General features: G+C 46.2%; 1 protein-coding gene, 1 long non-coding RNA gene and 1 pseudogene across 4 annotated transcripts; 1 reads left to right on the top strand and 2 right to left on the bottom strand.

The window, feature by feature from the left end:
* The first annotated feature begins 849 nt into the window (after positions 1-849).
* Positions 850-25,092, top strand: LOC139243874 (uncharacterized). Its single transcript, XR_011589738.1, has 2 exons — positions 850-986; positions 24,639-25,092. It is a non-coding gene; the product is annotated as an uncharacterized lncRNA (long non-coding RNA).
* On the bottom strand, positions 14,781-26,756 carry LOC139243872 (zinc finger protein 664-like). 3 transcript variants are annotated; one of them, XM_070870886.1, is made up of 3 exons: positions 26,501-26,756; positions 17,888-18,076; positions 14,781-15,514 (listed from the first exon to the last, which is right to left on the bottom strand). In XM_070870886.1, the coding sequence occupies exon 3, from the start codon at positions 15,198-15,200 to the stop codon at positions 14,919-14,921; it is 282 nt and encodes a 93-aa protein (XP_070726987.1). In that variant the 5' UTR covers positions 15,201-15,514; positions 17,888-18,076; positions 26,501-26,756; the 3' UTR covers positions 14,781-14,918. The 3 variants fall into 3 exon arrangements, with proteins under 3 accessions (XP_070726987.1, XP_070726985.1, XP_070726986.1); XM_070870884.1 differs by lacking the exon at positions 26,501-26,756 and adding an exon at positions 22,733-22,867; XM_070870885.1 differs by lacking the exon at positions 26,501-26,756 and adding an exon at positions 22,779-22,866.
* A 5,753-nt stretch (positions 26,757-32,509) lies between these two features.
* On the bottom strand, positions 32,510-115,934 carry LOC139243878 (zinc finger protein 229-like; annotated as a pseudogene).
* Between the last annotated feature and the right edge of the window lie 5,551 nt (positions 115,935-121,485).

The raw sequence follows: 121,485 nt of genomic DNA, 5'->3' as shown, positions 1-121,485 counted from the left end.
AAAAATCCCCGCACAGGCATCTTCCACTCTTCAGGATGTAATTCGGGATCTGGAACATTAGGTCATTCATTGAAACACCTGTGAACTCATTCCTTTTTGATGTGGTAGCAATTCATCCTCGCTTCGAGGGACTGCCTATGATAATGACTCTGATTGCATTGAGCAATGAACCATGTTCATTCTGGCAGTTAGACTTTGTTTCTGCTGCTCTTAATAACCCCAACACCTGAGCTGGAGTTTAATGTTCTGTATAAATATTGAATAAATCAGCTTGTTTCAAACACCGTGTTGTAGGACGCTTTCAAAGGCAAAGGCAACCGCTGAATATATGTATGTATGTATGTGTAAAATGGTAGCCAGATATAAAATGGCTGCTAGGGATTCCGTAAAGCACTAGGGGAATTCAGCTAACCAGCTTGACTAACTTTCTGGGTCGCTGATGACACTGCAGTTCCTTGTACAGGAACACTGGAAAGGGTGAGCTCAGCAGAATGTCTCTAATCAGCAACCCCCAGACAAGATGTCCGAGCAGAATATTGAACAAAGGAATTCCTGTAACTGGGTTAAGATAAGAAGGTTAGGCGCAGGCAGAATCCAAGGACAGCAGAGATAAGGGGGTCTGGAGAATATCACGAGGCCATGAGTAACCCTCAGCTAAACATGAGATGGTCACGCAGTCCCTGGTGCCTGGGGGCCAATTCCATTGGCCCAGAGGAATCGATTTGTAATCTATAATCATTATGATTGGATTGTGTCCAGCCGACATGGGCTGAGTGATTGTAATGAACTTTTGCAAAACATATAAATATCGATGAATTTCTTTGTTCGGCGGAGAGTTGTGCCTGGATTAACCCAAGTGCTTTATCCCCGCCAGCAAAATAAAGACCGTTTTGATGTTCGAACTGACCCAGATTGACTACCGATTCTTCCAGGATTTCATTTGCGCTAACAGTGGCGAAGTCACTCGACGCCCTTGGAAAAATTGGGTGAGTATAGAATTAAAAAAATATAATAAAGGGTGCTGAAGGTGGACGCCAGTTGATCGACACAAGGAGATGGTCCAGTATCCTAAATGCCTAGCCTGAGCCTGGATTAAGAGGACCTGGTCCCACATGACGGCCAGGGTTGAATGGGCAGAGAGAGTACACTTAGACCATAGGATCGTGATACCGAGCAACATCTCCTGGATCTGGTAGTGTAATTTGAAACGTACCTGGGGACCAGGCGGTGCATAGCGACCAATGGATATCAAACCTGTGAACAGGGTCGGACCAATAGGCAAAACAGTGGTAGGTAGTTTGTTAAGGAGACGTAGAGTGCTATCGGGAATTGCTTAAAGTGTTTAAGAATTGTATTATAAGCCTGTTGTAAGAAAGACATTGTCACAGACTTGTGACCCGCCAGATGGCCAGGAGACGGTCTACCACAAGTAGCGCTAGGTAGAAAGCGGACCTCAGAGTAGATTCCTAAAGGTTCTAATCCAACCCAGGAATGGCCAGTGAACAAACAAAACTTGAGTGGGGGCCAGAAGGGTCCCTTACCCGCCACCTGGCGGAGAAACAGAGGAAAGTAATAGAAAAGATGATTAAGTCAGGTTTGAAACCCCACGACCCGCCGGCCGACCAGCGGGAGTGGTGGAAGAGGAAAGGAAGAAAAGGCCTGAGTCTTGATCCTTCAAGGCCACGTAAAATTAACAGAAAAAGTAAATGAATACATAAGAAATAAAAGGGAGCAAGCGGCTGTTATGTCCGGACAAACAGTCTTGTCAGCTCTCACAAAGGGTCCAAACGTGCCACCTAGTGCGGACGATATTGTCCGGGGGATATTGTCCGGGGATCCTTGGAGGAAGAGGCATATAATTATGCCCAAGAAGAAGGGGATGCACTACCACCCCCATACACCCCAATAAACCCAGTCAAAGCGGTTCCCATAAAGGTGGAGTACATTCCCGGAACCCCAGCAGTACGCGCTTCAAAAAATGGGAATGGAGGGGCTCCCTCCAGACCCGCGCAAATCAGAATGACACACACATCCCTGTCTCCCGGGGATACTAAGCAGTTACTAGACAAGCTACCACTCTTAACCCCCCGGCACAGCAATGCAGTCTGCTGGCAGAAGCTCAAGGAGATGCAAATTTGCCACCAGCTCCACAACCGAGATATTGCAGGACTAGTCAGAATCAAAATGCCCGAGAAACATTGGGGGCGATTAGATGTGGAGCCTCGGTACGGTACCTGGTGTAGGAACATGGCCGGCAGCTAACAGGAACAAGATGGTAAATTACGAATCTTAAAGCGGATGTGACAGACGTTTTAGGAGAGGGCTCTGAAAATTGGAACTCGATATCAGGAGTGACACAAAGGAAGGATGAAGGGGCGCAAGAATATGGGACTAGAAAATGAGTCTTTCCTAGTGCATGGCGGTGTGCCAAAGCCAGACCGACAGAACCAGCCCTTCATACAATTATACATGGACGGATTAAGTCCCGCTCACCAGACAATACTAAAAACAGGATTAGTAGCGTTCAATAACTCTGACGATTTTGAGAATTGGGCCACCGCGATAGATAATTAACAAAGGTCCAAAGTGGCAGCCAGCACAAGTGAATCTTGTGCGGCCGCCACCATGAAAGTGACCGATACATGCTTTAACTGTAATAAACCAGGCCACCACCACGCCGAGTGCAGAGCCCCAAAGTGCGACAGTCGCAAAAAGTGCAAGAACTGTGACCAGATAGGCCATGAGATGAAGGACTGTTGGGCAAAGGGGGGTGGACAAGAAAGAAAGGAGCCACAAAAGGGACAGAGAAAGGAACAAAATACAAACGAGGAAACCATGGATGATGGCACACGGGGAAAGCAGCAGCTGTTAGATATTATACAGCAGCTGACCCAACAACAGACGAAGCCTCAATGAATCGCATCAGCCCCCGGCCAAGGACCCAATCCCCGCATGTGGATCAATGTATCGGTAGGGGTCCGATGATGCGACATGTTAATAGATGCAGGGATTGGTGTCCCTGACCAACCTCGACCTGCCCACCACCCGACGATCCATTACCATCCAGGGAGTGGGGGGAAACAGAACTATTGCGTACCAGAGCGAAACACAATTATTAGAAGTGGACGGTATAATGCTACCGGTCCAGTTCTGGGTATGTCCAAATCCAGAGGGTACTATACCAGGGATGGACTTACTCAACGAACTAGGTACGATAATTGATGCACTAAAGAAGCAAATAATTTGGACATTGAGAAAGGGGTACAAAGATAAAATCACTGGAAAATGGGCCCTAGTGAGAAATGTAGCCACAATAGGTAATGTGGGTGGACTAGCTAGAGATTGGTCTGAAGACGGGATGTTAGGGTTACTGTGTCAGGCCACCCCAGGGGTCTAGGCAAAAAGCAAACAGGACTGCGGTCTCATTAATATCACACCAGAGAAAATAATGGGGCCAATGCACCCTCCCCTCAAACAAAACCCCATCAAACCGGAGGCCATGCGGGCCACTGAGAAAATAATAGAACCCCTGGTGGAACAGGGCATATTACGACAGACAGTATCAGTCACAAACTCCCCGATATGGCCGGTTAAAAAGCCCGATGAGAGCTATCGACTAACTATAGATTATACGGCCCTGAATAAGGTAACACCCAAGGAAGACCCTATTGTAGCCAGCCCAGCTATGATTTTTAATGGTCTAAGTCTGGAGCACAAGATTTTCAGTTTTAGATATTGCCAATGGATTTTGGGCTATTCCCCCTGGACCCCGAGTCCCAGGAAAAGTTTGCCTTTACCTCAAAGGGCAGACAGTACACGTGGACTCGACTCCCTCAGGGGTTCCATAATAGCCCGAACATTTTCCACTGGGTTATGAGCACAGCCCTGGAGGAATGCCATTTAACCCCGTACAACAGCACGATTCTACAGTAAGTAAATGACATCCTAATAGCCTCATCAAATGACCGAGAGCATCTGGAAGCCGTAGCAACTGTATTAAAAACGTTAGAAAAAGCAGGATTTAAGATAAACCCCAAGAACTCACAAATTGGGCAGGCTAGGGTGCGATATTTGGGACATGATATGTCAGGGAAGTAAGACACTCCCAAAGGACCGAAAAACAGCCATCGCTGACATGCCCCGACCCACAACGGTGCGAGAAGTGCGGCGGGTAACGGGCTTGTTCAATTACTTGAGAAATTTCATTCCCCAATTCGCGACCACAGCCGAACCCGTTCAACGCTTGGTAAAGGGAAGAAAGCCCGGAACAGAGCAGCTAGAATGGGGAACGGAGTAGGAAGACGCATATGAAAAATTAAAGGTCAGTCTGCTGACAGTCCCTCCCTTAAAATTACCAGACATGGCCAAACCATTCAACGTATACTAAGATCGCGACTGGGGCTTCTATAGCGCTGTAGTAACTCAAGAGAAAGGGGGAGTGATGAGATCAGCAGCCTATTACTTGACACAGGAGTCCCCGGTAGTAAAGGGACTCCATCAGTGTGTAGCTGCCCTTGACCGTGCTGCCTGGGCTGTGAGAATATGCGAACCAGTGACAATGTCAGGACAGCTAGTTTTACACACCAACCACACCATGGTGGAATTGTTGAACACTGGGAGATTAAAACCGGTGTCCGAGATATGTGGAACGCTTTGGTCATGTCTGGTCATTTTAAGGCAGGGGCTGTCAGCAGACTGACCTTTAATTTTTCATATGCTTCTCTCTGCTCCATTCCTCATTTCCCGTCGGGCCACACAGGAGGCGGTGTTACTACCCAAAGACCAGTCCATACGGATAATTAGGGACATAGGATTTAACCCAGCCGAGGGAAGAATGAGCGAGGGTGAGCCCCACCAGTGCCAGACAGAAATAGACCAGGGGATAGAAGGAGAAATAGCCAATGAACCCCTGACCGACCCCGATCTGACTCTTTACGTGGACGGATCCCGACGGTATCCTGATGGACAGTTCCGTACTGGATGGGCCGTGGTAGACCAAGACGGTACCACCCTCCGATGGGGAGGATTGGAAGGAATGGTATCCGCTCAAGTGGCGGAACTCGTGGCCCTGAAAGAAGCTCTGAAATTAGCAGAAGGAAAGCGTGTAAATGTCTATACCGGCAGCCGATACGCGTTTGGGGTAATACACGACTATGTGACTGCGTGGAGTAGGTGAGGATATGTAACTTCAGGAGGGGGACATATTAAACACGAGAACATAGTACGGGAACTAATGGAAGCAGTTAAACAACCCGCAACGGCAGCCGTGATAAAAATCAAGGCACACCAAAGGGTCGAAAGTCGGGAACAACAGGGGAATATGCCAGCGGATCAAGCAGCCCAGAGCACTTGAGGCTGAACCCCAGACAATACAAGTAGCCTCGGTAGGATCAGGGGAATTAAACATCCGAAAGGTGCAGGAAGAGAACAGCCCGGAGGAGCGATCCCGATGGGAATGCCAAGGGGCAGTTATTGGGGAAGACAGAGTATGGAGAAAGGGATAGCAGGTAGTCGCCCCACCGTCTATCCAGACTGAACTACTCAGACTGCACCATGAGTCGGACCACACCGGGACGGGACGGGATGTTGAACCGCCTACTCAAAGACTGGTGGTGGACCGGGATAGGCCGAGACGTGGCAAAACATTGCCAGCATTGCATAATCTGCACGGAGCATAACCCAGGGAAGCCCATAAAGGTTAAGATGGCGCATCAGCCGCGCCCCAAATGTCTGTGGGAAAACCTACAGATCGATTTCAGCGGATCTCTACCCAACAGTCGGGGAAAGAGACACTGCCTGGTAATCATTGATCAATTCCCCCGATGGGTCGAGGCTTTCCCCGCCCAGGATTGCGAGGCATCTACCGTGGCACATATTCTCGCTTTTGACACAATCCCACGATGGGGAGTACCCCTCCAAATCGACTCTGATCAAGGCACCCACTTCACGGGCCAGGTCATGAAGCGGGCGTCCAGTACCACGCTCAGAGCTCAGGGATGGTGGCGCGAATGAACCGCACCCTCAAGACTGCAATTGCAAAGGCCATAACTGAGACAGGGAAGGGATGGGTGGATGTCCTACCATTCATATTAATGAGACTCAGAGCCACCTCTAATCGCACCAGTGGTTTAACCCCCTTCGAGCTAATGTCAGGAAGGGCCATAAAACTCCCCGATGATATCATAGTGGGTGAGGAGGACATGGGCCCCATATGAGACTGGATTAAACAATATATAAAACAATTAGATTCACCGCTGAAAGAATTACAAGAGGTGAGAGATCAGCAAGCCAAACGGGCCCTCGAGACCCAAGACCAGGGGAAGGCCGACCCACGCCTCCCACAGATAGGGGACAAGGTTCTAGTACACGAGTCACCCCTGAACAAGCACGGTTTTGTCCCGAAATGGATCGGACCCTACGACATCATTTTGACTAGCGATACATGCGCATGCACCGACATGAAAGGAAAGGGCCAGTGGAAAGATTGGTCCCAACTTAAAAAATATAATTAAAGAGGCAATGGCTGAACCAAAGGTAGTACCCTATCAATGAGACTGCCTGGTATGCCAGGAGTGCTTAAACACACTTAAAGATGGGATGTTTGGAGGAGTAATGGTGGCATTGATGTTGATTGGAGTTTTGATAATATTTAAATGGGTCATGGACCGGGCTCGAGCACAACAGGCTCAAATGCGGAACCCACAACAGCCCAGATAGGGATATAAAGTGATAGAGATGGTACGAATATAAAGAATATGGATAACATAACCCTTGCCTCTGATCCTACAGAGTGACCGTGACACAAGTAGACCAGAACTTCATACCTGGTGACTACCAGGCTGTCTGTTTTAAATTTGCAGATAAAAGTCATCGAGGTAGGACCACGGCGACTGCCTCAACCCATAATATTGGGAATCTTGAGGCCCACGCAAGCACTGGATGATACCGACGGATTACAGCACACGCAGGAAGCAAGCAGCTACATGAACTATGGGATTTTGTTTAATTTAACTGATGGAATATGCATCCCAGCAGCCAAGGACTGGAGCAAGGACAGGACTTATTTTAACGCATGACTGCAAGTACACCCGAATAAGGACGAAGTATGTGTGCAATGCTCCACGGGTACAAGGGGCAGCTGCATTGAGCGAAGGGAGGCCAGTGGGCCCGATAAATGCACCTTTGGAATAATTTGTGCAACCCCTGCCAAGCCCCAACCTACGGTTATCTACAGGAAGGGGATAGGGGTGTGAGGATTTTATGAGGAGATCGAGGCAGCCGCTGTATCTTTGCATGTACGCTTTTCACCTTCCCCAACACCGCGCCCCATAAGAACCTCCACACAGCCTGAGAAATTGTCATGTCCCATAACTACTAAGGGACCCGAAAATGGGATTGTACTGTTCAACGAAGGTGAACTATTGTATGATAATGTCAAACATGAAATTGTGTCTGTTCTGATCAATATTTCAGGCACATGAATGCTGGAATATTGTACAGAGCAGGGAAGAAATATGTATGGTGTGTTGAGTAAAGTTGTTATGCAGCAGATGCCATGGGTGCCAGTAGATTCCGAGGTCAGGAGCCAATTCATAGGATCAAGAGGGGAATAATTAATGATGCTGCTACTGGTTTTAATGCCAAAACCTCCATAGTAAGCTCGCTGGATATATAAGGGCTAAACAAAAAGGTGGAGCAACTTAAGGGAGTGATGAAGGGACTATTAGAACGGGCAGAGCAGAATCAGAAAGATCAAGCCAAACTCGGAAGAGAGGGCGCAGGAATTCAACTGGATAGAATTTCTGTTCTGGAAGCTCATGCCAAAACAATGAATAGCTTTATCGACAGAGAAAAGGAAGATGCTGGAAAGCTGAGACAGAGACAACTTTGCGACACCTATGGCTTATGGATGGTGGGATAGATACGACACAACCTCGATCAGATCCAAAGGGGGGAGGTGCCCGACTGGATAGACAGCCCACATCTGGCTCAATTGGCCAAACGGAAAGCGACACTGGATAATTATAATCTGAAGGGACTGACCAGAGTATACCCAGTGATCCCAAACTGCCCAGTGGGCAAAGCTGCTGGAGTGGGAATAGTCCTGATGATCCTCAGAGTAACACAAGATTCGGGGCCGTTTTCCCTGTACCAGCTGGAAAATATTGGGGTCATACGGGAAAACGCCTCCCTCCGTTACTAACTGACCACAACCGCTGCAGTCCGCAGAAACAACATACTCCATGGCATCTTCATAACGGGATTCAAGCAAAAGGGGGCCATCACGGTGTGTCCTCACCCGGTGGGACAAGGAGAACTAGATGAGTGCGGGTTCAATCGAACCAATGGCTACGCATTAGAAATAGTACCTCCACACACACACTTTGCCAGAGCAGGTTACGGAGGCAAAGGGAAGCACTGTGTCTCGACCACGGAACGCTCTTACCAGTACAATGGCCTACAATGCCAGATCCCACAGCCAAACTTTTGCTTTACACCTCTATGACCCATTACTATAGGACAACCTCATATTATCCAGGTTAGACGTATTCATTTAAACATTTGGGGATTAAGTTTCAGTTACATGGGGCGGGGGGAGGGGGGGAGTGGGAATGGGAATTGATGGGCTTGCTAATGTTTTTTGGTTGTGGAGAGTGGGTCCGTTGTTTATTTGTCAGGGCTGGATAGAGCGGTGGCTGAGGGAAAGAGTGTTCGAAGACCAGGCCCTCAAATCTGCCACTAAGCTCATGGTCTACAGGGTTGTAGTAATACCCGCCCTCCTGTATGGCTCAGAGTCATGGACCATGTACAGTAGACACCTCAAATCGCTGGAGAAATACCACCAACGACGTCTCTGCAAGATCCTACAAATCCCCTGGGAGGACAGATGCTCCAACGTTAGCGTCTTCAACCAGGCCAACATCCCCAGCATTGAAGTACTGACCACACTTGATCAGCTCTGCTGGGCAGGCCGCATAGTTTGCATGTCGCATAGTTCGCACGTCAGACACGAGACTCCCAAAGCAAGCGCTCCACTCTGAACTCCTACACGACAAACGAGTCAAAGGTGGGCAGAGGAAACGTTTCAAGGACACCCTCAAAGCCTCCCTGATAAAGTGCAACATCCCCACCGACACCTGGGAGTCCCTGGCCAAAGACCATCCAAAGTGGAGGAAGTGCATCCGGGAGGGAGCTGAGCACCTCGAGTCTCATCGCCGAGAGCATGCAGAGACCAAGCGCAGGCAGCGGAAGGAGCGTGTGGTAAACCTGTCCCACCCTCCCCTTCCCTCAACCACTGTCTGTCCCACCTGTGACAGAGACTGTAATTCTTGTATTGGACTGTTCAGCCACCTAAGAACTCATTATTAGAGTGGAAGTGAGTGTTCCTCGATTGCGAGGGACGGCCTGTGATGCTGACCTCTGTTTGAGTGTTCCTCGATTGCGAGGGACGGCCTGTGATGCTGACCTCTGTTTGAGTGTTCCTCGATTGCGAGGGACGGCCTGTGATGCTGACCTCTGTTTGAGTGTTCCTCGATTGCGAGGGACGGCCTGTGATGCTGACCTCTGTTTGAGTGTTCCTCGAGTGCGAGGGACGGCCTGTGATGCTGACCTCTGTTTGAGTGTTCCTCGAGTGCGAGGGACGGCCTGTGATGCTGACCTCTGTTTGTTGGGGCCGTTTGTTTTGTCAATTTTGTTTTTTTGAAAAAAAAATATATTTTTGTTTTTGTGCAACTGTATCTCGCTGCAGGGTCTCGGTTAGGTTGTGTGTGGGGGGGGTCTCGGTTAGGTTGTGTGCGTGTGGGGGGGTCTCGGTTAGGTTGTGTGCGTGTGGGGGGGTCTCGGTTAGGTTGTGTGTGTGTGGGGGGGTCTCGGTTAGGTTGTGTGTGTGGGGGGGGTCTCGATTAGGTTGTGTGTGTGGGGGGGGTCTCGGTTAGGTTGTGTGTGGGGGGGGTCTCGGTTAGGTTGTGTGTGAGGGGGGTCTCGGTTAGGTTGTGTGTGGGGGGGGTCTCGGTTAGGTTGTGTGTGGGGGGGGTCTCGGTTAGGTTGTGTGTGTGGGGGGGGTCTCGGTTAGGTTGTGTGTGTGTGTGGGGGGGGTCTCGGTTAGGTTGTGTGGGGGGGGGTCTCGGTTAGGTTGTGTGTGGGGGGGGTCTCGGTTAGGTTGTGTGTGTGTGGGGGGGTCTCGGTTAGGTTCTGTGTGGGGGGGGTCTCGGTTAGGTTGTGTGTGGGGGGGGTCTCGGTTAGGTTGTGTGTGTGTGTGGGGGGGGTCTCGGTTAGGTTGTGTGTGTGGGGGGGGGTCTCGGTTAGGTTGTGTGTGTGTGGGGGGGTCTCGGTTAGGTTCTGTGTGGGGGGGGTCTCGGTTAGGTTGTGTGTGGGGGGGGGTCTCGGTTAGGTTGTGTGTGTGTGTGGGGGGGTCTCGGTTAGGTTGTGTGTGTGGGGGGGGGTCTCGGTTAGGTTGTGTGTGTGTGTGGGGGGGGGTCTCGGTTAGGTTGTGTGTGGGGAAGGTCTCAGTTAGGTTGTGTGTGGGGGGGGGTCTCGGTTAGGTTGTGTGTGGGGGGGGGTCTCAGTTAGGTTGTGTGTGGGGGGGGGTCTCGGTTAGGTTGTGTGTGGGGGGGGGTCTCAGTTAGGTTGTATGTGTGGGGGGGGTCTCGGTTAGGTTGTGTGTGTGGGGAAGGTCTCGGTTAGGTTGTATGTGTGGGGAAGGTCTCGGTTAGGTTGTGTGTGTGGGGAGGGTCTCGGTTAGGTTGTGTGTGTGGGGGGGGTCTCGGTTAGGTTGTATGTGTGGGGGGGGGTCTCGGTTAGGTTGTATGTGTGGGGGGGGGTCTCGGTTAGGTTGTGTGTGTGGGGGGGGTCTCGATAATTTTTGCGACTTTTAGGGATCGAGTAGTCGGTTCAATTCGTTGTTAGTTACTTCTGGGCCTAGTGCCGATTAAAAGCCTCGGGCTGGATTTAACGTGGGGCCGAGGGGGCGGGTTGGAGCGGAGGTCTTGTTGATTCCGGGAAAGAGATTGGTCTTCAGATTTTGAAGGTGGTTGATTTTAAGTCGCTGTTACCTTCTTTCGGGAAGATTGATTTATGTACTTTGATGTGCTGATTTTTAGTTTTAAGCTTTTAAATATTATTTGTTTTTTGTTATTTTTAAAATTTATTTTAACAGTGTCTGTTTTTGGGTGAGGGTTGGTTTAATGAGTAATTCAGTTGTAGGATGGGGAAGGGGGATTATGTCCTTTTAATTGTTAATGATCTTGGTGTGTTGATCAGGATCTGTGCCACGTTGGAGGACCGCGAGGGGGGAGGGAGAATTTAGGAAGCAATTTTCCCTTTGATTGTTTTTGAATTTATTTTCTGAAATCTTGTGTGCATCATCATCACAGGCAGTCCCTGGGAATCGAGGAAGACTTGCTTCTACTCTAAAAGTGAGTTCTCGGGTGACTGAACAATCGAGGATCCGCATGATCCTGCACATCCCCTGGGAGGACAGATGCACCAACGTTAGCGACCTCGACCAGGCCAACATCCCCAGCATTGAAGCACTGACCACACTTAATCAGCTGTGTTAGGCAGGCCACATTGTCCGCATGCCAGACATGAGACTCCCAAAGCAAGCGCTCTAGTCAGAACTCCTTCACGGCAAATGAGCCAAAGGTGGGCAGAGGAAACGTTACAAGGCCCAAAGCCTCCCTGATAAAGTGCGACATCCCCACTGATACCTGGGAGTCCCTGGCCAAAGACCGCCCTAAGTGGAGGAAGTGCATCGGGGAGGGCGCTGAGCACCTCGAGTCTCATCGCCAAGAGCAGGCAGAAATCAAGCGCAGGCAGCGGAAGGAGCGTGCAGCAAACCAGTCCCACCCTCCCCTTCCCTCAACGACTACTTGTCCCATCTGTGAAGGAGACTGTAATTCCCGTATTGGACTGTTCAGCCACCTAAGAACTCATTTTACGAGTGGAAGCAAGTCTCCCTCGATTTCGGGGGAGGTAGGTAGCAGAGAAATCACAGTCCCGCAGCAAACAGTTATCCTACTAGCTCTAAATAGCAGTACAATTTGAGCTGGTACGAAGAACATTTTTTGTTAAGAATGAAGGGAAATGAGAGAGAGGCTTTTTTTTTTTAAAAAAGAAAAAGACCAGCACAGTGGGTTGGAAGTATGGAGAGAGTGAGGGAGAAGTCTCCCAAGGGTGGCGGGAGAAAAGTAAGGCGAGGTTTTTGGCGGTGGGGGGGGGAATTTATACTGACTTCATGATCCGTCGTCTAGGTGGCTGATTGTAGTCTATAGGCCTAACGTTTTGCCCTTACTGGGGCTTCATCATAGGCCAGGAAAAGCAAATGGGTCGAGAGGTTCAAGGGTCAGAGGGGATCAGATCGTAGGACGTAGTGAGAGGTTATGGAGGGTTTACAGCTCCACCTTCCACCAGGTCAGTCGGAATGAGATGGGCTGGGAGGTGGGAAAGAAACTATTTAAACCTCCTTCTGTGATGGGGTATTAATTGTATGCTTTGTCTGGTGTTATGGTTCTTATTTATACTCCTGATATGTTGTCTCTGTGTGCTCAGTGGTCCTTCCTGTTTGTTAGGTACAAATGTGGAGCTCCGCCCCCTTTTTGTTAGTGTTTGTGTGTGATGTGTGATGCCTCCCCTGGCTCAATGTCCGTGGTTCGGGGTTGGGATTTTTTTGTGGAGGGTCTAATGTTTTGATTTACTGACAGCTTGTTTGTTTCTTTTAAGTCCTTTATTCCATTTTCTCCTTACTTCCTGTAAATTTTTGTTTTTTGATTTTTAATAAATTATTTTTTTTTAATTTTTGTTTTGTACTTTTTTTGATTTTGTTATAGTTTTGGGGTTAGTTCTGTTATGTTTTTGTTATTACCGTCTTCGTTCAATGCAGTGTTTTGTTTTATTCCGGTTTGGTTCCCTGCGTCGTTTGTTGTCCCCGATTGTTGTGGGCCCTTCTGGTTCCTGGTCTGCTCGGGGGAGGGCGGCTTAGGCCTCTTTTTTTACACACATTTCTGTTTAGTTCCCGTTTCCTCGAGGAGGAGGGAAGGGATGAGGGTTGATTTAGGGGCATTTAAAGTTAGGGTTCGGGTTGGGTTTGCGAGCTGTGGTGTGGGCTGTTCAGTTTTCGGTTAGGGTTCGGTTTCCGGTGTTTAGGAGCCAGAGTTAGGGTTGGGGTCTGGACTGTTATGTTTTATGTTAGGTTTAGATTTTAGGGGGGTTAGGGCTCTGGGTTAGGGTTTGGTTTTGGGGCTGGGGTCTGTGCTTACAAGTTTTAGGTTTCGGTTTATGAGGGTTAGGGTTTGGTGTTAGGGTTAGGATTTGGGACTGGGAGCTAGATTTAAAGCTTCTGCTTAGGGTTCGGTCTTCGGGAGTTGGGGTCTGAGGTTCAGACTAGGTTTTGGAACCTTGGTCTGGAAAAATGGATTCTTGGCTCGAGTTTCTTTTGGGGTCCTGGGTTAGGGTTTGGTTTTGGGGCTGGGGTCTGTGTTTACAAGTTTTCGGTTTAGGTTTATGAGGGTTAGGGTCTGGAGTTCAGATTAGTTATTTTTGTTGTTTTAATTACTTTAATTAAGAGTATGATTCTTTCTGTTCTGGTTTCTTCTTTTTGGTAAACTGGATTCTCTGTTAAGGTTTGGAATTAGTTTTCGGGTTTATTGTTAAAGTCTGGGAACTAGGATTGGGTTTCGGGTTTATGGCTAAGGCCCGGGAGTTAGGCTATTCTGTCACAGTGCCACCTGTCAGAGAGAACTGACCTGGGCTTGGGTATATGGGGCATTTGATCAAAATCTCCAGGGAACACCAAAAAGGGCCCATGGCCAACTGGGAAGAGACTTTAAGTGCCTTCATTGTCAATATACAGGTTAGTAATTGGGGCAGGTAGATGTGAAATTAAATTTAATGCAGAGAAATGTGCTGTGATAGATTTTGGGAGGAAGAAAAAGGGAGGAAATGTACATTAAATGATAAAACTTTCAATGGAGTAGAGGAGCAGAGAGATTTAGGGTTGTATGATTCTAGCAAATTCATTGTCTCATTAAGGATCGAGTGTCTAGTGTTAGAACACAAGAACATAAGAAATAGGAGCGGGAGTAGGCCATCTGGCCCCTCGAGCCTGCTCCGCCATTTAAACAGATCATGGCTGATCTGATCCTGGCCTCAACTCCACTTCCCTGCCCGCTCCCCATAACCCTTCACTCCCTTATCTTTCAAAACTCTGTCTATCTCCACCTTAAGATATTAAAGTTGCTAATAATAATAAAATATCTTTAAGAAATATAATTTGACCAGATTCTCTGTCCTCTATCACATCAGAGTCAACATGCAAGTCCCGTGTGTCCACAGTAACTGACACCAGGCCAGCCCGCTGGATGGAACCTCGGGCTCCCTGAACACCAAGTGTCTGCCTGAAGCACTCTGCAGTCAGGTACAGCATGGGTTTGATACAGAGTAAAGTTCCCTCTACACTGTCCCATCAAACACTCTCGAGGCAGATTCAGCACAGGATTGCTGCACTGTCAGAGTTGCCATCTTTCAGATGAGTCGTTCAATCGAGGACCCATCAGCCCTCAACCACCATCACTAAAACAGATTATCTGGCCAGTATCACATTGCTGTTTGTGGCAGCTAGATTCATTGGCTGTAAAACACTTTCGGGGATCCTGAGGTCCATGTCTAAAGACAAATTGACATGTCTTTGTTCCATTTTTGGGCCTTCTTCATTTAACAGTCGGTAACAGGATATTAATTAATCTCCTCTTATCTTGGAGAAATCAAGGAATCGACTCACTGTGTTGAAACAAAATCCGATTTATTTGTCAGATATCCAGAAAATTAAACTCCAGCCCAGTTACAGCAGAAATAAAGCCCAACTGTCAGAATGAACACGGTTCAGTCCCGATGTGATTAACAGCAGAATCCAACCCCTGCAGTCAATTGTGAACTCGCTGGTGTCTCAGCAGGCTGGGTGAATGAGTGAATCCCTTCCCACACACGGAGCAGGTGAACGGTCTCTCCCCAGTGTGAACTCGCTGGTGTCTCAGCAGGCTGGGTGAATGAGTGAATCCCTTCTCACACACGGGGAAAGTGAACGGCCTCTCCCCAGTGTGACTGCGTCGATGAGCTTCCAGCTCAGATGGATAATTGAATCCCTTCCCACAGTCCCCACATTCCCACGGTTTCTCCATGGTCCGGGTAACCTTGTGACTCTCCATGTTGGATGATCAGTTGAAGCCTCGCCCACACACACAACACGTTTACAGTTTCTCCCCGCTGTGAATGGTGCAATGTTTTTTCAGGCCGTGTAACTGGTTAAAGCTCTTTCCACAGTCAGTGCACCAGAACACTCACTCGGGTGTGTGTGTCTCGGTGCCTTTCCAGTCACACTCATGTTTGAAATCTTTTCCCACAGACAAACATTTCTCCTTCCACTTTCAAAGGTCGATGATATTCAGGTCCTAATGAATCGAGGGACTTTGTCAGATCTTGACGTGATGTTTGGTTCGAACTTCCCGTCTGCAAATCTCACCTAATATTTTGTAAAAGGAGTTTACAAAAGTCAATATTGTAACGACGGGATAGAAATTCGGAAGAGTCAATTCTAGTTTCTATGGTACACAAAATCTGGTGTCCCCACAGCTGTAACTCCCCTCACACACACTATCCCTATCCTCGTGCTGAAATCCAAACCCATTACATCATCGCCAACATGTTTTCCTTCTCATTGAAGGTGCCGACTCTGGCTGGGTTCAGTTCTACACTCACTGGTTCCCCTCCCTCTCCCTCCCCTGAAGGTGCTGACTCTGGCTGGGTTCAGTTCTACACTCACTGGTTCCCCTCCCTCTCCTCCCCTGAAGGTGCTGACTCTGGCTGGGTTCAGTTCTACATTCACTGGTTCCCCTCCCTCTCCTCCCCTGAGGGTGCTGACTCTGGCTGGGTTCAGTTCTACACTCTCTGGTTCCCCTCCCTCTCCTCCCCTGAAGGTGCTGACTCTGGCTGGGTTCAGTTCTTCACTCAACCGTTTCTCTCCACTATGTGACCCATGTGCCCAATCTCCGTGTGTGAACCTCGACAGTGAGTGTCGACTGGCTATTCCGCTGTCCTCACCTGAGGCCTCACACCTGCATTTTCCAGCAGGATCACTGGACCCTCCTCCCAATGGCTCAGTGGATAAAGGGAATGCCCAGTGTGACTGAGTCAAAGGAACAGGAGGGACCTAGGTCTGATCTTGTCTGCATATCCTCCCCCTTCTAATCCCCTGTAAAAAGGAACACAGGAACAGGAATAGGCCATTCAGCCCCTTGAGCCTGACCCGCCATTCAATTAGATTGTGGCTGATCAGTATTTTAACTCTGTCTACCTGGCTTGGTTCCATCACTCTTAATACCCTTGCCTAATAAAAATCTATCTATCTCAGTTTTGGAATTTTCAATTGGCCCCTGCCTCAGTTTTACGGGGAACAAAGTTCCGGATTTCTTCCATCATTTAAGAACATAAGAAGTAGGGGAACGAGTTGGCCATACAGCCCCTCGAGCCTGCTCTGCCATTCAGTAAGATCAAGGCTGATCTTGTACTACAGCTCCACTTTCCCTGCACTTTCCACATATGCCTCGATTCCTTTGGTGTCTCAAAGTCTATCAATCTGAGCATCCACAGCCCTCTGGGGTAGAGAATGCCAAAGATTCACAATGAAGAAATTCTTCCTCATCCCAGTCTCGAAGCGCAAACAGCGGAAGGAGCGCACAACAACCCAAGCACCCCACCCACCCATCCCTCCAGCCACCATCTGTCCACCTGTGGCAGAGACTGTAGGTCGCGCATTGGACACATCAGTCACCTGAGAACTCATTGGTGTGGAAGCAAGTCATCCTCGACTCCGAGGGACTGCCCAAGGAGGAGAAGGAATGGCCGACCCCGTATCCTGTGACCCCTGGTTCAAGACTCTCCAGCCAGGGGAAACAGCCAATCAGCATTTGTGTGAGGAAGTGCTTCCTGACATCACCCTGAACTGCCTAGCTTTAATTTTAAGGTTCTGTCCTCTTCACCAGATGAAATAGTTTCTCTCTATCTACCACATGCACTCCTTTAATCATCTTAAACACCTCAATTTAATCACCCCTTAATCTATATTCAAGTGAATACAAGCCTAGTCTGTGCAATCTGTCCTCATTATTTACAAAAGTCATCACTGGAAGTACAGGATAGAAATTCTGAACACAGATTTAGTTTCTCTGGGACATTCTTTCCTCTCTTGCCCCTCCTCAGCTGTAGAATTAATCCCAGTCCCCTGCTCTTGCCCCATAACCCTGCAAATCTTTCCAACGCAAATATCTCTTTTGATAGTTACAAGTGAATCTGCTTCCACCACCCTTTCAGGCAGTGTGTTCTAGGGCATAACATCTCACTGCTTCATTTGTCCCCTCGTGTAGCATCTGGTTCATTTTCCAATCACCTTAAATCTGTGTCCTCTGATTACCGACCCTTCGGACATTGAAAATTGTTTGTCCTGATTAAGAGGGTTGGCGGGCTGGAGGTTACAGAGATAGGGAGGGGTGAGGCCTTGAAGGGATTTGACCAAGAGGATGAGTATTTTAAAGGCTGAAGCCACCAGCCGTCTCCCCCAGTGCAGAATGTGACTCACTACTAACAGGAAGGATATTTGTTTAACTACTAAAAATGCAGAATGAGGAGAAATCAATCTCTGTCCCTTTAACTAACAGCGACATGAAGGAAATGAATGACCTTTAAACACCTGGTCCACTTGGCACTGAACTGTCTGAAACTTATAATAGGAACTCCAGGGAAATAAAATACTGACAAATGTTAAACTGTTTGGTTGGCAAAAGAAATACCAATTTAACTTTTAAAAGATAAATTGTTTAATGGGTTCACACTGACTCACCTGATTGGCCGACTCAGGATCCACCCCTCAAGCACCGCGATTGGTTGCAGAACACGCTGCTCCCTGGGCCCTCCGGCCTCTGAGCTCTCTTCCTATTGGTTCCCAGAGCAATCAATCACCACTCACCAACATTACGCTGTTAGATGAAGTTGAGAGGCTCAGAGGAAGAAATAAAATGAGGCCGTGAATCTGAGTTAAGTAATAAAATTAGAGAAGCATAATTAAATTTATAAACTCAACTATTTAAAGTCAAATCAAGTAAATTGTTGCATTTAATATATTCCTTCTGGGCCAAGTGGGAAACAAGAGATGTGTGGGCTGTGCAGAGTGTCTGTGCCCGGTTACACAGCATGTCCCTGGCTCTCCGCTCCAAGTGCACATGTTTCAGCTCACATCCAACTGACTGGATAAACCTCGGCCGTCTAAACCCATCACACAAATATCAGCATTTGATGTAAGTTATGCTAAACCTTTATAAACACTGGTTAGGCCTCAGCTGGCACATTGTGTTCAATTCTGGGCACCACACTTTCAGAAGGATGTCTACACCTTAGAGAGGGTGCAGAAGAGATTTACTAGAATGGTACGAAGGATGAGGGACTTCAGTTATGGGGAGATACTGGAGAAGCTGCAGTTATTCTCCTTGGAGCAGAAAAGGGATAGAGGAGATTTGATAGAGTGTTCAAATTCATGTTTTAATAGACTAAATAAGGAGAAACACTTTCCAGTGGCAGAAGGGTCGGTAACCAGAGGACACAGAGTTCAGGTGATTGGCAAAAGAAGCAGAGGTGACATGAGGGAACATTCTATAAGCAGCGAGTTGTTGCAATCTGGAACGCACTGCCTGATAGGGCGGTGGAAGCAGATTCAATAGTAACTTTCAAACATGAATTGGATAAATACTGAAGGGACAATATTTGAGCGTTATGGGGAAAGAGCAGCAGTGTGGAACTAACTGGATAGCTGTACCATAGAGTCAGCACAGACACGATGGGCCGAATGGCCTCCTTCTGCGCTGTTTCATTCTATGAAAATAGCAGATGATCTTACCCAGAATGCCCTGACCACATATCCCAGCATAACCAAGACCAACTATTTCCACCTCCGTAACATCGGCCGTCTCCATCCCTGCCTCAGCTCACCCTCTGCTGAAACCCTCATCCATTCCTCGGTTACCTCTAGACTTGACTATTCCAACACACTCCAGGCTGGCCTCTCGCATTCTACCCGACGTAATCTTGAGCTCATCCAAAACTCGGCTGCCCGTGTCCTAACTCGCACCAAGTCTCGCTCACCCGTCACCCGTGCTCGCTGACCTACATTGGCTCCCAGTTAAAACATAAGAAATAGGAGGAGTAGGCCATATGGCCCCTTGAGCCTGCTCCACCATTTAATACGATCATGGCTGATCCGATCATGGACTCAGGTCCATTTCCCTGCCGCTTCGATTTCAAAAATCTCATCCTTGTTTACAAATCCCTCCATGGCCTCGCTCTTCCCTATCTCTGTTATTTCCTCCAGCCCAACCCCCAAAGATGTCTGTGCTCCTCCAATTCTGTCCTCTTGAGCTTCCCTGATTATAATCACTCAACCATTGGTCCTCCGAGGCCCCAAGCTCTGGAACTTGCTGCCTAAAGCTCTCCACCTCTCTTTCCTCCTTTTAAACACTACTTAAAACCTACCTCTTTTACAAAGCTTTTGATCACCTGCCCTAATTTCTCCATATGTGGCTCAGTGTCACATTTCTTGTCTCATAATATAACAACTCCTATGAAGCACCTTGGGACGTTTTACTTCATTAAAGGCGCTATATCAATTCAAGACAAAAATAAAATACTGCAGATGCTGGAATCTGAAATAAAAACAGAATGCTAGAAATCTCAGCAGGTCAGGTAGCATCTGTGGAGAGAAAAGCAATATGTTATATTATATAAATACAAGATGTCAATGGCATGACCACACCGCGCATGCTCAGCACACGACCACCCAACGTATGCTCAGTTCACTCATGCTCAGAGCACTACCATACCGCAGCCATGTGATCCACACACCGTTTGATTGACGGGAGCTTCGAACCGAAGGGAGTGAGTGGGCGGCGCCCGGAGGACCGAGAGCGCGGATGGTCCTCAAACCAATCCGGGGGCTCTGAGGGGTGGGGCTTCAAGGGAGCTTCACTCAGCATCAGTGCTGCACCTGCCCTGGGAGTGTTTGATGGGACAGTGTAGAGGGAGCTTTACTCTGTATCTAACCCCCTGTACCTGCCCTGGGAGTGTTTGATGGGACAGTGTAGATGGAGCTTTACTCTGTATCTAACCCCGTGCTGTACCTGCCCTGGGAGTGTTTGATGGGACAGTGTAGAGAGAGTTTTACTCTGTATCTAACCTGTGTTGTACCTGCCCTGGGAGTGTTTGATGGGACAGTGTAGAGGGAGTTTTATTCTGTATCTAACCCGTGTTGTACCTGCCCTGGGAGTGTTTGATGGGACAGTGTCGAGAGAGTTTTACTCTGTATCTCACCCGTGCTGTACCTGCTCTGGGAGTGTTTGATGGGACAATGTAGAGGGAGTTTTTAAATTATATCCGACCAGTGCTGTACCTGCCCTGGGAGTGTTTGAGAGACTCTGAGAAATTTACAGCAGGGCAGGAGCCCATTTCAGCGCATCGTATCCATGCTGGCCGACAAAGAGCTATCCAGCCTAATCCCACTTTCCAGCTCTTGGTCCGTAGCCCTGCCGGTTATGGCACTTCAAGTGCACATCCAAGTATTTTTTAAATGTGATGAGGCTTGCTGCCTCTACCACCCTTTCAGGCAGTGAATTACAGACCCCTACCACTCTCTGGATGAAGAAGTTTGCCCTCATATCTCCTTTAAACCTTCAACCAATTACTTTAAATCTATGTCCCCTGATTGTTGACCCCTCCACCAAGGGAAACAGGTCCTTCCTATCCACGCACCTCATAATTTTATACAACTCAATCAGGTCTCCCCTCAGCCTCCTTTGTCGCAAAGGAAACAGACCCAGCATCTCCAATCTTTCCTTATAGCCAAAACTCTTGTAATAATCTTGCAAATCTCCTCTGCACCCTTTCTAGTGCAATCACATCTTTCTTGTAATGTGGTGACCAGAACTGCACACAGTACTCCAGCTGCAGCATGACCAGTGTTTTATACAGTTCAAGCATACCCTCCTTGCTCTTGTATTCCATGCATTGACTAATAAAGGCAAGTATTCCATATGCCTTCTTAACCACCTTATCTACCTGCCCTGTAATCTGTGAACCTGCACTCCAATGTCCCTTTGTTCCTCTACATTTTTCAGTGTCATACCATTTAATGTGTATTCCCTTGCCTTGTTGGACCTCCCCAAATGCATTACCTCACACTTATCCAGATTGAATTCCATTTGCCACTGTTCTGCCCACCTGACCAGTTCATTGATATCTTCCTGCAGTCCGCAGCTCTCTTATTCATTATCAACCTCACAGCCTATTTTAGTGTCATATGCAACTTCTTAATCATACCCCCAACATTCAAGTCCAAGTCATTTATATGTACCAGAAAAAGCAAGGGATCCAGCACTGTGCCCTGTGGAACGTTATTGGATACAGCCTTCCAGTCACAAAAACACCCATCAAACATTTCACTTTGATTCTTGCCTCTGAGCCAATTTTGGATCCAGCTTGCCACTTTGCCCTGCATCTCATGGGCTTTTAATTTCGTGACCAGTCTGCCATGTGGAAAATTGGCCATGACACCGGGGATAACCCCCCTGCTCTTCTTCTAAATAGTGGCAAGGGAAATTTTACGTTCACCTGAGAGCAGACGGGACCTCGGTTTCAACTCTCATCGAAAGTGTTTGATGAGACAGTGTATATTCAGGTCCTGATGAATTGAGTAACTCTGTCAGATCTTGACATAGTGTTTGGTCTGAGTCTCTTGTTCTCCAAAGCTAAGTCCCCATCCCACACACTCTCCCTCCTCCCTGTGCAGAAATCCAAACCCATTGCACCACCTCCAACTATTTTTCCTCTGCTTCCAATTTTTTCCCTTCCCTGAAAGCACTGACTCTGGCTGGTTCCCCTCCCTCTCCTCCCCTGAAGGTGCTGACTCTGTCTGGGTTCAGTTCTACACTCACTGATTCCCCTCCCTCTCCTCCCCTGAAGGTGCTGACTCTGTCTGGGTTCAGTTCTACACTCACTGGTTCCCCTCCCTCTCCTCCCTTGAAGGTGCTGACTCTGTCTGGGTGCCTGTGCTCTCGTCACCTCTTTATACACTCTGACCCTCCCTCTCTATCTGTAATATCTTCCTGTTTTGGTGATGGGCTCTCCCTGACCACTCACCATTTCACCTTCTGAGACAGATGCTCCCAGACTGTCACCATTTCAGGGAACCATACAGCACAGGAGACCAATCGGCCCATCGAGCCTGTCCGACTCACTGAAAGAGCCGCTCCCTGCACCTACCCCAAAACATTCATCGTTTTGAAAGTTATTATTGATGAACTTTTCAAAGTGTGGAGCCCAGAATGGGGCCCAAGCCTCAATATGTGAGGTGTAACTAGTGACTGATAAAGGTTGACCATAATCAGCTTGTTGTTGTACTCTATACTGCTATTAATCCTGGAACAGATTGATCAGCTGACCCCGCCCCTCACAGGTTTGTGGTCACCTTTAAATTGGACCATTTGCTTCAGAAAGTCTCCCATTTTTCTTGCTTCCAGAATACATTGAGTGTGGGTGTCCCTGGGAGCCTGAGGCCCTGTCCCCGCGGGCGGGCCAAAGCCGGGCCCAGCCTCTGGCCTGTTACTGGGCCCTGGGCCCTACACCAGGGGTTTATGAAGCTCACCAGCCCCACTCGCGGCTCCAATTCCTGCCCCGCGCCGACAACCCACCGTCTCGTGTCCCACATCATCCGGGCCCCACCGACTGTCGCCGCCGCCGCTCCGGGCTCAGCCCCGCCCCTCGCACACTCCGATTGGTTGGAGGACCGCCCGCCCGCTCGGTCCTCCAGCCCCGCCCCCGCTCTTCCTATTGGCCCGGAGCCGCCGTCAATCACCCGGGCAGTGTGAGCTGAGCATGCGCGGTGGTCCGGCTGTGTCTGAGGCAGCGGCTGAGAGATGGGCGGAGGGAGCGGGTTAATAAACCCCGGGGGGACGCGGGCTTCACACACACCGAGTGCGGGCCCAGGCCCCGCCCGCCCGAGACACCACACTCCGCATTACCCGCTTCACACACACCCGCTGTGGGCCTCAGGCCCCGAACAACAACCTGCGGCTCCGGCCTTTCCCCGAGCGGGGCCCCCGGGGGGCAGCTGCGGGGCTTTCTCCCGGTGACAGGCCCCCGGCAACGGCCGCTCTGTCCCGGGGTGGGCGCTGGGTGCGGGGGGGAGGCGCTCCCGGGCCTCCTGTGGGGCTCTGTGTGTTGCAGCAGTTTGAGCGGCAGTGGGGATGGAGGAGAAGCTGCTGGGTCCCCCCCAGTACTTCTGGGCCCAGTGGGACCAACAATTGCCCATGTGGGGCTGTCCGGGGGGGTGGGCTCTGGGCCCAGTGGGACCAACAATTGCCCATGTGGGGCTGTCCGGGGAGGTGGGCCCTGGGCCCAGTGGGACCAACAATTGCCCATGTGGGGCTGTCCGGGGAGGTGGGCCCTGGGCCCAGTGGGACCAACAATTGCCCATGTGGGGTTGTCCGGGGAGGTGGGCCCTGGGCCCAGTGGGACCAACAATTGCCCATGTGGGGCTGTCCGGGGAGGTGGGCTCTGGGCCCAGTGGGACCAACAATTGCCCATGTGGGGCTGTCCGGGGAGGTGGGCCCTGGGCCCAGTGGGACCAACAATTGCCCATGTGGGGCTGTCCGGGGAGGTGGGCTCTGGGCCCAGTGGGACCAACAATTGCCCATGTGGGGCTGTCCGGGGAGGTGGGCTCTGGGTCCAGTGGGACCAACAATTGCCCATGTGGGGCTGTCCGGGGAGGTGGGCCCTGGGCCCAGTGGGACCAACAATTGCCCATGTGGGGCTGTCCGGGGAGGTGGGCTCTGGGCCCAGTGGGACCAACAATTGCCCATGTGGGGTTGTCCGGGGAGGTGGGCTCTGGGTCCAGTGGGACCAACAATTGCCCATGTAGGGCTGTCCGGGGAGGTGGGCTCTGGGCCCAGTGGGACCAACAATTGCCCATGTGGGGCTGTCCGGGGAGGTGGGCCCAGTGGGACCAACAATTGCCCATGTGGGGCTGTCCGGGGAGGTGGGCTCTGGGTCCAGTGGGACCAACAATTGCCCATGTAGGGCTGTCCGGGGAGGTGGGCCCTGGGCCCAGTGGGACCAACAATTGCCCATGTGGGGCTGTCCGGGGAAGCGGGCTCTGGGGGAGATTAGATTGTTAAACAGACTCTGTGCACAATGGAAAAGTGTTTCAGGAACAAGTATTTCTGTAGAGACTTTACATCCATTTTAAATATACAGATTTGTTTTAATTTGTTCTTGGGCTATGGGTGTTGCTGGCAAGGCCAGCATTTATTGCCAATCCCTGAACAACAAACTGCTGCTCCGGTGTTTCCCCGAGCTTGGGACGATCTCAGACGATGACACAATTGTTGATTTTAGACAGTGAGGATGGAGGGAGAGTGTCTAGAATAAGGAATTTACAGCTTACGGGGGACAGGAGGGGACAGAATGTTCTATCGAATCAAGAATTGTCTGTTTTAAATTTCTATCCTGTCCTTAAAGTAACAACGTTTGTAACCACCATTTATTTGCAGGGTATTAGAAGGGGAGGATCTGCAGGGAAACTCAATCCAAACATCACGACAAGATTTGACAGATTCCGCGTATTGATCAGGATCACCTTATCATCAGCCTTTGTAAAAACACCAATCACAGCGGGGAGAAACAGGACACGTGTTGTGTGTGTGGATGCACCTTCAACCAATCGTTCAGCCTGAGAGACTCGTGATCCCACCTGACTCAACACTATAAATGCGGTGTCAGTGGGAATGGATGCTGTTGCGTGTGGAAAGAGATTCAGTCGCTTATCTCACCAACTGACACTCGAGGAGTTAGATAAAAGACTTTCTCCTGTGAATATAGAGCTGGTTTATTGGGCCGTGATGCATTTACTTATTCATAGTGATGACTCTAAACCTTTGCGAATTATTTGATGTGATTAGTTTACTTGTACATATTAAAAAAATACATTTGCTGAGTGGAATCAAATTTAAATTGAGACCAGGTTTACAGGTGTGATGCTCCATTCACACATCGAAGGTGAGAGGGATGCTGTGGGACACACGCTAAGTCCAGTATCTGAATGATTAACAGACCGGGTTTTGTGTTTAGTGATCCCAGGCATGTTACAGACACCTTCCCTCGATACCAAGGCTAGGAGAGGCACTCTGGAAGGTAAGGGAAACTGGGACTTGTCCCTGCGAGTAACCCAAGGTATGAGAACTGAAATAATCCAGAGAGTTAGAAAGGAGAAAAGACCCAAAATGGAGCAGTCAGTAACAGGACATCAATTAGTCTCTTCTTATCTTGGAGACATCAAATATCGACACACTCTTATTTGAAATATCAAAATATGAAACTCCAGCCCAGTTATTATCAGCAGAATAAACCCCAACTGACAGAACTAACATGATTCAGTCAGGATGTGATTAAGAGCAGCAATAACATTAGAATACAACCCCTGCAGTTACTTGTGAACTCGCTGGTGTGTCAGCAGGTTGGATGACTGAGTGAATCCCTTCCCACACTCAGAGCAGGTGAACAGCCTCTCCCAGTGTGACTGCAATAATGCATTTCCAACTTATAAGGTTTGGTTCAGTTCTGCACCCGCTGTGCGCAGAGTGAGAATAAAATCAATGAGCTGCTGGATACTGGGCCTTTTGTGCTGGCCCAATGGGGTGAGCCCGGGCTGGCACAACATGTGGTCCAATCAAACTGACAGACACCCTGAAGCCCCGCCCACCCTTTGTCCCTGCCGTGTCGAAGCTCCGAATGGAGCACTTGTTTTGCGAGTCTCATTTCGGGCATATGGAGAGTTTTCACCACCAATTCTGGCAGGGTTCAGTTCCACACTCACTGGTTCCCCTCCCTCCCTCTCTTACCCTGAAGGTGCTGTCTCTGGCAGGGTTCAGTTCTACACTCACTGGTTCTCCTTCCTCCCTCTCCTACCCTGAAGGTGCTGTCTCTGGCTGGGTTCAGTTCCACACTCACGGGTTCCCCTCCCTCCCTCCCTCTCCTAATCTACCTTGAAGGTGCTGTCTCTGGCAGGGTTCAGTTCCACACTCACTGGTTCCCCTCCCTCCCTCTCTTACCCTGAAGGTGCTGTCTCTGGCTGGGTTCAGTTCTACATTCACTGGTTCCCCTCCCTCCCTCCCTCTCCTACCCTGAAGGTGCTGTCTCTGGCTGGGTTCAGTTCCACACTCACTGGTTCCCCTCCCTCCCTCCCTCTCCTAATCTACCTTGAAGGTGCTGTCTCTGGCTGGGTTCAGTTCTACATTCACTGGTTCCCCTCCCTCCCTCCCTCTCCTACCCTGAAGGTGCTGTCTCTGGCTGGGTTCAGTTCCACACTCACTTTGTTCCTGCACCAAGATGGCCGTGCATGCGTTTTCTTACTCACCGAATGAAGATGGCGGCGCGCTGAGTCTGCCTTCCTGCACAAAGATGGCCGCCGTTACTCTGGGCCTGTGGCAGGAAGAAAGCCCCGAATCTGCGACCGCCGATATTCCGGGCTTGCGGCGGGCACCGGTGGTTTAGAAAGCCGCCCGGGCTCCCTGCTGGTCCGTTACTCCCCTTCATCCCGCTCAAAATAGCTGCTTCTGTGGACTCTATGTGAACCGTGTCGCCTCTGCCATTACACTAACCGCGCAGACGCCAAACCCAGCCAGGATCTGCGCCTGCGCACTGAGCTCCTGTAGTCTGGGTGCGGCACATTCTTTCCTGCTGGGAATGCTGGGGGAAAACCCTTCCATTGAACGCTCACCTTAATGAATAGAAGAGGATTTACTGTGATTGCATTGGGCACTGAACCATGTTTATTAAGGCAGTTAAACTTTGTTTCTGATGCTCCTAATAACCCCTATACCAGAGCTGGAAATTAATGTTCTGTATAAATATTGAATAAATCTGCTTGTTTCAAACACAGTGTGTCGAATATTTGATTTCTCCAAAATAAGAGGAGACTAATTAATGCTCCCTTATCAACTGTTACATTTTGGGCCTTTTCTTACTCTCGATTATTTCACTCCTCACCCAGTTCATTTTTTACCACATCAAATCCCAAGGTTGTTCCGTTTGAGTATATGTGGGTGTCATAGACTGAATCGGAGTGTCTCACATTGCACTCATCTGACGTTCCTTTCAACCAAACCTTGGAATTACAATCTTGTTTAAGACTGTAAATCGGTTATTTTGTATATTATTTAACGCTTTTTGAGTGCGGTTACTGCATGCAATAGCCTTCGAAAAGTTCTGATCTTTGTAATTGCCTTTGCTGTTTTTGAAAGTTTTGTTGATATAATTACTTGTTACTTACATACCTTGCAATATTTCTTGCATCGAGATAATTGTTTAAATACTTCCATTATCAGGTCTTTAGCTCCTCCACTGATAGCTGTCAACAATCCTTGGTTAGGGGCTGGGGTTTGGGTGCATGTTTAGGAGTTAGTGGTTATTTGTTAGGATTGGGGTTGGTAGCTGTGATAGTCAATAGGATATTAGGCTGAGGAGATCGTGATTAACTTAGAAAGCACTATTAACAATATAAGTGTCACTGGACGTGCCCTTTTCCATTTCATTATTTTAACCTCATGCAGACGAGTCACAAAACCACCTCACAAACTGTTCATTCAAGGAACCTTGTTTCTTGCAAGCCTCGTTTCCTTCCTTAGAATCATAGATGTGTACAGCACGGAAGGAGGCCATTTCAGCCCATCATGTCCATGCCGGTCAACAAAGTCTATCCAGTCTAATCCCACTTTCCAGCTCTAGGTCCGTAACCCTGCAGGTTATGGCAGTTCAGGTGCACATCCAGGTAGTTTTTAAATGTGGCAAGTGTTTCTGCCTCTACCACCCTTTCAGGCAGTGAGTTCCAACCCCCCACGACCCTCTGCATGAAGAAATTTCCCCTCAAATCCCTTCTAAACCTTCTACTAATTACTTTAAAGTTATGCTCCCTGGTTGTTGACCCCTCTGCTAATGGAAATAAGCCCTTTCTATCCATTATATCTAAGCCCCTCATAATTTTATACACCTCAATGAAGTATCTCTTCAGCCTCCTCTGTTCCAATGAAAAAAAATCCAGCCCATCTAATCTGTCCTCATAGCTTAGATTCTGCACTCTGGGCAGCATCCACATAAATTTCCTCTTTACCCTCTCCAGTGCAATCATTTCCTTCCTGTCATGTGGTGAACTGACCTGCATACAATACTCCAGCGGTGGCCTAACCAGTGTTTATACAGTTCAAGATTCCTTGCTCTTGTATTCTATGCCTCTGCCAATATAGGCAAGCTTTCCATATGCCCTCTTAACCATCTTATATACCTGGCCTGCTACTTTCAGGGATCTGTGGACATGCACTCCAAGGTCCTTTTGTTCCTCTACACTTCAGTGTCCTATAATTTAATGTGTATTCCCTTTCCTTGTTAGCCCTCCCCAAAAGCATTACCTCACATGTCTCTGGATTAAATTGCATTTGCCATTGTTCTGCCCACCTGACAAGTTGATTAATATCTTCCTGCAGTCCGCAGCTTTCTCGTAGATTTTAGTATCATCTCTAAACTTCTGAATCATATCTCCTATACTCAAGTCTAGATCATTGGTGTGTATCACAAAAAGCAAGGGATCTAGTACTGAGCCCTGCAGAACCCCATTGGACACATCCTTCCAGTCGCAAAAGCTTACCCTTTGCTTCCTGCCTCTGAGCTAATTTTGGATCCAATTTGCCACTTTGCCCTGGATCCCATGGGCATTTATTTTTGTGACCAGTCTGCCATGCAGGATCTTATCAAAAACTTTGCTAAAATCCATGTACACTGCATCATATGCTTTGCCTTTATCGGCCCTCCTGGTTACCTCCTCGAAAAATTCAATCAAGTTAGTCAGATATGACCTTCCCTTAACAAATCTGTGCTGACTATCCTTGATTAATCAGTGTCTTTCTAAGTGAAGATTTATCCTGCCCTTCAGGATTTTTTCCAATAATTTCTCACTGATGTTAGGCTGACAGGCCTGTAATTACTCAGCCTAGCCCTTTCTCCCTTCTTAAACAAAGGTACCACATTAGCAGTCCTCCAGTCCTCTGGCACCACACCAGAAGCCAGAGAGGATTGGAAAATGATTGTCAAAGCCTCAGCTATTTCCTCTTTTGCTTCGCTTAACATCCTGGGATACATTTCATCCGTGTCTGGGGACTTATCCACTTTCAAAGCTGCCAAACCCCTTTATATTTCCTCTCTCACTATGTTTATTTCATCTAATATGTCACACTTCTCCTCCTTGATAGTAGTGTCTGCATTGCCCCTCTCTTTTGTGAAAACAGATGCAAAGTATTCATTAACAACCATACCCACATCTTCTGCCTTTTTTCCACACATCTACATTTCTCACATAACATTAAATTCGGGACATTAGATTTTGGGATTTTGGAACAAGAACAGACTGATACATTTGTTGCACTGGTTACAGCCAATTATCAGCCTTTCTGAAAAGGTCTTCTGACAATAACCTGTCACCATGTGAATCCACCATCATATCTTCATCCATTACCCACCTTTCATCATCGCCACCATGACCATTCCCCATACTGAGGCTCTCCAATTCCCAAGTGGAGCATAAACACTGGCATGGCCCGGTTAGTCCAAATGGCCCGATTCTCTGCCATATATCCTATGTCATTTTGTAGTCTCAGTGTAAGTGGTCCCTGGATTTGGTGTCACAATGTAAGTGGTCCCTGGATTTGGTGTCACAATGTAAGTGGTCCCTGGATTTGGTGTCACAATGTAAGTGGTCCCTGGATTTGGTGCCTCAGTGTAAGTGGTTCCTGGATTTGTTGTCAAAAGCACCTCGTCACTGGGACTGAGGGCAAACCCACAGCCCAGCAACGTGTTTAGCACAGAATGATCCCACTCAAATCTATTCACAATTAACACTATACACATTAATTCACCAGAAACAGCTCAGTGCCCGCAAGTAACTGCAGCCCCATATCTAAATTCAGTGAAACACAATTCAAAACATTTTAAAGAAAAATAAACCCTATCATAGCTCAACAGAGGTGATTAATGGGCAGTAAATCCCCCTCACTCATACACCTCCTTCACTCCTACTCTCCAACTCCCTCTACATACACCTCCTTCACCCCTACTCTACAACTCCTCACCCCAACTACTCTTTCACCCCTACAATTTCATTTTTACCATCACTTACACTAATTATCTACACTGGAGGTAAATGTCAGGGGATTCTGTGTGATGGCGAGTTGATCACTGGACAGTAAAGCTCAGAGACTGGTGGGGGGCTGCTCATTACCCTCGGTGAGATTTAATCCCCTTTCCCACTGAATACTGCGGATAGACATGGTCACCTTGGTAACGGAATGGTTAGTGTGACATCACTTTCTGAACAAGAGCTCACAAGACACTGGATCATCAATAAATGGTAAAGGTATTAAACACTCTGCAATTACATTGTAAACAAAATGGAAATAAAATGCTGAAAAAAAATTGGTGAAGATAATAATTTGCCTCTGTGGAATTGTCTTAAATATTAAGAATGATGTGTTTTGTTTACACACGCATATGTATATATAGCAAAGACCTTGTGTGCTCTTTTCAGTTGTTTTGCTGAACCTGATGCGATCCATATTCTATGTTCTTTAGCCCATCCGGCGGTGCTTGCTGGGTCACTGCCCGGGGGAATGGGGCAGATATTTAAAGGGACAGTCCAGTTTATCTTGGGGTGTTGGAGGACTTCACAAACCGAACTCCCATTAATAGTCGTGGCCTCCTGTATTGTGCAGTGATTGAAAAGCTGTCTAATTCAGTGATTTGAGCCTTTCTAAAATGTCTCACTGATTTTGATGATCCAATTGTATAATTTAGAAAGAGTTCAGAATTGTGCAGTGTGACCAAGATTTCATTTAAAGGTGGAGTCAAATTTGTTTCAAAATATTCTGTTCTCATCCTCCCCCAACCCCCCAAATTTTAGAATACTACAATACTGACTGGGAAGGTCCCAAGTTCGATCCTCGATCTGGGCTGTGAGTTGATCTCAGCCAAGGCAGCAGTTCAGGAATTATAATTGCCCTCAGTACCACTAGGCTAAATATGAGTAAAAATCAGCCACTGCCCCTGCTCTTCATACCGATCCAGGGACCTCAAGTGGGAAGTGTGTGGATGTCATTTGAGGACAGGATTTGAGGCTGTGATGCCTACCACAGTGGAAATCCTGCTGGCACTCACTGTTGACTGATGGTGAGGCACTAGAGGTTAACTAATGTCCGTAGAATTGCACCCAGCCAGATGCAGCACTTTCTCGAGATAGTAAATCTCAGACACTGAAAGGAATGTTGACTTTAGACAGTGAGGATGGAGGGAGAGTGTCTAGAATAAGGAATTTACAGCTTAGGAGGGACAGAATGTTTGATAGAATCTAGAATTGTCTGTTCTGTGTTTCTATCCGGCACTTACAGTAACAACGTTTGTAACCACCATTTATTTGCAGGGTATTAGAAGGGGAGGATCTGCAGCTGGGAAACTCAAACCAAACATCACGTCAAGATTTGACAGATTCCCCAGATTATTCAGGATCACCTTATCATCAGCCTTTGGAAAAACACCAATCACAGTGGGGAGAAACAGGACACATGTGTGTGTGGATGCACCTTCAACCAATCATTCAGCCTGAGAGACTGGTGATCCCACCTGACTCAACACTGGAAATGTGGGGACAGTGCGAATGGATGCTGTTGACGCGGAAAGTGATTCAGTCTCTCATTTCACCAACTGACCTTCAAGATGTTAGATAACAGACTTTCTTCTGTGAATATAGAGCTGAGTTATTGGCCCGTGATGTGTTTACTTATTCATCTTGGTAACTCTAAACCTTTGCCAATTATTTGATGTGATCGGTTTACATGTACATATTTTAAAAAATATGTTTGCTGTTTGCAGGGTGATGCTCCATTCACACATCGAAGGTAAGAGAGATGTTGTGGGACACACACTAAGTCCAGTATCTGAAAGTGATTAACAGACTGGATTTTGTGTTTGGTGATCCCAGGCATGTTACCGACACCTTCCCTCGATTCCAAAGCAAGGACTCTGGAAGGTAGGGGGAACTGGGACTTGTCACTGAGAGTAATCGAAGGTATCAGAACTGAAATAATCCAGAGTTCGAAAGGAGAAAATGCGGAAAATGGAGCAGTCAGTAACAGGACCTAAATTAGTCTCCTCTTATCTTGGAGTCATAAAATATTGACACACTCTGTTATTTAAAGATCAAAATATTAAACTCCAGCCCAGTTATAGGTTATTCACATCAGCAGAACAAACCCCAACTGATACAACGAACACAATTCAGTCAGGATGCGATTAACAGCAGCAATAACAGTAGAATCCAACCCTGCAGTCACTTGTGAACTCGCTGGTGTCTCAGCAGGTTGGATGACTGAGTGAATCCCTTCCCACACTCAAAGCAGTAAACGGCCTCCCCGCAGTGTGACTGTGATGATGCATTTCCAGTTTACAAGGATGGGTTCAGTTCTGCACAGAGTGAGAATAAATTCAATGAGCTGCTGATTTTCTCTCCTGGGCCTTGTGTGCTGGCCCAATAGGGTGAGCCTGGGCTGGCCAATAGGGTGAGCCCGGGCTGGCCCAATAGGGTGAGGCCAGGCTGGCCCAATAGGGTGAGCTCGGGCTGGCCCAGGGTCACCAGACAACAATCAGCACAAGGCTCCCTTTCAGGGGCCACTGACCTGGGCATAAACATGTGTCCAATCAAACTGACAGACACTCTGAAGCCCCGCCCAGCCTTTGTCCCTGCCGTGTCGAAGCTCCGAGCAGAGCGCTTGCTTTGGGAGTCTCGTGTCGGGAATATGGACAGCCGAATTTGAAGAGTACACTCCATAATCCCTAACGGTTAACAGTGTCAAAGGCCTTGGTCAGGTCAAAGAAGGTTGAACCAACCCCACAGTCACTGACACCAATCTCCTCCCATGGGATATAAACCAACCCTTGTCACTGACACCAAGTACACTGGGAAAATATGTAAAAGGGTAAGACTGTAGAAACGCAGTGGATAACACTTAAGGAAATATTTCATAACTCTCAGCAAAGATTTATTCAAGTGAGAAATAAAGATGCTAAGAGAAGGATGAACCATCTGTGGCTAATTAAGGAAGTAAAGGATGGTATCAAATTGAAAAAATGGCATACAATGTTGTGAAGGACAGTGGAAGGCCAGAAGATTGGGAAATTTTTAGAAACCAGCAAAGGACAACTCAAAAAAATGATAAAGACAGAAAAGATAGATCAGAGCAAACTTACAAGAAATATAAAAACAGGAAGTAAGAACTTCTACAGGTATATAAAAAGGAAATGAGTAGCTAAAGTAAACATTGGTCCCTTAGAAGATGAGACTGGAGAATTAATAATGGGAAATGGTAGAGACTTTGAACAAATATTTTGTATCTGTTTTCACAGTAGAGGACACTAAAATTTCTGAATGTTTGATAATCAAGGAGCTATTACGGGTGGGGGGGGGGGCGGGATGGGAGCGACTTGAACAATCACTATGACTGGAGAAAAGTACAAATCAAACTAATGGGACTAAAGGTGGACAAGTACCCTGGCCCTGATGACATGCATCCTAGGGTCTTAAAAGAAGTGGCTGCAGAGATAGTGGATGCATTGGTTGTAATCTACCAAAATTCCCTGAATTCTGGAGAGGTCCCAGCGGACTGGAAAACCACAAATGTAACACTCCTATTTAAGAAAGGAGGGAGACAGAGAGCAGGAAACCAGAGACCCGTTAGCCTACCATCTGTCATTGTGAAAATACTGGAGTCCATTATTAAGGAAGTAGTAGCAGGACATTTAGAAAATCATATTGCAGTCAAGCAGAGTCAGCATGGTTTTATGAAAGGGAAATCATGTTTGACAAATTTGCTGGAGTTGTTTGAGGATGTAACGAGTGGAGTGGATAAAGGGAACCAGTTGATGTTGTATATTTGGATTTCCAGGAAGCATTCCATAAGGTGCCACACAAAAGGTTACTGCACAAACTAAGAGTTCACTGGGTTGGGGGTAATATATCAGCATGGATAGAGGATTGGCTAACTAACAGAAAACAGAGAGTCGGGATAAATGGGTCATTTTCAGGTTGGCAATCTGTTAACTAGTGGAGTGCCGCAGGGATCAGTGCTGGGGTCTCAACTATTTACAATTTATATTAATGACTTGGACGAAGGGACCGAGTGTAATGCAACCAAATTTGCTGATGATACAAAGACAGGTTGGAAAGCAAGTTGTGAGGAGGACGCAAAGAATCTACAAAGGGATATAGATCGACTCAGTGAGTTGGCAAAAATCTGGCAGATGGTATAATGTGGTAAATTGTCAGGTTATCTCCTTTGGTAGGACAAATAAAAAAGCAAACTATTATATAAATGGGGACAATTACATAATGCTGTCGTACAGAGGAATCTGGGGGTTCTTGTACATGAAACTCAAAAAGTTAGCATGCAGGTACAGCAAGTAATCAGGAAGGTAAATGGAATGCTGGCCTTTATTGCAAGGGGGATGGAGTATAAAAGTAGGGAAGTTCTACTACAACTGTACGGGGCGTTGGTAAGACCACATCTGGAGTGTTGCGCATAGTTTTGGTCTGGACTTGTCTCCATTCCTGTTCTGAGGGGATTGCTACACCAGACGGGAGGGGCAACATTTGGGGACACTGATTCCCCACCAATTCCCATTCCCCTTTCTGGTGGATAATGAAGGGGCCACTGTGTGTAATGTGCAAGTCAGTAAGAATTGTCTGCAAGCTCTTTCTAATTGGAGATTTTATTCAGTGGGAACGTTCACACACTATTGTAGATTTTGTGCCAAAGATCAATTTAGGATTAAAGTAAAAGTTCATCATTTTATAGCAACTTAAATTTCTGTTGAGAATCGCTGAATTAAGGGGACCGTTAACACACAGTGTTTCTTAAATCGAATCTGTACCCGAAAACACAATCAGCAATTTATCCAGAATATTAAAGTCCAGCCCAATTATAGGGTATTAACATCAGCAGAAACAAACTCCAACTGTCAGAATGAACATGGTTCAGTCGGGATGTGATTAACAGCAGCAATAACAGCAGATTCCAATCCCTGCAGTCACTTGTGAACTCGCTGGTGTCTCAGCAGGTTGGATGACTGAGTGAATCCCTTCCCACACTCTGAGCAGGTGAACGGCCTCTCCCCAGTGTGACCCGCTGGTGTGTCAGTAGTTGGGATGACCGAGTTAATCCCTTCCCACACTCAGAGCAGGTGAACGGCCTCTCCCCTGTGTGAGCTCGCTGGTGTGTAAGCAGGTTGGATGAACAAGTGAATCCCTTCCCACACTGGGAGCAGATGAACGGCCTCTTCCCAGTGTGAAGTCGTTGGTGTGTGAGCAGGTTGGATGAACAAGTGAATCCCTTCCCACACTCAGAGCAAGTGAATGGCCTCTCCCCAGTGTGAACTCGCTGGTGTGTCAGCAGGTTGGATGACTGAGTGAATCGCTTCCCACACACGGGGCAGGTGAATGGCCTCTCCCCAGTGTGACTGCGTCGATGTATTTCCAGCCAAGATGGTGATCTGAATACCTTCCCACAGTCACCACATTTCCACGGTTTCTCCATGGTGCGGGTATTCTTGTGACTGCATGGTTGAACGATCAGTTGAAGCCCCGCCCACGCACACAACACGTTTACTGTTTCTCCGTGCTTTGAATGGTGCAATGTTTTTTAAGGCTGTGTAACTGGTTAAAACTCTTTCCACAGTCAGTGCACTGGAACACTCACTCGGGTGTGTGTGTCTCGGTGCTTTTCCAGTCACACTGATATTTGACATTTTTTCCCAGAGACAGAACAGAGAAACATATCTCCTTCTACTTTCAAAGGCCGATGATATTCAGGTCCTGATGAATCGATTGACTACGTGAGATCTTGACGTGATGTTTGGTTTATGTTTCCTGTTTGAAAATGTCTCATTCTAATACGCTGTAAAAGGAGATAATAAAACTCATCACTGTCAGTACAAGACAGAAATTCAGAATAGGCACATCTAGTTTCCATGGAACATTCTTTCCTCTCTTGTTCTTCCAAAGCTGTCAATCCCTGTCCCACACATTATCCCACCTGCTGGGCTGAAATCCAAATCAACACACATTTCTAGACTGTTTCTCCTGCACTCCCAGTTTTCACCACCAATTCTGGCTGGGTTCAGATATAGACTCTCTGGTTCCCCTCCCTCTCCTCACCTGAAGGTGCTGACTCTGGCTGGGTTCAGTTCCACACTCACTGATTCCCTCCCTTTCCTCCCCTGAAGGTGCTGACTCTGGCTGGGTTCCGTTCCACACTCACTGGTTCCCACTCTTTCCTTTCCTAAAAGTGCTGTCTCTGGCTTTGAGGATGTAACAAACAGAGTGGATAAAGAGGAACCAGTGGATGTGGTGTATTTGGACTTCCAGAAGGCATTTGACAAGGTGTCACATAAAAGGTTGCTGCACAAGATAAAAGTTCATGGGGTTGGGGTAATATATTAGCATGGATAGAAGATTGGCTAAATAACAGAAAACAGAGAATAAGGATAAATGGTTAATTCTCTGGTTGGCAATCAGTAACTAGTGGGTGTTGCAGGGATCAGTGCTGGGACCCCAACTATTAACAATCTATATTAATGACTTGGATGAAGGGAATGAGTGTAATGTAGCCAAGTTTGCCGATGATACGAAGATGGGAGGAAAAGCAATCTGTGAGGAGGACACAAAAAACTGCAAAACGACAGACAAGCTAAGTGAGTGAGCAAAAATTGAGCAAATGGAGTATAATGTTGGAAAGTGGGAGGTTATGCACTTTGGCAGAAAAAAATCGAAGAGCAAGTTTTTATTTAAATGGAGAAAAATTGCACGGTGCTGCAGTACAGCGGGACCTGGGGTTCCTATTGCATGAAACATAAAAGGTTAGTATGCAGGTACAGCAAGTGATCAGGAAGGCCATAGACACACGGAAAATAGGTGCAGGAGTAGACCATTCAGCCCTTCGAGCCTGCACCACCATTCAATAAGATCAGGGATGATCATTCACCTCAGTACCCCTTTCCTACTTTTTCTCCATACTCCTTGCTCTCTTTAGCCGGAAGGGCCATATTTAACTTCCTCTTGAATATATCCAATGAACTGGCATCAACAACTCTCCGCGGAAGGGAATTCCACAGTTTAACAACTCTGTGAGTGAAAAAGTTTCTCCTCATCTCAGTCCTAAATGGCTTACCCCTTATCCTTAGACTATATCCCCTGGTTCTGGACTTCCCCAACAGCGGCAACATTATTCCTGCATCTAACCTGTCCAGTCCCGTCAGAATTTTATATGTTTCTATGAGATCCCCTCTCATCCTTCTAAACTCCAGTGAATACAGGCCCAGTCGGCCCAGTCTCCTCTCAAATGTCAGTCCTGCCATCCTGGGAATCAGTCTGGTGAACCTTCGCTGCACTCCCCCAATAGCAAGAATGTCCTTCCTCAGATTAGGAGACCAAAATGGAACACAATATTCCAGGTGAGGCCTCACCAAGGCCCTGTACAACTGCAGTAAGACCTCCCTGCTCCTATACTCAAATCTCCTAGCTATGAAGGCCAACATATCATTTGCCTTCTTCACTGCCTTCTGTAGCTGCATGCCAACTTTCAATGACTGATGTACCATGACACCAAGGTCTCGTTGCACCTCCCCTTTTCCTAATCTGCAACCATTCAGATAATATTCTGCCTTTGTGTTTTTGCCACAAAAGTGGATAACTTCACATTTATCCACATTATACTGTATCTGCCACGCATTTGCCCACTCACCTAACCTGTCCAAGTCACCTTGCAGCCTTTTAGCGTCCTCCTCACAGCTCACACCGCCACCCAGCTTAATGTCAGCTGCAAACTTGGAGATATTACATTCAATTCCCTCATCCAAATCATTAATGTATATTGTAAATAGCCGAGGTCCCAGCACTGAGCCCTGCAGCACCCCACGAATTACTGCTTGCCATTCTGAAAAGGACCCGTTTATCCTGAGTCTCTGCTTCCTGTCTGCCAACCAGTTCTCTATCCACGTCAGTACATTACCCCCAATACCATGCCTTTAACTTTGCACATCAATCTCTAGTGTGGGACCTTGTCAAAAGCTTTTTGAAAGTCGAAATACACCACATCCACTGGTTCTCCTTGTCCACTCTACTAGTTACATCCTCAAAGAATTCGAGCAGACTTGTCAAACAGGATTTCCCTTTCATAAATCCATGCTGACTTGGTCCGATCCTGTCACTGCTTTCCAAATGCGCTGCTATTTCATCTTTAATAATTGATTCCAACATTTTCCCCATTACTGATGTCAGCTAATCGGTCTATAATTACCTGTTTTCTCTCTCCCTCCTTTCTTAAAAAGTCATGTTACATTAGCTACACTACAGTCCATAGGAACCGATCCAGAGTTGATAGACTGTTGGAAAATGATCACCAATGCATCCACTATTTCTAGGGCTACTTCCTTAAATACTCTGGGATGCAGACAATCAGGCTCCGAGCATGTATTGTCATTCAATCCCATCAATTTCCCTAACACAGTTTCCCGCCTTATAAGGATTTCCTTCAGTTCCTCCTTCTCACTAGACCCTCTTGAAATCTTGGCCTTGATTACAAAGGGCATGGAGTATAAAAGCAGGAAAGTCTTGCTACAGTTATACAGGGTATTGGTGAGGCCACACCTGGAATACTGCGTGCAGTTTTGGTTTCCATATCGAAGAAAGGATATACACTTTGGAGGCTGTTTAGAGAAGGTTCACTCGGTTGATTCTGGAGATAAGTGGGTAGACTGATGAGGAAAGGTTGAGTAGGTTGGGCCTCTACTCATTGGAATTCAGAAGAATGGGAGGTGATCTTATCGAAACATATAAGATTTTGAGGGGATTTGACAAGGTGGATGCAGAGACGATGTTTTCACGGATAGGGGAGATTAGAATAAGAATCTTAGAATAAGGGGCCACCCATTTAAAGTGAGATGAGAGGAATTTCTTCTCTCAATGGATCTGTGGAATTCGTTGGCTGAGAGAGCTATGGAAGTTGGGTCATTGAACAAATTTAAAACAGAAACAGACAGTTTCTTAACCGATAAGGGGTTAAGGGGTTATGGGGTGCAGGCAGAGAAGTGGACCTGAGTCCATCATCGGATCAGCCATGATCTTATTGAATGGTGGAGCAGACTCGAGGGGCCTTATGGGCTACTGCTGCTCCTATTTCTTATGTTCTTATGCTGACTCTGGCTGTGTTCAGTTCTACAAACACTGGTTCTCCTCCCTCCCCTCACCTGATGGTGCTGACTCTGGCTGCGTTTAATTCTACAATCACTGGATTCCTCTCCCTATCCTCCTCTGAAGTGATGGCTATCTTAGATCTGGTCCCAAGTAATGAGACAGGATTAATAAACAATATCCTAGTAAAGGGTCCCCTTGGAATGAGTGACCATAGCATGGTTCAATTTCATATTCAGATGGAGGGAGAGAAATTTGGATTTCAAACCAGCATGCTAAGCTTAAATAAGGAGTACAGCAAAGGTATGAGGGCAGAGTTGGCTAAAGTGGATTGGGAAAATAGATTAAAGTGTAGGTCAGTTGATGACCAGTGGCGTACATTTAAGGAAATATTGCACAACTCTCAAGAAAAATATATTCCAGTGATTGAGGAAAGGGTGTAAAAGAAAAGATAGCCATCTGTGGCTGACTAAAGAAATAAAGGGCGGTATCCAATTAAAAACAAGGGCATACAAAGTGGCTGAGTGAGTGGGCAAAAATTTGGCAGATGGAGTATCATTTGGGAAAATGTGAGGTTATTCACTTTGGCAGAAAAAATGGAAAAGCAAATTATAATTTAATTGGAGAAAAATTGCAAAGTGCTGCAGTAGAGAGGGACCTGGGGGTCCTGGGGCATGAAACACAAAAGATTAGTCTGCATGTACAGCACGTGATCAGGAAGCCAATTGGAATGTTGGCCTTTATTGCAAAGGAGATAGAGTATAAAAGCAGAGAAGTCCTGCAACAACTGTACAGGATATTGGTGAGGCCACACCTGGAGTCCTGCAGCAGTTTTGGTCTCCGTATTTAAGGAAGGATATACTTTCATTGGAGGCTATTCAGAGAAGGTTCACTCGGTTGATTCCGGAGATAAGGGGGTTGACATATAAGGATAGGTTGAGCCTATACACATTGGAGTTCAGAAGAATGAGAGGTGATCTTACTGAAATTCCTAATGAAGGGGCTCGACAAGGTGGATGTAGAGAGGATATTTTCACTCAAAGGGGAAACTAAAACTAGGGGACATAGTCTCAGAATAAGGGGCCGCCTACTTAAAACTGAGATGAGGAAGAATTTCTTCTCTCAGGGGGTTGTAAATCTATGGAATTTTCTACCACAAAGAGCTGTGGAAACTGGGTCATTGAATATATTTAAGGTGGAGATGGACACTTTTTTGAGCGATGAGAGAGTAAAAGGTTATGGGGGAGCGGGCAGAGAAGTGGAGTTGAGTCCATGATCAGATCAGACATGATCTTATTGAATGATGGAGCAGGCTCGAGGGGCCAAATGGCCTACTCCTGCTCCTATTTCTTATGTTATTAACTGTTTCTCCTCCACTCCCAGTTTTCACCACCAATTCTGGCTGCTTTCAGTTCGACACTCACTGGTTCCATTCTCTCTTCTCCCCTGAATGTGCTGACTCTGGCTGGGTTCTACAATCACTGATTCCCCTCACTCTCCTCCCCTGAAGGTGTAGACTCTGGCTGGGTTCAGTTGCATACTCACTGGTTCCCCTCTCTGGAAAGCACTGACTCTGGCTGGGTTCCGTTCCACACTCACTGGTTCCCTCTCTCTCCTTTCCTAAAAGTGCTGACTCTGGCTTTGAGGATGTAACAAACAGAGTGGATAAAGAGGAACCAGTGGATGTGGTGTATTTGGACTTCCAGAAGGCATTTGACAAGGTGTCACATAAAAGGTTGCTGCACAAGATAAAAGTTCATGGGGTTGGGGTAATATATTAGCATGGATAAAAGATTGGCTAAATAACAGAAAACAGAGAGTAAGGATAAATGGTTAATTCTCTGGTTGGCAATCAGTAACTAGTGGGTGTTGCAGGGATCAGTGCTGGGACCCCAACTATTAACAATCTATATTAATGACTTGGAAGAAGGGACTGAGTGTAATGTAGCCAAGTTTGCTGATGATACAAAGATGGGAGGAAAAGCAATCTGTGAGGAGGACACAAAAAACTGCAAAACGACAGACAAGCTAAGTGAGTGAGCAAAAATTGAGCAAATGGAGTATAATGTTGGAAAGTGGGAGGTTATGCACTTTGGCAGAAAAAAATCGAAGAGCAAGTTATTATTTGCATTGCTGGTTAAGGAGCAAATTAAGGCAATAGTTCGGAAGGACATTAGCTTGGATGATGTGGAATCTATATGGGTAGAGCTGCAGAATACCAAAGGACAAAAAACGTTAGTGGGAGTTGTGTACAGACCTCCAAACATTAGTAGTGATGTTGGGGAGGGCATCAAACATGAAATTAGGGGTGCGTGCAATAAAGGTGCAGCAGTTATAATGGGTGACTTTAAAATGCACATAGATTGGGTTAACCAAACTGGAAGCAATACGGTAGAGGAGGATTTCCTGGAGTGCATAAGGGATGGTTTTTTTAGACCAATATGTCGAGGAACCAACTAGGGGGGAGGCCATCTTAGACTGGGTGTTGTGTAATGAGAGAGGATTAATTAGCAATCTAGTTGTGCGAGGCCCCTTGGGGAAGAGTGACCATAATATGGTGGAATTCTGCATTAGGATGGAGAATGAAACAGTTAATTCAGAGACCATGGTCCAGAACTTAAAGAAGGGTAACTTTGAAGGTATGAGGCGTGAATTGGCTAGGATAGATTGGCGAATGATACTGAAGGGGTTGACTGTGGATGGGCAATGGCAGACATTTAGAGACCGCATGGATGAACTACAACAATTGTACATTCCTGTCTGTCGTAAAAATAAAAAAGGGAAGGTGGCTCAACCGTGGCTATCAAGGGAAATCAGGGATAGCTTTAAAGCCAAGGAAGTGGCATACAAATTGGCCAGAAATAGCAGAGAACCCGGGGACTGGGAGAAATTTAGAACTCAGCAGAGGAGGACAAAGGGTTTGATTAGGGCAGGGAAAATGGAGTACGAGAAGAAGCTTGCAGGGAACATTAAGACGGATTGCAAAAGTTTCGATAGATATGTAAAGAGAAAAAGGTTAGTAAAGACAAACGTAGGTCCCCTGCAGTCAGAATCAGGGGAAGTCATAACGGGGAACAAAGAAATGGCGGACCAATTGAACAAGTACTTTGGTTCGGTATTCACTGAGGAGGACACAAACCACCTTCCGGATATAAAAGGGGTCGGAGGGTCTAGTAAGGAGGAGGAACTGAGGGAAGTCCTTATTAGTCGGGAAATTGTGTTGGGGAAATTGATGGGATTGAAGACCGATAAATCCCCAGGGCCTGATGGACTGCATCCCAGAGTACTTAAGGAGGTGGCCTTGGAAATAGTGGATGCATTGACAGTCATTTTCCAACATTCCATTGACTCTGGATCAGTTCCTATGGAGTGGAGGGTAGCCAATGTAACCCCACTTTTTAAAAAAGGAGGGAGAGAGAAAACAGGGAATTACAGACCGGTCAGCCTGACATCGGTAGTGGGTAAAATGATGGCATCAATTATTAAGGATGTCATCGCAGTGCATTTGGAAAGAGGTAATATGATAGGTCCAAGTCAGCATGGATTTGTGAAAGGGAAGTCATGCTTGACAAATCTTCTGGAATTTTTTGAGGATGTTTCCAGTAGAGTGGACAAGGGAGAACCAGTTGATGTGGTATATTTGGACTTTCAGAAGGCTTTCGACAAGGTCCCACACAAGAGATTAATGTGCAAAGTTAAAGCACATGGGATTGGGGGTAGTGTGCTAACATGGATTGAGAACTGGTTGTCAGACAGGAAGCAAAGAGTAGGAGTAAATGGGGACTTTTCAGAATGGCAGGCAGTGACTAGTGGGGTACTGCAAGGTTCTGTGCTGGGGCCCCAGCTGTTTACACTGTACATTAATGATTTAGACGAGGGGATTAAATGTAGTATCTCCAAATTTGCGGATGACACTAAGTTGGGTGGCAGTGTGAGCTGCAAGGAGGATTCTATGAGGCTGCAGAGCGACTTTGATAGGTTAGGTGAGTGGGCAAATGCATGGCAGATGAAGTATAATGTGGATAAATGTGAGGTTATCCACTTTGGTGGTAAAAACAGAGAGACAGACTATTATCTGAATGGTGACAGATTAGGAAAAGGGCAGGTGCAAAGAGACCTGGGTGTCATGGTACATCAGTCATTGAAGGTTGGCATGCAGGTTCAGCAGGCGGTAAAGAAAGCAAATGGCATGTTGGCCTTCATAGCGAGGGGATTTGAGTACAAGGGCAGGGAGGTGTTGCTACAATTGTACAGGGCCTTGGTGAGGACACACCTGGAGTATTGTGTACAGTTTTGGTCTCCTAACCTGAGGAAGGACATTCTTGCTATTGAGGGAGTGCAGCGAAGGTTCACCAGACTGATTCCCAGGATGGCGGGACTGACCTGTCAAGAAAGACTGGATCAACTGGGCTTGTATTCACTGGAGTTCAGAAGAATGAGAGGCGACCTCATAGAAACGTTTAAAATTCTGACGGGGTTAGACAGGTTAGATGCAGAAAGAATGTTCCCAATGTTGGGGAAGTCCAGAACCAGGGGTCACAGTCTAAGGATAAGGGGGAAGCCATTTAGGACCGAGATGAGGAGGAATTTCTTCACCCAGAGAGTGGTGAACCTGTGGAATTCTCTACCAGAGAAAGTTGTTGAGGCCAATTCACTAAATATATTCAAAAAGGAGTTAGATGAAGTCCTTACTACTAGGGGAATCAAGGGGTATGGTGAGAAAGCAGGAATGGGGTACTGAAGTTGCATGTTCAGCCATGAACTCATTGAATGGCGGTGCAGGCTAGAAGGGCCGAATGGCCTACTCCTGCACCTATTTTCTATGTTTCTATGTTTCTATGTTTAAATGGAGAAAAATTGCACGGTGCTGCAGTACAGTGGGACCTGGGGTTCCTATTGCATGAAACATAAAAGGTTAGTATGCAGGTACAACAAGTGATCAGGAAGGCCATAGACACACGGAAAATAGGTGCAGGAGTAGACCATTCGGCCCTTCGAGCCTGCACCACCATTCAATAAGATCAGGGATGATCATTCACCTCAGTACCCCTTTCCTACTTTTTCTCCATACCCCTTGCTCTCTTTAGCCGGAAGGGCCATATTTAACTTCCTCTTGAATATATCCAATGAACTGGCATCAACAACTCTCTGCAGAAGGGAATTCCACAGTTTAACAACTCTGTGAGTGAAAAAGTTTCTCCTCATCTCAGTCCTAAATGGCTTACCACTTATCCTTAGACTATGTCCCCTGGTTCTGGACTTCCCCAACAGCGGCAACATTATTCCTGCATCTAACCTGTCCAGTCCCGTCAGAATTTTATATGTTTCTATGAGATCCCCTCTCATCCTTCTAAACTCCAGTGAATACAGGCCCAGTCGACCCAGTCTCCTCTCATATGTCAGTCCTGCCATCCCGGGAATCAGTCTGGTGAACCTTCGCTGCACTCCCCCAATAGCAAGAATGTCCTTCCTCAGATTAGGAGACCAAAATGGAACACAATATTCCAGGTGAGGCCTCACCAAGGCCCTGTACAACTGCAGTAGACCTCCCTGCTCCTATACTCAAATCTCCTAGCCATGAAGGCCAACATATCATTTGCCTTCTTCACTGCCTTCTGTAGCTGCATGCCAACTTTCAATGACTGATGTACCATGACACCAAGGTCTCGTTGCACCTCCCCTTTTCCTAATCTGCAACCATTCAGATAATATTCTGCCTTTGTGTTTTTGCCACAAAAGTGGATAACTTCACATTTATCCACATTATACTGTATCTGCCACGCATTTGCCCACTCACCTAACCTGTCCAAGTCACCTTGCAGCCTTTGAGCGTCCTCCTCACAGCTCACACCGCCACCCAGCTTAGTGTCAGCTGCAAACTTGGAGATATTACATTCAATTCCCTCATCCAAATCATTAATGTATATTGTAAATAGCTGAGGTCCCAGCACTGAGCCCTGCAGCACCCCACGAATTACTGCTTGCCATTCTGAAAAGGACCCGTTTATCCTGAGTCACTGCTTCCTGTCTGCCAACCAGTTCTCTATCCACGTCAGTACATTACCCCCAAGACCATGCCTTTAACTTTGCACATCAATCTCTAGTGTGGGACCTTGTCAAAAGCTTTTTGAAAGTCGAAATACACCACATCCACTGGTTCTCCCTTGTCCACTCTACTAGTTACATCCTCAAAGAATTCGAGAAGACTTTTCAAACAGGATTTCCCTTTCATAAATCCATGCTGACTTGGTCCGATCCTGTCACTGCTTTCCAAATGCGCTGCTATTTCATCTTTAATAATTGATTCCAACATTTTCCCCATTACTAATGTCAGCTAACCGGTCTATAATTACCTGTTTTCTCTCTCCCTCCTTTCTTAAAAAGTCATGTTACATTAGCTACCCTCCAGTCCATAGGAACCGATCCAGAGTTGATAGACTGTTGGAAAACGATCACCAATGCATCCACTATTTCTAGGGCTACTTCCTTAAATACTCTGGGATGCAGACAATCAAGCTCCGAGGATTTATTGGCCTTCAATCCCATCAATTTCCCTAACACAATTTCCCGCCTTATAAGGATTTCCTTCAGTTCCCTCTTCTCACTAGACCCTCTTGAAATCTTGGCCTTGATTACAAAGGGCATGGAGTATAAAAGCAGGGAAGTCTTGCTACAGTTATACAGGGTATTGGTGAGGCCACACCTGGAATACTGCGTGCAGTTTTGGTTTCCATATCGAAGAAAGGATATACACTTTGGAGGCTGTTTAGAGAAGGTTCACTAGGTTGATTCTGGAGATAAGTGGGTAGACTGATGAGGAAAGGTTGAGTAGGTTGGGCCTCTACTCATTGGAATTCAGAAGAATGGGAGGTGATCTTATCGAAACATATAAGATTATGAGGGGATTTGACAAGGTGGATGCAGAGACGATGTTTTCACGGATAGGGGAGATTAGAATAAGAATCTTAGAATAAGGGGCCGCCCATTTAAAGTGAGATGAGAGGAATTTCTTCTCTCAATGGATCTGTGGAATTCGTTGGCTGAGAGAGCTATGGAAGTTGGGTCATTGAACAAATTTAAAACAGAGACAGACAGTTTCTTAACCGATAAGGGGTTAAGGGGTTATGGGGTGCAGGCAGAGAAGTGGACCTGAGTCCATCATCGGATCAGCCATGATCTTATTGAATGGTGGAGCAGACTCGAGGGGCCGTATGGCCCACTGCTGCTCCTATTTCTTATGTTCTTATGCTGACTCTGGCTGGGTTCAGTTCTACAAACACTGGTTCTCCTCCCTCCGCTCACCTGATGGTGCTGACTCTGGCTGCGTTTAATTCTACAATCACTGGATTCCTCTCCCTCTCCTCCTCTGAAGTGATGGCTATCTTAGATCTGGTCCTGAGTAATGAGACAGGATTAATAAACAATATCCTAGTAAAGGGTCCCCTTGGAATGAGTGACCATAGCATGGTTCAATTTCATATTCAGATGGAGGGAGAGAAATTTGGATTTCAAACCAGCGTACTAAGCTTAAATAAGGAGTACAGCAAAGGTATGAGGGCAGAGTTGGCTAAAGTGGATTGGGAAAATAGATTAAAGTGTAGGTCAGTTGATGACCAGTGGCGTACATTTAAGGAAATATTGCACAACTCTCAAGAAAAATATATTTCAGTGATTGAGGAAAGGGTGTAAAAGAAAAGATAGCCATCTGTGGCTGACTAAAGAAATAAAGGACGGTGTCCAATTAAAAACAAGGGCATACAAAGTGGCTGAGTGAGTGGGCAAAAATTTGGCAGATGGAGTATCATTTGGGAAAATGTGAGGTTATTCACTTTGGCAGAAAAAATGGAAAAGCAAATTATAATTTAATTGGAGAAAAATTGCAAAGTGCTGCAGTACAGAGGGACCTGGGGGTCCTGGGGCAGGAAACACAAAAGATTAGTTTGCAGGTACAGCAAGTGATCAGGAAGCCAATTGGAATGTTGGCCTTTATTGCAAAGGAGATAGAGTATAAAAGCAGAGAAGTCCTGCAACAACTGTACAGGATATTGGTGAGGCCACACCTGGAGTCCTGCAGCAGTTTTGGTCTCCGTATTTAAGGAAGGATATACTTTCATTGGAGGCTATTCAGAGAAGGTTCACTCGGTTGATTCCGGAGATAAGGGGGTTGACATATAAGGATAGGTTGAGCCTATACACATTGGAGTTCAGAAGAATGAGAGGTGATCTTACTGAAATTCCTAATGAAGGGGCTCGACAAGGTGGATGTAGAGAGGATATTTTCACTCAAAGGGGAAACTAAAACTAGGGGACATAGTCTCAGAATAAGGGGCCGCCTACTTAAAACTGAGATGAGGAAGAATTTCTTCTCTCAGGGGGTTATAAATCTATGGAATTTTCTACCACAAAGAGCTGTGGAAACTGGGTCATTGAATATATTTAAGGTGGAGATGGACACTTTTTTGAGCGATGAGAGAGTAAAAGGTTATGGGGGAGCGGGCAGAGAAGTGGAGTTGAGTCCATGATCAGATCAGACATGATCTTATTGAATGATGGAGCAGGCTCGAGGGGCCAAATGGCCTACTCCTGCTCCTATTTCTTATGTTATTAACTGTTTCTCCTCCACTCCCAGTTTTCACCACCAATTCTGGCTGCTTTCAGTTCGACACTCACTGGTTCCATTCTCTCTTCTCCCCTGAATGTGCTGACTCTGGCTGGGTTCTACAATCACTGATTCCCCTCACTCTCCTCCCCTGAAGGTGTAGACTCTGGCTGGGTTCAGTTGCATACTCACTGGTTCCCCTCTCTGGAAAGCACTGACTCTGGCTGGGTTCCGTTCCACACTCACTGGTTCCCTCTCTCTCCTTTCCTAAAAGTGCTGACTCTGGCTTTGAGGATGTAACAAACAGAGTGGATAAAGAGGAACCAGTGGATGTGGTGTATTTGGACTTCCAGAAGGCATTTGACAAGGTGTCACATAAAAGGTTGCTGCACAAGATAAAAGTTCATGGGGTTGGGGTAATATATTAGCATGGATAAAAGATTGGCTAAATAACAGAAAACAGAGAGTAAGGATAAATGGTTAATTCTCTGGTTGGCAATCAGTAACTAGTGGGTGTTGCAGGGATCAGTGCTGGGACCCCAACTATTAACAATCTATATTAATGACTTGGAAGAAGGGACTGAGTGTAATGTAGCCAAGTTTGCTGATGATACAAAGATGGGAGGAAAAGCAATCTGTGAGGAGGACACAAAAAACTGCAAAACGACAGACAAGCTAAGTGAGTGAGCAAAAATTGAGCAAATGGAGTATAATGTTGGAAAGTGGGAGGTTATGCACTTTGGCAGAAAAAAATCGAAGAGCAAGTTATTATTTGCATTGCTGGTTAAGGAGCAAATTAAGGCAATAGTTCGGAAGGACATTAGCTTGGATGATGTGGAATCTATATGGGTAGAGCTGCAGAATACCAAAGGACAAAAAACGTTAGTGGGAGTTGTGTACAGACCTCCAAACATTAGTAGTGATGTTGGGGAGGGCATCAAACATGAAATTAGGGGTGCGTGCAATAAAGGTGCAGCAGTTATAATGGGTGACTTTAAAATGCACATAGATTGGGTTAACCAAACTGGAAGCAATACGGTAGAGGAGGATTTCCTGGAGTGCATAAGGGATGGTTTTTTTAGACCAATATGTCGAGGAACCAACTAGGGGGGAGGCCATCTTAGACTGGGTGTTGTGTAATGAGAGAGGATTAATTAGCAATCTAGTTGTGCGAGGCCCCTTGGGGAAGAGTGACCATAATATGGTGGAATTCTGCATTAGGATGGAGAATGAAACAGTTAATTCAGAGACCATGGTCCAGAACTTAAAGAAGGGTAACTTTGAAGGTATGAGGCGTGAATTGGCTAGGATAGATTGGCGAATGATACTGAAGGGGTTGACTGTGGATGGGCAATGGCAGACATTTAGAGACCGCATGGATGAACTACAACAATTGTACATTCCTGTCTGTCGTAAAAATAAAAAAGGGAAGGTGGCTCAACCGTGGCTATCAAGGGAAATCAGGGATAGCTTTAAAGCCAAGGAAGTGGCATACAAATTGGCCAGAAATAGCAGAGAACCCGGGGACTGGGAGAAATTTAGAACTCAGCAGAGGAGGACAAAGGGTTTGATTAGGGCAGGGAAAATGGAGTACGAGAAGAAGCTTGCAGGGAACATTAAGACGGATTGCAAAAGTTTCGATAGATATGTAAAGAGAAAAAGGTTAGTAAAGACAAACGTAGGTCCCCTGCAGTCAGAATCAGGGGAAGTCATAACGGGGAACAAAGAAATGGCGGACCAATTGAACAAGTACTTTGGTTCGGTATTCACTGAGGAGGACACAAACCACCTTCCGGATATAAAAGGGGTCGGAGGGTCTAGTAAGGAGGAGGAACTGAGGGAAGTCCTTATTAGTCGGGAAATTGTGTTGGGGAAATTGATGGGATTGAAGACCGATAAATCCCCAGGGCCTGATGGACTGCATCCCAGAGTACTTAAGGAGGTGGCCTTGGAAATAGTGGATGCATTGACAGTCATTTTCCAACATTCCATTGACTCTGGATCAGTTCCTATGGAGTGGAGGGTAGCCAATGTAACCCCACTTTTTAAAAAAGGAGGGAGAGAGAAAACAGGGAATTACAGACCGGTCAGCCTGACATCGGTAGTGGGTAAAATGATGGCATCAATTATTAAGGATGTCATCGCAGTGCATTTGGAAAGAGGTAATATGATAGGTCCAAGTCAGCATGGATTTGTGAAAGGGAAGTCATGCTTGACAAATCTTCTGGAATTTTTTGAGGATGTTTCCAGTAGAGTGGACAAGGGAGAACCAGTTGATGTGGTATATTTGGACTTTCAGAAGGCTTTCGACAAGGTCCCACACAAGAGATTAATGTGCAAAGTTAAAGCACATGGGATTGGGGGTAGTGTGCTAACATGGATTGAGAACTGGTTGTCAGACAGGAAGCAAAGAGTAGGAGTAAATGGGGACTTTTCAGAATGGCAGGCAGTGACTAGTGGGGTACTGCAAGGTTCTGTGCTGGGGCCCCAGCTGTTTACACTGTACATTAATGATTTAGACGAGGGGATTAAATGTAGTATCTCCAAATTTGCGGATGACACTAAGTTGGGTGGCAGTGTGAGCTGCAAGGAGGATTCTATGAGGCTGCAGAGCGACTTTGATAGGTTAGGTGAGTGGGCAAATGCATGGCAGATGAAGTATAATGTGGATAAATGTGAGGTTATCCACTTTGGTGGTAAAAACAGAGAGACAGACTATTATCTGAATGGTGACAGATTAGGAAAAGGGCAGGTGCAAAGAGACCTGGGTGTCATGGTACATCAGTCATTGAAGGTTGGCATGCAGGTTCAGCAGGCGGTAAAGAAAGCAAATGGCATGTTGGCCTTCATAGCGAGGGGATTTGAGTACAAGGGCAGGGAGGTGTTGCTACAATTGTACAGGGCCTTGGTGAGGACACACCTGGAGTATTGTGTACAGTTTTGGTCTCCTAACCTGAGGAAGGACATTCTTGCTATTGAGGGAGTGCAGCGAAGGTTCACCAGACTGATTCCCAGGATGGCGGGACTGACCTGTCAAGAAAGACTGGATCAACTGGGCTTGTATTCACTGGAGTTCAGAAGAATGAGAGGCGACCTCATAGAAACGTTTAAAATTCTGACGGGGTTAGACAGGTTAGATGCAGAAAGAATGTTCCCAATGTTGGGGAAGTCCAGAACCAGGGGTCACAGTCTAAGGATAAGGGGGAAGCCATTTAGGACCGAGATGAGGAGGAATTTCTTCACCCAGAGAGTGGTGAACCTGTGGAATTCTCTACCAGAGAAAGTTGTTGAGGCCAATTCACTAAATATATTCAAAAAGGAGTTAGATGAAGTCCTTACTACTAGGGGAATCAAGGGGTATGGTGAGAAAGCAGGAATGGGGTACTGAAGTTGCATGTTCAGCCATGAACTCATTGAATGGCGGTGCAGGCTAGAAGGGCCGAATGGCCTACTCCTGCACCTATTTTCTATGTTTCTATGTTTCTATGTTTAAATGGAGAAAAATTGCACGGTGCTGCAGTACAGTGGGACCTGGGGTTCCTATTGCATGAAACATAAAAGGTTAGTATGCAGGTACAACAAGTGATCAGGAAGGCCATAGACACACGGAAAATAGGTGCAGGAGTAGACCATTCGGCCCTTCGAGCCTGCACCACCATTCAATAAGATCAGGGATGATCATTCACCTCAGTACCCCTTTCCTACTTTTTCTCCATACCCCTTGCTCTCTTTAGCCGGAAGGGCCATATTTAACTTCCTCTTGAATATATCCAATGAACTGGCATCAACAACTCTCTGCAGAAGGGAATTCCACAGTTTAACAACTCTGTGAGTGAAAAAGTTTCTCCTCATCTCAGTCCTAAATGGCTTACCACTTATCCTTAGACTATGTCCCCTGGTTCTGGACTTCCCCAACAGCGGCAACATTATTCCTGCATCTAACCTGTCCAGTCCCGTCAGAATTTTATATGTTTCTATGAGATCCCCTCTCATCCTTCTAAACTCCAGTGAATACAGGCCCAGTCGACCCAGTCTCCTCTCATATGTCAGTCCTGCCATCCCGGGAATCAGTCTGGTGAACCTTCGCTGCACTCCCCCAATAGCAAGAATGTCCTTCCTCAGATTAGGAGACCAAAATGGAACACAATATTCCAGGTGAGGCCTCACCAAGGCCCTGTACAACTGCAGTAGACCTCCCTGCTCCTATACTCAAATCTCCTAGCCATGAAGGCCAACATATCATTTGCCTTCTTCACTGCCTTCTGTAGCTGCATGCCAACTTTCAATGACTGATGTACCATGACACCAAGGTCTCGTTGCACCTCCCCTTTTCCTAATCTGCAACCATTCAGATAATATTCTGCCTTTGTGTTTTTGCCACAAAAGTGGATAACTTCACATTTATCCACATTATACTGTATCTGCCACGCATTTGCCCACTCACCTAACCTGTCCAAGTCACCTTGCAGCCTTTGAGCGTCCTCCTCACAGCTCACACCGCCACCCAGCTTAGTGTCAGCTGCAAACTTGGAGATATTACATTCAATTCCCTCATCCAAATCATTAATGTATATTGTAAATAGCTGAGGTCCCAGCACTGAGCCCTGCAGCACCCCACGAATTACTGCTTGCCATTCTGAAAAGGACCCGTTTATCCTGAGTCACTGCTTCCTGTCTGCCAACCAGTTCTCTATCCACGTCAGTACATTACCCCCAAGACCATGCCTTTAACTTTGCACATCAATCTCTAGTGTGGGACCTTGTCAAAAGCTTTTTGAAAGTCGAAATACACCACATCCACTGGTTCTCCCTTGTCCACTCTACTAGTTACATCCTCAAAGAATTCGAGAAGACTTTTCAAACAGGATTTCCCTTTCATAAATCCATGCTGACTTGGTCCGATCCTGTCACTGCTTTCCAAATGCGCTGCTATTTCATCTTTAATAATTGATTCCAACATTTTCCCCATTACTAATGTCAGCTAACCGGTCTATAATTACCTGTTTTCTCTCTCCCTCCTTTCTTAAAAAGTCATGTTACATTAGCTACCCTCCAGTCCATAGGAACCGATCCAGAGTTGATAGCCTGTTGGAAAACGATCACCAATGCATCCACTATTTCTAGGGCTACTTCCTTAAATACTCTGGGATGCAGACAATCAAGCTCCGAGGATTTATTGGCCTTCAATCCCATCAATTTCCCTAACACAATTTCCCGCCTTATAAGGATTTCCTTCAGTTCCCTCTTCTCACTAGACCCTCTTGAAATCTTGGCCTTGATTACAAAGGGCATGGAGTATAAAAGCAGGGAAGTCTTGCTACAGTTATACAGGGTATTGGTGAGGCCACACCTGGAATACTGCGTGCAGTTTTGGTTTCCATATCGAAGAAAGGATATACACTTTGGAGGCTGTTTAGAGAAGGTTCACTAGGTTGATTCTGGAGATAAGTGGGTAGACTGATGAGGAAAGGTTGAGTAGGTTGGGCCTCTACTCATTGGAATTCAGAAGAATGGGAGGTGATCTTATCGAAACATATAAGATTATGAGGGGATTTGACAAGGTGGATGCAGAGACGATGTTTTCACGGATAGGGGAGATTAGAATAAGAATCTTAGAATAAGGGGCCGCCCATTTAAAGTGAGATGAGAGGAATTTCTTCTCTCAATGGATCTGTGGAATTCGTTGGCTGAGAGAGCTATGGAAGTTGGGTCATTGAACAAATTTAAAACAGAGACAGACAGTTTCTTAACCGATAAGGGGTTAAGGGGTTATGGGGTGCAGGCAGAGAAGTGGACCTGAGTCCATCATCGGATCAGCCATGATCTTATTGAATGGTGGAGCAGACTCGAGGGGCCGTATGGCCCACTGCTGCTCCTATTTCTTATGTTCTTATGCTGACTCTGGCTGGGTTCAGTTCTACAAACACTGGTTCTCCTCCCTCCGCTCACCTGATGGTGCTGACTCTGGCTGCGTTTAATTCTACAATCACTGGATTCCTCTCCCTCTCCTCCTCTGAAGTGATGGCTATCTTAGATCTGGTCCTGAGTAATGAGACAGGATTAATAAACAATATCCTAGTAAAGGGTCCCCTTGGAATGAGTGACCATAGCATGGTTCAATTTCATATTCAGATGGAGGGAGAGAAATTTGGATTTCAAACCAGCGTACTAAGCTTAAATAAGGAGTACAGCAAAGGTATGAGGGCAGAGTTGGCTAAAGTGGATTGGGAAAATAGATTAAAGTGTAGGTCAGTTGATGACCAGTGGCGTACATTTAAGGAAATATTGCACAACTCTCAAGAAAAATATATTCCAGTGATTGAGGAAAGGGTGTAAAAGAAAAGATCGCCATCTGTGGCTGACTAAAGAAATAAAGGACGGTATCCAATTAAAAACAAGGGCATACAAAGTGGCTGAGTGAGTGGGCAAAAATTTGGCAGATGGAGTATCATTTGGGAAAATGTGAGGTTATTCACTTTGGCAGAAAAAATGGAAAAGCAAATTATAATTTAATTGGAGAAAAATTGCAAAGTGCTGCAGTACAGAGGGACCTGGGGGTCCTGGGGCAGGAAACACAAAAGATTAGTTTGCAGGTACAGCAAGTGATCAGGAAGCCAATTGGAATGTTGGCCTTTATTGCAAAGGAGATAGAGTATAAAAGCAGAGAAGTCCTGCAACAACTGTACAGGATATTGGTGAGGCCACACCTGGAGTCCTGCAGCAGTTTTGGTCTCCGTATTTAAGGAAGGATATACTTTCATTGGAGGCTATTCAGAGAAGGTTCACTCGGTTGATTCCGGAGATAAGGGGGTTGACATATAAGGATAGGTTGAGCCTATACACATTGGAGTTCAGAAGAATGAGAGGTGATCTTACTGAAATTCCTAATGAAGGGGCTCGACAAGGTGGATGTAGAGAGGATATTTTCACTCAAAGGGGAAACTAAAACTAGGGGACATAGTCTCAGAATAAGGGGCCGCCTACTTAAAACTGAGATGAGGAAGAATTTCTTCTCTCAGGGGGTTGTAAATCTATGGAATTTTCTACCACAAAGAGCTGTGGAAACTGGGTCATTGAATATATTTAAGGTGGAGATGGACACTTTTTTGAGCGATGAGAGAGTAAAAGGTTATGGGGGAGCGGGCAGAGAAGTGGAGTTGAGTCCATGATCAGATCAGACATGATCTTATTGAATGATGGAGCAGGCTCGAGGGGCCAAATGGCCTACTCCTGCTCCTATTTCTTATGTTATTAACTGTTTCTCCTCCACTCCCAGTTTTCACCACCAATTCTGGCTGCTTTCAGTTCGACACTCACTGGTTCCATTCTCTCTTCTCCCCTGAATGTGCTGACTCTGGCTGGGTTCTACAATCACTGATTCCCCTCACTCTCCTCCCCTGAAGGTGTAGACTCTGGCTGGGTTCAGTTGCATACTCACTGGTTCCCCTCTCTGGAAAGCACTGACTCTGGCTGGGTTCAGTTCTGCACTCACTGATTCCCCGTCCTCTGCTCCCCTGTCGGTGCTGACTCTGGTTGGGCTCTGTTCTACACTAACTGGTTTCCCTCTCCACCCCTGAAGACCTGACTGTGTCTGGGTTCAATTGTACACTCACTGGCTCCCCTCTCCCTGGAAGACACTGACTCTGGCTGGGTTCAGTTCCACACCCATTAGTTCCCCTCCCTCCCCCGAACGTGCTGACTCTGGCTGGGTTCAGTTGTACACTCATTGGTTCCCTTCTCTTCCCCTGAAGACACTGACTCTCTCTGTGTTCAGTTCTATACTAACTGGTTGCCCTCTCTCTCCTCACCTGAAGGTGTAGCCTCTGGCTGGGTTCAGTTCTACACTCCCTCTCCTCCCCTGAAGGTGCTGACTCTGTCTGGGTTCAGATATAGACTCACTGATTCCCCTCCCTCTCCTGAAGGTGCTGACTCTGGCTGGGTTCTCTTCTACAGACACTGATTCGCCTCTCCTCCCGTGAAGGTGCTGTTTCTGTCTGGCTACAGTTGTACAGTCAATGGTCCCCCTCCCTCTTCTCCCCTGAATGTGCTGACGATGGCTGGGTTCAGTTCTATACTCACTGGTTCCCCTCCCTCTCCTCCCCTGAAGGTACTGACTCTGGCTGGGTTCAGTTCCAGGCACTGACATCATTCACTTTGTTCCTGCACCAAGATGGCCGCGCATGCACGGTGCTACTCACTGAATCAAAATGGCGCAGCACTGAACCTGCCTTCCTGCACCAAGATGGCCACCGTTAGCCTGGGCGTGCGACCGGGAGAAAGCCCCAAAGTTGCAACTGCCGATATTCCGGTTATTATTCCCGACTTGTGGCGGGCACGGGTTGTTTATGAAGCTTCCCTGACTCTCCGCTAGTTCATTACTCCGCCCCGTCGCGCTGAAAACTACACTTCTGAGGAGACTCCCTGAAACGTGTTAACACCGTCATTACACTAACCGCGCATGCTCTAAACACAGCCAGGGCCCACGCCTGCGCACTGAGCTTCTGCAGTCTGGGTGCGGCACATTCTCCCCCGCGGGTCATGCTGGATACATAAGACCATGAGAAATAGGAGCAGGAGTGGGCCACACGGCCCCCCCGAACCTGCTCCCCATTTAATAAAACCATAGATTCAGCTCCACTTCCCTCCTGCTCCCCATAACCCTTTATTCCCTTATCGCTCAAAAATCTGTCTATCTCCGCCTTAAATATATTCAATGGCCCAGCCTCCACGGCTCTCTGGGGCAGATAATTCCACAGATTTGCAACCCTCTGATGGAAGAAATTCCTCCTCATCTCAGTTTTAAATGGGCTGAGGAGAAAGGCTGCATTTGTGAATAGAACAGGATTTACTGTGATTGCATTGGGCACTGAACCATATTCATTCTAGCAGCTCTTGTTTGTTTCTGATGATCTTAATAACCCCTATAACTGAGCTGGAGATTGATATTGTGTATAAATGTTGAATAAATTATCTTTGTTTCAAACACAGTGTGTCGAATATTTGATTCCTCCATGATCAGAGGAGACCAATTGATGCTCTGTTACTGACTGTTCCATTTTAGTGCTTTTTCTTAATCTAACTTATATCACTTCTCACCGACTTCGCCTTCTATCATATCAAACACCAAACTTGTTCTGTTTGAGTACATGAGTTGTGGTTGTAGTGACTTAACTGCAGTGTGTCCCTTTAAATGCAGTTGAAATCCTTTGAACCACCCCTTTATTGAACTATCTTGCATAAGATTTGAAACCGTTACTTTCTGTATCAGTTAACCCGTTTTTAGAACCAATTTAATTTTAAAAACTCATCCACACATTTACACGTGATAGCCTGTGAAATATTCTGATATTTGTAATTGTCATTGCCACAAACTCCGTTCCCTCACCACTGACTCCATCCCTCTCCCCAACTTCTGTCTGAGGCTGAACCAGACTGTTCACAACCTTGGTATCATACTTGATCCTGAAATAAGTTTTTGACCACATATCCACAGCATAATTAAGACTGCCTATTTCCACCTCCAACATCGCCCATCTACGCTCTTGCCTCAGCTCATCCACTGCTGAAGCCCTCATCCATGCCTTTGTTACTTCTGAACTTGACTATTTCAATGCACTCCTCCCACATTCTACCGACATAAACTAGAGTTGATCCAAAACTTGGCTTCCCGTGTCCTAACTCTCACTAAGTCCAGCTCACCCATCACCCCTGTGCTCGCTGACCTACATTGGCTTCTGGTTGAGCAACGCCTTGATTTCAAAATTCTAATACTTATTTTTAAATCCCTCGTCCCTCCCCAGCTCTGTAAACTCCTCCAGCCCAACAACCACAGTCGCCCCACATCACCACCACCCCCCCCACCCCCCACCCATGAGATATCTGTCTTCCTGAGCATCCCTGATTATAATTGCTCAACCATTGGTGGCTTTAAGTGGCTGTGCCTTCTATTGCCCAGGCCCCAAGTTCTGGAGCACCCAGCCTAAACCGTTCTGTCTAACACGTGCTGTACCTGTCCTTGCAGTTTTTGATGGGATAGTGTAGAGCAAGCTTTTCTCTGTATCTATTCCATGCTGTGTCTTCCCACGGAGTGTTTGATGGGACAATGTAGAGTGGGCTTTACTCTGTATCTAACCCGTGCTATTCCTGCCTTTGGGTGTGTTTGATGGGACAGTATAGAGAAAGATTTACTCTGTATCTAACCCGTGCTGTACCTGCCCTGGGAGTGTTTGGTGGACAGCGTAGAGGGAGTTTTACTCTGTATCTAACCAGTGCTGTACCTGTGATGGGGGCGTTTGATGGATCAGTTTATGGGGAGCTTTACTCTCTATCTAACCCATGCACTTCCTGTTGTGCGAGTGTTTGATGGGACAGCGTAGAGGGAGATTAACTCTGTATCTAACCAATGCTGTACCTACCCTGGGAGTGTTTGGGACAGGCTATAGGAAGATTTAATCTTTAAGTAACCCGCGCTGTACCTGCCCTGGAATGTCCAGTGAGACAGTGTAGAGGAGCTGTACTCTGCATCTAACCTGTGTTGTACCTGCCCTGGGAATGGTTGATGGGACAGTATAGAGGGAGCTTTATTTCTGTATCATACCCGTGCTGTTTCTGCCCTGGAAATGTCCAGTGGAACAGTATAGAGGGAGATTTTCTCTATATCTAACAAATGCTGTATCTGCCCTGGAAAGGCTGGCACAGGTTAGAGGGAGATGTACTCTGTTTCTAACCTGTGCTGTACTTGCCCTGGGAACGTCTCGTGGAACAGTATAGAGGGAGCTTTACTTTCTATTTAACCCATGTTGTACCTGCCCTGGGAAAGTTTGATGGGACAGTGTAGAGGGAGCTTTACTCTGTATCTAACCCATGATTTGCCTTCCCTGGAAGTGTCTAGTGGGACAGTGTATTGGGATCCTTACTGTGTACCTACTCATGTATGTTATGCCCTGTAGATGATGAAATCTGCACTGTGACTCTGAGAGGAGCTCCTCAGCCACAGGGAGAAGATGGTTGAGGATGATTCTAGGGATGACTTTCCCAGAGCTGATAACAGGGAAATTCCTCTCTAATTGCTGCAGTCGGACTTGTCCTCTTTTTTGAAAATGGTCACGATTACTGCATCTCTGAGATCTCCAGGCATGCTCTCCTCCTTCCAGATGAGAGAGATGAGGTCATGCATTCGTGCCAATAGTGCCTCAGTGGGGATTCCATCCGCTCCCGTTGCCTTGTTGTTCTTGAGCTGGTGGATGGCCTTTTCTGATTCGTGCTGAACTGGGGTTTTGTTGAGATGGTGGCGGGTAGCATGCTGCGGGTTGGAGTCGAGAACACTCGAGTCAAAGGCAAAGTCTCGGTTAAGGAGATCTTCAAAGTGCTCCTTCCAGTGGATCCTGACTGCTTCGATGTCCTTGATCAGCGTCTCCCCATTCTTAGCCAGCAGTGGAGTGGGGCCTTGTGTGCTTGGGCTGTAGGTGGCCTTGACTGTGGTGAAGAATCCTCGCACATCATGGCTGTCGGCCAGCTGCTGAATCTCCTGTGCTTTCTCCACCACCATCTATTCTTTAGGTCATGGGTTTTTTTTTGGACCACGGCCTTAAGCTGTCTGTAATGCTGCTTTGCTGCTGCCGAGATGGATTGTTGGTTTAGGTTCAGAAATTCCCTGCGCTTGTGATTTAATAGCTCTTGGATAATCAAGAAGCTGTTGCGGTGCTGGGGGGGGGGGGGGGGGGCGGTGGCGGGGGGAGGACTTAAAACAGTCAATATCACTAGAGATAAATATTAAGAAAACGAATGGGATTAAAGGTGAACAAGTCCCCTGGGTCTGATGGCCTGCATCCTAGGGCCTTAAAGGAATTAGCTGCAGAGATAGTGGATGCATTGGTTGTAATCTACCAAAATTCCCTGAATTCTGGAGAGGTCCCAGCGGACTGGAAAACCGCAAATGTAACACCCCTATTGAAGAAAGGAGGGAGACAGAGAGCAGGAAACTAGAGACCCGTTAGCCTACCATCTGTCATTGGGAAAATACTGGAGTCCATCATTAACAAAGTAGTAGCAGGACATTTAGAAAATCATATTGCAGTCAGGCAGAGTCAGCATGGTTTTATGAAAGGGAAATCATGTTTGACAAATTTGCTGGAGTTATTTGAGGATGTAATGAGTGGAGTGGATAAAGGAGAACCAGTTGATATCGTATATTTGGATTAACAGAAAGCATTCCATAAGATGCCACACAAAAGGTTACTGCACAAGTTATGAGCTCACGGTGTTGGAGGTGATATATCAGCATGGATAGAGGGCTGGCTCACTGACAGTAAACAGAGAGTCGGGATAAATGGATAATTTTCAGTTTGGAAAACGTGGGGAGCCACAGGGATCAGTGCTGGGGCCTCAACTATTTACAATTTATATTAATGACTTGGCTGAAGGGACCGAGTGTAATGCAGCCAAATTTGTTAATGATACAAAGATAGGTGGGAAAGCAAGTTGTGAGGAGGACGCAAAGAATCTACAAAAGGATATAGACAGTCTTAGATTAGGAAAAGGGGAGGCGCAACGAGACCTGGGTGTCATGGTACATCAGTCATTGAAAGTTGCCATGCAGGAGAAGAAGGCAAATGGTATGTTTGCCTTCATAGCGAGAGGATTTGAGTATAGGAGCAGGGAAGTCTTCCTACAGTTGCACAGGGCCTTGGTGAGGCCACACCTGAATATTGTGTACAGTTTTGGTCTCCTAATCTGAATATGTGTACAGTTTTGGTCTCCTAATCTGGATTCTTGGACCGTAGGTGGCCTTGACTGTGGTGAAGAATCCTCGCACATCATGGCTGTTGGCCAGCTGCTGAATCTCCTGTGCTTTCTCCGCCCACTATCTATTCTTTAGTCGTGGGTTTTTGTTCGACCTCGGCCTTAAGCCGTCTGAAATGCTGCTTTACTGCCCCCAAGTTGGGTTGTTGTTTTAGGTTCAGAAATGCCCTGCGCTTGCGATTTATTAGCTCTTGGATCTCCTGGTCATTCTCAGCAAACCAGTCCTGGTGTTTCCTAGTTAAGTGACCGAACGTCTCTTTGCAAGCATTGGTTATGTTGGCCTGGAGGGCAGACCAAGCGCTGTGGGCATTCTGCATCTCTCGGTCATCTGGTTAGCAGTGAGGCAGTGAGCAGTGTGATACAAGACTCCCAAAGCAAGCGCTAAGCGCTATACTCGGAACTCCTACACGGCAAGCGAGCCCAAGGTGGGCAAAGGAAATGCTTCAATGGCACCCTCAAAGCCTCATTGATAAGATGCAACATCCCCACTGACACCCGAGAGTCTCTGGCCAAAGACAGCTCCAAGTGGAGGAAGTGAATCCGGGAGGGGGCTGAGCACTTCGAGTCTCATCATCAAGAACATTCACACACCAATCACAGACAGTGGAAGGAGCGTGCGGCAAACCAGTCCCACACACCTTTTCCTTCAACGACTGTCTGTCCCTTCTGCGAATGAGACTGTGGTTCCTGTATTGGACTGTTTAGTCACCTAAGAGCTCACTTTTAGAATGGAAGCAAGTCTTCCTCGATTTCGAGGGACTGCCTATGATGATGATGATGATAATGGGAAAGATAACACACAGTGTTTCTTAATTGGACACTGCAGCCTCGAGAACACAAGCAGCAATATATCCAGAATATTAAAGCCCAGCCCAGTTATAGGGTTATTAACATCAGCAGAAACAAACCCCAACTGTCAGAATGAACATGGTTCAGTCAGGATGTGATTATTAGCAGCAATAACAGCAGGTTCCAACCCCTGCAGTCACTTGTGAACTCGCTGGTGTGTCAGCAGGTGGGATGACCGAGTGAAACCCTTCCAACGCTCAGAGCAGGTGAATGGCCTCTCCCCAGTGTGAACTCGCTGGTGTCTCAGCAACTGGGATGAACAAGTGAATTCCTTCCCACACTCAGAGCAGGTAAATGGCCTCTCGCAGTGTGAATTTGCTGGTGTCTCAGCAGGTTGGATGACTGAGTGAATTGCTTCCCACACTCAGAGCAGGTGAATGGCCTCTCCACGATGTGAACTTGCTGGTGAGTTACAAGTTGGGATGACAGTGAATCCCTTCCCATACACGGGGCAGTTGAACGGCCTCTCCCCAGTGTGACTATGTCAAGGAATTTCCAGCTCAGACAGTGATCTGAATCCCTTCCCACAGTCCCCACATTCCCACGGTTTCTCCATGATGCGGGTATCCTTGTGACTCTGTATGGTTGGACGATCAGTTGAAGCTTCGCCCACACACACAACACGTTTACAGCTTCTCCGCGTAAAAGCTCTTTCCACAGACAGTGCACTGGAACACTCACTCGGGTGTGTGTGTCTCGATGCCTTTCCAATCACACTGATATTTGAAATCTATTCCTACAGGCAGAACAGACAAACATTTCTCCTTCCACTTTCAAAGGCCGATGATATTCAGGTCCTGATGCATAAATTGACTCTGTCAGATCTTTCCGTGATGTTTGGTTTGTGTTTCCTGTCTGAAAATCTCCTCTTCTAATATGCTGTCAAAGGAGATAACAAAACTCATCACTGGAGGTACAAGACAGAAATCCAGAATCGACATATCTAGTTTCCATGGTACATTCTTTCCTCTCTTGTTCTTCCAAAGCTGTAAATCCCTGTCCCACACACTGTCCCTCCTGCTGTGCTGAAATCCAAACCAATCGCAGATCTCTAGACTGTTTCTCCTCCACTCCCAATTTTCACCACCAATTCTGGCTGGGTTCAGTTCTCCACTCACTGGTTCCCCTCCCTCTCCTCCCCTGAAGATGCTGATTCTGTAGGCTTCAGTTCAACACTCACTTGTTCCTCCCCCACTCACTACCCTGGAGGTGCTGACTCTAGCTAGGTTCAGATCTACACTCACTGGTTCCCATCCCTCTCCCTCCTCTGAAGGTGTTGACTCTGGCTAGGTTCAGTTCTGGACTCACTGGTTCTCGTCCCTCTCCCTCCCCTGAAGGTGTTGACTCTGGCTGGGTTCAGTTCCACACTCACCAGTTTCTCTCCAATATATGACCTGTTATGTCTTGAATAAAGAATCTGACCAGATACTGTAAGCTCAAAGTAATGTGTGACCGTAGTGCTTTATTACAGGTCTGCAGAGTGTCTCTCCAGCCTGTGAGGCCGCCTTATGTACAGGTGCTCCCAAGGGATTGTGGGATCCCTTGGGACTCCAGGGGATGAGCCCTCTGTTGGTTAAATAAGGTATTTACAGGTTCACAAATAGAACAACACTCCCCCTCCCAAAGTCAATACTGTAACTATTTACAATGTGAGTTGATCTGGGGCCTTCCTTTCCCTGGTTGATCATCTCGGTGCAAATGCTGGCTTTGGTGAGTCATTTATTGGGCCCTCGCTGGGCTGCTGCGCAGCTAGCCTTGCAGGGCTGTTGGGTGTGGTGAGTCCTGCTGGGCTGCTGCAGGTGATGGTTCTGCTTCGTGGTCAACCGCTGCTCGGTTGCCACTTGTGTGTGTGTTGGGGGGTCGAAAAAGGTAGAGTCTATTGTGGGTTGTTCTGGATAGTCCGTGAATCTGAGTTTGGTTTAGTCCAAGTGTTTTCTGCAGGTGAGTCCATTTGAAAGTTTGACCAGAAACACCCTACTCCCCTCTTTGGCCACAAGAGTGCCGGGAAGTCACTTAGGACCTTGTCCATAGTTCAACATAAATACAGGATCAATAATCTTGATTTTGCATGACACATTTGCGCGATCATGATATGTATTCTGTTGAAGCTGCCTGCTCTCTACCTGTTCGTGTACATCAGGGTGCCCTTTTCATGAGCAGTTCAGCGGGGGGAACCCCAGTGAGTGAGTGGGTTCTTGTGCGGTAACTAAGCAGGACTCGGGATAGGCGAGTCTGCAGTGAGCCTTCAGTTACCCTCTTCAAGCTCTGCTTGATTGTTTGAACTGCTTGTTCTGCCTGACCATTGGACGCTGGTTTTAACGGGGCAGATGTGACATGTTTGATCCCATTGCGGGTCATGAACTCTTTGAACTTGGCACTGGTGAAGCATGGCTCATTGTCACTCACAAGAACATCAGGCAAGCCGTGCATGGCAAACATGGCCCGCAGGCTTTCAATGGTGGCAGCGGGCGTGTTTGCCAACATTATCTCACATTCAATCCATTTGGAGTACGCATCTACAACCACAAGGAACATTTTTTCCAAGAATGGGCCTGCATAGTCGACATGGACCCTGGACCACGGTTTGGAGGGCCAGGACCATAAACTCCCTGGGTGCATTGCTTAACTGTGAACAAGTGTTACATTTGTGCACACAGGACTCGAATTCTGCATTGATACCAGGCCACCACACATGGGATCTGGCTATCGCTTTCATCATTACAATGCCTGGGTGGGTACTGTGGAGGTCACTCATGAAAGTGTCCCTGCCCTTTTTTAGGCACCACTACTCGATAACCCCATAGCAGGCAGTCTGCCTGTATGGACATTTCATCTCTGCACCGCAGGTATGGCTTTATTTCTTCCTGCATCTCTAATGGGACACACTTATTTTTACTAAGGGCAGTAAGGAGTCCTGGCTCATCCAGGTTCTAATCTGTCGGGCGGTAACAGGTGATTGTTCACTCTCGAATGTTTCCATTACCATAACTAAATCTGCAGGCTGTGCCATCTCCACCCCCGTGGTGGGCAATGGCAGCCCATAGAGAGCATCAGCACAGTTTTCTGTGCCTGGCCTGTGGCGGATGGTGTAGTTGTATGCGGACGTGAGTGCCCATCTCTGGATTGCGGGCCGTGCATTCATATTTATCCCCTTACTTTCAGAAAAGAGGGATATAAGTGGCTTATGGTCGGTTTCCAATTCAAATTTGAGCCCAAACAGGTAATGATGCATTTTTTTTACCCCATAAACACACGCTAACGCTTCTTTTTCGATCATGCTGTAGGTCCTCTCAGCATTAGACAGACGTCCGAATGCATAAGCAACCAATTGCAATTTCCCAGATTCGTTAGTTTGTTGCAATACACACCCAACACCGTATGACGACCCATCACATGCTAGTACCAAATGCTTACATGGATCATACAACACAAGCAATTTGTTTGAGCATAAGTTTCCAGCTTTCTCAAAGGCTTTTTCTTGGCTTTCACCCTATACCCATTCATCTACTTTACACAGTAAAGAGTGCAGGGTTCTAACAGTGTGCTAAGACCTGGTAAGAAGTTACCAAAGTAGTTCAGGAGTCCTAGGAACGACCGCAGCTCCATCACGTTCTGTGGCCTCGGTGCGTTCTCGATTGCCTCCGTCTTTGAATCGGAGGGCCTGATGCCGTCCACCGCGATTCTTCTCCCCAGGAACTCCACTTCAGGCAGCAGGAAAACGCACTTCGAGCGTTTTAACCTGAGCCCCATACGATTAAGCAGACTAAGAACCTCCTCCAGGTTCTGCAGGTGCTCGACGGTGTCCCAACCTGTAACCAAGCTGTCGTCCTGGGAGACCACAGGACGCAGGACCGACTTCTGCAAGCTTTCCATGTCCATGTTCCTCTGGAATATCGCCGCAGCAGATCAAATCCCAAACGGGCATCTGTTGTAAATGAAGAGGCCTTTGTGCGTGTTGATGCAGGTGAGGCCCTTCGATGATTCCTCCATCTCCTGCATCATGTAGGCTGAGGTCAAGTCCAGCTTCTTGAACGTTTTTCATCCCACCGTCACAAATCGGTCATCTGCTTTTGGTAGTGGGTATTTATCCTGCAGGGAGAAATGATTCATAGTTACTTTGTAATCACCACAGATTCTGATGGTGCCATTTTCCTTGAGGACTGGAACAATCGGACTTTCCCACTCGTTGAATTCAATTGGCGAAATGATGCCCTCTCGTTGCAGTCAGTCCAGCTCGATCTCCACCCTCCCTCTCATCATGTATGGTACTGCTCTCACCTTGTGGTGGATGGGTCGAGCCCCCGGAAACAAGTGGATCTACACTTTTGCTCCTTGGAACTTCCTGATGCCCGGTTCGAACAGCAAGGGGAACTTGTTTAGGACCTGGGCACATGAAGTGTCATCGAAGGACGAGTGCGCTCGGTCATCATCCCAGTTCCAGCGTATCTTTCCAAGCCAGCTCCTGCCGAGCAGCGTGGGGCCATCGCCCAGCATCACCCAGAATGGTAACTCATGCACCGCTCCATCGTAGGAGACCTTTATGGTAGCACTGCCGATTACGGGAATCAGTTCCTTTGTATACCTTCTCAGTTTAGTATGAATGGGAATCATACAATGGGAGGCCTTGCTGCACCACAATTTATCGGAAGTCTTTATGTTCATTATGGACTGACTCACGCCCATGTCCAATTCAACCTTCAGCATTATTGGGGGACACTTTGTGGTAAATGTGTGCACCCCATATACCTCTGCCTCCTCAGTCTGAGGCTCTGGTTCATCGTGATCCACCATGGATCTGTCCTCTGTAACATGGCGGTTTGCAAGATTAGCAGGGTTTGCACATACATTGGAGGTGTCCCATTGTTCCACAGCCCTTGCAAACGTACTCTTTGAAATGGCATGATTGGAAACGATGATCACTTCTGCAGCGCCAACAAGGTGTTAATGGCCTTGCATTCACCACCCTTGATGGTGGACTCTGTGGACGTGTAGCTGCAGGTATGTGAGTCCTGCCCTGTATGTTATGATTCGAAAACAACATTACTTTGTTCACAGTACTTGCAGCAGCACTTGTATGCTGAGAGATTTATTTGGTATTGTCACTGGTGGTGTTGAACGCCTGGACTATCGCTATGATTTTACTCAAGGTTGGGGTCTCTACAGTCAAAAGTTTGTGAAGTATTACTTCATGGCCAATACCAAGTACAAAGAAGTCCCTGAGCATGTGCTCCAAATGTCCTTCAAATTCGCAATGTCCTACAAGGCGCCTTAGCTCGGCGACGTAGCTCACCACTTCCTGGCCTTCAGTCCTCTTGTATGTGTAGAACCGCCATCAGAGTGCTTTCCTTCAGGTTTAGATGCTCCCGGACCAGTGTGCACAAATCATTGTATGACTTCTCTGTGGATTTCGCTGGAGCGAGCAGATTTTTCATGAGGCCATATGTTGATGCCCCGCAAACAGTGAGGAGGATCGCCCTTTGTTTGGCAGCGTTCGCTTCTCCTTCCAACTTGTTGGCCATGAAGTATTGGCCGATTCCCAATCATCTCCCTCTGAAAATTTCTCCAGGATGCCCATGGTTCTCTGCATTTTTGTGGTGGGGTTCGCCACCTGTATCTCGTCGCCAGTTGTTATGTCTTGAATAAAGAATCTGACCAGATACTGTAAGCTCAAAGTAATGTGTGAACGTAGTCCTTTATTACAGGTCTCCAAAGTGCCTCTCCAGCCTGTGAGGCCTCCTTATGTACAGGTGCTCTCAAGGGATTGTGGGATCACTTGGAACTCCAGTGGATGAGCCCTCTGGTGGTTAAACAAGGTATTTACAGGTTTACATATATAACATGACCCATGTGCCCAATCTCCATGTGTGAACCTCGACAGTGAGTTTTGACAGGCTATTCCACTGTCGTCACCTGAGGCCTCACACATGCAATTTCCAGCTGGGTCCCTGGCCCCTCCTCCCAATGGCTCAGTTGTTAAATGTAACGCCCAGCATGACTGAGTTATAGGAGTAGGAGGGACCCAGGTATAATCCCAACTGCATATCCTCCCCTTCTAATCCCCTGTAAAAGGAGTTTACAAAAGTCATCACTGTAATTAGGAACACAGGAACAGGATAGACCATTCAGCCTCTTGTGTCTGTCCCGCCATTCAATTAGATCATTGCTGATCAGTATCTTAACTCATCTGCCGGCCTTGATTCTAGCATTCTTAATAGCCTTGCCTAAGAAAATCTATCCATCTCAGTTTTGAATTTTCAATTGGCCCCAGCCTCTAGTTTTATGAGGAACAGAGTTCCGGATTTCCATTAACCTTGAAGAACATAAAAAATATGAGCAGGAGTGGGCCATACAGCCCCTCGAGTCTGCTGCGGCATTCAATATCAAGGCTGACCTTGTACTTCAGCTCCACTTTCCCTCATTATCCCCGTATCTCTTGATTCCTTCAGTGTCCAAACAGCGTTCTCTCAGCCCTGAATATACTCGACGACTCAGCATCCACAGTCCTCCAGGGTAGAGAATTCTAAAGATTCACAACCCTCTGAGTGCAGAAATTTCTCCTCATCTCAGTCCTAAATGGCCTACCCTTTATCCTGAGACTCTGACCCCTGGTTCTGGACTCTTGAGCCAAGAGAAACAGCCTCTCAGCATTAGCCCTGACATTAGCCCTGAACGGCCTAGCTCTGATTTTAAGGTTGTGTCCCCTTGGTGTGGATTCCCTCACCAGAGGAAATAGTTTCTCTCCATCCACCCTATCAACTCTTTTAATCATTTAAACACCTCAATTCGATCACCCCTTAATCTTCTATATTCAATGTAATACAAGCCTAGTCTGTGCAACCTGTCTTCATAATTTTACAGGATTAATAAATGATTTCCTAGTAAAGGATCCTCTAGGAAAGAGTGATCATAGCATGGTTGAATTTCAAATTCAGTTGGAGGGTGAGAAAGTTCGATCTCCAACGAGTGTCCTAAGTTTAAATAAAGGAGACTAAAAAGGTATGAGGGCAGAGTTGGCTAAAGTGGACTGGGAAAATAGATTAACGTGTAAGACGGTTGATGAGCAGTGACAGACATTTAAGGAGATATTTCATATCTCTCAATAAAAATATATTCCAATGAGAAGGAAAGACTTTAAGAAAAGGGATAACCATCCATGGCCAACTAGGGAAATGAAGGATGGTATCAAATTGAAAACAATGTCATACAAAGTGGCCAAGATTAGTGGGAGGCCAGAGGATTGGGAAACTTTGAAAAACCAGCAAAGCACGATTAAAAAAATAATAAAGAGAGGGAAGATAGATTATGAAAGCAAACTAGCAATAAATATAAAAACAGATTGTAAGAGTTTCTACAGGTATATAAAAAGGAAGAGAGTGGCTAAAGTAAATGTTTGTCCCTCTAGATTTATTAGTCCACCCTTTGTCTTTAGGTGAACGAACTTGCTCTAAACCCTCACTATCTCCTCCTTGATTGCATCCCACTGCTCAGACACTGATTTATCTTTAAGTAGCTGTTTCCAGTCCACTTTGGCTAAATCACATCTCAGCTTAGTAAAATTAGCTTTTCCCCAGGTGAAAATTTTTATTCTTGGTCCATCTTTGTCTTTTTCCATGCCTACCCTAAATCTAACTGAATTATGATCACCACTGGAAAATGCTGTCCCACTGATACCCCTTCCACCTGCCCAAGCTTCATTCCATAAGTCCAGAACCGCCTCCTCTCTAGTTGGGATTGCTACGTACAGGCTAAAAAAGTTCTCCTGAATGCATTTTTAAAATTCTGCTCCCTCTATACCTTTCACACTAATTCTATCCCAGTTATTATTAAAGTAGTTGAAATCCCCGACTATTACTGCCCTATTATTTTTGCACGTATCAGAAATGTGCCTACATATTTGCTCTTCTGTCTTCCTCTAACTGTTTGAGAGTCTATAGTACATCCCCAGCTGTGTAACTACCCCTTTTTTGTTCTTCAGGTCTCCCATGTGGCCTCATTTGATGATCCTTCTGACATATAATCTCTCCTCACAGCTGTAATTGATTCTATAATCAATATTGCAACACGCCCTCCTTTTTTATCCCCCTCTCCATCCTGTCTGAAAACCCTGTAACCAGGAATGTTGAGCTGCCATTCCTACCCTTCTTTTAGCCATGTCTCACTAATAGCTATAATATTATGCTGTCTATCTGCTCTCAGCTCATCTGCCGTATTCCCTAGACTCCTTGCATTGAAGTATATACCATGTTTTACAAATTTGCTGGAGTTCTTTGAGGATGTAATGAACAGGGTGGATAAGGGTGGACCAGTGGATGTGGTGTATTTGGATTTCCAGAAGGCATTCGATAAGGTGCCACATAAAAGGTTACTGCACAAGATAAAAGCTCACAAGGATTGGTTGGGGGTTGGCTAACTAACAGAAAACAGAAAGTCGGGATAAATAGTTCATTCTCGGGTTGGCAACCAGTAACTAGTGGGGTGCTGCAGGGATCAGTGCTGGGATAAAAACTAGTATTAAAACACTTTACCTAAATGCACGCAGCATTCGAAACAAAGTAAATGAGTTGACGGCACAAATCATTACAAATGGGTATGATTTGGTGGCCATTACTGAAACGTGGTTGCAGGGTGGCCAAGACTGGGAATTAAACATACAGGGGTATCTGACAATTCGGAAAGATAGACAAGAAGGGAAAGGAGGTGGGGTAGCTCTGTTAATAAAGGATGATATCAGGGCAGTTGTGAGAGATGATATTGGCTCCAATGAACAAAATGTTGAATCATTGTGGGTGGAGATTAGAGATAGTAAGGGGAAAAAGTCACTGGTGGGCGTAGTTTATAGGCCCCCAAATAATAACTTCACGGTGGGGCGGACAATAATCAAGGGAATAATGGAGGCATGTGAAAAAGGAACGGCAGTAATCATGGGGGATTTTAACCTACATATCGATTGGTCAAATCAAATCGCACAGGGTAGCCTGGAGGAGGAATTCATAGAATGCATACGGGATTGTTTCTTGGAACAGTATGTTACAGAACCTACAAGGGAGCAAGCTATCTTAGATCTGGTCCTGTGTAATGAAACAGGAATAATAAACGATCTCCTAGTAAAAGGTCCTCTCGGAATGAGTGATCACAGTATGGTTGAATTTGTAATACATATTGAGGTGAGGAAGTAGTGTCTCAAACGAGCGTACTATGATTAAACAAAGGGAACTACAGTGGGATGAGGGCAGAGTTGGCTAAAGTAGACTGGGAACACAGACTAAACGGTGGCACAATTAAGGAACAGTGGAGGACTTTCAAGGAGCTCTTTCATAGTGCTCAACAAAAATATATTCCAGTGAAAAAGAAGGGCGGTAAGAGAAGGGATATCCAGCCATGGATAACCAAGGAAATAAAGGAGAGTATCAAATTAAAAACCAATGCGTATAAGGTGGCCAAGGTTAGGGGGAAACTAGCAGATTGGGAAAATTTTAAACGACAGCAAAGAATGATTAAGAAAGCAATAAAGAAAGGAAAGATAGATTATGAAAATAAACTTGCGCAAAACATAAAAACAGATAGTAAAAGCTTTCACCGATATATAAAACGGAAAAGAGTGACTAAAGTAAATGTTGGTCCCTTAGAAGATGAGAAGGGAGATTTAATAATGGCAAATGTGGAAATAGCTGAGACCTTAAACAATTATTTTGCTTCGGTCTTCACAGTGGAAGACACAAAAACTATGCCAAAAATTGCTGGTCATGGGAATGTGGGAAGGGAGACAATCACTATCACTAGGGAGGTAGTGCTGGACAGACGAATGGGACTCAAGATAGACAAGTCCCCTGGTCCTGATGAAATGCATCCCAGGGTATTAAAAGAGATGGCGGAAGTTATAGCAGATGCATTCGTTATAATCTACCAAAATTATCTGGACTCTGGGGAGGTACCTGAGGATTGGAAAGCAGCTAATGTAACGCCTCTATTTAAAAAAGGGGGCAGACAAAAGGCAGGTAACTATAGGCCTGTTAGTTTAACATCTGTGGGGAAAATGCTTGAAGCTATCATTAAGGAAGAAATAGCGGGACATCTAGATAGGAATAGTGCAATCAAGCAGACGCAACATGGATTCATGAAGGGGAAATCATGTTTAACTAATTTACTGGAATTCTTTGAGGATATAACGAGCATGGTGGATAGAGGTGTACGGATGGATGTGGTGTATTTGGATTTCCAAAAGGCATTCGATAAGGTGCCACACAAAAGTTTACTGCAGAAGATAAAGGTACGCGGAGTCAGAGGAAATGTATTAGCACGGATAGAGAATTGGCTTACAAACAGAAAGCAGAGAGTCGGGATAAATGGGTCCTTTTCAGGTTGGAAATCGGCGGTTAGTGGTGTGCCACAGGGATCGGTGCTGGGACCACAACTGTTTACAATATACATAGATGACCTGGAAGAGGGGACAGAGTGTAGTGTAACAAAATTTGCAGATGACACAAAGATTAGTGGGAAAGCGGGTTGTATAGAGGACACAGAGAGGCTGCAAGGAGATTGTGATAGGTTACGCGAATGGGCTAAGGTTTGGCAGATGGAATACAATGTCGGAAAATGTGAGGTCATCCACCTTGGGAAAAAAAACAGAAAAAGGGAATATTATTTGAATGGGGAGAAATTACAACATGCTGAGAGGCAGAGGGACCTGGGGGTCCTTGTGCATGAATCCCAAAAAGTTAGTTTGCAGGTGCAGCAGGTAATCAGGAAGGCGAATGGAATGTTGACCTTCATTGCGAGAGGGATGGAGTACAAAAGCAGGGAGGTCATGCTGCAACTATACAGGGTATTGGTGAGGCTGCACCTGGAGTACTGCGTGCAGTTTTGGTCACCTTACTTAAGGAAGGATATACTAACTTTGGAGGGGATACAGAAACGATTCACTCGGCTGATTCCGGAGATGAGGGGGTTACCTTATGATGATAGATTGAGTAGAATGGGTCTTTACTCGTTGGAGTTCAGAAGGATGAGGGGTGATCTTATAGAAACATTTAAAATAATGAAAGGGATAGACAAGATAGAGGCAGAGAGGTTGTTTCCACTGGTCGGGGAGACTAGAACTAGGGGGCACAGCCTCAAAATACGGGGGAGCCAATTTAAAACCGAGTTGAGAAGGAATTTCTTCTCCTAGAGGATTGAGAATCTGTGGAATTCTCTGCCCAAGGAAGCAGTTGAGGCTAGCTCATTGAATATACTCAAGTCACAGATAGATAGATTTTTAACCAATAAGGGAATTAAGGGTTATGGGGAGTGGGCGGGTAAGTGGAGCTGAGTCCACGGCCAGATCAGCCATGATCTTGTTGAATGGCGGAGCAGGCTCGAGGGGCTAGATGGCGTACTCCTATTCCTAATTCTTATGTTCTTATGGCACCAACTATTTACAATCGATATTGAAGAAGGGACCGAGTGTAACGTAGCTAACTTTGCTGATAATACAAAGATGGAAGGTAAAGCAATGTGTTAGGATGACACAAAAAAACTGCAAAGGGACATGGACAGGCTAAGTGAATGGGCAAAAAATTGGCAGATGGAGTATAAGGTTGGAATGTGTGAGGTTATGCACTTTGGGAGAAAAAAAATCAAAGAGCAAGTTATTATTTAAATGGAGAAAAATTTCAAAGTGCTGCAGTGCAGCGGGATCTGGGGGTACTTGTGCATGAAACACAAAAGGTTAGTATGCAGGTACAGCAAGTGATCAGGAAGGCCAATGGTATCTTGGCCTTTATTGCAAAGGGAATGGAGTATAAAAGCAGGGAAGTCTTGCTACAGTTAAACAGGGTATTGGTGAGGCCACACCTGGAATACAGCGTACAGTTTTGGTTGCCATATTTAAGAAAGGATAAACTTGCTGTGGAGACGATTCAGAGAAGGTTCACTCGGTTGATTCCAGAGATGAGGGGGTTGACTTATGAGGAAAGGTGGAGTAGATTGGTCCTCTACTCATTGGAATTCAGAAGAATGAGAGGTGATCTTATCGAAATGTATAAGATTATGAGGGATTTGTCAAGGTGGATGCAGAGAGGAAGTTTCCACTGATGGGGAGACTAGAACTAGGGTGCATAATCCTAGAATAAGGGGCTGTCCATTTAAAATTGAGATGAGGAGGAATTTCTTCTCTCAGAGGATTATAAATCTGTGAAATTCGCTGCCTCAGAGAACTGAGGAAGCTGGGTCATTGAATACATTTAAGACAGAGATAGACAGTTTCTTAACTCATAAGAGGTTATGGGGACAGGCAGGGAAGTGGACCTGAGTCCATGATCGGGTCAGCTATGATCATGTTAAATGGTGGAGCAGGCTCGAGGGGCAGTATGGCCTACTCCTGTTCCTATTTCTTATGTTTTTATGTTCTTATGTAAGGAGAAGTACTCTGGAATTTATGGGGAATTGGAACTTGTCCATAAGAGTAACTGAAGGTGTGAAAACTGAAATAATCCAGAGTTAGAAAGGAGAAAAGGCTCAGAATGGAGCAGCCAGTAACAGGATATCAATCAGCCTCATCTTATCTTGGAGACATCAATTATCGGCACACTGTGTTATTTGAAATATCAAAATATTAAACTCCAGCCCAGTTCTTGGGGTTACTAACTTCAGTAGAAACAAACCCCAACTGACAGAACGAACACGATTCAGTCGGGATGTGATTAACAGCAGCAATAAGAGTCGAATCCAACCCCTGCAGTCACTTGTGAACTCGCTGGTGTCTCAGCAGATTGGATGACCGAATGAATCCCTTCCCACATACAGAGCAGGTGAATAGCCTCTCTCCAGTGTGACTGTGATGATGCATTTCCAGTTTACAAGGTTGGGCTCAGTTCTACACCCACTGTGCACAGAGTGAGAATAAAATATATGAGCAGTTGATTTTCTCTGCTGGACACTTTTTTTTGTGCTGGCCCAATCGGGTGAGCCCGGACTGGCCCAATAGGGTGAGCGTGAGCTGATCCAATAGGGTGAGCCCGGGCTGGCACAATAGGGTGAGCCTGTACTGGCCCAATAGGGAGAGCCCGGGCTGGCCCAGGGTCAACAGACAACAATCAGCACAAGGCTCCCTTTCAGGGGCCAGTGACCTGGGCACAAACATGTGGTCCAATCAAACTGACAGATACCCTGAAACCCCGCCCACCCTTTGTCCCCGCCCAAAGGGCCGTGCATGCGTCGCGAGACCCGCCCTGACCAAGATGGCAGCCGCTGAACCATCTCCCCCGCGCTGCCCAAGATGGTGGGTGCTGACCCCGCTCCCCCAGACGCTCACTGACCGGTCCTGGAACCGGGGGGAAAATACGTGGCCTGCGGGCTGTGATTCGCAGCCTGGGGCCAAGCCAGGGTGTGTGTGAAACGGATGTTGCGAAGTGTTGTGTCTTGGGCCTGGGCCTGCACTCGGGCTGTGTGAAGCCCGTGACCCGCCGGGGTATATTAACCCATGGAACTATTTGTACTGTACTTTTTGGACTGCCATGCAACAAGCCTCGCCCCCACCCACCCCCCACCTCAGAGAGCTGTGGAAGCTGGGTCATTGAATAAATTTAAGACAGAGATAGACAGTTTCTTAACCGATAAGGGGTTATGGGAGCGGGCAGGGAAGTGGACCTAAGTCCATGATCGGATCAGCCATGCTCGAGTTAAATGATGGAGCAGGCTCGAGGTGCCGTATGGCCTACTTCTTTTCCTATTTCTTATGTTCTTTATGACAAGCCCCCTCCCGTCTCCCAGACCAAATCATTCCATGCAGGTGGTGCCGAGAAACAGGACTGAGGGAGGCATGCTGTTTGACTGGGGTAAGGCACTTCGTTAGGAGGGATGATATGTTGGAAGGATCATCAGATGAGGCCATATGTGTTCAAATGAAGAAGAAAAGAGGGGCAATCACAATGTTGGGAGTGTAATATAAACAGTCAAAGGGAGATAGAAACGCAAATATGTAGGAATGTTTCTGAGAAGTGCAAAACCAATTCGGCAGCAATAGTCAGGGATTTCAACTACCACAGAATCATAGAAATTTACGGCACAACAGGAGACCATTCGGCCCACTGTGTCTGTGCCGGTCGAAAAAGAGCTATCCAGCCTAATCTCACTTTCCAGCTCTTGCTCCACAACCTTGTAGATTATGGCCCTTCCAGTGCATATCCAAGTACGTTTCAATTGTGGTGAGGGTTTCTGTCTCTACCATCCTTTCAGGCTGTGAGTTCCAGACCCCCAGCACCCTCTGTGTGAAAAGTTTCTCCTCAACTCCCCTATAAACCTTTTACCAATTACTTTCAATCTGTGCCCCCTGGTTATTGACCTCTCTGCGAAGGGAAATAAGTCAGCTCAGAGAAGGTTCACGAGGCAGTTCAGATAAGGTTCACGAGGTTGATGCCTGAGATGAAGGGGTTGTCATATGAAGATAGGTTGAGCAGGTTGGGCCTATACTCATTGGAGTTTAGAAGAACGAGAGGTGATCTCATTGAAATGTATAAGATGCTGAGGGGGCTTGACAGGGTTGATGCAGAGAGGATGTGTCCCCTTGTGGGGGAATCGAGAACTAGGAGGCATAGTTTCAGAATAAGGGATCGCTCATTTAAAATGGAAAAGAGGAAGAATTTCATCTCTCAGAGGGTCGTGCATCTTTGGAATTCTCTACCCCGGGAAGCTGTGTAGGCTGGGTCATTGAATATATTTAAGGTGGGGATAGACAGATTTTTGAAAGATGAGGGAATCAACGGTTTATGGTGAGAGGGCAGGGAAGTGGAGTTGAGGCCAAGATCAGATCAGCCATGATCTTATTGAATGGTGGAGCGGGCTCGAGGGGCCTACTCCTGCTTCTATTTATTTGTCATGTTCTTAAGTTTTTCCTATCCACCTCATCTGGGAGCCTCATAATTTTGAACATCTCAATTAAGTCTACCCTCAGCCTCCTCTATTCCAAAGAAAACAACATCAGCCCATCCAAACTTTCCTCATAGCTCAAATTCTTCAATCCAGGTAACACCCTCATAAATCTCCTCTGTACCCTCTCTAGTGCATATCACATGTTTCCTGTAATGTGGTGATCAGAATTGTGCGAATACTCTAGCTATGGCCTAACTAATGTTTTACACAGTTCTAGCATAACCTCCAGAGGGAGATGGGAGTCTGGAACTTACTGCCTGAAAGAGCAGCAGAGGCAGAAACCTTCATCTCATTGACAAAAGTACTTGGATATACACTTGAAGTGCCGTAACCTACAGGGCTACGGACCAAGAGCTGGAAAGTGGGAATAGGCTGGATAGCTCTTTTTCTGCCGCACAGACACGATGGGCCAAATAGCCTCCTTCTGTGTTGTAAGCTGCTATGATTCCATGACACCAATCCCCTCCTGTCTGATATAAACCAACCCCACAGTTACTGACACCAATCCCCTCCTTTCTGATATAAACCCACCCCACAGTCACTGACACCAATCCCCTCCTGTCTGATATAAACCAACCCCACAGTTACTGACACCAATCCCCTCCTGTCTGATATAAACCCACCCCACAGTCACTGACACCAATCCCCTCCTGTCTGATATAAACCAACCCCACAGTCACTGACACCAATCCCCTCCTGTCTGATATAAACCAACCATCATCATCATAGACATTCCCTCGGAGTCGAGGATGACTTGCTTCCACATTAAAAATGAGGTCTCAGATGTCTGTTAAGTCCAATGCGGGAGCTACAGTCTGTGTCGCAGGTTCAACAGACGGTGGTTGAAAGTAAGTTCGTTGATGGCTGGTTTGTTGAAATGCTTGGATTGTCGTGCCACCATATGCGCTTGGTGTCCGCTTGCTCCAGGCGAGTGGCTCAAAGTGTTTGACACCCTCACAGATTAGTCTCTTCCATTTTCAGCAATCATGCGCCAGGGATTCCCAGGTGTCAGTGGGGATGTTGAACTTCTTCAAGGAGGCCTTGAGGGTGTCCTTGAAGCATTTCCTCTGCTTCCCTGGGGCTCGCTTGCCATGTCGAAGCTCCGAGTAGATCGCTTGCTTTGGGAGTATCGTATCGGGCATATGGATGATGTGGCCTGTCCATCGTAGCTGATCGAACGTGGTTAATGCTTCAATGCTGAGGATGGTGGCCTGCGCGAGAACATTGTGCGCCTATCCTGCCAACGGATTTGCAGGATCTTCCGGAGGCAGCGTTGATGGAACTTCTCCAGTGCTTTGATGTGCCTGCTGTACATAGTCCATGTCTGAGAAGCGTGTCTGAGGGCAGGCAGATATCACTACTGCTCGATAGACCTTGAGCTTTGTGCCGGTTTTAAGGTTCTGGTCTTCAAACCGTCTGTTCCTTAGGTGACCAAAGGCTGCACTGGAACACTGAAGGCGGTGTTAGACCTCATCATTAATATCTGCCCTAGTTGACAGTAGGCTCCCGAGGTATGAAAAATGATCCAGGTTGTCCAAGGCCTCTTCGTGGATTTTGATAATCTGAGGGGGTCGGAGTGGGGTGCATTGGTGTCTGGTGGGGGCAGGTTGATAGAGCACCTTTGTTTTATGGATGTTTAGTGTAATGCCGATGCTCTCAGACACTACGGTGAACGTGTTGATGATGGTTTGGAGTCCGTCCTCCGAGTGAGCGCAGACGCAAGCATCATCTACATATTGTAATTCGAGGACAGAGGATGGCATGACCTTGGATCTGGTCTGAAGGCGATGGAGGTTGAACAGTTTCCTGTTTGTTCTATAGATTATCTCCACTCCAGCGGGAAGCTTACTGAGGGTGAGATGTAGCATTGCAGCAAGGAAGATCGAGAAGAGTGTCGGTGCAATGACACAGCCTTGCTTTTCCCCGGTCCGTACATGAACTGGGTCTGTGGTGATCCATTGGTCAGGATCACGGCTTGTCTGTTATCATGAAGCAAGTGGAGGATGGTGACACATTTGAGGACAGCCGAATTTGTAGAGTACACTCCATAATCCCTCACGGTTAATAGTGTCAAAGGCCTTGGTCAGGTCAAAGAAGGTTGAACCTACCCCACAGTCACTGACACCAATCTCCTCCCATGTGATATAAACCAACCCTTGTCACTGACACCAAGTGGACTGGGAAAATATGTTCATAACTTCTCAGCAAAGATTTATTCAAGTGAAACATAAAGATGCGAAGAGAAGGATGGTTAACTAGGGAAGTAAAGGATAGTATCAAATTGAAAAAAAGGCAGACACTGTTGCAAAGGACAGTGGAAGGTCAGAGGATTGGGAATGTTTTAGAAACCAGCAAAGGGCGACTTAAAAAAAATGATAAAGACAAGGAAGATAGCAGATGAGAGCAAACTAGCAAGAAAGATAAAAACAGACAGTAAGAGCTTCTACAGGTATATAAAAAGGAAATGAGTAGACGATGAGACTGAAGAATTAATATTGGGAAACACGGAAATGGCAGAGATTTTGAATAAATATTTTATATCAGTCTTTACAGCAGAGAACACGAAAAACATCCCAACAGTTGATAAACAAGGAGCTATTGCAGAGGGGGACACTTAAAACAGTCACTATCACTAGAGATAAAGTACTAATCAAACTAATGGGACTAAAGGTGGACAAGTGTCCTGGACCTGGTGACATGCATCCCAGGGTCTTAAAATAAGTGGCTGCTGAGATAGTGGATGCATTGGTTGTAATCTACCAAAATTCCCTGAATTCTGGAGAGGTCCCAGCGGACTGGAAAACCGTAAATGTTTCACTCCTATTTAAGAAAGGAGGGAGACAGAGAGCAGGAAACTATAGACCAGTTAGCCTACCATCTGTCATTGGGAAAATACTGGAGTCCATCATTAAGGAAGTAGTAGCAGGACATTTAGAAAATCATATTGCAGTCAAGCAGAGTCAGCATGGTTTTATGAAAGGGATATCATGTTTGACAAATTTGCTGGAGGTTTTTGAGGATGTAACGAGCAGCGTGGATAACGGAGAACCAGTTGATGTTGCATATTTGGATTTCCAGAAAGCATTCAGTAAGCTGCCACACAAAAGGTCACTGCACAAGCTAACAGCTCACGGGGTTGGGGGTAATATATTAACATGGATAGAGGATTGGCTAGCAAACAGAAAACAGAGAGTCGGGATAAATAAGTAATTTTCAAGTTGGCAAACTGTAACGAGTGAGGTGCCACAGGGATCAGTGCTGGGGCCTCAACTATTTACAATTTATATTAATGACTTGGATGAAGGGACCGAGTGTAATGCAGCCAAATTTGCTGATGATACAAAGATAGGTGGGAAAGCAATCTGTGAGGAGGACGCAAAGAATCTACAAAGGGATATGGATAGGCTCAGTGAATGAGCAAAAATCTGGCAGATGGGTGAAATTAGGCAAAATGTCAGGTTATCCCCTTTGATAGGAAAAATAAAAAAGCAAATTATTATTGAAATGGGGACGATTACAAAATGCTGTAGTACAGAGGGATGTTTGGGTTCTTGTACATGGAACTCAAAACGTTAGCATGCAGGTACATAAGCAAATGGAATGCTGGCCTTTATTGCAAGGGGGATGGAGTATAAAAGTAGGGAAGTCCTGCTACAACTGGTAAGACCACACCTGGAGTATTGCACACAGTTTTGGTCTGGACTTGTCTCCATTCCCGTGCCGAGGGGATTGCTACACTAGACAGTTGGGGGGGGGGGGCAATATTTGGCAATATTTTGTACTAAAGATCAATTTAGGATTAAAGTATAAGTTCTTAATTTTATTTCAAACTGAATTTCTGTTGAGAGTCGCGGAATTAAAGGGAAAGATAACACACAGCATTTCTTAAATGGACACTGTGTTCTCGGGGCTGCAATCAGCAATATCCAGAATATTAAAGTCCAGCCCAGTTATAGGGTTATTAACATCAGCAGAAACAAACCCCCACTGTCAGAATGAACATCGTTCAGTTGGGATGTGATTAACAGCAACAATAACAACAGGTTCCAACCCCTGCAGTCATTTGTGAACTCGCTGGTGTGTCAGCAGGTTGGATGACAGAGTAAATCCCTCCCCACACTCAGGGCAGGTGAACGGCCTCTCCCCAGTGTGAACTCGGTGGTGAGTTACAAGGTGGGATGACCCAGTGAATCCCTTCCCATATACAAGGAAAGTGAACTGCCTCTCCCCATTGCGACTGCGTCGATGAATTTCCAGCGCAGATGGTGATCTGAATCCCTTCCCACAGTCCCCACATTTCCACAGTTTCTCCATGGTGTGGGTATCATTGTGACTCTCCAGGTTGGACAATCAGTTGAAGCCTCGCCCACACACACAACACATTTACAGTTTCTCCGCACTGTGAATGGTGGGATTTTTTTCAGGCTGTGTAACTGGTTAAAGCTCTTTCCACAGTCAGTGCACTGGAACACTCTCACTGGTGTGTGTGTCTCAGTGCCTTTCCAGGCATCGTGGTATTTGAAATCTTTTTCCACAGGTAGAACAGAAAAACATTTCTCCTTCTACTTTCAAAGGCTGATGACATCCAGGTACTGATGAATCGATTGATTCCGTCAGATCTTGACGCGATGTTTAGTTTGTGTTTCCTGTCTGAAAATCTCCCCTTCTAATACGCTGTAAAAGGAGATAACAAAACTAATCACTGTAAGTAAAAGATAGAAATTCAGAATAGACACATCTAGTTTCCGTGGAACATTCTTTCCTCTCTTGTTCTTCCAAAGCTGTAAATTCCCGTCCTACACATTGTCCCTCCTGCTGTGCTGAAATCCAAACCCATGCACGTCTCGAGAGTTTTTCTCCTTCACACCCAGTTTTCACCACCAATTCGAACTAGGTTCAGTTCTACACTAACTAGTTCCCCTCCTCCATTGATGGTGCTGACTCTGTCTGGGTTCAGTTCTACACTCACTGGTTCCCCAACCTCTCCTCCCCTGAAGGTGCTAACTCTGTCTGGGTTCAGTTCATCACTCACTGGGTCCCCTCCCCTGAAGGTGTTGACTCTGTCTGGGTTCAGTTCTTCACTCACTAGTTCCCCTCCCTCTCCTCCCCTGAAGGTTCTGACTCTGGCTGGGTTCAGTTCGACACTCACTGGTTCCCCTCCCTCTCTTCCTCTGAAGGTACTGACTCTGGCTGGGTTCAGTTCCACACTCACTGGTTCCCCTCCCCTGAAAGCGCTGACTCTGGCTGGGTTCAGTTCTACACTCACTGGTTCCCCTCCCTCTCTTCCTCTGAAGGTGCTCACTCTGCTGGGTTCAGTTCCACACTCACTGGTACCCCTCCCCTGAAGGTCCTGACTCTGGCTGGGTTCAATTCCACAGACACGGACATTGCTCACTTTGTCCCTGTACCAAGATGGCCACGCATGCGCTGTGCTACTCATTGAATCAAGATGGCGGAGCGCTGAACCTGCCTTCCTCTACCAAGACGGCCACCATTAGCCTGGGCCTGTGGCCGGGAGAAAGCACCGAAGCTGCAACCGCCGATATTCCGGTTATTATTCCGGGCTTACGGCAGGCACCAGTTGGTTATGAAGTCTCACCGGCTCTCCGCTCGTTCATTACTCCCGTCCGCCCCGTTGAAAATGACACCTCCGTGGAACCTATGCAAACCTGTCTCCTCTGCCATTACACTCACTGCGCATGCTCCAAACAGCCAGGGCGCGCACCTGCGCACTGAGCTCCTGTAGTCTGGGTGCGGCACATTCTCCCCGTGGGGCATGCTGGGTAAATAAAACTGTGCGGAATAGGAGCAGGAGTGGGCCACCCGGCCCCCCCCCCCCCCCCCCCCGAGCCTGCTCCCCATTCAATAAGATCATGGCTGATCTGATCATCGACTCAGCTCCACTTCCCTGTCAGCTCCCCAAAACCCCTTCATTCCTTAACGGTTAAAAAACTACCTATCTCTGTCTTAAATTTATTCAATGATCCAGCTTCCACAGATCTCTGAGGCAACGAATTCCACAGATTTACAACCCTCTGAGAGAAGAAATTCCTCCTCATCTCAGTTTTAAATGGGCTGAGGAGAAAGGTTGCATTTGTGAATTGAACAGGATTTACTGTGATTGCATTGGGCACAGAACCATGTACATTCTGGCAGCTCTTGTTTGTTTCTGATGATGTTATACCCTATACCTGAGCTGGAGATTAATATTGTGTATAAATGTTGAATCAATTATCTTTGTTTCAAACGCAGTGTGTCGAATATTTGATCCCTCCTTGATCAGAGGAGACTGATTGATGTTCTGTTACTGACTGTTCCAGTTTAGGGTTTTTTCTTAATCGAACTTATATCACTTCTCACCTAGTTTGCCTTCTATCATATCAAACACCAAACTTGTTCCATTTTAGTACATGCGTTCTGGTTGTAGTAGACTGAACTGTAGTGTCTCACTTTAAACTCAGCTGAAATCCTTTGAACCATCCCTTTATTGAACTGTCTTACAGAAATAAGGGATTTCAAATCTTATGCATCAGTTAACATGTTTTTGGAACCGATTTAATTTAAAAAACTCATCCACATATCTTGCACATGATAGCCTGTGAAATATTCTGATATTTGTAATTGTCATTACCACCAACTCTGTTCCGTAGCCACTGACTCCATCCCTCTCTCCACCTTCTGTCTGAGGCGGAACCAGACTGTTCGCAACCTTGGTGTCATACTTGATCCTGAAATAAGTTTTTGACCACATTTCCACAGCATAACGAAGGCTGCCTATTTCCACCTCTGTAACATCACCCATCTACAGTCTTGCCTCAGCTCATCCACTGCTTAAGCCCTCATCTATTCTTTGTTACTTTTGAATTTGTCTATTCCAATGCACTCCACCCACATTCTATCCCGCAAAAATTGTTGATCCAAAAGTCGGCTGCCCATGTCCTAACTCGCACCAAGTCCAGCTCACCCATCACCCCTGTGCTCGCTGACCTACATTGGCTTTTGGTTAAGCAATGCCTTGATTTCAAAATTCTAATACTTATTTTCAAATCCCTCCATGGCCTCGCCCCTCCCGAGCTCTGTAATCTCCTCCAGCCCCACAACACCCCCATCCACCTGCCCCATGAGATATCTGTTTTCCTGAGCATCCCTGATTATAATTGTTCAACCTTCTGTTACCCAGCCTAAATCTTTCTAACTAACCCATGCTGTACCTGCTCTGGCAGCTTTTGATGGGCTAGCGTACAGCAAGCGTTTCCATGCTGTATCTTCCCTCGGAGTGTTTGATGGAACAATGTAGATGGAGATTTACTCTGTATCTAACCCGTGCTTTACCTACCCTGGGAGTGGTTGATGGGACAATGTAGAGGGATATTTACTCTGTATTTAATCAATGCAGTACTTGCTCTGGAAGTGTTTGGTGGGTTAGCGTAGCAGGAGCTTTACTCTGTATCTAACCAATGCTGCACTTATCCTGGGAATATTTGATGGGACAATGTAGAGGGAGCGTTACTCTGTATGTAACTGGTGCTAGGAGTGCTGATGGAAAGTGTAAAGTGAGTTGTATTCTGTATCTAACCCGCCTGTACCTGTGATGGAAGTGTTTTATGGATCAGTTTATGGGGAGCTTTACTCTGACTAACCCATGATATTCCTGTTGTGGGACTGTTTGATGGGACAGCATAGAGGGAACTTTACTCTGTACTCGGGGCTGAGACTAAATAACAAACATGAGCAAAAGAACACTGTGTCTTTTCTTCATTTACTCTGTATCTAACCTGCGCTGTGCCTGCCTGGGAATGTCCGGTGAGACAGTGTAGAGGGAGATGTACTCTGTGTGTAACCTGTGCTATACCTGCCCTGGGAACGTCTGGTGGAACAGTATGGAGGGAGCTTTACTCTGTATTTAACCCATGTTGTACCTGCCCTGGGAAAGTTTGATGGGACAGTGTAAAGGAAGCTTTATTCTGTATCTAACCTGTGTTGTGCCTGTCCTGGGCATTTTTGGATTGGCTGTTTAGAGAGAGGTTTACTACGCATCTAAATTATACTGTACTTGCGCTGGGAGGGTTTGATGGGTCAGTGTAGAGAGAGCTTCGCTCTGTATCTAACATGTGCTGAACCTACCCTAGGATTGTTTGTTGCGACAGGGTAGAGGGAGAAATTATTCTGTATTTATCCCGTGCTGTTGCTGCCCTGGAGTGCTTGGGGGAGATGTACTCAGTGTCTAACATGTGTTGTACCGGCCCTGGCAGTGTTTGATGGGACAGAATAGAGGGCGCTTTACTCTGTATCTAACCCGTGCTATACCTGTCCTGGGAGTGTTTGATGGGACAGCGTAGAGGGAGCTTTACGCGTTATCTATCCCATGCTGTACCTGCCCTGGGAGTGTTTGATGGGACAGCGTAGAGGGAGCTTTACGCGTTATCTATCCCATGCTGTACCTGCCCTGGGAGTGTTTGATGGGACAGCGTAGAGGCAGCTTTACTCGTTATCTATCCCATGCTGTACCTGTCCTGGAAGTGTTTGATGCGACAGTGTAGAGGGAGCTTTATTCTGTATCTAACCCGTGCTGTACCTGTCCTGGGAGTGTTTGATGCGACAGTGTAGAGGGAGCTTTATTCTGTATCTAACCCATGCAGTATCTACTCTGGAATGCTTGGGACAGGGCAGAGGGAGATATACTCCGTATCTAACATGTGTTGTAACTGCCCTTGGAATGTCTGGTGGGACAGTGTTGAGGGAGCTTTAATCTATATCTAAGCAAGACAAGTATACCTTAGATACGGAGGGCAAAACTATGCACAGTACTCCAGGTGTGGTAACAGAGTAAAAGATTTTGGGGAGTGAGCAGGGAAGTGGAGCTGAGCCGATGAGGTCATGATCTTATTGAATGAGGAGCAGGCTCGGGGGGGCCGGGTGGCCCACTCCTGCCCCTGTTTCTCATGGTCTTATGTACCCAACATGCCCCGCGGGGGAGACTGTGCCGATCCAGACAACAGGAGCTCAGTGCGCAGGCGCGGGCCCTGACTGTGTTTGGAGCATGCGCGGTGCGTGTAATGGCGGGCGTGACACAGTTCACACAGGTTCCACAGAGATGGCATTCCGCAGGGCGAAGGGGAGTAATGGACCAGCACGGAGCCGCGGAGCCTCGATAAACAACCGGTTCCCGCCGCAAGCTCGGAATAATAACCAGAATATCGGCGGTTGCAGCTTCGGGGCTTTGTCCCAGTCACAGGCCCAGGCTAACGGTGGCCATCTTGGTACAGGAAGTCAGGTTCAGCGCTACGCCATCTTCATTTAGTGAATAGTACCGCGCATGCGCGGCCATCTTGGTGCAGGAACAAAGTGAGCGATGTAAGTGTCTGTCGAAGAGAAACCAGCCAGAGTCAGCACCTTCAGGGAAGGAGGTGGAGGGGAACCAGTGAGTGTGGAACTGAACCCAGCCAGAGTCAGCACCTTCAGGGAAGGAGGTGGAGGGGAACCAGTGAGTGTAGAACTGAACACAGTGTGAGTCAGCACCTGCAGGGGGAGAGGGAGGGGAACCAGAGAGTGTAGAACTGAACTCAGCCAGAGTCAGCACTGGCAGGGGGGAGAGGGAGGGGAACCAGAGAGTGTAGAACTGAACTCAGCCAGAGTCAGCACCTGCAGGGGGAGAGAGGGAGGGGAACCAGTGAGTGTAGAACTGAACTCAGCCAGAGTCAGCACCTGCAGGGGGAGAGAGAGAGGGGAACCAGTGAGTGTAGAACTGAACCCAGCCAGTGTCAGCACCTACAGGGATGGGACCCATTGAGTGTATTTCTGAACCCAGCCAGAGTCAGCACCTTCAGGGGAAAGGGGAGGGAGAGGAACCAGAATTTATATCTGAACACAGCCAGAGTCAGCACCTTCCAGGGAGAAGAGAGATGGGAGTGAGGGGAGCCAGTGAGTGTAGAAGTGATCCCAGCCTGAGTCAGCACCTTCAGACGTGGAGAACGAGGTGAACCAATGAGTGTTGAACTGAAACCAGCCAGTCAGCACCTTCCGGGGAGAGGGAAACCAGTGAGTGTACATCGGAACCCAGCCAGGGTCAGCATCTTCAGGGCAGAAGCGGGAGGGGAACCAGTGAGTGTAGAACTGAACCCAGCCAGTGTCAGCACCTACAGGGATGGGACCCATTGAGTGTATTTCTGAACCCAGCCAGAATCAGCACCTGCAAGGAGGAGGGGGAGGGGGAGGAGAACCAGTGAGTGTAGAACTGAACCCAGCCAGAGTCAGCACTTTCAGGGGAGCAGAGGGAGGGAACCAGAATCTATATCTGAACACAGCCAGAATCAGCACCTTCCAGGGAGGAGAGAGATAGGACGGAGTGGAACCAGTGAGTATAGAACTGAACTCAGCCAGAGTCAGCAACTTCAGGGGAGGAGAGGGAGAGGAACCAGGAAGTGTAGAATTGAACCCAGCCAGAGTCAGTACCTTCAGAGGAGGAAAGGGACGAGAACCATTGAGTGTAGAACTGAACGCAGCCAGACTGGGCACCTTCAGGGCAGGAGAGAGATGGGAGGGAGGGGAACCAGTGAGTGTAGAAGTGATCCCAACGAGGGTCAGTACCTTCAGGGGAGGAGAACGAGGGGAACCAGTGAGTGTAGAACTGAAACCAGCCAGAGTCAGCACCTTCCAGGGAGAGGGAAACCAGTGAGTGTAGAACTGAACCCAGTCAGTGACAGTATCTACAGGGATGGGACCCAGTGAGTGTATTTCTGAACCCAGCCAGAATTAGTGGTTATAAGTGCGAGTGCAGGAGAAACAGTCTAGAAATATGCAATGGATTTGGATTTCAACACAGCAGAAGGGACAATGTGTGGGACAGGGATTTACAGCTTTGGAAGGACAAGAGAGAAAATAATGTTCCATGGAAACTAGATTTGCCTATTCTGAATTTCTGTCTTGTGCTGACAGTGATGAGTTTTATTATCTCCTTTTGCAGCATATTAGAAGAGGACATTTTCAGACAGGAAACACAAACCAAACATCACGTCAAGATCTGAAGGAGTCAATCGATTCATCAGGACCTGAATATCATTGGCCTTTGAAAGTGGAAGGAGAAATGCTTGTCTGTTCTGCCTGTGGGAATAGATTTCAACTGTGTATGTGACTGGAAAGGCACCGAGACACACACACCTGAGTGAGTGTTCCAGTGGAAAGAGCTTTAGCCAGTTACACAGCCTGAAAAAACTGCACCATTCACATTGCAGAGAAACTGTAAACGTGTTGTGTGTGTGGGCGAGGCTTCAACTGATCGTCCAACCATGGAGAGTCACGAGGATACCCACACCATGGAGAAACCGTGGTGTGGTGACTGTGGGAAGGTATTCAGATCACTGTCTGCGCTGGAAATTCATTGACGCAGTCACACTGGGGAGAAGCCATTCACCTGCCCCATGTGTGGGAAGGGATTCACTCGGTCATCCCACTTTGTAACTCACCAGCGAGTTCACACTGGGGAGAGGCCATTCACCTGTTCCGTTTGTGGAAAGGGATTCACTCAGTCATCCGACCTGCTGAAACACCAGTGAGTTCACACTGGGGAGAGGCCATTCTCCTGCTCAGAGTGTGGGAAGGGATTCACTTGATCATCCAGACTGCTGACACACCAGCAATTTCACACTGGGGAGAGGCCGTTCACGTGCCCTGAGTATGGGGATTCACTCAGTCATCCAACCTGCTGACCCACCAGCGTGTTGACACTGGGGAGAGACCGTTCACATGCCCTGAGTGTGGGAAGCGATTCACGCGGTCATCCATCCTACTGAGATACCAGTGAGTTCACAAGTGACTGCAAAGGTTGGAATCTGCTGTTATTGCTGCTGTTAATCACATCCCGACTGAACCATGTTCATTCTGACAGTTGGGGTTTGTTTCTACTGATGTTAATAACCCTATAATCCTGGGCTGGACTTTAATATTCTGGATATATTGCTGATTGTATTCTCGGGGCTGCAGTGTCCATTTAAGAAATGCTCTGTGTTATCTTTCCCCTTAATTCAGCGACTCTCAACAGAAATTCAGTTTGCAATAAAAAAATAATCCTAAATTGATCTTTGGTACAAAATCTACAATAGTGTCCAAGTTTCCACTGAATAAAATCTCCAATTAGAAAGAGTTTGCTGACAATTCTTACTGACTTGCACATTACACACAGTGGCCCCTCCATTATCCACCAGAAAGAAGGGGAATGGGAATTGGTGGGGAATCAGTGTCCCCAAATGTTGCCCCTCCCGTCTGGTGTTGCAATCACCTCGGCACGGGAATGCAGACAAGTCCAGATCCAAACTGTGTGCAGTGCTCCAGGTGTGGTCTTAATAATGTCCTGTACAGTTGTAGCAGAACTTCCCTACTTTTATTCACCATCAGTAAGCTTCCCACCGGAGTGAAGATAATCTATAGAACAAAGAGAAAACTGTTGAACCTCCATCACCTTCAGACCAGATCCAAGGTCGTGCCATCCTCTGTCATCGAATTACAATATGCAGATGGCATTGAGTCTGTGCTCACTCGGATGACGAACTCCAAACCATTGTCAACACCACATTCACCGAAGCGTCGAAGAGCATAGGCCTTACATTAACCATCCATAAAACAAAGGTGCTCTATCAACCTACCCCCCCACACAGCTCTGCCCCCTGATTATCAAAATCCATGATGAGGCCTTGGACAACGTGGACCATTTTTCATACTTCGGGAGCCTAATGTCAACAAGGGCAGATATTGATGATGAAATCCAGTATCGCCTTCAGTGTGCTAGCACAGCCTTTGGTCGCCTAACGAATAGAGTGTTTGAAGACCAGAACCTTAAAACCAGCACAAAGTTCATGATCTACAGAGCAGTAGTGATACCTGCCCTCATACATGCTTCTCAGACATGGATTATGTACAGCAGGCATATCAAAACACTGGAGAAGTACCATCAACGCTGCCATTGGTAGGTCCTGCAAATCCATTGGAAGGATTGGCACACCGATGTCTATTCATGCGCAGGCCTACATCAGCATTGAAGCATTGGCCACGCTTGATCAGCTACAATGGATGGATCACATTGTCCATATGCCCAATACGAGACACCCAAAGCAAGCGATCTACTTGGAGCTTCGACATGGCAAGCGAGCCCCAGGGGGCAAAGGGAACATTTGGGATTCACTCAGTCATCCGACCTGCTGATACACCAGCGAATTCACACTGGGGAGAGGCCGTTCACCTGCTCAGAGTGTGGGAAGGGATTCACTACGTCATCTGACCTGCTGGGACACCAGCGAGTTCACAAGTGACTGCAGCGGTTGGAATCTGTTGTTATTGCTGCTGTTAATCATATCCCGACTGAACCATGTTCATTCTGACAGTTTGTTTCTGCTGATGTTAATAACCCTATAACTGGGTTGAACTATAATATTCTGGATACATTGCTGATTGTGTTCTCGGGGCTGCAGTGACCATTTTAGAAACACTGTGTGTTATCTTTATCCTTAATTCAGCGACTCTCAACAGAAATTCAGTTTGAAATAAAATTATGAACTTCTACTTTAATCCTAAAATGATCTTCGGTGCAAAATCTAAAATAGTGTCAAAGTTTCCAGTGAATAAAATCTCCCATTAGAACGAGTTTGCTGACAATTCCTACTGACTTACATATTACATACAGTGGCCCCTCCATTATCCAACAAAAAGAAAGGGAGTGGGAATTGGTGGGGAATCAGTGTCCCCTAATGTTGCCCCTCCCGCCTAGTGTAACAATCCCCTCAGAACAGGAATGGAGACAAGTCCAGACCCAAACTGTGTGCAGTACTCCAGGTGTGCTCTTACCAACCTGTACAGTTGTAGCAGGGCCTCCCTACTTTTATACTCTATCCCCCTTGCAATAAAGGCCAGCATTCCATTTGCCTTCCCGATTACTTGCTGTACCTGCATGCTAACTTTTTGAGTTTCAAGTCCAAGAACCCCCACATCCCTCTATTACAGCATTTTGTAACTGTCCCATTTAAATAATAAATTGCTTTTTTATTTTTTCTACCAAAGGAGATAACCTGACATTTTACCACATTATAGTCCATCTGCCAGATTTTTGCCCAGTAAGCCTATCTACAACCCTTTGTAGATTCTTTGCGGCCTCCTCACAACTTGCATTCCCACCTGTTTTTGCATCATCAGCAAATTTGGCTGCATTACCCTTCATCCAAATCATTAATATAAATTATAAATAGTTGAGGCCCAGCACTGATCACTGTGGAATCCCACTAGTCACAGTTTTCCAACCTCTATCCATGCTGATATATTACCCCCAACCCCTTGAGCTCTTAGCTTGTGCAGTAATCTTTTGTGTGGCAGCTTATTGAATGCTTTCTGGAAATGCAAATATTTGACATCAACTGGTTCTCCTTTATCCACTCGGCTCATTACATCCTCAAACAACTCCAGCAAATTTGTCAAACATGATTTCCCTTTCATAAAACCATGCTGAATCTGACTGCAATATGATTTTCTACATGTCCTGCTTCCTTAATGATGGACTCCAGTATTTTCCCAATGATAGATGGTAGGCTAACTGGTCTGTAGTTTCCTGTTCTCTGCCTCCCTTCTTTATTAAATGGGAGTTTAACATTTGCGGTTTTCCAGTCCGCTGGGACCTCTCCACAATTCAGGGAGTTTTGGCAGATTACAACCAATGCATCCACTATCTTTGCAACCACTTCTTTTAAGACCCTAGGATGCATGTCATCAGGTCCAGAGGACTTGTCCATCTTTAGTCCCATTAGTTTGCTTCGTACTTTATCTCTTGTGATAGTGACTGTTTTAAGTCTCCACTCCCCCCCCCCCTGCAGTAGCTCCTTTATTATCAACTATTGGGATGTTTTTCGTGTCCTCCACCATGAAGATGGATACAAAATATGTGTTCAAAATCTCTGCCATATTTCCGTGTTTCCCATTATTAATTCTCCAGTCTCATCCTCTAAGGGACCAATGTTTACTTTAGCTGCTCGTTTCCTTTTTATTTACCTGTAGAAGCTCTTACTCTCTGTTTTTATTATTTCTTGCTAGTTTGCTCTCATCTGCTATCTTCTGTCTTTATCATTTTTTTTTAGTTGTCCTTTGCTGGTTTCTAAAAATTTCCCAATCTCTGGCCTTCCGCTGTCCTTTTCAACATTGTATGTCTTTTTTTTCAATTTGATACCATCCTTTACTTCCTCAGTTAGCCAGGGATGGTTCATCCTTCTCTTAGCATCTTTATTTCTCACTTGAATAAATCTTTGCTGAGAGTTATGAAATATCTCCTTAAATGTTTGCCACTGCGCTTCTACAGTCTTACCCTTTAACATATTTCCCCAATCCACTTGGTAATGTAAATGTAGATTATTTTCTCTCAATCTGGTTCAGTGAAATTACTGAGTCGAATACCGATTGTGCTTTCAACAAAGCAGTCTTTATTCACCGGCCGGCGAGACTTATCAGACAGAAGGTATACTCTCTCGATAGAGCATACACACTTCCAATGGATAAGCGAAGTTACATCGTAAAGCGACAACAGTTATACATTTTTGAAAATAGATAACAAGATACAATTAGATTGACATTCTAATTCAGCTTATTCCTTTTGATTCTTCCTTTTCTTTGTCCACTCATTAGTCAATATCTATATGGGCTGTTTCTACGAAAGCTCAGGCATTGCCTCTAAATGTTACAACTTTACTGGCGTGACTTACTAACTGAAACCTTGCAATTCTGCTAATTGTGCTGATGTTCTATTTCCATATATCCATTTCATGTTACAATTTATATTGGCAGGATTAGTAGCTTAAAACCTTGAGAAAGCCTGTTAATTGTGCTGATGTTGTATTATTTGCAATCTGACATTTTTCCATGGCTTATACATTTTCATATATCTAGTTTACTTTACTGTCTTTAATTCCATATATCCCGTTCACATATCCACATTCCCTCCTTTTATCATTCTATGATAACATTTAGGATAATTCTTAGAGTGTTGCATTCATCCGTTCACACTCCATTTCCAGAATCATATTATTGTTGAGTAGTTCTTTAGTAAATGTAGATTCTTTAGTTTGTTGGATCATAACCCGGGAGCCCTTGACCACAAGAGGGTTTGCTAACCTTGCCATCATTACTTTACAGCAGAGGTTAAGGCAACCAACAATCAGACAACAGGTAATTATTATTACGATGAGAACAATTACCCCATGCATTAGATAAGATCTCCAAGACCCACCTAAAAGCCAATCAGACCTGCTAGGTTCTTTTGCTGGTGTGGATAACTTCTTCACCTCCCTCCTTATGTGATCAGCGAGATTGGTTATGTTTTCTGAACTATCAGGAATGTAAGTGCAACATTCAGATCCTATCAGGGCACACGTTCCCCCTTTCTCAGCTAACAGGTAATCGAGGGCCATTCGGTTTTGTAATGCTACAGTCCTTATTGCTACCATTTCAGCTGTGATGCCCTCCAGAGCTTCAGCAGTATGATTAGCTATCTGTTCCAATATCGTCTCTAGGTTCTGTACTTCGTCCATGAGACGTCTTATCCCGATTGGGAACACCATGATCCCAAAGAACTTGTTGGCGGGGGTGATGGCTCGCTTGTATCGGCTGGAGGCATGTACTTCCGCCAGGTTATGTTCTTGTCGCACCAATGGCACCACATATCCGATATAGCAGGACCCTGTCCACCGCCTGGGCAACCAAGGATATGCCTTATGACCGCACACGAAATACGTGCCGTTAAAGGCTGCTTTCTGATATATTGCCTCTGGGTCCCAGGACTGGGCCCACAAACATCTACCTGCGTTATTCGGATCGTGAGAGTGGATGGTAACTCGTGCACCTGTGGTGAGGTTGAGACTGTGTGGGCAATTGCTGTACCCTACGATATGTCCCTTGTTACTGGTGTCATTTCGAATTAGACATATGTCCCCTGTTGGTCTCCCAATCCCTGAGATATTGGTCAGAGCTATGAATGGGGGTTCCTTTTCACAGTTGTAGGTTGGTTGATATCCTCCCTGGAATGTCTGACTAATGGGATCTCCAGCACTCTCCCACTTGGTGACCTCCCCGTGTTTGTTCAGCTGGTAATGGTATGATACTCCTCCTGGTCTCCGTGATCCCTCTCTTGACCCGACTTTCATCATTCGTACTTGTATTGGCCCCCCTCCTCTTATTATAGTTTGGCTCTGAATCCATCTGACAGTCTCAGTTAGGGTCAGTGGAATGATGCGCAAAATAATTCCCCCTTTGGAATGTATAGGGATATGTGAACACACCCAGCATCTAGAAAAGTGCCCTTTTTGCGCAGAAACATAAGACATGTACAAAAAGGTGTTTACATGGAGCTCTCGTCTCTGTCTCCCCTCCCATGCGCCAAAACTGCCATATATCCATACTATTATACAGACTGTGGCAAACAGACATGGTTTCATCTTAAAGCTCAGAATTTCGCTGATTAAAAAAGTTCGGTTCTCCCGTCTCTCTTCTTAGGTCACCGTCGGTGTAGCTGGCTGTCTATCACTACGGGTAAAAATTCAAACTGGTCCACGTTACAATTAGGATGTCAACTGCCTTGTTCAGCTATGGAGAAGAGGAAATCTGGAACAGAAACAGGAATTAGAATAACCAGTAAAATAGGTTTGTTAAAGGGTGGCGAGCTTGCAGTGGTGCAGGTGAACCCAGGCATTTTTCCCCTCAACCTTAGCTGCAGTAGGGGTAGTGAGTGACACCTGAAAAGGCCCCTCCCATCGCGGCTCCAATCCCTTTCGAATCCATTTCTTAATCAAGACATACTTCCCTGGGACCACGAGGGATGATTCGGGTAAGACTGGGAGGTCAAGGTGAGCCCCTCGAACCTGGTTGTGGGCTACTCGCAGAGGCTGAGTTAAGGAAAGAATGTATGTGGTCATCTCCTCAGTCATGTGGTGGAACTGGACAGTGGAGGGGACATTCTGATTCCAGGGGGTTCTTAGGGGTTTACCATAAATGACTTCAGCGGGGGTCAGCCTAGTCTTACCAGTTGGAGTAGTGCATATCTGGAATAGGGCTATGGGAAGGAGTTTAAGCCAATTGAGTCCAGTTGATGCTACCAGCTTTGCAAGTTTGGTTTTAAGAGTTTGATTAGCACGTTCAACTAATCCCGCAGCTTGGGGTCGGTAGGCGTGATGCAGCTGCTGGTTAATGTGCATCTGGGAGCAGAATTCTTTGTTAACTTGGCCAATAAAGTGAGGGCCATTATCAGAACTCAGTCGAGCAGGGATACCATATCTAGGAACAATTTCCCTCATTAATACTTCAACAACAATTTGAGCTTTATTGTCCAGGGTAGGTTAAGCTTCGATCCATTTGCTGAATACATCCACTATTACTAGCACATATTTGTAACACTGAACCCTTTGCAACTCAATGTAGTCCAACTGCAAGGTCTCAAAGGTACCTTCTGGTAGGGGCGTCTTACCCCAATCACAGGGGACTCCCTTCCCTGGATTATGCTGTTGGCAAACAAGGCAACGACTACTAGTGTTCTGGGCCAACGCCTGAAGTCTTGGGTGCCACCAAGTAGCCAAAAGCGTATCACTTGTCGCCCTTGCTCCACAATGAGTAGCAAAATGCATACATTCTATAACCCATGAGGCCAACTCGTCAGACATGCAAATCTGTTCCGCGGGAGTGATCCAGAGTTTAGAGACATTGTCATAGGTACATCCATAATCTTTCCACAACAGTTTATCTTTTTCAGGAGCGTCCTCCTGTGCTTTAATAACATCTTGGATGGTTGGCATTGGTTTTTCCGAGGCTAACTTATCCTTTGTAGGGTTTTTAGTTTGACTCATCATTCTAGGCACTACCATCCGTTGTCCACGAGAGGCCTGTTTGGCCTCTTGGTCAGCACAACGATTCCCTATATTAACCAGAGAATTTCCGGTAGTGTGGGCGGTACATTTGACAATGGCAATGCGTTTGGGGAACATGAGGGCTTGCAACAAATCAGATACTAGCTGCTTATGGGATATCTCATTCCCATTTGAAGTTAGGAATCCCCTATTCTTCCATAATTGTCCGAAATCATGGGCTACTCCAAAGGCATACCCAGAGTCGGTATAGATATTAACCTTGAGGTCTTTAGCCAAGATACAGGCTCGGGTAAGGGCAAATAGTTCAGCTTGTTGGGCGGAATAGGCGGTCTCAAAGGCGGCAGATTCCACGATCTGATTCTCCTGGTTTACTATGGCGTATCCAGAATTTCGTCTGCCTTCTGGGTCAATGGAAGAACTTCCGTCTACATACATAATACAGTCTGGATATTCCATTGGTACATCAACTAAATCCTCCCTGACTGATGTGGCCTCCTGAATTAAAGATAAACAATCATGACTGGGTTCTTCCTCATCTTGGGGCGGCTCGGTAAGAAAACAGGCCGGATTGATGACAGTACAGTGCCGAAAGGTCAGCCTTGGATTATTTAGTAGGTAGATCTCATATCTACTTTGCCTAGCCATGGTAAGATGTTGAGTCTGCAGTTGACCCAAGAGGGCAGCTACGGAGTGAGAGATATATACAACAATATCCTGCTGGAGGGTAAGATTGGCGGCAGATTGAAGGCTATTGTAGATAGCAGTTAATATTTGAGTACATATGGGGTGTCCCAAGGCAACAGGGTCTATTTTAGAAGAGTAGTAAGCAACAGGCCTATGTTTATCCCCGTGTTTCTGAGTTAAGACAGCGGTAGCACAATCTTTCATGATCGTACAATACAGTTGAAAGGGACGGTAGTAGAGGGGCCGGCCCAAAGCCGGAGCTTGCAGCAGGGCTGTCTTTAGTTCCTTAAAGGCTTGGACATCTGCGGTTTCTATTTCAAAGCTGCCTTCTTTGGTAGTGTACGGTGTGAGTTGCTTGGTCATCAGGGCAGCATTATGAATCCAGGATCTACAGTAATTTATCATACCCAGCCACTGCCGCATTTGTCTAGCCGTGCTAGGGACTGGAAACTGGCAGATGGGTTTGATTCGACATGCCTCCAAGGCTCGGTGGGTGCCTGATAAAATGATCCCAAGAAATTTTACTTGAGACTGGCCAATTTTGACCTTTGACAAGGAAACTATGTATCCCAGGAAGGACAAGTAATTCAATAACTGATTATCATCCTCTCTATTACTTGGTTCATCTATGCTGGTTACCAGTAAATCGTCCACATACTGAATTAAAGTAGATCCCTTAGTCAGCGTGAGGGACTGTAACTGTTTCTGCAGGCACCTTGAGAATAAGGTCGGGGAGTGGATGAACCCTTGGGGAAGTCTAGTCCAGGTATATTGCTGTCCCTGGTAAGTGAAGGCGAACAGGTACTGACTCGCCTGGGCTAGCGGTAAAGCGAAGAAGGCGTGTTAGAGGTCTGTTATTGTGAAGATCTTGGCGTCTGCTGGGATTAAAGACAGTATATGTGCTGGGTTGGGAACCAGAGCATGCAGGGGCTGGACGATAGCATTGATAGCTCGAAGGTCTTGGACTAAGCGATATTCGTTTGGTCTGCCTGGCTTAGGCACTGCCATTATAGGAGTATTACACGGGGACTGGCATCGGATCAAAATCCCCTGTTCCATTTGCCCCTTAATCAGTCGGTGGATACTCGGTATTGCCTGTGATTTCAGTGGGTACTGTCGGATAGAGGGCCAGTCCACATTGCCCTTCACTGGGATCTCAATCAGATCAATGGGAGTATAACCCACATGGGAGGGGTCCTCTGCCCACACATGAGGATCCACATAGTCAGATATGTCTGAGCCAGTATGATGCTGTAGAGTCGTTAAGACCTTCTCGGGGTCCCCATGAAATTGGACTGTTCGGCCATGTTTTACGATTTGCACATCCCGGCTGGTAGGGTCAGCCTCATCTATGGCCTTGCGTACCATAACTCCCAAATCTTTAGCATGGTGAGGGGCTAATACTTCACGAGCAATATGCGGTGCCATTGTTAGGGGCTGTCTCCACAGATTCTTATCCATTTCCACAAAATCTGCCTCTCCTTCCGGTCCACTCACTCTAGCCCTTAATAGAATTCCCTTCACTTCCCCTTCGTGATCCTGATAAAAGTTCTGCAGGTCCTGATTCTTTCCGCTGGGATCGTATGCTAGGGTCACGTGATAGGGTGCCTGCGGCAGGTCCAGAGACCATCACTGAGGGATTCTAGTGGTATAATACTGCCGCTTAAGGGTTTCCTGTTTTACAATAATCCCATCATCTCCACACTCCAAATGCAACTGGAATTTGCAGAGGAGGTCTCTAGCCATCAAGTTACAGTCCAGATTGGTAGTGATGACAAATCGATGTTCTACCGATTCTTCCTGGTAACCCACTTTAACCGGTTCTGACACCGGGAATGTCGAGATTTGTCCCAGAAATCCTGAAAGTTCCTGTGTTTCAGTAGAGGCAGGGAGTTTAAGCTTTGATTGTACAGAAGACATGAAGGCTCCCGTATCTATCAAAAAGGGTCGCCACTCATTCAGAATTTTTAACAATATCATTGGTTCGTCGTCCAGAGAGGATCCCTGCACAATCAAGCTGCGTAGTCAATCGGGGGACAATTGACCAAAGGGGTTGTTCTGGGAGAAGTTAATGTAAGATCCTCGTCCTCTTCCCCCTTGCCCCCCTCCTCTTCCTCCTCTTTTTTCATGCTGACGGTAGGGGCAATTTTTATTCCAATGTCCTTCCTGCCCACAATTAAAGCAGTCATTTCCTCTTACCCAGTCCCGGCCTCTTCCCATACCATGCCGGGGACAATAGGGAGGTTTGTAATTAGCAGGGCTCGGGCCGTTTGGGTGTTTAGTATAACCGTATCCTTGCTTATCCATCCAACCCTGCACGCAATACTGCGGTTCCATCTGGTATCCCCTTGGGTCAGGTTTTGGTCCTTCCACCCAAGGCGGCTCTTCCTTTCTAGTCACGTATTCAGACTTGACCCGGGTTGGGGTCGCAACTCCCCCCTCTCCTTTCTTTTCCTGCCAATAATATTTAACCGCCCTTTCCATCTGGGCTTTACTGTTATCTGCCCAATTCATATTATTTGTCCGGATAGCGTGAGCAATCGAATAGGGCAGGCACTGAAGCAGGATAGCGCAGAATTGAGGAGAATCCTCTCCTGCCCTGAAGGCATTATCTCCTGATTGACTTCCGTATATTTCAATAAATCTTTCCATAAATTCATCGGCAGTTTCTTCACGCTTGGGTTTAGTTTCTAATACTGCTGCCATACTGATGGGCTTCTGAAGGGTCGTGGTGAGAGCATTGAAGATCGCGTTTAGGCGATCCTGGATATCGTTAGGGTGAGCAACCAACAATGCATCATGAGTAGCACGTCCTAGGTGAGTTAGAAATCGGGTGTGTTCAGTTGGGCTCAAGGTTTGCTTTACCAAGGCCCACAGGTCCCTTGATTCCGTATTATAAACTGAAATAGTAGTTCGAAGATGATCTATAAATTTGATAGGTTCTTTTTTCCGATCTGGTATGCTGGCCACAAGGGCCATAATTTCGTTCGGTTTCCAGGGCACATAGACATCTATAGTGGGGTGGTCTGCAGCTTGTTGTGCATCAGGGTTTGGCATTGGTCTGACAGGGAATTGGTGTCGGGACTTTGGGATCTTGGAAATCATTTCTAGTTTCAGAGCTGTCTGACTGCTCGACAGTTCCGCGTCTCGATCGGCGGGGGTGTTTGCTATGTCTTTCACAACTTGGACTGGTAGGTTGACTAGAAGATTTACGGGACTGTCTGTGATATCGAGATATAGTCCTGCCCTTTCGAGTGTGAGATCTGGTCCTTTCGGCTATATTGCTTGTGATCTGGGGATCCGAATCGCTATCAGGGGATGAGGAGTCAGTTTGGGTTTGTTGCTTTGGTGGTATGGGGTTATTTTTAACTCCTCTCGCCGGAGTGTAAGGTGGAGGGTGATGGGAAGGGGACTGGAGCAAGGGGCCAGGGGGTGCGGGAGGCGCCGTTGGGCGCTGAGTCAGTGACCACTCATCAATTTCATCATCAGCCTCGGTCAACACAAAGCCAGCCATTTGACTACGTAGTCGGTCAATACCTTTCTCAGAGGTCCCAGAGGATCTCTTAGCAAGTTTCTCATGCGCGCATTCTTTTTTTTAAGACGTCTACAGTTTTAACATGTGTTCCCTCTGTCAATGAGAGTCCTAATTTAATAGCATTTATTTGCCAACTTGACAGAAGTGATGCATCTTTTAATTTTTGACAATAGTGTCGCCAGGTTGCAATTAAGTTTTTGTCCCCTTTTCCTCGTCTCCTTCTCCAAATTAATCCCTGTGCTTTTTTTGCTACCTCTACGCTTCTAGTGCCACCTAGAGGCCACTGGTCAACTCCTAATAATTTGTTCAGGGCTCCTGATAATTTTCTAAATTATTCAGCTCTTTCAGGGAATTCCTCACATAACTTTTGTAGCATCTGTTGTTTTACCCATTTTCACGCTGCCCCTCATGTTTAAACTGACTCTAATTACCGCGTCGTTACGCGTTCGCGTCGCCGTGCGATTTGAACTAACTTAAAACAAACGCAGACGTTACTGAAACTAACACTGACTTCCGCGTCGCCCCGTGGTTCGCGTTGCTGCGCATTCGCGTCGGCCCACTTTTCACGCTGCTGCGCATTCACGCCGCCACGTGTTTCACGCTGCTGTGCGTTCGCGCCGCCGCGCATTTCACGCTGCTGCGCATTCGCGCCACCGCGCGTTTATCTAGCCCTACCTTTCGTGTTGCTGCATGATTTAAATCCAATCAGTACCTAGACGGGCCAAGTGATATACAAGATCGACGTCACACCTGACTTGGACACCTATCCTCTATTTAATTCCCCATGAGCTTTACTTAATTCCCTGTGATCCTAATTTAATTTCTTATGAGCCTTATTTAATTTCTTTTAGTCTCCAGATTTCCCTATCCTTTCACGTCACTGCGCAGTTTAAATCCAATCAGTGCCTAGACGGGTCAAATGATATACAATGTCGACATCACACCTGACTTGGACACTTATTTCCTAAACTTTCAATCCAATCAGTGCCGAGACGGGCCAAGTGATATACAAGGTCGACGTCACACCTGACTTGGACACATATTTCCTAAATTTAGAAGGTATTCGCCAGATTGTTATGGATCTCGTTCAGACACTACCCGAGAACCAGCGAGTGGCTAAACTTTTCTCAGACTTTTGAAACCGGGGGAAACTGGAGCAGTATTGAAATCATACTCACTCCAGTGGCCACTTTCCCCTCGTCTCGTCCAAGGCTAGTCTGGCTCTTAATTCGCAAGTTTTCGGCAGTCGTCCGTTGAGATCCCACTTCTGACACCAAATGTTAATGTAGATTCTTTTCTCTCAATCTGGTTCAGTGAAATTACTGAGTCGAATACCGATTGTACTTTCAACAAAGCAGTCTTCATTCACCGGCTGGCGAGACTTATCAGACAGAAGGTATACTCTCTCGATAGAGCGTACACACTTCCAACGGATAAGCGAAGTTAGATCGTAAAGTGACAACAGTTAGACATTTTTGAAAATAGATAACAAGATACAATTAGATTGACATTCTAATTCAACTTATCCCTTTTGATTCTTCCTCTTCTTTGTCCACTCATTAGTCAATATCTATATGGGCTGTTTCTACGAAAGCTCAGGCATTGCCTCTAAATGTTACAACTTTACTGGCGTGACTTACTAACTGAAACCTTGCAATTCTGCTAATTGTGTTGATGTTGTATTTCCATATATCCATTTCATGTTACAATTTATATTGGCAGGATTAGTAGCTTAAAACCTTGAGAAAGCCTGTTAATTGTGCTGATGTTGTATTATTTGCAATCTGACATTTTTCCATGGCTTATACATTTTCATATATCTAGTTCACTTTACTGTCTTTAATTTCATATATCCCGTTGACATATCCACAGTGCCAGTGACAAGGGTTGGTTTATATCACATGGGAGCAGATTGGTGTCAGTGACTGTGGGGTTGGTTCAACCTTCTTTGACCTGACCAAGGCCTTTGACACTGTCAATCGTGAGGGATTAGAAACATGGAAAATAGGTTCAGGATTAGGCGATTTGGCTCTTTGAGCCTGCACCACCATTCAATGAGTTGATGGCTGAACATGCAACTTCAGTACCCCATTCCTGCTTTCTCGCCATACCCCTTGATCCCCCTAGTACTAAGGACTACATCTAACTCCTTTTTGAATGTATTTCGTGAATATGGAGTGTATTCTACAAATTCCCCTGTCCTCAAAAATTTGTCACCGTCCTCCTCTTGCTTCATGATAACATACAAGCTGTGATCCTGACCAATGGATCCACCACAGACCCAGTTCATGTACGGACCGGGGAGAAGCAAGGCTGTGTCATTGCACCGATGCTCTTCTCGATCTTCCTTGCTGCAATGCTACATCTCACCCTCAGTAAGCTTCCCGCTGGAGTGGAGATAATCTATAGAACAAACGGGAAACTGTTCAATCTCCATCACCTTCAGACCAGATCCAAGGTCGTGCCATCCTCTGTCATCGAATTACAATATGCCAGTAGGCACATCAAAACACTGGAGAAGTACCATCAACGCTGCCTCTGGAAGATCCTGCAAATCCATTGGCAGGATAGGTGCACCAACATCTGTTCCCACGCAGGCCAACATCCTCAACATTGACCACGCTCGATCAGCTACCATGGACGGGCCACATCATCCATATGCTCGATACGAGATTCCCAAAGCAAGCGCTCTGCTCGGAGCTTTGACACGAGGAGGGGGGGGTTGTGGGGGGGCGGGTAGAGAAAATATTTCAAGGACACCCTCAAGGCCTCCTTGAAGAAGTTCAGCATCCCCACCGACCCTGTGGGAAGACCTGGCGCAAGATCGCTGAAAATGGAAGAGAATAATCCGTGAGGGCGTCGAACACTTCGAGTCTCTTCACCTGGAGTAAGCGGATACCAAGCGCATACAGCGGAAGGAGCGCACGACAACCCAAGCACTTCAACCAACGTACTTTCAACCACCGTCTGTCCAACCTGTGACAGAGACTGTAGCTCCCACATTGGACTTACAGACATCTGAGATCTCATTTTTAATGTAGAAGCAAGTCATCCTGGACTCCGAGGGACTGCCTATGCTGAAGATATTTAGATTATATCAGACAGGAGGGGATTGGTGGCAGTGACTGTGAGATTGGTTTATATCAGACAGGAGGAGATTGGTGTTATGGAGTGATAGCAGTTTACAACACAGAAGGAGGCCATGTGGCCCATCATGACTGTGCAGCCGAAAAAGAGCTATCCAGCCTTATCCCACTTTCCAGCTCTTGGTCCGTAGCCCTGTAGGTTACAGCACTTCAAGTGCACATCCAAGTACTTTTGTAAATGTGATGAGGGTTTCTGCCTCTACTACTCTTTCAGGCAGTAAGTTCCAGACTCCCACCTCCCTCTGGAGGTTATGCTAGAACTGTGTACAACACTAGTTAGGTCACAGCCGGAATACTTGCACAGTTCTGGTCACCACATCACCCTATTGGGCTAGCCCAGGCTCACCTTATTGGGTCAGCACGGGCTCACCCTATTGGGCCAGCACGGGCTCACCCTATTGGGCCAGCACGGGCTCACCCTATTGGGCCAGCACGGGCTCACCCTATTGGGCCAGCACGGGCTCACCCTATTGGGCCAGCATGGGCTCACCTTATTGGGTCAGCACAATAAAACCAGTGTTGAGCAGAGAAAATCAGCAGCTCATTGATTTTATTCACATTTTGTGCACAGCGGGTTCAGAACTGAACCAAACCATGTAAGCTGGAAATGCATCATCGCAGTCACACTGGGGAGAAGCCGTTCAACTGCTCTGTATGTGGGAAGGGATTCACTCGGTCATCCCACTGCTGTCTAACCAGCTTGTTCACAGGTGACTGCAGGATTGTATTCTACTGTTATTGCTGCTAATCACATCCTAACTGAATTGTGTTTGTTCTGTTAGTTGGGGTTTGTTTCTGATGATGTTAATAACCCCTATAATTGGACTGGAGTTTAATATGTTGATATTTCAAATAACAGAGTATGTCAATATTTGATGTCTCCAAGATAAGAGACTAATTCATTTCCTGTTACTGACTGCTCTATTTTGGGCCTTTTCTCCTTTCTAACTCTGGATTATTTCAGTTCTCATACCTTCGGTTACTCTCAAGGACAAGTCCCAGCTCCTCATACCTTCCAGAGTGCCTCTCCTAGCCTTGTATGGAGGGAAGGTGTCTGTAACATGCCCGGGATCACTAAACACAAAACCCGGTCTGTTAATCACTTTCAGATACTGGACTTAGCGTGTGTCCCACAGTATCTCTCTCACCATCGATGTGTGAATGGAGCAGCACGCCTGCAAACCTGGTTTCAATTTAAATTTGAATCCACTCAGAAAATGTATTTTTAAAAATATGTACATGTGAACTGATCACATCAAACAATTGGCAAAGGTTCAGAGTCACCAAGATGAATAAATAAGTCTTACAGTCCACTGCAGAAACTTAGTCTCGATGTCCACTGAAGTGCAGGAGATCAGAAACCGATGTGAGAAATGAATTCAGCAGCTGAAGACATTGAAGTGACGAAATAGCAGAGCAGACACCCTCAACTCTTTTGGGGGAGGGGACAAAATAAACATTAGATCAAGTGCCCCCCGATCTGGGGGACACTCCAGACACTTTTAACTGCCCTCTTTTTATTTATTTATTTATTTATTTTTGTTTTTGGGTTTTTTGTTGATTTTTTGGGGCATTAAAATGATATATTTTTACAAGTGCCCCCTATAAAATGGGAGGGGGACACTAAAACCAGCAATTAAAGCAAATTAAACTTTAAAAGATATAAAATCAAATTAAAATTTGGTTGCTGGGGGTAACGATGCACTCCAGTCCCTCCGGCACCCACCTCTCGCGGAAGGCTATGAGCGTACCGGTGGACACTGCGAGAGACACCCTCAACCAACACCACTAAATAACAGATGGTCTAATTATCACGTTGCTGTTTATGGGAGATTGCTGTGAGCACAAATTGTCTGTCACATTTCCGACATTACAACAGTGCCTGCACTTCTAAAGTAGTTCATTGGTTGTAAAGGGTTTGAGGACGTCTTGTGACCATGAAAGTTGCTCTTTTTTTTCTTAATGCTGATTGATTTGATGTTATCGTGCTCACCAGGTGACACATCAATTGATTTAACAAACTCGCAAAGACATTTCAGTTTGGTGTTTAACTTTATTAGTCCAAAGTCCATCACTAAGATTGGCTCGGGAGCACCACTACTCACCAATCCCATCTGGAACAGTCTAGCCCAAAGATGTAGTTCAACACTAGATCCTACTTCTCACCATTCAGATTCCCAAGGCTCGGGGTTGCCTGTTCTGTCTCTCCATTTGTCTGTATCATTTGCACTGTGTTTCTGGGATATCCTAATTCACTCAATTATGATCTTTAAAGCCAGAGACAGGGGAGATATATAGTGTCCTATATGTGGAACGGCTCGAATGGCTTCATCCTCCAGAGGCAGTCTCATCTGCAGACGAGTGGAGTTATGGTGATGTACCAGTACCAATGTTGTAGCACCGATGCATGTTTCTCAGTAGAATCAAGCAAAAGTGATGTTCTAGTATGGGACATCGGGTTGAACCCACAGTCATTTATGTAACAGTACTAGTCACACAATACTGTCATTTTCCTTTATACATAGTCTTCGCCCCATTTACTTATTCCAATCTGGCATTCTGGAGAATTTGTCGAGGGTGAACCCACATCTGGAACAGGTACAAACCCATGTTGTCCCTTTCAGAGTACAACACTGCATATCTGGCGCTATCCAAGTTCCTCCCTTCTTAATCAGATATCTTGGATATTCCTCATACTCTTTATGGATCGGACCTAGCTCAGAGTGTTCCACCCTTGCAAACGATTCTACCTGATACACCTGCCAAGATTTCGTCTCATTTCCATTTTTCCTTAACAAAGGCAAGACCAATCTCACTGCTCTAATATCTTCACTTCTATCCCCTTCCCTACGGGCCAACATCCCCATTCCCATTGGCTGCATCACATCATAATCTATGTCCTGGTTCCTTTAAACCATTTTCTCAGTTGTTCTTCATAAATAAACAAAGGGATTTGATTACCCTCGATGTTGTCCAGTCCCTTCTGTACCACATTGTGTACCGCTTGCGTCTACGTTCACTCAGAGACCGAACTCCAAGCCACCGTCAACACCTTCACTGAGGCGTACGAGGGCATAGGCCTTGCACTAAACATCAGTAAGGCAAAGGTCCTCTACCACCCGGCCCCCACCACACAGCACTACACCCTGGTTATCAAAATCCACGATGAGGCCTTGGACAACACGGAACATTTTCCATACCTCGGGAGCCTACTGTCAACAAGAGCAGACATCGACGAGGAGGTTCAACACCGCCTTCAGTGCACCAGTCCAACCTTCGGTCGTCTGAGGAAGAAAGTGTTTGAAGACCAGGACCTCAAAACCAGCACCAAGCTCATGGTCTATAGAGCAGTAGTAATACACGCCCTCCTATATGGCTCAGAGACATGGACTATATACAGCAGGCACCTCAAAATACTGGAGAAGTACCACCAGCACTGCCTCACAAGATCCTGCAAATCCATTGGCAGGATAGGCACACCAACATTAGTGTTCTCGCTCAGGCCAACATTCCCAGCATCGACGCATTGACCATACTCGATTAGCTCCATGGGGCGGGCCACATCATCCGTATGCCTGACACAAGACTCCCAAAACAAGTGCTCTACTCAAGAGCTTCAACATGGCAAGCGAGCCGCAGGTCGGCAGAGGAAACGCTTCAAGGACACCCTCAAAGTCTCCTTGAAAAAATGCAACATCCCCACCGACACCTGGGAATCCCTGGCCCAAGCATGTCCAAAGTGGAGAAGCATCTGGGAAGGTGCTGAACACTTCGGGTGTCATCGCCAAGAGCAAGCTGAAGCCAAGCATAGACAGCAGGAGTGTGTGGCAACTCAGATTCCACATCCACCCTCCTGTTCCTTCAACCACCGTCTGTCCCACCTGTGACAGAGACTGCAGGTCCTGCATCTTCAGTCACCTGAGAATTCCGAGCGACTGCCTATGAGGCAATTAGCAGCTAGTTTAAACCAGTTCTGTAAACGACTGACCAGTCGTGAGTCATCTGACCTAGATACAGTTTAAAAAGAGGCAGCTCATGCAGAGCACAGAGTGCAGCAGCATAGAGTGGCATTCGTGAGTTTGGTAAGTGGGTGAGTTTTAAGGGTAAGTGGGAGTGGCAGATGCTGTTTTGTCTTCTTTTTCCTACCAGTGCTGACACGAGAGCAGGAGACGGCGGCCCAGAGACCAGCCTAACCAGCTGCAGACAAAGATAGAGGGGTGAGAAATCGAGAGGTGACGTCACAGCCAAGTTGGTAAGTGGTTGGCTGTTCGACTGGTAAGTATAACTCTCTTTTAGACTGACTTTTAGATTGGTTTAATTGGCAGCGAACTACTAAGTAGCTGTTTGGTGTTTAAGTAAATTTTAGTAAGTAAATTAATTTAAGGGTTAAGTCATGGCAGGAGAGCTCGGGCCCATGTCATGCTCCTCCTGTGTTATGTGGGAAATCAGGGACACTACTACTATGTGTGTGGGAAGTGTGTCCAGCTGCAGCTCCTAACAGACCATATGACGGCACTGGAGCTGCGGATGGACTCACTCTGGAGCATGCACGATGCTGAGAATGTGTGAATAGCACATTTAGTGCGTTGGCCACACCGCAGGGAAAGGTTAGGACAGATAGTGAATGGGTGACCAAGAGACAAGGCTAGAGCATGAAGGTAGTGCAGGAGTCCCCTGTGGTCATCTCCCTCCAAAACAGATATACCGTTTTGGATACTGTTGGGGGAGATGACTTACCAGGGGAAGGCACCAGCAGCCAGATTCATGGCACCACGGGTGACTCTGCTGCACAGAAGGGCGGAAAAAAGAGTGGGAGAGCTATAGTGATAGGGGACTCTATTGTAAGGGGAAGAGATAGGAGTTTCTGCGGCCGCAACCGAGACTCCAGGATGGTATGTTGTCTCCCTGGTGCAAGGGTCAAGGATGTCTTGGAGCGGCTGCAGAGCATTCTGGGGAAGGAGGGTGAATAGCAGTTGTCGTGGTACATGAAGGTACCAACGATATAGGTAAGAAGCGGGAAGAGGTCCTACAAGCTGAATTTAGGAGCTAGGAGTTAAATTAAAAAGTAAGACCTCAAAGGAAGTAATCTCTGGATTGCTACCAGTGCCACGTGCTAATCAGAGCAGAGGGAGCAGGATAGTTAGAATAAATACGTGGCTTGAGCAATGGTGCAAGAGGGAGGGATTCAAATTCCTAGGACATTGGAACCAGTTCGGGGGGAAAAGGGACGGTCTGCACTTGGGCAGGACTGGAACTGATGTCCTAGGGGTAACATTTGCTAATGCAGTTCGTGAGTGTTTAAACTAATATGGCAGGGGGATGGGAACCTATGCAGCGAGATAGGGCGAAGTAACATGGAGTCAGAAACAGATGGTAGAAAGGTAAAAAGCAATAGTGGAAGGCCGAGTAAACAAAGGCAAGAAACAAAAAGGGCCACACTACATCATAATTCTAAAAGGATACAGGGTGTTATAAAAAACAAGCCTGAAGGCTTTGTGTCTTAATGCAAGGAGTATCCATAATAAGGTGGATGAATTAACTGTGCAAATAGATGTTAACAGATATGATGCGATTGGGATTACAGAGACGTGGTTCCAGGATGATCAGGGCTGGGAACTCAACATCCAAGGGTATTCAACATTCAGGAAGGATAGAATAAAAGGAAAAGGAGGTGGGGTAGCATTGCTGGTTAAATAGGAGATTAATGCAATAGTTGGTAAGGACATTAGCTTGGATGATGTGGAATCAATATGGGTAGAGCTGCAGAACACCAAAGGGCAAAAAACGTTAGTGGGAGTTGTGTACAGATCTCCAAACAGTAGTGGTGATGTTGCGGAGGGCATCAAACAGGAAATTAGGGATGCATGCAATAAAGGTGCAGCAGTTATAATGGGTGACTTTAATATGCATATAGATTGGGCTAACCAAACTGGAAGCAATACGGTGGAGGAGGATTTCCTGGAGTGCATAAGGGATGGTTTTCTGGACCAATATGTCGAGGAACCAACTAGGGGGGAGGCCATCTTAGACTGGGTGTTGTGTAATGAGAGAGGATTAATTAGCAATCTCATTGTGCGAGGCCCCTTGGGGAAGAGTGACCATAATATGGTGGAATTCTACAGTAGGATGGAGAATGAAACAGTTAATTCAGAGACCATGGTCCAGAACTTAAAGAAGGGTACCTTTGAAGGTATGACGCGTGAATTGGCTAGGATAGATTGGCGAATTATACTTAAGGGGTTGACAGTGGATGGGCAATAGCAGACATGTCGAGACCGCATGGATGAACTACAACAATTGTACATCTGTCTGGCATAAAAATAAAAAAGGGAAGGTGGCTCAACTGTGGCTATCAAGGGAAATCAGGGATAGTATTAAAGCCAAGGAAGTGGCATACAAATTGGCCAGAAATAGCAGTGAACCCGGGGACTGGGAGAAATTTAGAACTCAGCAGAGGAGGACAAAGGGTTTGATTTGGGCAGGGAAAATAGAGTACGAGAGGAAGCTTGCAGGGAACATTAAGACGGACTGCAAAAGCTTCTATAGATATGTAAAGAGAAAAAGGTAGTAAAGACAAACATAGGTCCCCTGCAGTCAGAATCAGGGGAAGTCATAACAAGGAACAAAGAAATGGCAGACTAATTGAACAAGTACTTTGGTTCGGTATTCACTAAGGAGGATACAAACAACCTTCCGGATATAAAAGGGGTCAGAGGGTCTACTAAGAAGGAGGAACTGAGAGAAATCCTTATTAGTCGGGAAATTGTGTTGGGGAAATTGATGGGATTGAAGGCCGGTAAATCCCCAGGGCCTGATGGACTACATCCCAGAGTGCTTAAGGAGGTGGCCTTGGAAATAGCGGATGCATTGACAGTCATTTTCCAACATTCCAGACTCTGGATCAGTTCCTATCGAGTGAATGGTAGCCAATGTAACCCCACTTTTTAAAAAAGGAGGGAGAGCGAAAACAGGGAATTACAGACCGGTCAGCCTGACATCGGTAGTGGGTAAAATGATGGAATCATTTATTAAGGATTCATAGCAGCGCATTTGGAAAGAGGTGACATGATAGGTCCAAGTCAGCATGGATTTGTGAAAGGGAAATCATGCTTGACAAATCTTCTGGAATTTTTGGAGGATGTTTTCAGTAGAGTGGACAAGGGATAACCAGTTGATGTGGTGTATTTGGACTTCCAGAAGGCTTTGACAAGGTCCCACACAATAGATTAATGTGCAAAGTTAAAGCACATGGGATTGGGGGTAGTGTGCTGACGTGGATTGAGAACTGGTTGGCAGACAGGAAGCAAAGAGTAAGAGTAAACAGGTACTTTTCAGAATGGCAGGCAGTGACTCGTGGGGTACAGCAAGGTTCTGTGCTGGGGCCCCAGCTGTTTACATTGTACATTGATTTAGACGAGGGGGTTAAATGTAGTATCTCCAAATTTGCGGATGACACTAAGTTGGGTGGCAGTGTGAGCTGCGAGGATGCTATGAGGCTGCAGAGTGACTTGGATAGGTTAGGTGAGTGGGCAAATGCATGGCAGATGAAGTATAATGTGGATAAATGTGAGGTTATCCACTTTGGTGGTAAAAACAGAGAGACAGACTATTATCTGAATGGTGACAGATTAGGAAAAGCGGGAGGTGCAATGAGACCTGGGTGTCATGGTACATCAGTCATTGAAGGTTGGCATGCAGGTACAGCAGGCAGTTAAGAAAGCAAATGGCATGATGGCCTTCATAGCGAGGGAATTTGAGTACAGGGGCAGGGAGGTGTTACTGCAGTTGTACAGGACCATGGTGAGGCCACACCTGGAGTATTGTGTACAGTTTTGGTCTCCTAACTTGAGGAAGGACATTCTTGCTATTGAGGGAGTGCAGCGAAGGTTCACCAGACTGATTCCCGAGATGGCAGGACTGACATATGAAGAAAGACTGGATCAACTGGGCTTGTATTCACTGGAGTTCAGAAGAATGAGAGGGGATCTCATAGAAACGTTTAAAATTCTGATTGGTTTCGACAGGTTAGATGCAGGAAGAATGTTCCCAATGTTGGGGAAGTCCAGAACCAGGGGTCACAGTCTAAGGATAAGGGGAAAGCCATTTAGGACCGAGATGAGGAGAAATTTCTTCACCCAGAGAGTGGTGAACCTGTGGAATTCTCTACCACAGAAAGTTGTTGAGGCCAATTCACTAAATATATTCAAAAAGGAGTTAAGATGTAGTCCTTACTAATAGGGGGATCAAGGGGTATGGCGAGAAAGCAGGAATGGGGTACTGAAGTTGCATGTTCAGCCATGAACTCATTGAATGGCGGTGCAGGCTCGAAGGGCCGAATGGCCTACTCCTGCACCTATTTTCTATGTTTTTATGATGTTGTCCATTTCCTTCATTACCACACTTATCACAAATGTCACAGAGACTGCACACGATACCTCCAATAAGCCACATCGTGTTCCCACATACTTTCTATATCTATTCTGTTTACTCCTGCTAACCTTGCCATGGCTCCTATTCCAAGCTATCCTGTCAGCTCTCGCTTTCTTTCTGATTTAAACTGCTTCTCCTTATGTTCCTCATCCCTTGGTTCCTGTTTTCTATTCTTTACCAATTCTCCACTAATTCCTTTACTAATTCTCTTCCCATTTTGTCTATAAAATGTGAGTAACACCCTTCACATAATCTCGTTGACAGATTCAAGCTCATGTTTAAATGTAACCGCTACAATTTCAAAACACACATCGTTATACAATACATTTCCTGATTCAATGACTTCTAGTCATTAACATTTGGGTCCTTTTGCTGGATCGGAAAGGCAAAGTTCTTTTTGTGAGGTGGTGATCACCAAATATGATGATCGCTATCAGCGTTTGTACTTGGTAAACCAATAGTTAACATTACTTATCAACACAAGACATTTCTTACTTTAAAATAACCTATCATTACCTTTTAAGTCCGTATTGAAGTATTTTACAATGTTCTTGAATTACTTATTGTCCTGGTGTGATACTAACTCTTTAACTGAACCCTATTAATTTAGTGTTTGGGGTCAGGGTGTGTCCCAGCCCACCTGGTTCAGGGGAGTCTTCCTGCTCTCCCACATACGGGACTCCCAATCTTCCCAAGGAGCAGGCTTTAGAGTTCTTTCTCTATTCCCACCAAAATTATGCTTTTGAGGCGCTATACCTCGGTTTATCACGGATTCCAAACCTAATCCTTTTGAGGTCCTCTGCTTCCTCCTGGAGGTCGCCTCTCACTTGGATCCATGTTTTGTTATGGAGCCTGTGAGGTCTGGCCTCCTTGTCTCCCACCTTCAGCTTGTAGCTGATCTGTGCACAGCCATGGTCACCTTGTCCAGACACAGACAGTCTGACTATTTTGTGTTTTTAGCCTCCCTACAAGATTTCTTTGTTCAGTATTTAGTGGAGGCCTTGAAACTGACGACCATTCTAGCTGTAAGGAAATCCGAATTTGATCAGCATTCTCTTCACTTTTAATTCTAATGCCTCTGACAGGTAGCAGTGTGTTTAACTCTAGCCTGATTATTTCAAAGTCGGTTTCTCTATGGAGAATGTGTCATGGCCTTGATGGTTTAAAAAGTTCTCTCACTCTCCTGAGCCACATTAGCCATTTCATGTTGTGCTGTTGACGATAACTGAGCATGCCCGAGACTCATTCGTTCCCACACACACACACGCACGTATCCCAATATCATGCCACATGTGACATCTGATCCAAGCCATTTGAGGTGATCTTATCAATAAATTGTGGGGTGTCTGGAGATCTTTGCTCATCTCGCTCTGCACGGTCCCAATGTCTCGGGTAGTGGCCAGGCAATCAAATTCAGTTTTCTTATTGTTCACCATAGATAATGACACGAACATCTGAGAGAGAAATCTTAGCAATTTCCTACACTTCGCTGACTAACAAGAATTTACATTAACACCAGATTGTACCCAGGTGATTTATGACAATTCGCCCAGGAACAATGAGTTAAGAAAAATTCCCATTTGGAAGTGTAATTTTCCGGTTTTCCTCTTCTATCCTCACTCACTTCCTCTCATTACATTTTATACAGTGTTCACCATTTCATTCATGAGCCCTGGAGGAACTTTACTGTCTCATACAATATCATACTGTCTTTAAAACCTCGATCAAGCATTCCCACTTGGTCCAAGTTTTGACCCATGTTCTTTGTTTAATTTTATTTAACCGGACCTTTTATTCCCCAGAGAATGATTCAGTCTACAAGAGGAAGGATGTTAGTTACCTTTAGCACAACAGTATCCCACAAAAACTTATTTCTGAATACAGTTTGGACAGAACCACAGAGACTGCACCGTTTCAAAATAAAACTTAATGATCTCCTTAGTTTTCAGCTAAATTTCCCTTTCCATGTGTTTGAACAGCAACCCGTAGCAATTTATATAATCAGTTTTAATTTCACATATTATGCCCAGACTGTGTCATTTTACAAAGACGACAATTGCGTTTGGATAGGTCATTGATCCTCCCCTTCGAGCAGTGTGGCTTAGACAATAGGATTACATCGATATATGGCACAGAAACAGGCCACTCGGCCCAACCAGTCCATGCCGGCGTTTACGCTCCACTCGAGCTCCTCCCTTCTTTCCTCATCTAACTATATCAGCATAACCCTCGATTCCCTTCTCCCTCATATGCTTGTCTGGCCTCCCCTTAAATCGATCGATACTATTCACTTCAACCACTCCCTGTGGCAGCGAGTTCCACATTCTCACCATTCTCTGGGTAAAGAGGTTTCTTCTGAATTCCCCATTGGATTTCTTGGTGACTGTCTTATGTTGATGGCCTCTAATTATGCTCGTCCCCACAAGTGGAAACACTGCATCTACTCTATCAAAACCTTTCATCATTTTAAAGACATTAGGTCACCCCTCAGCCTTCTTTTTCCAAGGGAAAAGAGCCCCGACCTGTCCATCCTTTCCCGATAGGTATACCCTCGCATTTCTGGTATCATCCTTGTAAATCTTCTCTGCACCCTCTCCAGTGTCTCGATGTCCTTTTTATAATATGGTGACCAGAATTGCACACACAAAGTCTAACCAAGGTTCGATACAAGTTTAGCATAACTTCACTACTTTTCCATTCTATAACAATTCAATTCTATAACAATCGATCCCAATAATTTAACTCAATAGTTTAAAGTCTTAAGTCCAACTTTGTCAGCATGCTGCGACATTCGATGTCTGCAGGTAACTGGAGATAATTTTGTTTTAACTGCTGGATCTCTTGCTATGCCATCAACCTCTTATCCAACTGGAGCTGGCATTGCCTAATATGGTAATCTTTGGCTACGGCATAGTCCAGAGACACAAGTCTGCATTTTCTTCAACATATATCAACAATATTAGAAGCACATAAAACGCTGGTCTTCCTGTGGCAAGCACAAAGCACTAGTCTCTGAACTTTTCTTACATAATATTTCTAATCTAAACATTCTATGATGAAAATATCCACGGCCAGTTGGTTGCAAACACCAGCTGTTGCTCAGTGAAATCTCTCTCTATTGATACCAACCACATTTTCCCAGATATGGAATGAACTAAACATGAACACCTTTCAGAAGCTGAATTAACTGAGTTCCATATGCCAACACCCCTCTCATCTTCCATTCACTTCAATTGAAAGGAAAACGCCAGATTGTATCAGTCGGGATTTGAAAGATATTTACAACAGATTCTAGATATTCTTAGAGTTAGCATCGTTGTCTATTCTGTCTACTCGAGGAGTTTGGTAACAGACTTTCTCCTGTGAATGTAGAGCGGGATTATTGGGCCGGGATGTTGTTTACTTGTTCATCTTGTTGACTCTAAACCGTTGCTAATTATTTGATGTGATCTGTATTTTCTTAAATACATTTCCTGAGTGGATTCAAATTTAAATTGAACCCAGGGTTGCAGGCATGATACTCCATTCACACATCAAATGTGAGAGGGATGTTGTGGGACACACGCTAAGTCCAGTTTCTGAAAGTGATTAACAGACTGGGGTTTGTGTTCAGTGATCCCGGGCGTGTTACTGACACCTTCCCCGGATACCAAGGCTAGGAGAGGCACGCTGGGAGGTAGGGGGAGCTGGCACTTGTCCACGAGAGTAACCAAAGGTCTGAGAACTGAAATAATCCAGAGTCAGAAAGGAGAAAGGGCCCCAAAATGGAGCAGTCAGTAACAGGACATCAATTAGTCTCCTCTTATCTTGGAACATTAAACATCGACACACTGTTATTGAAACATCAAAATATTATATTCCAGCCCAGTTATAGGGGTTATTATCAGAAACAAACTTCAACTGTCAGAATGGACATGATTCAGTCGGGATGTGATTAACAGCAGCAATGATAGCAGAATCCAACCCCTGCAGTCACTTGTGAACTCGCTGGTGTCTCAGCAGTGTGGGGTGACCGATTGAATCCCTTCCCACACACGGAGCAGCTGAACGGCCTCTCCCCAGTGTGAACTCGCTGGTGTCTCAGCAGGAGGGATGGCTGAGTGAATCCCTTCCCGCACTCAGAGCAGGTGAACGGCCACTCTCCAGTGTGAACTCGCTGGTGTTTCAGCAGGCTGGATGACACAGTGAATCCCTTCCCACACTCAGAGCAAGTGAACGGTCTCTCCCCAGTGTGAACTCGCTGGTGTGCCAGCAGGTCGGATGAGTGAGTGAATCCTTTCCCACACTCAGAGCAGGTGAACGGCCTCTCCCCCGTGTGAACTCGCTGGTGTTTCACCAAGCTGGATGACCCAGTAAATCGCTTTCCACACTCTGAGCAGGTGAACGGTCTCTCTCCAGTGTGAACTCGCTGGTGTTTCAGCAGGCTGGATGACCCAGTGAATCGCTTCCCACACTCTGAGCAGGCAAATGGCCTCTCCCCAGTGTGAACTCGCTGGTGTTTCAGCAGGTCGGATGACTGAGTGAATCCCTTCCCACACACGGGGCAGGTGAACGGCCTCTCCCCAGTGTGAATGCGTCGATGAATTTCCAGCGCAGACGGGTAGCTGAATCCCTTCCCACAGTCCCCACATTTGCACGGTTTCTCCGTGGAGCGGGTGCACTTCCGTCTCTCCAGATTGGACAATCAGTTGAACACTGTGAATGGTGCGATGTTTTTTCAGGCTGTGTAACTGGTTAAAGCTCTTTCCACAGGCAGTGCACTGGAACACTCACTCGGGTGTGTGTGTGTCTCGGTGCTTTTCAAGTCACACTGATGTTTGTAATCTTTTCCAAGACAGAACAAACAAACATTTCTCCTTCCACATTCAAAGGCCGATGATATTCAGGTCCTGATGAATCGAGTGACTCTGTCAGATCCTGATGTGATGTTTGGTTTGAGTTTCCCTCCTGCAAATCCTCCCCTTCTAACACCCTGTAAAAGGAGTTTACAAAATCACTAAGTACAGGACAGAAATTCAGAACAGACACATCTAGTTTCTGCTGTGTGGTTTTAAGTATTGACTTAATAAAAATAATAGAGGGAGAAGATAGATTGAGAGTAAACTGGCAAGAAATATAAATACAGACAGTCAGAGCTTCGACACGTATATAAAAAGGAAGAGATCGCTCAAGTAAACGTTGGTCCCTTCGAGGCTGAGACTGGGGAATTAATAATGAGAAACGGGGAAATGGCAGAGACTTTAAACAAATATTTTTTATCGGTCTTCACGGTGGAAGACACTAAAAGCATGCCAATAATAATAATCAAGGGGTCACAGGGAGCGAGGAACGTAAAACAGTCACTATCACTAGAGAAAAAGTACTAAACTATTGGGACTAAAGGTGGACAAGTCCCCTGGACCTGATGGCCTGCATCCTAGGGTCTTAAAAGAAGTGGCTGCAGAGATAGTGGATGCATTGGTTGTAATCTACCAACATTCCCTGGACTCTGGAGAGGTTCCAGTGGATTGGAAAACCTCAAATGTAACACCCCTATTCAACAAGGGAGGGAGACAGAAAGCAGGAAACTATAGACCAGTTAGCCTAACATCTACCATTGGGAAAATGCTGGAGTCCATTCTTAACGAAATAGTAGCAGGACATTTAGAAAATCATAATACAGTTAAGCATAATACAGTTTTAGGAAAGGGAAAACACGTTTGACAAATTTACTGGAATTCTTTGAAGGTGTAATGAGCAGGGTGGATGAAGAAGAACCAGTAGATGTTGTGTATTTGGATTTCCAGAAGGCATTCGATAAGATGCCAGATAAAAGGTTACTGCACAATATAAGAGCTCACAGGGTTGGGGATAATATAATAGCATAGATATATGATTAGCTAACTAACAGAAAACAGAGAGTCGGGATAAATGGGTCATTTTCAGGTTGGCAAACTGTAACTAATGGGCTGCCATACGGGTCAGTGCTGGGGCCTCAACTATTTACAATCTCTATCAATGACTTGGATGAAGGGATGGAGTGCACTGCAGCCAAATTTGCTGATGATACAAAGATAGGTGGGAAAGCAAGTTGTGAGGAGGACGCAAAGAATCTGCAAAAGGCTATAGATAGGCTCAGTGAATGGGCAAACATTTGGCAGATGGAGTATAATGTGGGAAAATGTGAGCTTATCCACTTTAGTAGGAAGAATAAAAAAAGAAAATTATTATTTAAATGGAGACTACAAAATGCTGCGGTACAGAGGGATCTGGGGGTCCTTGTGCATGAAACGCCACACATTAGTATGCAGGTACAGCAAGTAATCAGGAAGGCAAATGGAATGCTGGCCTTTATTGCAAGGGGGATGGAGTATAAAAGTAGGGAAGTCCTGCTACAACTGTACAGGGTATTGGTGAGACCTGGAGTACTGCGTACAGTTTTTGTCTCCTTATTTAAAGAGGGATATACTTGCAATGGAGGCAGTTCAGAGAAGGTTCACTTGGTTGATTCCTGAGATGAAAGGGTTGTCTTATGAAGAAAGATTGAGCAGGTTGGGCCGATACTCATTAGAGTTTAGAAGAATGAGAGGTGATCTTATTGAAACGTGTAAGATTCTGAGCGGGCTTGACAGGGTAGATGCAGAGAGGATGTTTCCCCTCGTGGAGGAATCTAGAACTAGGGGGCATAGTTTCAGAATAAGGGTTCGCCCATTTAAAACGGAGATGAGGAGGAATTTCTTCTCTGAGGGTTGTGAATCTTTGGAATTCTCTACCCCAGAGAGCTGTGGAGGTTGGGTCATTGAGTATATTTAAAGGTAAAATAGACAGATTTTTGAACTATACGGGAGTGAAGAGTTATGGGGAGCAGGCAGGAAAGTGGAGTTGAGGTCAAGATCAGATCAGCCATGATTTTATTGAATGGCAGAGCAGGCTCGAGGGATCAAATGGCCTCCTATTTCTTACTGTTAATCTGTGCACCTTGACCTGAACGTTCCAAAATGTATCTGATTTTGAGGAATAGAAAAAATATCTAAGCATTGATAAATGCATCATTTAACATCTCCAACTGAGCTAACCTGCTCTAACTATGTCAGTATTTGTGTCAGCTGTGACTCAGTCGGTAAAACCCTTGTCTCTGAGTCACAAGGTTGTGGGTTGAAGTCCCACTCCAGAGACATGAGCACAAAAATCTCGGCTGATGCTCCAGTGCAGTGCTGAGGGACTGCTGCACTGTCGGAGGTGCTGTCCTTTGCATGAGATGTTAAACCGAGGCCCCGTCTGCTCCCTCAGGTGGACGTAAAAGATCCCATTGCACTATTTCAAGCAGAACAGGGGAGTTATCCCCGATGTCCTGCCCAATATTTTTCCTCATCAAACAGATTATCTGCTCATTATCACATTGTAAATTGGTTGCTGCATTTCCTACACTACGACAGTGACTACACTTCAAAAAGAACTTCATTGGCTGTAAAGTGCTTTGGGGCATCTGGTGGTGGTGAAAGGTGCAAAATAAATGCAAGTCTTTTTTTGCTTTCTATGTGTCTTTTATTATTCTACCTTCTCCCATTGTACCTCCTTTTGTCTGCTGTCACTTTCCCACCTTCTCTTCCCCACCCAACTTGACAGTTCATTTCTTGTCTACATGGTCTCTCTCGCTCCTTTCCCTCACTCTATCGCTCTCTATAAGCTGTCCATCTGCCATATCTCCCAGTTCTGATCAAGTGCTCTCCCTGACCCATCACCATTTCTCCTTCCATTATAGACAACAACTTGCATTTATATAGCACCTTTAAGAACATAAGAGTTATGAGCAGGAATCGGCCATACGGCCCCTCGAGCCTGCTCACCATTCAATAAGATCACGGCTGATCATCGACCTCAACTCCACTTTCCCATCCCATCTCCATATCCCTCGATACCCCGAAACTCCAAAAATTTATCTATCTCAGCCTTGGAATAACTCTGGAAAATGGCCCCTGGTGCTTCACAGGAGTATTATCAGATAGAATTTGACACCGAGCTACATAAGGAGATATTAGGAAAGGTGACCAAAAACTTGGTCAAAGAGGCACATTTTAAAGAGGGTTAAAAAGGAAAAGAGTTGCTAAAGTAACTGTTGGTCCCCTGAAGGATGAGACTGGGGAATTAATAATGGAGAACAGAGAAATGGCAAAGACGCTCAACAAATATTTTGTATCGATCTCCAAGGTAGAAGACACTAAAAACATCCCAATAGTGGATAATCAAGGGGCTATAGGGAGGGAGGAACGTAATACAATCACTATCACTAATGAAGTAGTACTAGGTAAAATAATGGGACTAAAGGCAGACAAGTGCCCTGGACCTGATGCCTTACATCCTAGGGTCTTAAGAGAAGTAGCGGCAGGGATAGTGGATGCATTGGTTGTAATCTACCAAAATTCCCTGGATTCCCAGCAGATTGGAAAACTGCAAATGTAACGCCCCTATTTAAAAAAGGAGGCAGACAAAAAGCAGGAAACTATAGACCAGTTAGCCTAACATCTGTCGTTGGGAAAATGCTGGAGTCCATTATTAAGGAAGCAGTAGTGGGACATTTGGAAAAGCATGATTCAATCAAGCAGAGTCAGCATGGTTTTATGAAAGGGAAATCATGTTTGTCAAATTTGCTGGAGTTCTTTGAGGATGTAACGAGCAGGGTGGATCAGGGGGAACCAGTGGATGTGGTGTATTTGGTTTTCCAGAAGGCATTCGATAAGGTGCCACATAAAAGGTTACTCACAAGATAAAAGCTCACGGGGTTGGCGGTAATATATTAGCATGGATAGAGGATTGGCTAACTAACACAGAACAGAGAGTCGGGATAAATGGGTAATATTCCGGTTGGCAAACAGTGACTAGTGTGGTGCCGCAGGGATCAGTGCTGGGTCCTCTACTATTCACAATCTATTAATGACTTGGATGAAGAGACTGAGTGTAATGTGGCCAAGTTTGCTGATGATACAAAGATGGGTGGGAAAGCAAATTGTGAGGACACAAAAAATCTGCAAAGTGATATAGACAGGCTAAGTGAGAGGGCAAAAATTTGGCAGATGGAGTATAATGTGGGAAAATGTGAGCTTATCCACTTTGGCAGAAATAATATCAAAGCAAATTATAATTTAAATGGAGAAAAATTGCGAAGTGCTGCAGTACAGAGAAACCTGGGGGTCCTTGTGCATGAAACACAAAAGTTAGTGTGCAGGTACAGCAAGTAATCAGGAAGGGAAATGGAATGTTGGCCTTTATTGCAAGGGGGATGGTGTATAAAAGCAGCGAAGTCCTGCTACAACAGTACAGGGTATTGGTGAGGCCACACCTGGAGTACTGTGTAAAGTTTTGGTCTGCGTATTTAAAGAAGGATGTACTTGCATTGGAGGCTGTTCAGAGAAGGTTTACTAGGTTGATTCCGGAGATGAGGGGGTTGACGTATGAAGATAGGTTGAGTCAGTTGGGCCTATACTCATTGGAGTTTAGAAGAATGAGAGGTGATCTTATTGAAACACATAAGATAATGAGGGGGCTCGACAAGGTGGATGCAGAGAGGATATTTCCACATAGGGGAAACTAAAACTAGGGGATATCGTCTTAGAATAAGGGGCTGTGCCCATTGAGAACTGAGATGAGGAGAAATTTCTTCTCTCAGAGGGTAAAATCTATGTAATTCTCTGCCCGAGAGAGCTGGGGAGGCTGGGTCATTTTATATATTTAAGGTGGAGAGAGGCAGATTGTTGAGGGATAAGGGAGTAAAGGGTTATGGAAGCAGGCAGGGAAGTGGAGCTGAGTCCATGATAAGAAGTGGAGTTGAGTCCATGATCTTATTGAATGGCGGAGCAGGCTCGAGGGGCCAAATGGTCTGCTCCTGCTCCTATTCCTTATGTTCTTAGAGTCTTAAAGGAGGAGGGAGGGGTTAGGGAGGGAATTCGGGAGCTTAGGCCGAGGCAGCTGAAGGCATGGCCACCAATGGTGATTAAAATCGGGAATGCACAAGAGGCCAGAATTGGGGGAGCACAGAGATCCTGGAGGGTTGTAGGGCTGGAGGAGGTTACAGAAGTAGGGAGGGGCGAGGCCACGGAGGGATTTGGAAACAAGGATGAGAATTTTAAAACTGAGGCTTCGTGCCCAGTCACCATTTCTCCTTCCTTTACACACGCTCCCTCACCACTACTCCTTCCTTTACACACGCTCCCTCACCACTCTCCATTTCTCCTTCCTTTACACACGCTCCCTCACCACTC

This window comes from Pristiophorus japonicus, unplaced genomic scaffold, assembly GCF_044704955.1.
Source record: "Pristiophorus japonicus isolate sPriJap1 unplaced genomic scaffold, sPriJap1.hap1 HAP1_SCAFFOLD_190, whole genome shotgun sequence".
NCBI classification, from domain to species: Eukaryota; Metazoa; Chordata; class Chondrichthyes; family Pristiophoridae; genus Pristiophorus; species Pristiophorus japonicus.
Note: the sequence above shows the minus strand (reverse complement) of the source record. Positions and strands in the feature narration are given on the sequence as shown.

What these genes read in the sequence shown, in the direction of transcription:
- LOC139243872 (XM_070870886.1), bottom strand. Translation starts at nt 15,200, where the DNA reads ATGGAGAGTCACAAGGTTACCCGGACCATGGAGAAACCGTGGGAATGT.